This window comes from Acomys russatus, chromosome 32 (genome assembly GCF_903995435.1).
Source record: "Acomys russatus chromosome 32, mAcoRus1.1, whole genome shotgun sequence".
Lineage (NCBI taxonomy): Eukaryota > Metazoa > Chordata > Mammalia > Rodentia > Muridae > Acomys > Acomys russatus.
In genome coordinates, this window is record NC_067168.1 from 32364536 (window position 1) to 32483502 (window position 118967).

At 45.1% G+C, this 118967-nt stretch overlaps 1 protein-coding gene across 1 annotated transcript; it reads right to left on the reverse strand.

The window, feature by feature from the left end:
- Window positions 1–951: 951 nt before the first annotated feature.
- On the reverse strand, window positions 952–99454 carry Col6a5 (collagen type VI alpha 5 chain). The gene is made up of 42 exons (XM_051140382.1): window positions 99391–99454; window positions 91815–91910; window positions 88721–89380; window positions 84090–84722; window positions 80176–80736; window positions 78684–79238; window positions 75466–76041; window positions 72670–73245; window positions 70431–70771; window positions 70242–70323; window positions 66841–66980; window positions 64797–64889; window positions 62402–62455; window positions 58714–58785; window positions 58386–58412; window positions 58241–58285; window positions 58078–58131; window positions 56036–56098; window positions 54685–54750; window positions 54215–54268; window positions 50706–50741; window positions 48948–49010; window positions 47414–47476; window positions 46338–46400; window positions 44615–44677; window positions 42044–42094; window positions 41890–41925; window positions 39906–39968; window positions 37377–37439; window positions 35690–35725; window positions 35531–35567; window positions 32999–33010; window positions 31997–32484; window positions 26401–26494; window positions 25071–25727; window positions 21713–21824; window positions 19026–19234; window positions 7918–8604; window positions 6495–6594; window positions 5575–5792; window positions 1196–1434; window positions 952–1056 (listed from the first exon to the last, which is right to left on the reverse strand). The coding sequence occupies exons 2-42, from the start codon at window positions 91879–91881 to the stop codon at window positions 952–954; spliced, it is 8214 nt and encodes a 2737-aa protein (XP_050996339.1). The 5' UTR covers window positions 91882–91910; window positions 99391–99454.
- Window positions 99455–118967: the final 19513 nt, after the last annotated feature.

A 118967-nucleotide genomic window follows, 5' to 3' on the forward strand; every position in this document is an offset into this window, starting at 1 on the left:
CATACAATGCATGCTCATTGATTTGCCAATTACTTGCTGCCTTAACCAAACTGAGTGATTTTATTAGTATATAATAATTGTACAAACTAATGGGTTTCACTCTGACATTTCCACACAGGCATGTAAAACACTTCAATAACATTCGCCTTCTCTGTTGCTCTTCTTACTTCTCTCTCCATTTCCAAATCCCTTTTACTTTTCACTCAGCCTTCTTTCCCAGAATTCCACATAAAACAGACGATACTCATCTTTGTATGTCTGGCTTCCTTCACTTAACACGAAGGCCTCTAGTTCTGTCATTTTCCTGCAAGTCACATGACTTTGCTCTGTATGTCCCAATAGCACTCCACTGCCTGGGTATACCATGATAAACTGACTGAATTTGTTACTAATTCACTGCTGCTTTGTCTTATCCTGTATGTGTATTTCCCAAGTAGGTTTCTATGTGCTTTCCTGGACGTGTATTCTAAAGCATCTGAGGGAGACTAGAGTTAACAAGAGTGCACAGAACAAGTTTATGGGTCAGACTTGCCTTGCTGTTGTCTCAGAAACTGTTTTTGATGCATTGTAATTTTTAAGAACAGCCCTGTTTCCATATTCACCTGTTGACATGATTTCTTTTGCAGCAAAATTCAAGTACACACAACGCAAAGCAGAGTAAAACAGAAAACAAGTGTTCCCAACACAAGCCAGCAGCTCATAAAGCAGCCTTTCCTCCCCTCTTCTTTGTCTTGAATCTGTTACTTTATAAATGTCCCGGTAAAGAACCGCTGACTACAGTTAATCGATGCTCGATGCAATCTCGCGTCCCTACTAGAACCAACACCGCTGTCGATGCTCGATGCAATCTCGCGTCCCTACTAGAACCAACACCGCTGAGTTTACAGTTGTAAAAATGGCTAAGTGACAATCCTAGGACATTCTAGTTACAAACTGTCTTTACTCGAGGGTCTAATTTGAGATGCAGATGTGATGACAGCGACGTCGGAAATCTTCTTTCAACAGATAATTATCCAAGCTGATCAGAGTGATTGATGCTCGGCGTTCCTGGTCCTCCTGAGAGATGAAACCAGTTCCCAGTTCCATAGGTCTGTTCCTTGATGTCTTTATTCTGAAGAGTCTCTCCCACGGATTTGGGACTGAGAACTGCCTTTAGTTGTAGCTCTGGACCCTACCCTTCTAATAAGTAACTAACGCTTTCTGGCTGGATCTGCTGTAGGGAGCCCCCGCACACCAGCCAGCGGGGCGCTCGTCTCTCTTGGGTGTTCATCTTGCATCCTCGCCATCTGCAAAGCACGAAACATACACTGCTCTTAGCGTCGTCGCCATAGTGGCTAACAGTGTTTCCTCCCGAGCCTACTCCTGTACGCGCCAAGTAGGAAGCAAACACCGAATCTTTGCTGTCTTCAACGGTCCAACCTAGAGTGATCTGCCCTTGGAGAAATGTGACCATTGGTAAAACTGAGTAATGCGTAAGGATGAGAACACAATTCTCTCTGCTCTACCCACGAACTGAAAGCCCTCATTTAGTGGCTTTGGTAGCTAGAATTATTATACGCGAATATTTTATATTATGTTTGAAGGGGATTACAGCTGTCTGCGACGCCAGGCTCTGCTCAGAATCCCTGTGGCCTTTTTATAACATCTGTTTACAGGACGACGTTCCTCCTTGTCCCGCCCCTACCCACTCCACTCCTGACTTCCCCTTTCCCCGGGTGAGTTTTTGACTGCTAACACCGGCACCTTCAGAGGCTGCTGTTGAGCAATGGAGTGGCTTTGGCCACAGGCTCCCTGAGTACCTAGGGTGTACCTCCGCCTGTAGCAGCTCTTGGTCCGTCTGTCCATCAGGGATCTGGGAGGGAAGAATTTCCAGCCTCTGATCAGCATGTGGCTCTGCCTAACTCAGACGCCCCAGTACCAGCCGGGCCCAGGCTTTGGCCGCCCCCTATGGGGCTGTGCTAAAATAGCACCTCATTCTGTTTCTTTACTCCTTTCCTAGGATGCTTCATGGATTCTCCCATGACTACCCTGGTGAACAGATCCCACGAACATAGATTGTCAACTCAAAGAGGGTTTCAGGGGAAGATGGCTTAAGAATTTTAGTTAAGGACCTGTCTATACAGGAAGAAGTCATGTCCTTCTTGCCCTGCACCTTGGAAAGTCTGCATCTAGGTTTTTTTTTTTTTTTCTTAAAAATTGTAAAGTCATTAAAGGGGTGTTACCCCAACATGATGTGAAAGCGGACATTTAAAAAATAAAGCTTCCATGAGGGCTGGAGAGATGCCTCAGAAGGGAAAAGCCAAGCCCGCTGACTTGATGCCAATGCCTGGAATCCATGTTTAAAAGCCCAGTGTGGTAGCATGCCTTAGGATCCCAGCATTCCTAAGGTAAAGTCGGGGGTGGGGTGGGGGTGGGGCAGATGCAGGAGAATAGCCCAGAAGCTTGCAGGTAAAGCCAGACTGGTGTATGCACTCCTCCTCAAAACAAGGCAGAGAGAGAGAGAGAAGACTGAGTCCTCTGACTCTACACCGCCCCCTCCCGACACACATATACGTTCATGCTCAGCCATACAACACTAATAAAGTTTAAAATTTTTTAAATGACACTTCCTTTTTTTTTTTTTTTTTTTTTTTTTCAGACAGGGTTTTATGTAGCCTGGGCTGGCCGTGAACGGACCCTCCTGCCTACACCTCCTGAGTGCTTGAGTCACAAACATGCCACCACTTGTGGCCACATTCATCTTTCAGCTTATCCAACCAAATCTTAATTCCATAGTGGCTTGATATCAGCTATCTACTATATAAAATGTCTAAGTCAGATAAGGTACAGTGTTCATTTCTCTCCTTAAACTTCTACTTTATTCTACTTGTAGAGCAGGATTTCATCCCAACTGTAAAAGATTCGTATGCTTTAAACTCTAATTATTTGCCTGATCATAATTCTCTGTTAGGGAAAATGTGTGTGCGTGTATGTGTTTTAATTTTCAATGCCTATAATTCCAGATATGAAATTTCTGTCAAAATGGGATTTTATTAGAATTCAGCACAAAAGCCTATATGTGTAAACTTTGATAATTTTATTGGGGAAAATAAACATGCTATTGGAAATGTATTTGTTAATTCTATGGATAATTTTTATTTATTTATTTATTTTTAATTTCTGGCCTGACTGTTTCCACACAATCTTCAAAGCTTCCTACAAAGATCTTATATCTGGGCCAACTCACCTTAATCAGATGCAGGATGGCTAAGAGACACACCACACTCATGTGTGTGTGTGTGTGTGTGTGTGTGTGTGTGTGTGTGTGTGTGTGTGCATGTCTCTGTGTGTGTGTATGTCTGTGTGTGTGTCTCTGTGTGTGTGGTGGGCAGGATCAGGGCGCTTGTAAGAGATGAAAGAAAGAAGGCCTCCAAGATTTCTCCCACATACAAATATATGCTCTTTAAGACTAGCTTTTTAGAGAGCCACACTCCAACAAGTCTCTGTGTGTCATGTATGTACCCCAGAAGGGAAACCACCAGCCTTACCCAAGCTCCTCATTAACAGTGGTGGGGGACCCCAACAGTCAGGCGAACCTTGCAAATCATGAGCTAGGTTAGCAACTGAACCCAGGCTGGCACCTGGGGGTCCTCATTCCCAGTCTGGTGAGCTGTCACCCGCTGACACAGCCATCAGCTCTGCCTTACTCATCACCACTGCAAAGCTAGCACTCACTGGATTTTCCCTCTAGGCCACACGCTCTCTGAAGCATGTCACATTCATTTAGTGCTTGCATTCGCCCGTGACACAAGCTTTAATACCGTCTTCAGTTTGTAGCTGAGGAAATGGAACCAGTATCAGACGTTCAGTATTGTAGAACTGTTCAGCTCCAAAGTGTGTCTCCGTAGTGGGCACAAAACACCAATTCTGTGAGGTGGCTGCTCATACAATATTCTGTGGTTGGTCCGATTTGACTGCAGCTGCTCTCTCGGACTACTAGCCCATCAAAGACAATGAAATCTACTGCAAACATGCACTGCTTGTCACTGGTTTCTCAGAAGCATGGGGTTTTTTGGAAGGGTTCCTATTTTTAAAACAATGGCTGGTTCACACTCAGAATCTACCACTAGCCTGCATAAGACTCTCTCACGGGTTCTCACCACCAGAGTTTCAGTTCAGTAGGTCTGAGCTTGGGTCTGAGGATTTGCGTTTCTAGTGAGTTCTAGATGTTGCTGATGTTGCCAGGGTCAGATCCTACCAATCTGATCTCTTCCAGCAGCAAACTGCCTCGAGACATCCAGCAGGAATGATTCAGTCAGTATCCACTCAGTGTTTTCCAAACTTGACCATATACCTGAACCACCTAGGGCGCTCTGTAAATGATACTGACTCTGTGTCTGGCCCTCAGACAATGACTTCATTGGTGTGGGGACATTTTTGTTTTCAACTAGAAGCTACCACTAACAGTGCTGTTACATACACCCTAATGTGTGACTTTCGGTGAATATACATTCTGTTTTATACACACGTACACATACGTATGCACATAAATTGTATTAGCTTTATACAATCAACTTAGTTAAGGTTTCCATTGCTGTAATAATACAGTATTACCAAAAACAACTTGGGGAGAAAAAGAGTTTTCACCTTATACTTCCAGGCAACGAGTCCATCACTAAGGGAAAACAGAGCGGGAACCTGGGGGCAGGAACTGGAGTGGAGGCTTACAGGCATGTCCTCATGGCTTCCTTGGCCTGCTTGCTCATGGCACCCTGGACGACCTGCTCAGAGTTGGCACCATCGCTCCCTCCCTGCACCAATCGCTACTTAAGAAAATGCCCCTTAATTGAAGTTCTCTCTTTCCAAATGAATCTAACTCGTGTCAAGTTGAAATTTAAAAACTAGCCAGTAAAAACAGTGTAGAAGGAGTAGAGTCGTATTTCTAACTTCAGTGTGAGCCTTAAGTATTTAGTATAAAATGATTTCCCACAAGACGCTGGAGCACAGCAGGGCTCTGGGTTCCTGACCTGGAGGCCTCGTGGGTACCTGTTCTCCCTTCCTCACTTCCTCTTTAGCCACATATCCATTACTGCCTCTTGGCCCCCACATCCATCTCAGAACCACAACAGCCCTGTCCTCTCAATCACGGCTCAGCAAGGAGGCAACAGCTCACAGCAGGAACGCTTTGGTTACAAAAGCAGACCATGGCTTTGTCAGTATCAGGACAGGACCCTCCTCACCTGCCCAGGGGTGCAGCTCCTGCCTTCCCAGAAGGTTCTTGTTCATGTTCATGCCTGGTGCTTCCCAGCTCCCTGACTCCGCATCAAGTCTCCGGAGCTGCTTTCTTCTCTGGTTGCTCTGAACACATTCAACCCCCCTTCCTACCTCTCGGATGTTATCTGCCTTGCCCTCTTATCTCAGAGTGTTCCCTGTATTCCTGGGCAAGCAGCATCTCTTTTATTTCTTTACTATCATCTCGCCTTGCTCTCCTCCCCCACCCCTACCCCCGCCACCCCCATGCTTCTCAACCCCCAGGAGAGAGGACCAGGCAGACAAGAGCACTTCAGGGTCCTCAACAATGGCACTGCAGATTACCTTGCGTGCTGTTCACTGGAGCCACAGTTGCTTCCCCATCATTGAGCATCAGTTCCCCAGGGGAGAAGAGCATGTACAACCTCTGGATCAAGTCAGCACTGGTCCCTGAGTGGTGGCCATGATTGTTGCCTACTACAAAGAAATGCTGCTCCTGAGAACCAGAGTCTCCAAACAGTTCACTGTCTCCCGCTTCGATTTTGTACACCTCAGGGATGAGTCTGGCGGGGGGGTACAGGGAGGAGAAAAGGAATCACAGTGGTTAGCCAAGTCCCTTAAAGTCAGCTTAAATGCAAATGCAGCCATCCATCAGAACAGAAATCTATCTTATGCACATGATAAAAATAGTCCTAATGGGGTTTGTGGATGAAATGTGAGACAGGGGCCATTTTCTAATATTCCAAAAGAGAATTAAACACATATTTGTCCCAGAGGTTTAGGATTCCAAACCAATGTTGTTTTCATTGCTAAAAATTTTATTGGGGACTCGGGGTTTTGCTTTGCTAAGTCAGAGTTGGCCCTGCAGCTCTGTCTTTCTAAAAGGCAGATGTTTTCTTTGTCACATCTTCCTTCCAACCTTTGACACTATAGGCTCTACTTTGACACTAGACAACCTGAGTTGTATTATGTAATTATCAATATGAGATAGGTTTAATAAAAACAACAGATATGGTTGTTTATCATATAAAATGTGGCTCTTTATAATATAAATTGTGTTCTATCTTCCACTAGCCAGTGATACCATCACCTACACAACATTTAAGACACCCTTGCACAGGCCAAATCCTGCATTCTGGAAATGAAATGTCATTCACTTCACACTCTTGGGTAATGACCTATTAACCACTAGACAGTCTATCACTTCACATCCTTCAGGACTGTTTCCTGGGCTGCACTTCCATATCAGAAATTTCTTAACTCACAATAGACCGTCGTCATCTGTGCCAGCATCCTCTGGGCGGGGGAAGGTGATATTAGCACACTTGGCTTGCAGATCTCTGGGGGGGTATTTGTTGATGCCACCTGGAGACAGAGTGGAATTCTTAGTCCAGTTTTTACCTTCCCACATAGTGACTATCACCCAAAGAGTCAGCTCATCTTTTCCTGGAGATGGAAGCCTCTTCAAAAGAAAATTAATCTTCTGAGGAACTTAGCAAAGTCAGCACGCTGGCATTGAAAGACCTTGTTCTTGCCAAGTCAATGAGATACAGCAGTAATTGAATTAAAAGTTTCCATGTTCTGTGATATAATTCAAGGACATCTCTGAATTCTTCCTATTACCTATCTCCCTCTCACCCATACCCCAGAAATGGAGCTCTGTTGGCTGTTATCTTCCTTATTTTTACCTTGGAGTTGAAAGAAGACACTTTTTTTTTTTTTTTTTAACTCATTAGTAAGTATATCACCTAAATGCCATGGTTCCTAACTGTAAGTTGAGTCCTGGGATTGTGTGTATGCCAGATCCTTAAAATCTTGGGAAACCCTAGCAAGCTCCTAGCCACTGCAGATAACCACACAATGTGGCTTTTACTCTGTTCCTGATTTCCCAGCACAGGCCAGGACTTGCTTGATGCTCTAAGAACTTGGGCAAGTCCATACCTTTGGCTAAAATTACAGTGACAAGGGTAGAAGCTGAGGCAGCTACTCTCCAAGTGCTGCAGTGAAAAGGCACCTCTCAAATCTTTACCTGGTTGCACTTAAGCTAGATGTCTTGAACAGAGGCTCTAGAAAATATTTGTATCTATGAATCATAAGGATTCAAGTCCAAATCAAAGATGGTTAATAATGACAAGGTAGACCAGATATACTTGAGAAAGGTGGAGCAGGTAGAGAATAGTGGCGGTGGGGGTTTTATTTATTATAGTAGTACACTTTGTTAAGGGTTATGCTAAAGTGCAGTTTCATGGAAAAGAGCATAGTCCTGGGTCCAGAATGTGTGGGGTTGAATCTAGAATTTACCAGGCATTAATTACAAGCTTTCGAGAAATGTATTTAATGTATCTGAACCTTAGTTTTTCCTTTAAGGAAAAGGAATCTGAATCGTTCTCTTTGAAGGCTATGTGGAAGATTAACTGATGTAGCCATTTAGAGAACCAAACACTTAGTAATTGTTCACAAAGTCAGGCTTAAAGGAAACCTTTCATCTATTTGATGATCTCCTGTCTGCAACTTTGAGAGCAGCAATGCCCAAAGTCAACAAGACTTTTCTCTGACATTCTTCCACTGCGTCCTATTCACATCCCACCACTCCCTACTAGAACTAAGATGCATTTGACGACATAGGCTGACTGACTGCATGCAGAGACATCTGTAAGGCAATAAAGGAGAAACGCTTGAGCGACTTACGTCTGATTGAATGAACAAAAGGCTTGACGAACTTGATGATATAGTCCAAATCCGGCTTGTGTGTCCGGCCAAGCTGGACTAAGTGGTGATCGAGGGGTTGGCTTGCTAATTCTTCTAACTCCATGTCATTGTGAATAGGACCAAAGGAAAATACAAATATGGAGTAGCCTTGGCACTTGGCTCTCAGAGATGCATTTCTCAAAACGTCTTTGTCTAAAGAGTTGGTTTCACCCGCAGTTACTATAAAGATAACTTTGTTTTTCCTCAGATTGGGAGTTCCTACAAAGACATTGTCAATTGTCCACTGAAGAGCGTGCCCAATAAAAACATCTCCATTGAGCTGCTGAAGAGACTCCTGGAGATGATGTTTCATTTGGTGTATGCTGTTGTAAGTGAGCAAATCAAATTCCAGGTAGGCTGGGCATTCTTCAGTGTTTGGTAGATAGCCTGGAGGGGAGTAGGTCAGGACAGCCACTCTGTCTCCTAAGACAGAGGTCAGTGGAGCTGGGGTGATGTGAAAGTAATCTAGTACAGAAGTTATAAAATCTCTCACTTCCTGAAACTCGTTATGCCCTACTCTTTGAGATGCATCTATGAGGAAAGCCACATCCATGTAATATTCTTGAAGGGAAGCATCTCCAGGCTCATCAGTAAGGCCCTCTTCCTTCCTGCCATGATTGTCATGTTCTGCAACAGAATAATAGCTTGAGTCACTCGTAGTGAAAGGGTTAACTGGAAACTCTAAGACATGAATGCAAACACCGTGGCATGGGATGTTATTATTCATTCCCATGCCATGACAGACATCACTAATCAATACAATAGCAGACATCACTAATCAATCTCAGTACTTGTTCCAAGATGCATTCTTCAAATATGCTTCACTTAGTACAGAGAATAATTTCTATTTGGCGCATATTGTCACATAAGAAATCAATTTGCTACCAACTTCAGGTTTTTCTAAAAGTAACAGATTTGACCCCAAAATATTTTAATGCAAGAAGAGAAATATACACCTAATTTTAGTGCTCCCACATGGTTACAAAGCCTGCGGCACACATTCACAGATCCTGAATACTTAATTATAAGGAGTAAACACAAGAGGAAGTACAGCTGTCAAAGTTACACTTCATGTACATATATATGTAGACAAAAGGTTCATCCATAAAGCAACAGCATGAGAACAGGTTAAGCCAATATTGACTGTAGAGCCTTGCTGCTATGTAAGATATGACATACCCTAAGACTTGGGTACTCTGAGTGGAGGTCTGCAGCTATCAGCCTACAATAGCTCACACCAAAAACAATCACAAGCACTGACTGGCTCAGTTAACATTAATTTCTTTCTGGCAACCTCTCAATGAAGAAACTAATACCCCAATATTCTCTCTCTCTCTCTCTCTCTCTCTCTCTCTCTCTCTCTCTCTCTCTCTCTCTGTCCCCCCTCCCTCCCTCCCTCTCTCCCCCTCTCTCTCTCCCTCCCTCCCCCTCCCCTGCCTCTCTCTCTCTCTGTACACAAATGAACTTGCTTTGTACATGTATGTGGGGAGGCTGGAAGTTGGAACTGGATGCTTCCTTTATCACTCTCCATATCACCTCTTTGAGACAGGGTTACTCATTGGACCTGACACTCCCTTTTACAGCTAGACTGAGAGCTCTGGATCCACCTGTCTCCACCCCACCCCCGCTTCCCACTTACTTGCACCCAGAACTGGTGTTACATCTATATGCTCTCATGTGCAGGTCTTACATGAGTGCTGGGGGTCTGACTCGGGTCCTGATGCTTCCAGGGTAGGCACCTTCCCCACTGTGCCATCTCTCCAACCCCTCGGTTTGCATTCTTATGCAAGCTATTGCGCTGCTGCCAATGATATTGCTTTAAATCTATGGGATTATGAAAGTTTTCTATACTCCTAGGAAGGCAGGCTAGTTGGGAGGATGTTGAGAATCATCAGCTTTGTAAGACAGGAAGTAGACGGCCTTGTCCTTTTCCTCTCTGCAAGAAGTATGCTTGTAAGTATACTCAAACAATAAGTAACTTTCTAACTGGCAAAGATGGGTTGATTCCATTTCTGCTCAATCTGTCACTAGTGGTTTTATTTAATCCTCTGAACAGTAAACTAACCAACAAAACTAGATTAATGCTATAAAATTCAATATCAAAATAAACCTCAACCAGCACATGATTACCACAAATGATTTTATTAATATTGTAAATGCTTTATTAGATAGTTTTTGAATGTTCAATGAATGGTGGTGCACTCCCTTAATCCCAGCACTCAGGCGGCAGAGGCAGGCAGGTCTCTGTGAGTTCTAGGTCCAGGCCAACCTACATAATGAAACCCTGTCTCAAAAAAATAAAAAATAAAAGTGGAGGCCTAGGGGCTAGAGAAATGACTCAGTAGTTAAGAGCATTTGTTGCTCTTGCAGAGGACCCAGGTTCAGTCCCCAGCACCCACATGGTGGCCCACAGACATCTGTAACTCCAGTTCCAGAGACTCTGATGCTCCCTTCTGCTCTCCACAGGTACCAGGAATATACATTATACACAACATACATGCATATAAAATATACACACACACAAATAAATCTAATTTTTAAAAAAGAATGGTTGTACATAGTTTTACTTTCATATAATTTCTTTGTCTGGATTTTGGTATCAAAGTGGCCTGACTTCAGATGAGTTGGTAAACAGTCTTCTTTAATGCACTATAAAAGCTTGTATAGAATTGGTATTCATGGCCAGGTAATGACGGCTCATGCCTTTATTCCCAGTACTTGGGAGGCAGAAGCAGGCAGATCTTTGAGTTTAAGGCCAGACTGGTCTACAGAGCAAGTTCTAGAACAGCCAAGGCTACGCAGAAAAACCCTACCTAAAAAAAAAAAAAATAATCAAAATAAATAGTTGGTATTCATCATTCCTCAGAAGTTTTGTTTAATTTGTAGTAAAAATCATGAGATGAGAAGACTTCAAGTACAAATTCAATCATTTTGACAAGCTAGTTAGGTTATTTCTTTTTGAACAAACTGTGGTGATTTTCATACTGTAAGAAATTTGTGTCTGATTTATATTCAAAAATGGCTCATTGCATGTCCTTGTCACTCTTTGAAAGCTGTAGAATATGGGAGACGCCCCCTCTCTTTGCTAACACTGGTTGTTTGTGTCCACTTTTCCTGGGGAGTCAGATTGTAGCTTTATCAATTTTATTGATCTCAGAGATCTGACTGTTGACTTTACTGATTTTTCTCATTTCTTGTTCACTAAGACCTTAAATGTTACTGATTTTGTTGTTGTTGCTGTTGTTGTTTTGAGATAAGGTTTCTCTATTTCAGCCCTGGCTGTCCTAGACTCACTTTGCAGATCAGGCTGGCCTCGAACTCATAGCTATCCACCTGCCTGTGCCTCCCAAGTGCTATTAAAGGCATGCACCACCCTGCTAGGCTGTTACTGCTTTCTTTTGCTGGGATTGTTTGTCTGTTTCTGGCTTCTTAAGATGGAAATTGAGGTCACTGCTTTGAAGCCATTCTCTCTCTCTTTTTTTTTTTAAATCATTATGAGGCATTTGATATCTTATCAGCATGCTTTAGTGGCCTCTTAAAGATGCTGGAATGATGATTCATTTTTATTCCCTCCAAATTGCTAATTTCTTTATTGACTTTTTTTTTTTTTTTTTTTTTTTTTTTTTTGCCACAGATTATTTTAAAGTGTTTTATTTCTTTTCTGAAGGTTTGGGGATTTTTCAAAGATCTTTCTGCTAATTATTTTTTACTTTAGTTCTATCTGGGTCAGAAAATATACTTCCTATGACTTGAGTGTTTCAAAATTCTTGAATACTGTTTCATGGCCCACAGTATGGTCTATTTTGGCAAGTCCTTCATGAGCACCTCAAAAGAATGTGCATTCTGCTCTTGGAAGGGACGTTCCAGAAGTGCCAAGTGGGTTATATTAGCTGGTAAAATTGCTAAAAAGAAAACAAAAAACTAACAAAAAAAAAACCAAAAAACTCTACCATGTACCTGTTTTCTTTTTTCTACCAGATATTGGAAGAAAACATAAAAATTCACTTTTTTTTCATTCTAATTATTTGACCTTTTTCATCAGAGTAATTTCTACTGCTGTATTTTCAAGTGCACCACTATTTTCTTTTCTCACATCTAAGCTGTCTGCCCTTAACCTCCTATCTGGTATACTGTCCCTTCTAACACCATGGTTTTCATCTCTACAAATACTAGTTGAGCACAGGAGAAATGGCTCTGTGGGTAAAAGCCCGAGGATCTGAGTTTGGGTCTCAACACCCAGGTAAAAAGTTGAATGTGGCTGCACCTGTAAGCCTAGCACTGTGGGGTGCTCACTGGCTGTCACCCTGGCTCCATCAGTGAGAGGCCCTGTAAGGAGCAGGGCAAAGAGTGGTTGAGCAGGGCACCAAATGTCCTCCTCTGGGAGCTGGTCACACACAGACCAGGTTCACGGTACGTTTATAGTAGTCAATAGGACCCTGTGCTTCACAAGCTTGTTTGAAATGTGCAGGCGTCACATTCCCCACCAGGAACCCAGTTTGAAGCTCTTGCTGAACTTCTGGTCCCGATGGGAGTCCTGCGTAAACTGCTAACCAACAGACAAGAAGACAGCGGCATGCGTATTTGAATACCCATTGCCGTCAGTCCTACATAATGCACACCACCTCCAAGGCATCTCTGAAAGTCTCAGCTACAGCTCATGAGGGACTCTACAGACAATTGAATGGGTGTTTCTGATACTGGGGGTTCACCGCTCTGGACATGACTAACTGTTACCTGTGTTGTCAGCAAGAGCTCTGATTTCCAACTGCCATTTCTCTGTTTTTTAAAGGACCAACTAGCATACTTTTCTGGACACGGAGGACATGATGCCGTAGCTGCTGTGGGAGAAGAGGAAGGACTGCCTGATCAGGGTAGTAAAATACTTTTCCATGCATGCCTAGATATATCACTATTTTGTTTTTCTGTTTTCTTTTTACAAGTGAACTATAATCTCATCCCCTACCAAGTACTCAAATATAAATCCTTTTTTAAAGAGGTACAAACCACCTACAAGTAATCACTAAGAACGGGTTCCCTTCCTACTTTGAATATTTTCACAAAAATCACAGAAACTAAATACAGATGACTGTGCCTTTAAAAAAAAAAACGCTAAAATTTTAGTCCCACACAAGGTATGATTGTTCTATTTTGAGTCTAAGTTCATGTTATTTGGGGAGCCTAAATAAAACACACACACAGCTCGCAATAATGCTCTACAGTCTCTCAAAATGTCAATGGAACTAAATTCTCACCTTCGGTTCTGTGGAAGAACTTAGGTGACAGGACAGAGCGGGAGAGCTGGCATCATTACCATGCACAAGGCATGGATGGAATACAACCAGGTTTCTGGGGAAATACTCCCTGAGACTAGCCTGACGTTAGCCAAAGATATGTGGCACAGAGCCAAGTACAGGGGAGGTGGGTGCAGAGGGGGAGTTAAGGAAGCAGGAACATTTTAGGAGTGTGCAGGGAGCTGTGAGCCCGCACTGCTGTCTGCCATGAAACATGTGGGAACTCTTCAGACATTTGTGAGTTATCTAGTGCGCTCTCTTGCAACTTAACCAGTGTCAAAATTAGCCATGGATTTTTCTTTTCTTTTTTTATCTTTGTTTTATTTTTTTTTCTGTTGGTGGTGGTTTGGTGTTTGTTTGTTTTTCAAGACAGGGTTTTTCTGTGTGGCCTCAAACTCACAGAGATCTGCCTGCTTCTGACTTCTGAGTGCTGGGATTAAAGGTGTGCACTACCACCACATGTCTTAGCCATGGGCTTTTAAAATTCTTTTTTTAATTTTACATCTTAGTCATGGGCTTTAAAAAATTTTTTTAAATAAGTGATGTGTGAAGCTGAGGATAATTTGTGTATTGAGTTCTAGTCATGTGAACAATGTCTGATATTTTTCTTTTTAAAAATTTTTACCTTCATTTGTGTGTGTGTGTGTGCGTGTGCATGTGTGTTCCTACATGTATGTCTAGACACCCAGAAGAAGATGTAGGATGCTCCTGGAACTGGAGATTGAGAGCCACCATTGACTCCTGAGAACAAAACCCAGGTCCTCTTAACCCCTGAGCCAGCTCTTCAGCCCTGTATAGATGGAATTTTTAAGTTCACCATTTTCCCCGACATTCAAACCATGACGTTGGCAAGCCTTTCTTTCGTTTCTGCTTTCTGGTACTAAGCTGAGTCCTCTGTTCACTCCAGGTCTCGGGCTCAGCTCTATGCATGTGTTCTCCCATCACATCTCTCTTTTAGCATGAGATCAGAATTGCATTTACTCCCATTTCACACACCTGAGCGGACTTAAGCTTGGTGATGCCCCAGGATTTAGCCAAGAAATAAAAGTAGAGGCAGGATCTAATCCCAGATCTGCCTCAGTGTCTAGACTCCTCCAGAAGACCAAGCCAGCAAACAGCAGGATAGAGCAGAAAGTGTAAAGCACATGCTAGGCCAGTCTAGAAAGGCCCCGGGACCTGACTGAAGAAGCTGTCTTCCAATGACCTACTGGTATTCCTTCTGATAGAAGCCACCAGAGAATATTTTCTTCTAAAAGTAAGTCATGACATAAATTAAGTAAAATTTGCCTTCCTTTTCATCCAGGACATTGCAGGGCTGTGGTTATAGGGCATTTCAGAGCTATGGTTATAGACAGTTCTTATGAGTTTGAGTCTTATTTCTGCCCATTGTTAACTCAGTGTCCCCAGTTCACCGCTGTGCCTCAGTTTCCCTCTATAAAATGTCATGCTATGCTACAGGCTACACTACCATCTCATAGGGTTTTTGAAAAAGAAAATGGAATAGTTTGCACAGCTCACAACATATCCAAGGCACGACACGAATTTAATCTTTCTAAGCAAACAAGGAGGAAGCTCCTAGAGCTACAAAAATCCTTTCTGTAATGGTAAATTCTGCAGAATTTTGATAAGAAAAAAAAAATGCAGCCTGTTGGCCTGACTCACAGACACACTCACATGGGTCCTCAGAAGTGACGGTTCTGCTGTGTTTGTGCGTGCTTATCTGCAGAGGGCTTGGCAGCACTATATGAACCTCTTTGTTTCATAGCGGCAGGCCAGGCCTGTCCTCCCTTCTGTGTGGTGAGGTCATCGGCTAGGATTCCAGGGCTGGGAAAGCAAGGGAGGCAGGCACAGTGTGTGCACATCACTGCACCCCTTAACACGCCACGGGGAAACAGGAGCCCTTACAGCTCTCTTGTTTTTCCGTGCAAGAGCCTCTTCTATTTTACATAGAAATAACTTTCTAAAGCAGATTTCATCTTCTCCCCTGAAGATGGGACAAATGTTTCTTTTGGCCTTGATTTTTCTAGGTGGCTCTTAGATTCTTGGAACATCACTTAGCAACCACTGTGTGCTCTGAAACAGGAATTGGCAGGAAAAGGCTTGCTTGCTGAGGAAAAGCGCTGCGCCCTTTGGGAATCACTACACCCAAACCAACTGTATCTTGCCCTTCAATGTTAATGAAGTTATTCCGGGCTTTATGTTATTCCGTCCTTTATGTTTACAGGTGGGTTTATTATACTCAAGCTCCAAAAAATTAAATTCAGAGATTTAAATACCAGAATTGCACCGCCAAAATTATTTGAAAATATCTCCCCAAAATAGCAAGGCAATTTAACTTATTTTGAGGTTTGGTAACTGAATGCAGTGTATCATTTGTAAGTGATCATGTAGCCATCACCAGCTACATGGCACACAGCGGCAAAGTCGGCACCTTGATGCGGATGGCCAGAGGCTGACACGGCCGCAGAGCATCAGCTAATTGGTATTCCAGGGATGGCTTCAAAGCCAAATCCTCCGTCCAATGCAGATTTATGTTTAAAAGCACATGTATATTCGGGTTGAATATGTGAGTCAAACATCGTATTCAGGAAGAGGTCAATAGCTAAAACATATTCATTCATTGAAGGTGGCATTATGAGACTGTTTAGAAAAATCAACGTGAAGTTCACAATAATATGGACAAGGCTAGACATTATGCAAAAAGCAGGACACACAATTGAATAAAGCCATGAAGACCAATGTCCTATGGGAAAGATGAAGAGGATACTCAGCCCTGAAAAGAGCCCAGTTTGATGAATATTTGGAAGTTTTATGTTCAATTTTTATTATCGCTCTATAGTGCCTTTAAGGATTAAAAAAAAATACATTCTGGAGTAATCATGGGGACATATGTAGCTGCTGTAGGGCTCTACGTATACCAGATGCCAGAATCACCCTTCAGCTGTGACAATAAAAAAGGTCTCCAGACACTGCAGGTAAATCCTCAGAATCCACATGGTGGAAGGAAAACCTACCCTGCCAAATTCTCCTCAACATGCCACATGCACAATGGTTATTGCAACACACTCCACACAGACACATACATACACACAGATGCACACACATGCACATACATGCACATACAGATACACACACATGCATACACACATGCATACAGATGCACACATGTGCACACACACATGCATGTGTACACATGCACACACTAAGCAAACAAACAAACAAATTTTAAATCTGTAATTTCAGGGAGGATCCACTCCCCAAACTAATGATTGACTAGGTCTGGGGTGAGCATTTACTGGGTGCATTTCTAGTGAGTCCTCAGGTGTTACTGCCATGAGCGGTGAACCTCACTTTGAGGGCCACTTGAACAGTTGATCTCATACGAGAGACCATATAACAATCCATATAGCCCGTTAGAGTGAGACATTGGATGAACCCTGTGCAAGCCAGGGCAGGTAGAAGGAGAGGCTAGGTCGGGGAGACAGGCGGTAGCTGGGTGTCTGACAACTTACTTAATGACAGCCCTTAAGGAGCAGGGACTATAAAATTCTTAAATGGTCAAGATGGCTGACTTTCCCTCAAGCCTCTCCATTCAAGGACAGCCATCAGCTACAGGAATTGCATTATAAATGAGTAATAGATGTGGCATACGGAGATGCTCATTAGCTTTATCGACTAATCTGGACCATCATGTGGAACTTATCAAGGCTCATCTCTCAGTGACTAGAGGCTTGAAATCACAACTGACCCAGGAAGGACAGCATATCATACAGAAAGTTCTCAGCAGGTTTTGATAACTGGCTACACAATTTTTGAGAGAGGAGAGGGAGAGGGAGGGAGAGAGAAAGAGAGAGAGAGAGAGAGAGAGAGAGAGAGAGAGAGGGGGGAAGGAAGGGAGAGGGAGGGAGAGAGGGAGAGAGAGAGAGAGAGAGAGAGAAAGAGAGAGAGAGAGAGAGAGAGAGAGAGAGAGAGAGACATGATTTAAGGCTCAGACTTATTTATGGGGTGAAGACATAAACATACCACCCCCAGGTCTGAGACACCACCCCCAGGCTATCACAACCTACATAGTCCTCATGGTAATCCTGACATGCTTCAGGACTTTGGTGGGGGTAACCATTTGCTTTTTATTCTCCTGATAGAGATGTGAGCAGGTGTTTCTTCACCCCAAGCTGAACCTCACAATGGCTGCAAGTTCCTGGACTTTCAGACATCTGGAAAGGCAAATGAAAAAGCCTCCATCCTCATGGACTCACTGTCACTATGGCAGCCACGATGGCTGCAGTGAAGTCTTTCCCTCTCATCTGCTTTCTCCGACCCATTTCCGAGACTTGGAAATGTTCACCCCTAACAATGCCATCAGGGATGGCACTTTCCCCACTCTAACACCCTGCCAAAATGCATTTTATTCTTCTTGATAAGCCAGACGAGAATGGATGTCTGGGTCTTGAAGGAAACTGCAATCTGTATATGCCATTAGGAGAGCAAACAACATCAGCAGCAGCACCCACTCAAAAGAGCAGCCATCTGATTCTCCTGGTCAGGCTATGCCGACATGAGCGTTCACAACTGTTTTAATGAAATCACACACAGGCTTAATACATAGACACCATGGAGTGACACACGTCCAAGTTTACTGTGTCTTTTCTTTTTAAAGCTCACACATCTTTTTTTTTTTTTTTCAAGTAATAGTTGATTGACTTTTAAATCCTTCACTATAGATTTTACAAAAGCTAGCTTGGCTATTTTAAAAGTAAAATTCAAATGCTTGTCTTTCTGAAACACTTATGAGGATACAAGTGTTAAATATAAGAAAAGTAGAGCTGCCCAGGAAGCTTCTAAGACTCAATACTGTCATGTGGAATTCACCCTTTTCTTTTTTATCTGCATATTCCAGCCATGAATATGATACATTGGGTACAATACTTAAAATGCCAACATTCTGGCCAAACAGTTATTTTTGGAAGGTTCTGGATGCATAATTTGAATGGCTGAGCAGTCTGTTTTGGAATTTCACATTTTTCTTTTTAAATATGTCTTTCTTTTTTTTTTTATTCTGTGGATGGGTATTTTGCTTGCATGTATGTCTGTGCATCATGTGTGTACAGTGCATGTAGATGCCTGGATCTTCTAAAACTGGAGTTACAGATGGTTGTGAGCTGCCATGTGCTAGGAATTGAACTCAGGTCCTCTGCAAGAGTAACAAACATTCCACCAAATCATCTCTTCAGCCCCTCACATTTTCAAATGAAAAATGCAGAGATATTTATCTATCTTATATGTTAATTATCTTACATATTAGTTTGTCTTAAGCTATTAAAATATGGACATTAAAATATTTAGACTTTGCCTCGAGGGAGTTACACACTTGGTCATTTCTGAGTATTTAAAAAACATAACTTAACCCTTCTTGTGTGATCACAAATTCTGGGGCAACATCCAGGCCAAGTTTTAGGGGAGCTTTGATCTACTCTTTCCTCTGATGGTCTCTATATTTTCTTGCTCTGTATCATACCAACCATCTAAATTGCATGCTCCATGCTCCTTAAGCACTTCATGGGTATGTCTGAGAGCTTGTGCTGTGATTCCCTGAGCGGTGCCTATCATCCGCTACTCCTCCTACTAGGGAAATGGCTACTGAACCCACCATCCTAAATTGCTTCAGATATCAGCCTTAATTTATTTAATTCCCTACTGGTATTGAAAGACGAGGCTCCGGGTAACTTAAAATAGTCTATCACTGGTTCATGTTCTTACCGGAAGTGAGACTTGCCACTGCTGCAGATCCCTGCTCATTTCCATAGTGACTTGCTAACTTATGTGGCTCTAGCATCTGGTTTGGAGTGTAAACCAAATGGTCGCCTCCGTGATCCTCCAACAAAATAGACGCATCTTTCCCAGCTCTCAGCTCTTGACCAGCAAGGCTGTTCTTGCTTGAGGAAACCTCATGCAGCTTAGCAGCCAATCTAGATGAAGAAAAAGTAAGTTTCAGCTGAGTCCAAGTAAGTGGGAAAGATGCAAATAAGTTATCAAAACATTCTAATATGGTTCCTTAATTACTTATTAAAAGAAAATGGGGTGGCAGCTCAGTTGGTAAAGTGCTTGGCCTGTAACCATTAAGACCTGAGGTTGATCCCACAAAAAATCCCCATGAAAAGGTTGATCATGGCGGTGTCTACTTGGGGCCCAAGCACTAGGAGGAAAAGATGAGTGGATTCCTGGGGCCCTCAGCCAGCCAGCACTGCCTGCTTAGTGAGCGCTACGCCAGTGAGAGGCCCTGACTGCAAAGCAAAACCAAACACCAAGGCAGATGATCCCTGAGGAATAACAGGCAAAGTCTTCTGGCCTCCGCATGCACACATGTTCATGCACCCATATATATGAACATATATATGAGCACACATACATACGCAGAAAAAAAAATTTGGGTGATGAAAAAAATCTAAATTAATTTCAATCAAATGATTCATCTGCATTTAGTTTTCCTTTCCTCGTGTTCACTTACCACCTATGAAGTATTCCTTTGCAGAAAGCCAGGCCTGATTTGCATAGAGTTGTCAATAAATAACATCATCCATCAATCAGCCACTGGAATGACCTTGTGCTACCTCAGACTGATACCAATCGCCATAGAAAGTAGTCACTGAATGGACAGAGCCCTGTCCTGACTCTTGAATGGGGCCAGTGTTTGTATTGGCAGTTTATGGGCTCTTTGTGATATTTTAGAATTCTGTCTTTATTTAGATGGTAACAGAAAACATACTTAGGCAGATTCTTGAAAATGTTATTTTAATTCAATAGTTTTCAGTTGTGTTTACTACTGGTGTTTGGTACCCAGATGTATTATTTCACTGTGAGGCAGAACAAATAGATGTAACGTATGAAATAATAGTGTCACTGCACACGAAGGCCAAATGACATCATGACACACTGCATAGATGATGGTCTTGTATGTGTGTGTGTGTGTGGGTGTGTGTGTGGGTGTGTGTGTGTGAATCTGAGGTGACAAGCCAGGCGATCACGCAACAAGAAAGTCCAGCTGGGCCCAGGTGCATCTGCAACGAGGGCCATATTGTATATTTTTTGGTCTTCAAATATTCAGCCTTAGAAAAACAAAGGCATTCATCGCATGAGGTTAGCATGGGATTGTTTCTCTCTGTCTGTCTGTTTAGATTTGGCATGCAGTTGTTTGGGTTCAGTAGTTGTGTAAGAATCACAAGTGCTGTGGTGCTTACACAAGGCTTGTGTTTGTACATGCTTAAGTAACAAATCTATCTTGTCCACAGCCCTGTTGGAAGGAGGCTGTGACTTCCTCGGGGGAAGTTGCTCCACTTGGTGTTAATGATGCGCTGTCTTTCCAAGGGGTTGCCTGCTCGACGTGCCCTTGCTAAGCTACCAAATACATGGAATCTGACATTGTAGGAGTATATGCTTGCACAAATTCTGGCTGCTTCTGGATACTTGGAAGAAGCCATATCTTCTCTGAGAAGCTGCCTTGCTTAATGCAATCTGAGATAAAGGAGCAACTATGGGTCCAGGCAGCTGCATCCGGGAATCCAAGCTCAGTCACGCTCTAGCAAAAAACAACTGGTAAGGACCATTCTTACAGTATTTGAGAGGCAGAGTCAGCCAATTACTTATTATATTTTTTACTGAAGATACAACGTGAACAAAAATTGTTTGCATGTGCAATTGTACTCTAAGGTCCTCTGTGGCATGCTTTGAGGTTAAAACAATGACTCCAATTCTGACCAAGACTTAGTGAAATGAGACACTTGGGGTGAGCTGCCCCAGTGCCTTAGCAGAGGTAGAAAAAGTACAAAAAGCACTGTCTGTTGATTTAAAAAGAGAAAAAGAAAAGAAAAAAGGCACGGTCTTTCTAAGTAGCCCTGATCGGCCTTGAATTCTGGCCCCTACCTCCAGAAAACTGGGATTACAGGATTTTGAACTCATAAGTATCAGTTTCAAGGAGGGATCCCCTTTAACTAGAACCATTAAGTATGAAGGGGACCCTATGAGAAGGAATGGGATCCCAGGCAGCCAATCAGAAACCAGACAGGTGAAAGGTCACACAAGACACGGGCAGTCCCCCTGTGACCAGAAAAGCAGAGCCTCAGGCTCTGGGCAGTGAGGTCAAGGATAAGCCGTGACATTTCTTGTTTGTTTGTTTTTCAGGATTAAAGTTTACCAGACACTCCCAAGAAACCGTGCCTTTTAAAGGCAAGATTTAATTAAATAAAAAAAATCACAATGTTATATAAAACCTCAGAATGGAAAGCATACTTGACACGCGGCTGATGCTGTGGAAAGTGGACTTCATAAAGAGCCATTCATTGCCTCGGAGACCTTGCTAGATTCCTTTGCCTAACAACCTGCCGTTGGCCACTTACACACCCATCCGTCAATTAGCAAGCGCTTATAAATGTAAGCGCTCTGCTACCCACCGGAGGCCACGGCGGCGAAGAACATCTCCACGGCCAAGCGCATCTTCTCTCTCTAAATTGATGTGCCTGCAGTCGTCCTCCAGCACCGGGGGTGGGTACTGATTGAATCCGCCTATGGAGAGAACAAAGTTATAGTGTGATTTCCAAACTAGAAATTGGGTTTTCTAGGCAAAGAGGACCCCAACAGGAATCCCCTCAAAGCAATAAATGTTAGTAACACATTTTGAGAGAATTTGGCTACGGTGAAAATGGAAATGCTAGCAAGTAGAAATGGTATTCACAACGCGAGTGCCACAGGGTTTCAGCAAACAAAGAATTACTAGGAACCCTGGGAAAGTGCTCGAGGTGTTCAGGGATGGGTTCGTCGTTCCTCAAGGGCACATGAGTGCCAGGCCCATGCTAGCATCCCCCTAGAAAGAGACAACCCATCCTGGTTCTCTATGGTGTTTTCTTTCAGACTTCAACGACTAGCTCAAACACAGAAAAGGCGGTGTCTTATCACGTGATGTTGTTTCTTTGCTTCCGCACCAATAAGCACTGATTTCCTGTGAGAAAACAAGTTGCAGAAAGGGTTTTAACTTGCTGTCAACACAATACATCTCTTTAAGCTTTCGTTGCCTCCTGTAAACTATAAGGTACCGTGGTCTGTAATTTTCCCTTTCGTGCAGGAAAACAGAATTTAATGAAGCAAAGCCCTTGGTTATTGGAGGACCATGACTCAAGCATGAAAGCGTCTCATGGGATCCCTGTAGCTTCATTTTCTCTGGCTTTAGGACACACTTGTTTTTTTCTATTTGTCTGAGATGAGAAGTTGTCTCTGATCAGTTGTGTTTGGCAGTGGCTCTTGGTGGGAGAGGGAATCTCGACACAGCTCTTACCTCTGAATACAGAAAAGCAAAGGTGCAGAGAACTGGGCCTGGCACTTTGGGAGGAAGTTCTCAAAGGACTGGAAGATGCAAGAGCAGTCACTTAACATCAACAGATGATGTGGGCTCAGGAAGGCAGGGAAGGCAGGAGTCACAGTCAGTCAGCTTTGCTCAACTACAAAGCCACTTCCCAGCCCTGAAGGAGTTTTTTTGTTTGTTTGTTTGTTTGTTTGTTTGTTTGTTTTGAGTCTTTTAAAAAATCGCTGCATTAATGCTGTGCACAGTGGTGCACATTTGTAATCCCAGCACTCCGGGAAGCAGAGGCCGGTGGATCTCTGTGAGTTCAAGGCCAGCCTGGTGTACAAAGCGAATCCAAGACAGCTAAGGCTACACAGAGAAACATTGTTTTGTACCCCCCCCCCACAAAATTGTATTGTTAGCCATCTGGATTGCACAAAGGACAACATCGTGTGGGGAACAATGTCTCTGGGTCAAGAAGTTAAAATTCTAAAATTTGAGTGTTTTGCACGAGTCCCTTTCAGATGAGAAGTTGTTTGGGGGTTACCTAGCAGTCTGCTGCACAGGTATTCCTCCTATGCACTCACAAGAGTGACATACAGTACTGTACATCTGGAAGAATTACTATTTTTTAAAAAAACCCTCTAATGCAATGGAAAGATTGGCAACAAAATGTACTTATTTCCCTTTTTTTGATTCCTCTTCCTGACATTCAAGTGAGACCATGTTAGGAAAAGTCAATAATCTAACATTCCCAAGAGGCTGGGTGAATATGAGTCATAGGAGACAGGTAGAGTCCTCCCTACAGTGGAGAACATGTCGTGAAGACACTACTATTCCTGCCGTGGTGTGGAGGCATTCCTTCAGCACTAGGGAAACAGAGGGTTTTCCTTTAAACCTTCCAGAGTCCCAGAAAGAGCAGGCTCAGCTCTGTCTTGTGGAATCTTCCAGAAGACAGTGCTATGGTTTGGATAAATGCCCCCAGAAGTCGGAGAGTTAAGACTTAGTCTCTTGGGCAGGGCAACTGGGAGATGGCCTACTCTTTAGGAGGTAGGGCCGACTGGAAATTCCCTAGGTCATTGGGGTATACCCTTGGAAGAGCCTCAGGACCCCTTCGCTTCTCCTCTGCCTCGCTTTCTGGCTGCTGATGGAAGCGAATTTGTTCTCCTCCATACCTCGGCCATGATATGCTAAAGGCTCAAAGCACCAGGCTACTTGACTTTGGACAGTAAACTCCACAAGCTGATCAAAACCAAGCCTTTCCTTTTCATAAGTTCATTGCCTTGGGTGTTTACTTCTGTATTAGGCAGACTAACACAGGAGTTTCTCATCATGATTTCCTGGTACTTGGGGGCTGTGCTATTTTAGTTTGGGAGGTCTGGCTGTAATAGCATCCCTAGCTTTTACCTACTCAACATTTACAGTACTTGCAAATTGTAGGAGTCAGGAAACTGTCCCAGGCATCTCCAACTATCTCCTGGAGGCAAAATATCAGAGAGAGAGAGAGAGAGACAGAGACACAGAAAGAGACAGAGATGGAGACAGAGAGAGACAGAGACAGAGAGACAGAGAGAAAGAAAGAGGCAGAGAGGGAGACAGAGAGAGAAAGAGAGAGACAGAGAGGGGGGCAGAGAGAGAGAGAGAGAGAGAGAGAGAGAGAGAGAGAGAGAGAGAGAGAGAGAGAGAGAACTATTTCTCTAGGAAGTGTTTTCTTTCTACACTGTCTGGGTAGGGGACAGGGCAAGGTGCTATTCTAAGCCTCGGCAGGCTGACGCTATTGCTCTCTATCATTTCCAATGAGACAGAGTCCACTGGTCGTGCTCCAGCACTCACTGTCAAGTCCTTTTAAAAGCCTTATCAGGCTTACTCTCCATCTTTGAACTTAGCGCCTCACAGGTCACTCGTGGCCTGGCCTGTATCCTAAGGATGACACATTGCAGCGTGCTGGTCTGGAGCCACGGTGCTTAAAGTGTGATCTGTAAACCACAATGCTGGCCATCACTCAGGCACCTGTGACCAATGGCCTCAGGCTCTACCCTAGCTCCTCGGAACAGGAGCTGCCTCCAGGTTTTTAGGATCCCTATGGGACATGACCGGTCATCGCCACACCCTCACACAGCTCTCCACTATGTGCCAATACTGGGACAGGAACTCATTTAAATGCTCAACCCATACTTCATACTTTCTAAGAGCTGTTAGGACTTCTTCAGGTGGAACCAATTACAGCTCAGGAGACCACTGGTCACTCTGTGATTTCTAGTCCACAGGTGTCCTACCATAGCAAGGTCTCATCATCTAATGCCCAAGACATAAGCAGGATACACTCAGGATACATATGACCTTTGCCCCCAGTCACCACTCAATTTACATATTTGGATTAGTTATAGATTTCATCAGATTAATCTTATGTTACCAATACTACTGCCAAATACTACTCCATTAAGACAAAGGAAAATAACCAAATAATGACTTACGTCTGACAGAGTATACAAATGGCTTCAGAAACCTCACAATATAATTCAGATCTGGCTTGTACATCCTCCCGAGCTGTATCAGATGGTGATCGAGTGGGTAGCTGGCTAATTCTTCCATCTCATCTCTTTGTGTGGAGCCCAGAGAAATCACAAATACGACGTAGCCCTGGCATTTGGCCCTCAAAGCCATTGTCTTCACAAATTCCTTCTTCTCATGATTTTCTCCAGCTGAAATCACAATGATGACCTTGTGTTTCCTCGGATTGGGGGTTCCTAGGAAGAGACCCTCCATGGCCCACTGTAGGGCAAGACCAACGGTAGCATCTCCATTTAGCTGTTGAAGGGAAGTGTGGATATGGTCCCTCATGGCGGACTGGTTGTCATAGGTTGTAAACGCAAACTCTGTCTTCACCCTGCCCTCCCTTCTGGAATTCTCTGAGGGAGAGTAGCTCAGCAAGGCAACCCTGTCACCAGAGTCAGAGGCTGAGGGGCTTCGAGTGATATGGAAGCTGTCAATCACTGAGCTCACCAACTCTTTCACGGCTTGGAAGTCATTGTTGGCTATATTACGGGAGTTGTCTAGGAGGAATGCTACGTCCATGTATGAATTTTCAGGAAAGAAAGACTCTTCCGCACAAGCATTTGGAAAACATTTGTCTGAAAACACACAAAGAGATGCATCATGGGATCAGTATTAGCACAGCACACTGAGAACTCCCAAGAACTAATGATCTGACCATTACTTCTTCTATTTCACAGCATTTAAATTAATAAGAAGTAAGCCGGGCGTGGTGGCGCACGCCTTTAATCCAAGCACTTGGGAGGCAGAAGCAGGCGGATCGCTGTGAGTTCGAGGCCAGCCTGGTCTATGAAGTGAGTCCAGGACAGCCAAGGCTACACAGAGAGACCCTGTCTCTGGGGGGGGGAAAAAGTGGCCAACATCCCAGTACTATTGTGGCAACTAGCAGTTAAGGACGGGGGGGGGGGGGTCCTATGTCTGAAGTCCACAATCCTGTCCAAACTCATGTAGAAAGTAATTTCAGTAGTTTAGAGACTGAACGCAATACAGACTCAATACAATAGAGACTCAATACAAACTACAACATTGTTCCAGGAGAGCCTACATCAGTCAGTGATTTTCAAAACCTCATTCTACAAAAACTATAAACATTAGATATTGGAATCCTGACATAGTGTACTTTCCAAAGCTGGGAAGTTGAAAATAGAACCCACCATTATAAATAGAGTTCTCTCACTAAAGCTCAATCCAATACATCAGCTGGGGAAGCACTATGCCCCCTGCACAGTCAACCTTTCCCAGCAATCTTACCATAGCAAAGCGTACAACGCCGGAGCGTTTCCAGTGGCTCGAAATCTCCAACTGGAGGAAGTGGAATCACCTGAAATGTCCCAGTGTCATCAAACTACATTGAAAAGAGAAGCAAATGTTGTTTGTGCGATCTAGGCCTTTATTGGGAGATTATTATGTGCTAATCATGAGGAAAAGCTTGAAAATGGCAACTATCACTATAACTATTATTATCATCCTTTTGTTTAGTCTCTCTCCCCCCTTCCCTCTCATACTCACTGTCCCCCTTCTCCTGTCCCTCCCTCCTCCCTCATATCCCTAGTTCATAATAAGGAAATTTCTTTTTAATATGTTTGGATGCTTTGCCCACAGTCTGTCGGTGCACTGCATGTGTGCCTGCTGTCCTTGGGGCCAGAAAAGAAGGGTATTGGAGCCCCTGGGATTAGAATCACAAATGGTTTAGAGTCATCATACAGATGTTGGATATCAAACACAGGTCCTCTGAAAGAGTAGGGAAAGCTATTAACTGCCAAACCTCCCCTCCTCCCCAGTCTTGGCATCCCGTTTCTATGACTGCAATGCTGGGCTAGTTTTAACATGCCTCTGTGTGCCACGTGATAGGAAACACATACCACCAGCTTCTAAACCTGGGCCCTCAGAAAACATTTACTCATAGGTTTCCACCAGTTACTTTAGGTGGTGATACCAGAACCGTTTCTATTGCACGCCATCAAAAAGGCGCATCTTCTTGATGTCACATAGACCTTTTCAGGCACAAACTCTAATGCCTTTTATTTCAAATGGCAATACACTGAAGACATTATGTTTATTCAAAATTGTTGCTTGTAAGCCCTCCAGCCTCCATTGTCTCTCCTATGACTGCTACCCTCTTTCTCATTCCAGCTGGTTCTTGATTACCGGTTTTGCTTTAATGTTCATCAAAATGGGCAATATGCAATGCTCATTCACTAATTCGCCGAGTCAATACCTAGCTTGGGGACAATGCAAAGCAGATACTGCTGTTACAATGAAAGGGACATATCACTTCCAGATGGTGACGAGGCTACCCCTCGACCCAAAGCACCCTCCCTCAGATCACAGAAGGATGAAAAAGCCACACTCTCTGCCTTTCTGTAAAATGCAGAGTATCTGAACATACTTGTAATCATTTCAGCCTTAGGCTGAGAGCACATGTTTCTCCTCTAACTCCTATGAAATTGGACACTTTGGGTGTTACTCTACAGCCGACCATTTTTGGTCCCACATCCAAAGACTACATGCTCACTCGGTGAACCAAGGAATTGATTAACATTAGTGAATCACATGCTCTGCATTCATTTATTCAAACACCCGACCAATAGGGTTTGAAGTCAACAGCTGTGTATTGGGCGCCAACAATATTATAGGCACAGTTTTTATGTTAGGGGTACTGAAATGAGCAGAACAGAGAAAATACCTCTGCGTTATGCTTAGCAGGTAGACCCACCACAAACATAAAAATAAGTAAATTATCTGTATGTTGAGAGATAATCATTTCCATTCAAAACAGAGTTGGGTAAAGAGGATAGGAAATGCTAGGTCCCATTTAAATGAAATTCGCCTAGAAAGTGAGAGGGAGAGAGAGATAAACTGAGAAGGATCAGCCAATGAGGTAAGAGCATGCTCAGGAAGATGAGACGCTGTGGAGCGCCAACCTTCAATATAACACCCATTATCATCTTAATCAGAACAGCTGTGATCACTCACTAGCGATTCCTCCACAAGGTTGGATCTGTCAACCTTCCTCATAGGAGTAAGAGGAGGTCCAGAGGGTGACCAGACCCTCACCGGGGAACCCAGACACTTCTTCATTACCTGCTCTGTTAACTGAATAGGGACCTCTCTATGCAGGCACAGAAGAGCATTCTTCCATACCTGGGTGAGACTGCTTAGTGATGCAATGCTTTTGGGGGTGTCACCCACATTCCTCTAAGTAATTCTCCCCCCCCCCATGCACTTGTAAGTAAACCCATGCTCCAATGACTAATCCCTTGTATTAGCCACATTTTGTTATTATAGAACACCATGACCAGCAGCAACTTAGAGGAGGAAAACAATTCTTTAGGCAATGTTTCCGGAGGGTTAGAGTCCACGGGGGTGCGGAGACACGACTGCAAGCAAGAAGAACGGCAGTGGGGACGAGACACTGAGAGACCACATCCCAGCCCCAAGCACAGGAAACAGCGAACCCCAGGAGGGTGAGGCTATCATCCCTCACAGCTACTCCCTTTGAGATGCTTCCTTCCAGCAAGGCCATACTTCCAGAAGGTTCCACAGTCTCCCCAAGCAGTGCCACCAACTGGGGACCAAGGATTCAAACACTGAGCGTATGGTACACTTTAAAAAAAAAAAAATTCAAACCACCATAGCCCTCACTCATCCGTGCACCAGTAAGTAAGCCCAAGTCTCATTCGTTCTGTAAGCTAGACTTGGGTGGAGCTGCTACTTATGTGTCCTATCTGAGATGAGTAGACGTTTTATTTGTTTGTGTAACATGTGCCGAATTAAGGCGGCAAAATGTCTCTAAGGAAATGCAGGGTCAATAGTTGTCTTACATTGCTAATAGTTGTGTGGGCTAAGTGTGGGCACCAGGCCTGGGTACAGAAATAGTGAGAATATAGTTGACTGTAAAAGAACACTTTGGGGGCAGTGCTCAGGAATAAAATGTGACTATGATTTGTGCAAGAGAGAAGGTAAGAGCCAGGTGTTGTCTGTGCCTGGTCTCAGCTCCCAGCAAGCTAATTTCTTGAGTCCATGAGTTCAAGTTAAACAACACATCAAGAGGACAGAAAGAGAGAGAGAGGGAGGGAGTAACACAAGAGGGGATGGGCCAGGCATGGTGGCGCATGCCTTTAATCCCAGCACTCGGGATGCAGAGGCAGGTGGATCTCTGTGAGTTCGAGGCCAGCCTGGTCTACAAAGTGAGTCTAGGACAGTCAAGGCTATACAGAGAAACCCTGTCTGGAAAAACAAAAACAAAAAGAAGAAGAAAAAGAAGACGAGGGGATGGAAAGAGGGAGACAGAGAGAAGGGGGAGAAAGAGATGGAGGGAGAGAGGGAGACATAGAGGGGGAAGAGACAAAGAGAGGGGGTAGAACACACAGGAACAGGTGCTGCGGACAGAGAACAGACAATTTTCCCTGAGAGGTCACTGTATGGTGGGGAAGGGGAAGCTAAGAAATAGAGTCATAACTAAAGTAAGGACTTGGGCCAGATAAACTACTTTTTTCCTCCCTTCATTAGAACAATTTGACAGAAGGGAGTAACTGATCTATAGTAGACAGAAAAGTCTCTAGCAAGAATAAAACTGCACCACTTGAGGGACTGTCTGAATGCTTAGTGTTCATTCTGGTCAGCTCACAGGAGGAAACCTATTTTTATACATTTCTGGAACATCAGGGGGATGCTGAAAATTTGGTTTCCAATTGAGGCAGATCACAGAGATAAAAAAAAAAAAAAAAAAAAAGGATGAGGCAGCATTTTTGAAAAGATTTGTCAAGAGAAACTAGTTTAAAATGGTCCGAGGGGCGCGAGGTGGCTCAGAAAAGTGAAAATGACCAAAACTGCATTTTTTTTTTTTAAAAAAAAGCTTATCTTCACATAGAAATACTGGTTATAAAAATGGGATGTTCTTTATCATATCAGTAAGAAATACTATTCTATTATGGTAATGGCACATGTGGGTGTGTATCTGTGTGCGAGTAGGGATACCTGAGTGCAAGTACCTTCAGAAGCCAGAGGCACCTGCTCCCCTGGAGCTGGAGTGATAGGGGGCTGGGAGCATCCTAGCATGGGTGCTGGGAATGGAGCTCAGGTCTCAGGTCCCCTGCAAAAGCATTACATGCTCTCGACTACTGAACCATCTCTCCTGCCCCTCACACCGGTACATTTTCTTAAAAAAAAAAAAAAAAAAAACATAAAAATGCAAAGTTGAAAAGTACACAGAGAGGGCTTAAGGGGGAGGGAGAAGGTATTCTGAGTGGAGACAAGCATTCACTCAATGCCTGGAGGAAACATCGCTCAAGCGTGACACGTGGCTGGAATTCGTATGTCAGGGTGCTGTGTGGTAAGCATGATTTGTAAGAAGCTGCCTGGGTGAGTGCGCTGTGGAGAGCAGCTGGGGGTGGCTCTGCGTGAAGGCTGTGGGGCTTGGGTATGGTCCCAGCTGAGACTATAAATTGAATTTGACATCCTTCAGATTCCTCCTGTTCTGGAATCAGATGTGGCTCTTAGAGCAGAGATATCACTTGTTTCTTGAAGAGAGCGAAATTATGGAGGCAGGAAAGCTTGGCAAGAGAAACCAGGAACCAGGAGGGCTAGGCATTAAAGATCCTTTGTATCAGGGACTTTCGTGGCTCCTGCTTCCATAAAATGTGTGTGTGTGTCTGTGTGTGTGTGTCTGTGTGTGTGTGTGTGTGTGTGTGTGTGTGTGTGTGTGTATGTGTGTGTGTGTGTATCTGTGTGTCTGTATGCCTGTGGGGGGAGGTCAGGAGCAAGTAGACACCCTCTCCCCTTTTATTACAGAACTGCATACATAGGAAAAGATCTCCAAAGCCTCCTGCGGAATCCTGAGTTTGAATGAACCCTTGGCCCCCAGCTGGTGGCGCTGTTTTGCAAGGCTGTTGAGCCTTTAGGAGCTGGCCTTTGCTAGAAGAAATGAGGCACTGGGGGTGGGCCTGGATGGGCCCCACTTCCTGTCATCAGTCAGGTCCGCTTCCTTACTGCAGACGCCATGCTGCCCACTGCCTCATGCTTCCCCGCCATGTTTTCCCCCACTGCATCCTTACTGACCTGAAAGCGAAAATGAACCCTTTGTCCCCTCGGTTACTTCTTGTCAGGTAGGAGGAAGCTAACACAGACAGACAGACAGACAGACAGACAGACAGACAGACACACGCACACACATGCACACATACATGTTACTCAATACACTGAAAGTCACTGCACAGTAGATGAAGAGGATCTACAGTTATGTTTTGTTTTTCAAGTAAGTTGCTTCGTTTTGGATAAGAAAGCAAGATGAAGGGGACATGGATTCCTTTAATATAAGTGGATTTCCGCATTCCCCCCCCCAATGAAAGAACATCTTTAAGTGGAAAGTATTCATATGTCTTAAATATCTTGTGCCATTTTAGGGCCTCAAAGCTCCCCTGAGCTTTTTCCACTACAGGTTGACTCACTGTCTGCTGAGGCGACAGTGAGCACGTGGCTGTTCCAAGAGGCTCTGGACACCGGCGGGCCAGCAGAACACCCACTAAGTAGCTGTGTAGACAAGAATCTGCCAGCAGAATGTTCCAGGCCTCTGTTCTCTGGGCTTTAGCATGGAGATGACACATGCTTTGATGTTGGTGATTTGTGACCACATGAGCCTGGGCATGAAGCTCTAGTTGCAGGGCCCGGCACATGACAGGGACAAACTGTCTACTACTGCTACTGGTTCATAAAAACTACGAGGGGGAATCAAGAGACCATCTCTCTTCTGCCCCCCTGCCCCCCCCAACCCCTGCCCAACTCCACACCACTCTCACACTGCCTTACCAATGTAGCTATCTTAAAAATAAACAAGGGAGATTCTTACCCCAAAAGCCTCATTGAGGAAAACTCTTTCGTTATAAGCAAAGACTGCGAGGCTGATATCCAGGGCACTGAACTCCATGGTGGCCGTGAGGATGGACTCTCTACTGGCTGCCTGGCCATTGCTGAAGAACACGGCAACTCTCCTGGCGTTGGTTCCCAGAGATGTACGCTTGAAAACATTGCGGGCCACAAACCTCATTGCACTGCCAATGTCCCTGGCCTTCTGAGGGCGCTGGTACTTTATCTGGGAAACAAGCTGCAGGAGCTGCCTCTTGCTATGGTAGTCAGACCCACGGAGGAGATAGCTGGTGTCTGAGTCATAGGACACCACAACAACCTGCGCTCCCACGGGACAGCTATTTTCCCTGATGTTGAGCTCATTGACAATGGAGCTGATGATGCCTCTTGTTTCATTAAATCTCCTTTCTGTGATACCAGAGGACTGGTCCAGAGCAAATACCAGCTCTGTTGGGTACACAGGACACTTTTCTATGAAAATGAAAAGCAAAAAAATATTTAAAAGATTTCACTACATCGTGGTCATACCCATACCCTTTACACCAGTGAAGTTGGTTCCAACGAAGTGAAGCCCAGGCCCCCTTAGGCCCCAATGAGACTATCCCTAGGCAGGGTAAGGTTTATACATTGTAGCCCTCGATAAAATCACAGCACAGGATGTGAGCCAAAGGGGGACACATCCAAGAAGGCAATGAGCTAGAGCCTTCCCCCAACCCCAGAAAGAAAGACAGGAGCTACTCTGTAAAATAATGAGTAGAAAACTGTGATGGGCCCTAGTCAGGACAACGGTGTGAGGGACTGCCCGGTCACTGTTGACACTCAGGTAAAAAACATAATACTGACAGGTACAGCCACCATCAAAACAGAAGTGTCTGCATAGAAGGCAGAAGTCCCTTTTTTCCTGGGGGAGGGTAGGCTTTGTCAAATTGGTCTTATTAAAATACAGTAGCTATTTCATCAAGAATAGTAGGGTCAAAAGACTCACCTTTCCAACAGGCTGTTTAAAAAAAAAAAAAAGACAAAGAGAGATTAATCCATTATGCTTTTTGGAACACAAACTGAAAAAAAAAAATTAATCTAAACAGAATCGCGCCCAAACTGAAGATTTAGGTTCTCACTAATAATGAGGCTAATTTTCTAAGTTACAGAAAGCCATGGTTAAAAGGACGGGGAGCTGTCCTCGGAACTGTGTTCATTGGGGGGCATTTCTGGCTGTTTCCCCTTGTGAGCTGGAGCTGGCTGACTTGGGCCAAATTGTAGCTGTAGTTGAAAGGCTGATGGCTTGCCGTAGACACAGAATAGATGAGGCTCTGATTAAACAGCCAGATAGTTGAAATCCAATTTGCTTTGTCTCTCGTCTTAGAGCCTTCGGAGACTCATTCAGCAACACGAGGCTAAAATATGGGGTCCGACTTTCTTTCCTGATGGATGCCTTGGGATTCCTCTATTTGTAGAGCCACAGAGGGCAGGGATTTTCAAATGAACTTTGTCTCTGATTAAAAACACAACTTTTTTTTTTTTTTTTTTTACTTCCAGCATTTTCCCCAGGGATTTCTGTGAATAGAGCAGCAGCTGGTCTCACACTATAAATCTAAGGTGCATCAAGGAAAGTGCTGGAAGATCTATAATAAAGCACAAGTCTGACAGTCTTCATGTTCAGCTGACTCAATTCCTCGGAAGCAAGCAGATCATTCCAATCTTTTTTTTTTTTTTCCTAAGTTCATTAATACTGGTGACAAGCCACCTTCCATCCTACTGTCCTGGCCCATGAGCCCTCACGGCAGCCCTACTGACACCGTGAATGTGTATCTTAATCTTGTGGTCACTGAGATGCCCCCAGCCATCAGACAGCACACATAACCTAGAACCTCCCCTGAACTCCAAGGCTGAAGACATCTCTCCGTTATTCACTTCAGGCCTGTGAGACATGCTGGGTTTGAGTTTATCAAGACGGGGTGACTTTGGAAGAAATCACTTCACATTGTTTACTATGTTTATGTTCCTAAAGCTTTCCTTAGACAGCTCCCCCCAGAGCACTAGCCATTTGCAGCCTCCTGTTCTACCCTCAGTCATCTTCTGTCCCTCCCCACTACACTCCTAGATTAATTCTATTCTTAGCAGGGGGTGCCAAGCACCAGTTTAGAACTTGGTTCTAGTTCCTGGGTAAAAGGGAGCTGGTACAGGGCAGGGGGGGAGGTCCACTGATATCAGAACAGGGTCCAAACAGGGTCAAAATACCCTCGGCAATACTTTCTACCAAGCCACAAAGGTCTACCGCTCAAGCCTTATCTTTATTCTACAAGCAGGAGCTCAGTGCAAACCTACTCAGTGCTCTACCAGATGATGCAAACTGCCTACTCTTTCTCCAAGGAACTGTTGGCTGACTCAATTCAGTCAATGGTGGAAAACTTCCCCTCCAAGTCTCAAACTATCCAGTGACTACCCTCCACTCACTCCGGGTCTTCCTGGGAAGACATTTGGTTTCCACGAAAAGGCTGGCAATGGCTAGAACAACCGATCACTCATTTCCCATCACCACGCCCCTTTGCCTCCTCCTCTCCTGTGCTGAAGAGACTTCTAGTTCTCAGACTCTTTCATACTATCCCTTCCGCCTGGTCTCCTACACGCACGCATGCATATGTGCAGGTACACTCACCTGTGTACATGCAGAAGCCAGGGGTGGGGACATCCAGTGACCTCCTTTGTTGCACTCAATCTTATTCTTTGGGAATAAGTCTCTGCGGAACCTGGAGCTCGCCATTTCTCCCCCCATCCCCCCCACAGGCTGGTGGCCAGCAACAAGCTCTACGACCCACTTTCTCAGGAACCCCAGTGGTAGAACTATCGATGTGCACAGTTGTAGCGTGCCCACCTGTGTGCACAGTGTACACAAAACAATGTACCTAGCTACTTTTTATGTCGATGCTGGGGATCCAAACTCAATACTCAAGTGCTCCCCGACACTGAGACATCTCCCCAACCCCTTAAGTCTTTCTCCCTGTCATCCTCCTTTCTGGAAGATTTGAGATTCCATTCTGTGCAACCTGACCCTTCTTAGTTCCCACCTGCACGAGTTCATCCCTTCAGTTTCTATCTCTCTAGTTTCACAGCCTTGGGAGCATCATCCTCTCTGTAACGTCAAGGGCCACCCACATGAGCGACTCCAATATTTAAATAGTTATGTGATTAACCGACTACATCTGCATCCTACAGTCCATCCCCAGAAGCAGTTTGCCCTCTGTCCTCTTGCTCACACTTGTCGTGTTACTGACGAAGCATGTGCATGTGCCTTTGAGCTGGTCTTATTTCCCATACGTGTATTGTCTCTTCTTGTGTGCATCACACCTTATGGGCCCATGCTTTTATACCTTTCTTTCCACCTTGGATGTGAGATGTTCCTCTAGTCCCAAGGTCACCCTATTACAGAGGCTTCTCACCAGACACTTCAGCCTTCTGATTCCACAGGCCCACTCTACACCCAGGGCCCAGCTACAACATTCTTGACCCAGGTACTCACGACTATGGCTCCTCAGGAACTGAATCAGTTCACAGGGCTGGAAAGTTTAAAAGAGAGAGAAAGAACAAACATGAGTACGGCGACCTCCTGGTGGTTGTGTCTAGTTCCCAATGAACGGGTAGTGGTTTTGTTTGTTTTCATTCATAAAGAGATACATACGGAATACACAGGTTGCCCTGCTGTGCCTTTGGGACCCTAAGGGGGGAAAAGAACAATTAGTAATTTGTGAACCATAGTGTTTAATAATGAAAATGTAAAAATGTAAACCCCTCTTCCTTTTTTTAGAAGTAGAAATAACAGAGGGGCTTAAGGTACTGTGGGGCCTGGTGGGTCAGTTACAATGCACTTTGCCCAGTCATATCAAAGGTGTATGCTACTTTTTGTTTGTATCAAAGATGCAAGCCTTACGAGAAATTTCTCTTTAAAAGTCCTTTGTAAATTAATTTTTCCTTTTGTTTTCCAATTCTAAGCAGCAGACTTTATTCACAGGGTAGAACAAAGGAGATAAATATACTGAGCAGGCAGAGGTGGATTATCTTACAAATCAAAACGCAAAAGGCAATAAGCCTTAGTGTATATAAAAGAACCAAGTGCTTAAAATGCAAAAGGCAATAAGCCAAGGTATATATAAAAGAACCAAGGACAATTGCATAGCAAATGAGATTTATATAAAAGAAAAGCATACATGCTAAGCTCATAAATGACAGGAGACTGAGGAACAAAGGAATATAAACAGCTGGGGAGGGGGTTTGCTGTGAGACTGTGTCTCCTTGTCAGAAGGAAGCTACACCTATGAAGTCTCACCGGTGTTGACAGGCCCCCGTATGAACAAACAGCATGAAACCAACAGTATGCCAAAGGGAATGGGGGAAGCCCATGAGGCCTCAACCCTCTACAAAGCATCATAGGCAACTGAGGAAGGCTGGCAGCAGGAGAGATGGTCTTCCCCAATGGGGTGGGCACCAATTGGCTGTCCAGTGCGAATAGCCCTGAAAACATGCATACAAGTAACATTATACATACCCATATACATTGTGAGCACCCACTGGCAGCTCACAACCAGATGTAACTCCAGTTCTGGAGTATCCAAGACCCCTTCTGATTTCCATGGGCTCCTGCAGGCATGGGGTGCACAGACATACACACAAGCATATGCACACACACACACACACACACACACACACACACACACACACACACACGTACTCTCCCATTCTTCAATGCATACAGCAGTCTCCTTTACGAATTATTATTTTATTCTACTATGGAGTCATTTGGCCAACAAACCATCAGCAAGTTTTGCTTTGCTAGATCCCGAGCTCAAGAATTCTCCAGCGCCTAAAGGAAGATACGAGTTTTGGGGCACCCTTTGCAGAGTTGTTGGGTCTTCCTCCACATAGCAGGTGCTGGCCATATTTAATTCTGCCCCGACTCTCTGCTTGAGAGAGGAGATGCTGAATCACCAGCCATGTGAGAAGCGGAGAAACAGATGCAGGCATGCTTGGGGAGGATGCTGAGATCTGCCTGGGAATGCTTCCACAGATGACACTCGTCATGTAATGGGGCCGGAGTTGGGGGGGGGGTTATGAAATGCAGGCACGTCCCTCCTATTATAAAAGCTTCAGTGATTAACAGTATCTGCCTTGCGCTTACAGTTCACAGCGTTGGCTCTTGTTCCTTTCATCACACAGCTGGGACGGGGACATGTCATCCGCATCTCAATAATAGACTGGGAGACACAGTGGCTGGCTTTCTGAACACAGTGCTCCTGTTTTGAAACTCTGCACTCTGTCCATTGGGTATGCCCAGAACCACCACACACCAGGCCGTTCCCACGTATACTCACTCTGCGTCCAGGAGGGCCTTGAGACCCCTGAAGTCCACTCCCGCCTTTCAAGCCTTGAGAGAGCTGAAAACAGGAACATACAGTGTAGTTTTACATATTCTATCTCTTTGTAGGCTATCTCAGGTTTTAATTTAATTTTATATGTGCCAGCGTTTTGCCTGTATCTGTAGACAGAGACCGTGTGCATGCAGGTCCATAGAGGCAAGATGGCATCAGATCCCGTAGAGCTGGAGTTACAGATGGTCGTGAGCCACTATATGGGTGCTGAGACTGAACCCAGAACCTCTGCAAGAGCAGCAATTGCTCTTAACCCCTGAGCCATCTCTCCAGCCCTGCAATTATCTTAGTTTAAACGGAATGTTATACTTCTCAGAAATGGTTTTTAAAAGAACAGCTGGACTGAGGGATGAATCTCTGTGGCAGAGTGCTTGCCTAGAGTGTATGGTCCCATCCTTAGCATCATGGATAATAATGGTGAGAACGAATGATAATTTAATTAAAAATTAAAAAACAGCAGTTTATTCAAATCAGGTGAATTCCTTGCCCATAATACAAGCCTCCAACTCTTAGTCATTGGTGAACATCCAGTTCTTTTTTGTCCTCTTTACTTAGTGGCATACATTGTGCTGACACTGGCTGTAAACTTAAATATAAATTGGCCATAAGTTGGGATTTGGTGCTAAGGAAAAAAACGGGCCCCACAAAGATTATATAAGAAACCTCTCAGCATCTGGGTGGGGTGGTGCACACCTGTAATCTGAGCACTCAGGGAGGCAGAGGCAGGCCAATCTCAGAGTTCAAGGCCAGCCTGGTCTACAAAGCAAGTCCAGGACAGTCAGGGCTACACAGAGAACCCCTGCCTCAGGGAAAAACAAAACAAAACAAAACTCTTTGCTATAAAGGTCAAGTAATAAGGGCTGGAGAGGTGACTCTGAGGTTAAGAGCACTTTCTGTTCTTGCAGAGGAGCCAAATTTAGTTCCTGGCACCAACATGGTCTTTCACAACTATCTGTAACTCCAAGTGATCCAATGCCTTCTTTGGACCTCCAAGAGCACATACATGGTACACATGCATGCATGCAAACACTCATACATGTAAAATAGAAATAAACAAGTGTGTTTGTTTTGCCTTATGTCAATGTGTTTTTGTTTCATCATGTATATTGTATTATACTGTACTGTATTGTATTGATTGTATTCCCTTAGAAGCCTGCTTGTCTTCCAATGAGAGACAGAAAGAGCAGGGATCCGATGGAAGGGGATGTGATGAGGAATTGAGAGGAGTAGAGGGAGAAAAACAGTAATCAGGATATGTTATATGAAAAAAAAGGATTTATTTTTCAATAAAATTAAAATTAAATATTTTAAAATCGGGGCTGAAGAGATGGCTCAGTGATTAAGAGCGCTGTTTGCTCTTCCAGTGGTTCTGAGTTCAATTCCCAGCAACCACATGGTGGTTCACTACCATCTATAATGTGATCCGATGCCCTCTTCTGGCCTGCAAGTGTACATGCAGATAGAGTACTCATACATAAAATAAATAAATCTTTAAAAATATATATTTTAAAATCAATATAAGCAGTAAACATCAAATGCTTACTCTGATCTGGCCAATGAATAGGACATTCTCCACAGTTGTGTGGAGAGCGGGAACTGACTCTGACATGAACTCTGGTGGGGAGGCCTGGTGGCACTCAAAGAAAGAATAAGCAGGCTACCAAGATGAGACTTGGTAGCCTATGATGAGATAGTGGGGCAGGAGGTCCCCCTCAGTCATAGACCTAGGGGAAGGAAATGGGGTGAAAGTGGGAGGGAGGGAGGAATGGGAGGATACACAATGGGATAACAAGTAAGATGTAATCTGAATAAATTAATAAAAAATAATTGAAAAAAATCAAATAATAAAAATAACTTCCCACACATAGGATGGTGCATGAGTGGATTATGTTTATTCCCCAGACTCAAAGTGACAGAGAAACACTAAGAAGTTATATGCAGCCTAATGCAAAGGACCTGTTGAAATGCATCTCTTCCACACCCAGGGTAACAGAGCCATTGCACTCAGACGTCAAAATAAACGGATGCTTGTCTCAGACATTTGTACTTAAGAAGCCATAATCTCTGTGCTATGCTAATTAGAACACTTCAGTGTCCTCCCTTAAAACATCCCACCCATAGTAGTACCATCAGACAGCTCCCTGGGACACAGGGAAGACACCTGCTTCAATTCCAAAAGACCCAAGGCACTGGCATGTCTTCATCAGCCAGGCACCAGTTTGTAAACCTTAAAAATCATTACAATTCATTGGACCATTGACTTGCAGGGCAATTAGTGACCGTGTGTGCCACTAGGTTCGGTTCTGATATTCAGGAAATATAGGCCTGAAGGTGTGCCCAAGGTCATATGACTAGCTACTGGCTTTCACGATGCCCTTGGAATGGATCAACAATCCACATTTATCATTACAGTAAGAAAGCTGAAGTCTACAAAAGAAATGTTTATTCTTATTGGAATCATGGGCCACTTACAGTCAGTCCCTTGAATCCTTTGGGTCCAGGCCCCCCAGGGGTTCCAGGATCTCCAGCATCACCCTGATTCAAATATATCAAGATGTTAAAAATTTTTTTTTGCTCTGAAGGAATTTTCATAGAGAATTTTCTCTAATAAATACTTAAACTGGTCTTATAATCATTGTATAATGAAAGCTAGTACAGTAATACACACATCTTGAGATGGAATTCAGAACTAAACCATTATATATTCTTAAAACTGTTTTCAATACTCTAATAATCCAAGTATTCATATATAAACATAAACTCCAGGACCAACCAGTTGCTAAAAGCAACCAGAGAATATGCTAGAAAACAGGAAGTATTGACTACCTAAAGTATTAAAGAGTGACTTCCTATTTCTATGAGTTACTGCTGGAAAAGTTGAATGTTTAAAAAAAATTCATCTTGGGGTAAAGAGATGTTCCAGCTGGTAAGTGTGCCCTGGCACAAGGCTGAGGTCCTGAGGTCAATCCCCTAGGATCCATGTAAAAGAGCCAGATGTAGAGGTGCACATCTGTGACGTTAGCACTCCTGTGTCAACATCCTTGCCACTACACACACACTACATTTTTAAAGTTTAAGAATTTATTTAAAAGTTGTGGAAGCATGCACAAGACCTTCTCAAACTCAAGCCAGGACAAAACCCCAGCATGGGATACAGGGAAGGGTAGACAGGAAGTCCCACCCCTAGCTAAAATGCTATTGGCAATTGATAGCTTTGAGGAGACGGAGAGTCAATTTCTGTATGAGTACCACCCTTGGTATGCTGACCCTCCTCCAGTGGAAGGCCACACATTCAAGAGTATAAGGGCAGGACAAATTGTACTTGATGAGGTTTTTTTGTTTTTCATTCTTTTTTGTTTTTTAATGGCAGGAGCAGTTGGTGGGATGAAAGGAAAATGATCTATGAGAAAATGGGGGATGGGTAAATATTACCAAGATATACTGCACAAAATTCTTAAAGAACTAATAAAAAAAAGAAAATAACCAAAGATGTAAAAATAAATTTAAAAAAAAAACAGAAAGATTTATTTAAAGAAACTCACTCTAACTTTGGTATTAGTTATTTGTTTATGCGCTCTTTTCACATTGACCAATAAGTTGTTATACTTCTCTGTCAATAAATGAGAAAATCGATCCTTTGCAATGAGAACTCTTTTTCTGGGAGTTATTTATGTAGTCTCTTCCTAACCTCTGTGTGCCTCAGGTAATCCATCAGCAAAGAGCACGTTTCAGGTGTCCTGACACTTGGCTCTGCTCTTGGAATTGCTTTGTTACTCTACTTTAGACCCAGATTTCTCTCCTTGATTGGGGCATTACAGGGACAAAGGCATTCTGGGTCTCGGGAACTCACAAGACAGAACCCTAGTGTACACAGATGTGATGAGGACGGCTCCGATGAGATCACAGGCGTGTCTGTAAGCATGCAGACAGATTATCTAATAGACAATGAGGACTTTGGAAAATGGTGGGTCAAGAAAAAAAGATGTTGGGTGTAATTAGGCTACACTTTGGGGGTAAAAAAAAATCTAGTGAACATGATATTTGGGGTCAACTGACAGAGGGAAGATGGAAATAGGAAACCACTGAGCAGAAAGTGGGGATTTGCAAGTGCGAGGAACCAAACGTCAAAACAATGCTGGACCAGAAACAATTGCCAAGGTGGTGAGTGAGGTCACCAAGCTGGAGAACTCATCCAGAGAGGCTGCCTGGAGGCTGGGGTTCAAGGTTGGGATATGGATCACTGGGGTGACATAGGCGGGACATCAGGCAACCAAGGGCAGGATGTGATCTTTTCCGATCACAGGGTTAAGATGTCCTTTCCTAATGAAGCCCAGAGGAGGCAACTGACCAGCACCCCAACTCCTCCCCACATCCCACTGTACCCAGACCAAAGGCTCATCTCATTTCTCAAGAAGGCCATAGTAATGGCAAAAGAAGAAATTCTTATGCATCTCACCTTCTGTCCTGGGTCCCCAGGGAATCCTGTTGGGCCCTGAAATTTTCAGCAGAGAACATATGTAAGTCCACTTCCTACACACCATCATTTCTTCTTGGTATATTTAGGTATATTTGATTTATCAGCTGGGAATATAATTGATTTGCATTTTTACCTTAACTCCTTTTCGTCCCATCTGACCATAGCCTGGGATGCCATAATCGCCCTGTAAGCACATCAGTTAATTTCAGTTTCTCAAGAGCTATCTAAATGAGGTGATGTCTCTTTTCCCCTGTACTGGGGATTGAACCCAGAGCTTCTTGTATGCTCAATGAATATTCTACCACTGAGCTACAGTCCCAGCGCCCTTACTTCCTGATGTGTACTCTCTTACATCTTTGGCAAGCTCCACTCTACAACCACTGCAGGAGGCAGAGAGGTAACTGCTCTGTGTTTGTGCATTCACCAATTTCTTACCTGGAAAATTAGGAGTTGATCTTAAAAAAAAATATATATATATATATATATATATATGGAATTCAACCAAAGTTTTATAAATGGGAGCTGGAGAGACAGCTCTGTGGTTAAGAGCACTGGCTGATCTTGCAGAGGACCTGAGTTCAATTCCCAGCACCCACACAGTGGCTCACAACCATCTTTAGCTCCAGTTCCAGGGGATCTGGTGCCTTCTGGAATCCACAGGCACCAGGCAATCACATGGTGCACAGACATACATGCAGGCACTCATTCTAATATATAAAATAAAAATAAATAAATCTTTTTTAAAAAGAACTATAAATGGTGAATAGATGTTAGTGGGGGAAATATATTCATCCTCATTGGTAATAAAAAAAAAAAAAAACCTGAATTTGAAACAATTAATGAGTTACCATTTTTTCCAACCCTGAAAAGAAAAAAGAAAACGTTACAATAACCGTTGCTGATCTTGAGACCCTAAAACAGTGGTTCTCAGCCTTCTTAATGCTGCCACACTTTAGTATAATTCCTCATGTTGTGGTGACCCACAACCATAAAATTATTTCATTGCTACTGTTATGAATCATGATGTGAATATCTGATATGCAGGATATCTGATATGTGACCCCTGTGGGGGTTGCGACCCACAGGTTGTCCTAAAGCAATCAGGCTCCTGTACATATCACATGGACCCACACAGTGTTTAAATCTTTCTAAAAGTATTTTAAAATATATTTCAAAGGCCTTATGAAATATATACTTAATCAACTTAGCTATGAAAATTCTAGAACTTTCTATACAGAAATTAACTATAGCATTAGGGATTTAGCTCAGTGGTAGAACCCTTGCCTGGCACACATGGAGCCCAGGGTTGTATCCCCAGCCCCCAGCCCATTCCAAAAGAATTCACTGGAGTGTTGTTATGACAATGAAAAAAATGAAACAAATTAAATATCTAATAATAAGAGATCAGCCAAAAACACAGCCTGTGCCCAAGCCAAGTGCCTCTGCTGGTCCTCAATAAACTGATTAAAGAGCCGCATTAATAGTGGGACACACAGGAGGAGGTGTATTCATTGAGGCCACTGGGAAGAGAGGCAAAGAGACTGGGGGAACCCTTCAGGGGAACACTTGGAAGCTACTGACGTGACACTGAGAGAACAGGGAGGAGTCTCCCCGGAGGCAGCAGGCAACTGAGTGATGCAGTTTCTCTCTGCTCTGCCAGAATACGTTCCGGGTGGGTTGGTTGTGTTGCTGCCAGTGGCTTCCCATTTTCACTCCTAGGACACTTTTATCTTCCCCCTTTTCTTTATTTCTTTCTTTTTGAATATTCATGTTTCAAACCAATCACAAAACAACAGGCACTTCTTTGCTTGCTTGTTTTGCTATGGGGATCTCTTATAACCCGGGATTTTATGTCCTGCTCCTTAGTTCAACATTTTTACATTTTGTATGTGAGATTTATGTGGTCTAGTGTTTGCCTTTTTGTGCCTCGTTCTTTTAATTTTTTGGTTTGTTTTGGGGTTTTTTGGTTTTTTGTTGTTGTTGTGTTTTTGGTGGTTTTTGTTTTGTTTTGTTTTGTTTTGTTTTTTTAGATTTTTAAAATGTTTTTGTCTGCCTTCTTTTAGTTTATATAACAATTTACAGGTTCAACCGTGTTGTCATATATGGCAGGATTTCTGTATTATTTTAAAGCCTGAATAGTATTCCATCACATAGATATACCACAGTGTGTTTCTCCATTCATCCACTGGTGGACACTTTGGGTTGACTCAATATCTTGGCTATACTTGGAAATTTTTCTCCTATTTAATATCTACATATAATTGTACAATTAACACAAAATGACTTTTCCTCTAGTGACTGTCCCTAGCTGGGATTTTGGTTCAGTAGAGCAACTGGGCCTGGGTGCAAGTCTTAAAAATAGCAGTGGCCTATTCCTTGACCCTCCCCTACTTCTTGTCATCCTAGGGTTTTGCAAGCGGAGAAAGGTGGCCTGTTTTGTGGTTCAACCAAAATGTACACACACAGCTATGCTGGTTGTTAAGATACTGAAATGCCCCCTTCGTGCTCACCTGTTACTCTCTCTGCCTTACCTCATCTCCTCCGCGCCTCCCCCCAAACACACACACACAACCAAAAGGCAGGTACACAGGAAAGCAGCAACAGATGGAGAACTGCCCCAGATCTTCCCACCCTAGAGGCTAGGGCCCATGCTAGCCCCCACCTCTTCTCTTTGCCTCAGCACCAAATACCCAAAGCCTCATACCTGTTCTCCTCGCTGTCCAGAGGGCCCCACTGGCCCTGGGTTTCCAGGAACTCCAGGTTCCCCCTAGTAAAGGGAAAAAAAAAACCTCAGGCTAGCAAAGTCAAACTGCCCCAAGCAGATCTGTCCACTGAGTGAGGGCACACAAGGACCTCAGTGAGCAGCTGGCACTCAGTAGGGCTGGGGTGAAAGACACAACACAGTCTACCCAGAGGATAGAGGAACACATCAGGCACAGGTCGGGCTGAGCTCTCAGGACTTTTAAAGGCTGCATAGTGCTCGTGTGTGTGTGTGTATGTGTGTGTGTGTGTGTGTGTGTGTGTGTGTGTGTGTGTGTCACAGTGTTTCCTGCTTCCCTAGTATCAATGGATTGAAGGAAAAGGAAAGGTAGAAACTTCACTCTGGGGAGAGCTGGCTCATTGGCTAGTGTGTTTACTCACACAATATTTGCTTATTGTTCCGGAAAATGAATGACTCAATATAATAAATGTAGTCCTGCTCTCACTGAGCACAGTGTGGTTAGAAAGAGAAAGGATGAAGTGGGCAATTAGAACCCTGTTACAATTACAACTAAGTGACTCTGGGAGAGGGGAAAGGTTGGCTGTGGGGAATCCAGGGGGTGGGACAGGAAGAAGGTGAACTGAGAAGCCTTGGAGTTAAATAGGGAAATGTGAGCTTCTCCCACTGCCTACACCCAGGAACGATGGCCAAATAACACTGTAAGTAAATCGAAGGTGTGAGGTAATTATGATAGCGTGTACATACGTGTGTATGTTGACATGACTGCCTCAATCATGTGGACTAACACATCTCTCACACCGCTTGCTAATACTCTTCCATTTGGGTTTGGATTTTTCTTGTTGATCTGTGAGCATGCATATGTTCAGATGTGTGGGTGCACACATGTGTATGTGTATGTGTTTGAAAGTCGGAGGTCAATATCAGGTGCCTTCCTCAGTCACTCTCCACTTCATTTTGTGAGACAGGCTCTCAAGAAACCTGGAGATCACCAATTCAGTTAGATTGGTTGGACAGCATGCCTGTACCCAGCATATTACATGGGTTTTAGAGGATCAAACTCATGTTCCCATGTTTTAGACCAAATAATAGTATTATTAATAATATTAATTTATTAATATTAATTATTATTATTATTGCTTGAAGACTTTCCCTATGGAAAACCAACAACAGTTTTCTAGACTCAGTATAAGATGAAAATTTGGGTCCTTGGCTCAAATATGAAAGAGTTTTGAGGCCTTGACAAGAGAGTACTAAGCCTAGCAAGGTATCTCTGTGACCAACTACATCCCAGTCCCTGAAGGATAAAAGCAGAGGGCTTGGGTCAACATGAAGCCAGTTGACTCTCTAGCAAATCTTCACCACAGCACTTTAGCCATCATAGGCCTGAGTGAGCCCAAAAAAGGAACAGGAAAGAGAGTCCAAATACTTCACTCCACTCATCTCCGCCAATGGATGCATTCCTGTGCAGGGAACACAGGCGCTAAAGAGATTTCTCAGCAGCATGTTGTGAAGGGCAGGTGACTGTCTCTCCTTGGAACTGGAACGGCTTTCTAGGGTTAGGCAGTAAGGAGTTCTCCACTGGGTGGATGGGAGAGACCATACTAGCAGGAGGCAGGTGGTTTGAGCATGGTGCTTGGATTGAGTCGTGTGAGGAATTTTCACATGGCTTTCCCAGTATTTGAAACCAATGAGAAATAATGTTTACCTTTCTCCCCCCAAATCCAGGTCTTCCAATGCTCCCTCTTGGTCCTACTGGCCCAGGAGAACCCTGAAAATAAAAAGAGTGAGAAATGCAAGAGCCACCACTGCAGGACTTTTCCACACCATTCCCATCAGCCCAGAGGGCCTCCTTAACAAGGGATGTCAAGGGAAAGATGGTAACCTAGGTAACAGACCAGGCTCTGCCTTCACTGGTACATATGCAACCTTGGGGCATGGAAGGGGGGGTGAAGGTTTCCTTGGCTCAACCAGTTGTTCCCTCTAAGTGAGGGGAAACTATCATCAATGTTAGAATAGAACATATCAGTGCCACATGTGCATCCCACAGAACTGTGGACATCCATCATGGCATATATAGGGCATGTTTCAATATCTCAACCAAAACTGGGCATAAACAACCTTGGCTCAACCTGCTAGGAAGAAGTAACTGAGCACCTTGGGGCATCCCTCACCTTCTGAGCTCTCACTGGTCAAACTGAAGAACTCAATAGAATCTAGTGTCTCACAAAGACCCCCCTCCTCATCCAAACTCACTCCTCACTTGGGAATCTCACTCAAATGCTGAATTAGAAAAGTGGGCTTCAGAATCCAACATAATTGAGTAATCACGGATCTTTACACAGTCAAATGTCTGCGGTCAATGGAGAGACAGCTAGATGGCACAGAGAAAAAATTTAAAGTACAAGAAGAATGATTCATTTGGGTTGGACACAGCCATCACTTGGCAGCATTTTTATGTCTTCCAAATGTTTCCCTGGGCTGAGGGAGTGAGCCTGTGCTTTCAGAGTAAAAGATCACCAAAGGAGAAATGGAATTGTGTCAGCTAGGTGTGAGGGATCTGACCTGAGCTTTAAAAAAAAAAAAAATGTATCCATAGCAAAAAAAAAAAAAAAAAAAAAAAAAAAAAAAGAAAAAGAAAAAGAAAAGAAAAGAAAGAAACAAAGAAAAGAAAGAAAGAAATGTTTCATAGATGACACAAAATACACTATATACTCAGGCATTCTGCATTAAGAGCAAACTAAAGGTTAGAAATCATTGCCCTATTGTCTGCAAGTCACTCACCTGAGGTCCTGGATACCCTTGACTTCCTTCTTCTCCTTTCCCACCACGGTTTCCACTCGGCCCCTTTTTGTGGTGACAACAATACAATGTGGATGTCAATGAAACTCAGTCTCTTTGTAGATGCTTTTGAGACTTCCCATGGAGGCAGAGCAATGGTCTACCCCTTCAAGCAGCCTTACTGCTGTGAGATTAAGGCTCTTTTAGAAAATAACTGGGGACAAGCTCAGACACAGTGGCATATATCTTATTAAGGGATTCCCTGCCTGGGCATAAGAGTCTCATTCTTCTTCTACAGGGAGAAATAAAAATAGATCAAAAGTGGGAAAAATAACCCCACAGAGAAAAGAAGACACAAATAAGCATTGAATGTATTCCTTTGATGGTTTACTGGACCAAGGTACTTTCTTAATGTGTAAAATACAGGAAATGGTAGTTTCAAGTTGGCGCTAAACAACACATGGTGATGGATGTCTGCCAGCTGAGTGGAAGTTTATCTCTCTGCCATATTTCATGTGTGGGTCTCACATACTTCTCTTGTGTAGCTGGGGAGACTAGAAGGAAAGTGGTCCCTGCCCAGCAGGAAATCACTAAGCCTCAGGCCACAAGTATCAGAAGAACCCAGAGCATCTGAAATGACTGCTATACCACACCCAGCCCTAAAAGCATCCAGAGAGATCTAGATGGATCCCATGGTTACTCATCATGGCCAATGTGCCAGATAGACCTCAGAAATAATCAAGAGAATCCAAATTAGTTTTGAGTTGATAATCTGGAACTTTCTAGAAGGAAAATGAGGTCCTCGAAAGGCCTTAAAATAGGCATTTTTACACATACATTTTCAGACATGTCAAGGCTTAGAGTGAGCTTGGCACAGAGTAAGATCCACACAGTGACAACACCTAGGGGTCCAGCAAAGCCATCCTCAAGGAATGATTGTGGCTTCTTCCAGTCAGAGAAAACAGGGAAGATGCCCTTACTTCTGACACCTGTGCCACTAGAAGCATTTGGGGGACTGATGACAATCCAATGTAAAGTAATAATAATAATGTATTATTGAGCTGTTAATTGCTCATTCTTTCCAGTACAGAGTGCACTTTGCCCCTACCAAGGGTTATTAATGAGCTGCAAATGTTAAAGCAGCTTTGATGAAACAAAGTCAAAACTCAGAATTATCTACCGTGATAGGAAATGCACAAGGTGGTGGTTGCAGATTGAAATTTTGCCAGCTGTGTGCATTTTAACTTTTATTATTTATTTTTAATCATGCGTGTATGTGCGCATCTGCACATGAGTGCAGGTGCTCAAGGAGGCCAGAAGAGGGCATCAGATCCTCTGAAGCTGCAGTTACAGGCTGTTGTGAGCCATCCTATCTTAGTGCTGGACATCTGGTCCTTGGCAAGGTATTATGTGCTCTGAGCCACACAGCCATCTTTCCAGCCCCTCTGTTGTATGCTTTTATACCATGCTACCTGCCTTCTTCTCACCAGAATGGCTCCACACCACTTGCCCACACTTATGTAATACCCCAGCATACCTGTGGGCCTTGTAGTCCTTCGGGTCCCTGTGTACCTTGAGGCCCCAGGCTTCCTGCTTCCCCCTAATGAACAAGAGTTTTCAGTGTTATTTTCTCTGCATGGTTCTCATAAAGATCATTTGCTTCGTCTGCCATGGCTCATCTCTTATACTAGCTAGGATCTTTGTAGTTGAAGTTTGGTGTCTTTAAAAATTCAGTTTTATTACGTAAACATGTTTTTTGTTTTAATCCCAGGTATCAGATGTGGGGCTGCTTTAGACTGTCCTCAGCAGCAGGGTGCTTGTGTGGACTCTGGGAGAGGTGTGGTCTTTGCTAGCTGCAGATAGTTTAGTTCTGAGGACTCTGGAGAAGGAATAAATGCCAGATCTGGGAGAGAGATGGTGACAGGGGTGGGGATGGGGGGGCTCCAAGAAAAAAGAGGGATGCTGGTGCTCTCCCTGCTACTCCTGGTTGCTGTTGGTGCATTTTGATGAAAAGAAATCGGAGAGATCCTGAAATGAAGACAGGACTTGCCCCAAGGAACACAACAACCCTAACCAGCAGGAAGTAGCTAAAGAGAGCTATGCCCCCTCTCCCTACTAACACGCTCTCTTTCCTACCAAGTGTTGAGGGATTGGGGTGGAAGGAATTTGGGTAGAGAAGGGAGAAAGAGATATAAGAACCCCTAATAAATTTTTTTAAGCTAAAAAGAGGTACTAACAGATCTTATTTTTCCAGCTGCCAGGAAAGAGGTCAAGCATGTTTCTAATTCTCATAAAGATGGTGTTGCAAAGGACAATTGACTCAAACAAACTGGTGGTTTGAATGAGAGTGGACCACATAGGCTCATAGTGTTTGAATAGTTGGTTTCCACGTGATAGAACCGCTTGGGAAGGATTAGGAGGCGTGGTCTTGTTGGAAGACATGAGTTGGGGTGGTCTTTGAGGTTTCTAAAGCACACACTAGACCCAGTCTTACCCTTTATGCCTGCTGCCTTGGAGCTACTGCTCCAGCACCATGCTCCCTGCCATGATAGTCATGGACTAACCTTCTAATGCTATAAGTCAAATGACTTTTTTTGTTTGTTTGTTTGTTTGTTTTTCGAGACAGGGTTTCTCTGTGTAGCCTTGGCTGTCCTGGACTCACTTTGTAGACCAGGCTGGCCTTGAACTCACAGCGATCCGCCTGCCTCTGCCTCCCAAGTGCTGGGATTAAAGGCGTGCGCCACCACCGCCCAGCTAATGACTTCTTTTATAAGATGCCTTAGTTATGGTGTCTCTTCACAGCAATAGAACACTGACTAAGACACAAATTTTGTTTGAAAATTCTATAATGACAGCAAATATTTTGCATGCTAACTAAAAACAGGCTTAAAAGAAGATGAGTATGGGAAAAAATACCTAGAATGTGTGGTTAATAATAATAATTTGGATATAATTAGCTAAGAAGAAGCAAGAATTTCACTTTCTTGCATAGTAGTTGCCAGCTCATGTGAAAGTCAGTTGAGTGTTATGATAGTTGGTATTGTACGTGTTCTGTTTGCTTGTCAGGAGGTGCTTCTGAGGGAGGCTTTGCCTTCGTGAGGCCTGTCCTATTTCTGGAAGATGATTTATGGGATAGCTGCTTGTGTTTCCCATTAGTCATTGGGTTTCACGCCAGGGGCTGAGCATCTTTAGAACATCCCATCAAACGGTGTTTACCTGGTACTATTTACTATTTACGTAGAATAAATTATTTCAATCTCCTCCCACAGAAGACAGGAAGTAAAAAGATGCTTACCGAGGGGCCCTGGAGCCCCCTCCGGCCTTCCACTCCCTGAAACGCCAAAAGCAAAGCATCAGTCAGTGTGTCCAGACAGAAGGACCATTCCTAAGGCAAACCAGTCTCTCCCTTTCCCTGCTCATAGAGGGTTTCCTGGAGGCAGGTTTTCACAGTGGGCATTTTAACAACACACTAACACTTAGGAGATTGACGACAATCCAATGTAAAAGTCACTGCAGCCTCCGCTCCAGTGTGATACCCCTTGATGATTATTGAGTGGGCTATTTGAAGATCCAGATCCCCCTGAATAAACTGTTCCCCTCCCGGCAAACCCACGAAGCACTGTGTGCCATGAGGAAGACGGAGTGATATTTCTAGACAGTGGTACGTCACATGGTATGTCACGTGGTGAGCCACGTATACCCCGTGAAGTTTGGCTCTGGAAGATTCCTCAGGAAGGAAATGGCCCGTGGTGGCTGCTCCTTTATGCAATCTAGATGCTACTGATGGAATTTGTCACAATAAAACCAGGCTGGTCCTTCAACACTGTCTGAATCTATCTGGGAAGGAGTTCATGTCACCAGTGCAAGCTCCAGGGACAGAGGGGAGCCAAGACGGACAATGCCTAGGGCCCTGGATCCTAACTCATTTTCCCCAATCTATAGCGATAAAACTTGTTGGCATTACTCTCACTGAGAAAACCGTGGGACACTCTCAATTCATACTGTATTGTGATAACCAGCCAGGATTGTTTTAAACAATTGCATTTATTCAATTATTATGTAGGAATGATTTCAGAACTGTCGTTTTTCTCTCAGTTACCCACAGTTCCTTACAATAGTCACCCAAATATCAGATTCACCAGGTATTAGGCTTTTAAAATACCCTTTGAGAGAAGTTACCCATAGCAACTGTTTGTCTCTGGATATGACTAGCCGATGTTCTTGACACAGAAAAACAGAGAAGACTAAAAGCTCAGCAAAAATGGATACTGTTGCCATGACTTCACATTCTGTCTCCATTAAAAAGCAAAGGTAGAGGCAAGAGAGCTTTCTTCCCAGTTAAATGTGTCTGGTGCTGTTGCCGAGGACCCACACCAGGTGGTTCCCACCTACCTGTCACTCCATCATCTCCTTTTGGCCTCTACCGGCACCTGAATGCAAGAGCACTATACATACACATGCACACACAAGTTAAAAATAAAAGCCAGGATGAGTTGGTCACAGTGGTATGTGCCTATAATTGCACCACTTGAGAGGCCAAGGCACAAAGACCTTGAGTTCAAGACCAGCATGGTCTACATAGTAAGCTCAGTGCCAGCCCGAGCGGTAGGATGAGAGAGACCCTGCCTCAAAAAGAAAAGGGGGTGGGTGGAGGAGAAAGGCTGGAAGGAAGAATAATGTTTATTCTGTCTAATAGTTTTGTACAACATTGTCCTTAGAGGCACGGCCTTAGAAATAGCGCACTCTCTTGCCTTTGGCTCCGCTATTTAAAGCCTAGGTGGCCCAAAGCAATTACAGGTTAAATCTCACACAGTGGACAGGAGCATAGACTCTAAAGTGAGATGGTATGAGCTCAGATCCCAGCCCCGTCGCTTACTAGCTATTGTGGCCTAAGCCAGAGCCCCCTTGATTTGTTCGTGTACACTGTGGATTGGATGATAATGATCCACCTGGCAGGGGAGCTATGAGGTTTAGCTGAATGAGTGTTTCAAAGGGATTAGGTGAGGACCTGGCACAAAACGGATGATATATTAGAAGTACAAATGTTATTAGGACTCTTCGCAAGCGGCCACCAAAAGGCCACAGGCCCGGAATGTGGCCTCCTGTGCGGTTGTCAGTATGTGGAGCCGTTGTGTTAGAAACAGCTGTTGCGATGATTCATTTATACAGGCGGAAGTTCAGTCGCACAGGGAGCCCGTGCCTGGGGTTGAGTTGTGTTGTTTACAATCCATTATCCACTTAAGATGCTCTGAATCTCATGATGGAATCCTGGCCTACACTAGAGACATGTGGGGGTGGCGGGGGGGGGGGGGGATGAGGGTAGAAAAGCCCCAGGCTGCCTGGCCACAAACATGAATATGAATGTTGCCTTATGTAATTCCAAAAGAGAAGCTGCAAAGCAGGGGAAATGGGTAAGAGATGGGGAGGGGGCTGAGGTCCTTCTGTCTTGTGCTAATTTAAAAGGCACTGACAAGGGTGTCCAAGGATTACTCCTACCCCGATCTCTAACGTCTCTGTTTTTAAAGTGCATGGTTTATGTGTCCATTATAAACCTATTTCAAACTAAAACCCCCTTTCTCTTGAGCCAGTAGATATATTCATCTCTAAAATTTATAACACTTAGTTCATCCCACTGTTCTGCTGCTTCCCCCAGTTACATCTTAATCAATGTGAGCTGAGAAGGCACAGGCCCAGGGAAAGGCCCAAAAAGCATAGGAAGCCCAGCTCCTCTGGCTTAGCATCTTTGCTATTCATGATAAACAAAGGCAGGTCGGGCTAGGATGGAACCCTGCTCCCTCATTCCCAGGGAAAAGGACAGCAGGCTATCACCTTCAAGGATGAGACCAGTCCAACACTCAGAAAAGAAAGCCAAGTATTTTCCTTCCCTCTGAACAAATGGAGAATCCGAACATTCTTCTCTGTTAGCGTGTCTGTGCTGAGCGTGAGACAGAGGTGCTTTCAAAACAAATGTCATCTCTGTGCCAGGGGTGGTGCGGCACACCTGTGACCCCAGCACACAGGAGGCAGGGGCTTGAGGCCAGCTTGATCTACATAGTGAGTTCTAGGCCAAACAGGGATACATAGCAGAACTGTTCCCTTGACCCTCTAGAAAAAATAAATAAGTAAGTAAGTAGCCACAAAGGGTGATATGGTTTCTTGGTTGGCCCTTAAAATTGGAAGGAAACCCAATGGCCTGTTTGGGGGCGGGGGGAAGGCAGGCTTGCTATCACATGATGCTATAAGCTATCCTGGGGCCTCCAATGTGTTGGCTTTATGAGCCAGCGTTTGGCAGTCTATTCAGGAAGAATCCACTCCTGATCTCCCATGCCACTGTCAATGTGTAAAGGGCATGAGATTATGTCTACCCAGTCCATAATATTCTGATGTGGCTCCCAGAGGAGAGTGCCTATGTTCAAGTCATTGGCTTTCTTCAAAGGCATTCAAAAACGCCTTGAAGGTAGAAGGGCAAAAGCAGACGGGAGCACAGTGTTTCTCAGCCAGGGATGATTTTTGTCTCCCATGCCCACTCGTTGTAGACATTTGCCAATATCTGAGAGGATGGTTTTGGGTATCACAACTGGGTAAGCAGATGAGCAGAGCATGAGAGTACTGATAAGCATCTTACAAGGTGCAGGACAGTCTTCATAAGAAAGAATTCTCAGGCCCAAAAGGTCAGCGGTGTAGAGATTTGGAACGCCTATAAACGTAGCAGCCACGGGTCTGCTGTCTCAGCAGACAATCTCCATGCCTCTGTGTCCATCCACAAGTGATAAGGAGTGAATCTAATGTCTGGGACATACTTACCCTGCTTCCTCTGGAGCTAGGACTGCCTTGTGTCCCTGTCCGCCCAGTTCTCCCCTAGAAACACAATAAAACATTTCCCCAAAAAAATCATAAGTCAAAAGTAGGTTGGCTATAAGTCCTGAGTAAGTTAAAAAAAAAAAAAAAAAGTATCAGCACGCCATCAGCAGAATAAAGGAGCCATGCTGGGGCCAATCCATATAGTGACACTTCTGGTGAGATGGCCAATAAGGACAGAGGCAGCAACCAGGAGAGGGGTAGCAACATGCCGTAAGTAAATGGTGACAAATAAGTACATTATCACTTCCTAGAACATTAACAATATCCCCCAAATGTATAACCTACTTCAGACATACCTTATTTTCTTTTAACTATAGATGACTAGGGGGAAGGGTTGGTCATACATTTTGCTAAATTTACTTAGCTCAAGAGCAGAATTAGTCAACTTATCTATGTAACATAGATCCAATTACTTGTCTGCCCCGGTCTCCTTTGGCGCCCTTCTGGCCTTTGATGACGCTGTCTTGTCCCGGGTTACCCTAGGAGATGATTTCAGAAATGTTTAGACTCCAGAAACATCAGAATGAGGGAGTTAGCTAATTAATTCATCTGTGTGAACTCAGGGCTTTGCTATAGAGCCCAGGCAGGTTTTGAACTCACAGTGACCCTCTTGCCTCAGCCTTCTGAGTTCTGGGATACAGGTGTGTGCCTCAATGGGCTTCCATTTTCTCTTTCTTCCTTGTGTGGTGCATGGACTTGAACCCAGGTCTTAGAACACAGCAGGCAAATCATCTATCACTGACAGATCTTTGAGATGGGGTCTCACTAAGTTACTCGGGCTGCCTTGAACTTGAGATCCTCCTGTCTCAGTGACCTGAGTAGCTGGACTTACAGGACTGTGCCACCAGGCTTTTTTCATTTTATTCTTATTATTTTGTAATTATATAATAATTAAGTGTTAGGCTTCAGCAGTTCTCAACCGGTGGGTCACAACCCCTTTAGCAAATCCCCATTCCCCAAAATGTTTACAGTATGATTCATAACAGTAGCGAAATTACAGTTATGAAGTAGCAACGAAAATAATTTTATGGTGGGGGTTCACCACAACATGAGGGACTGCATTAAATGGTCGCTGTATTAGGAAGGCTGAGAACCACTGAGCTCATTCAAGCTAAGGGATAAAGGGTAAGAAAAATCCTCAACTCAAAACTCTTAAAAGTAACGTTGGCCCCAGTTTGAAGGTGATTTGGTGACTGAAGTGGTGTTCTGGGAGTATAGGCTGTGCACTAACTTCCCCACAGCGCTGAGCCACTGGCTCAGTGTCAGGCCATTCCTTCAGACATGGAATGAAAGCCCCCTGGAACTGAGTCTGGAAGAGAGAATGCCAGTAAGGAGATAGCTCAGTGGCAGAGTGCTTGTCTAGTAGGCTCAGGGACCTGGGTTTGAATCCTAACACTGTTAAACCAACAAACAAGAAAGAAAGAAAAAAGCCAAGCTCTGGGCTGCAAGATTTGAAATCTGACCAATAAAACAAAGGGAATTTTCACCACAGTAAGTTGGAAGTCTCAGCACACTGTGAGCTCATATGATGGAACTTTAGATCCCCGTTCTGAGCCTTTAGAATAATCAGTCCAGGTCAGATTTGGACAGATTCCCATCCCACCCCCACCCTCCCCAAATAAAAAAAAGCCGTGGTAGCAAACACCTGCTGCCCCAGCTCCCAAAGCCAGTATTTGACTGTACTTCAGTGGGAACCACTAAGGGGTACGAGAACAAAGTTTTGCTGAGATAAAATTCAGAGCTAAATGGGATCTGGTAACTTACGGGGTCCCCTGGGAAGCCCTTCTCGCCATCTTCCCCAGGGGTGCCTCTAGAACCTGGGCTGCCCTGAAAATAAATAAATAAATAAATAAATAAATAAATAAACAAACAAACAAACAAGCCTCTGTGTGGCTTTTACAATGGTGTTAAACGTCAAGCAGCACATGGAGGAGGATTGCCGGTCAGATGAAATGTTTCATGTTTTCCTGTGTCCCCCAGGTACCCTCAGCCATCCCAAGTTCAAGTTTAAGCCATGGCCAGGGTGAGAAACAGGAAACCTTCTTGTGGTCTAGCATAGGTTGTCCAATGCGACTTTCAGCAATTGGGGAAAACTCCACTGCAGTGGGGGGAAAACCAGCCATCTTTGGCTTGCAGCACTTGCAAATAATATTTCTAAAATGAAAAATTGATTGCCTTCTGCATAAACCCTTCCCAAGCTACACACACACACACACACACACACACACACACACACACACATGCATGCACGCACGTACACACGCATGCGCACAGGAACATGCACAAAGACATGTGCACTGGAGTTGGTTACCATCACAAAACCCATCTTCCTCCACCTAAACACTGTTCCTTCTAGCAGAGCAACTGCCAGTGGCCCCCAGCTTGATGTGCTTGCTTGCCCTCTATCCAGAATGTTCTTCCTCCCCATCTGTGCCTTGCTAACTGCAGTCCACTTCTGGTTTCGAGAAGACTTCCCGGACACCCCCACCTGTAAGCTGACTGGGGTCAGAAGGACCCCACGTGGCCCCGGCCATTTCTGTGTACCGTGGTATCCTTGAGAATGAGGATTACATGTGGTCCACCCCGTCTCTGAATCCTTGACAAATCATTAAGTGTCTGGTATGTCACAGATGCTCAAAAACATTTAACAAATAAACGGACCAGATCATAAAGACAGGGCTGGCTGTTGGGACGAGTTTAACACAAACAAAGTATTTCGAGATGATCTACAACTCCAAGGCCCCCCACATTAGCTTCCTTCATTCTCTTTGTTTTTGATGTCAGAAAAAAAAAAATACAAAGGCTAATAATAGTGGCCAAACGTGCTCATTTACAGACTCCTGAAAAATATAACCACAGAAACACCTCAGACAGTGAATTTTTCTAGCTGGAAATTCTTGAGAACATCACCCAGGAGTTATGGGAGTTTGAATGAGAAACATGCCCTGGAGACTCATATATTTGAACTCTTGCCCCCAGTTGGTGGAACCTTTGGGAGGTGGAGCCTTGCTGAGGAAGCACGTCACTGGAGGCTGGCTTTAAGAGTTCATAGTCTCGCCTACTTCACGTTCGCTCTCTCTTTCCTGTACGTGGATAAATGGGATCAGCCGGCTTCCTGCGCCTGCTGATATGCCATGCCTTCCCCACCATGAGGCCTCTCCCTCTGGAACCATGAGCTACCACAAAGCCTTTCCTCCTTAAATTGCTTTTGGTCAAGGAATTTTATCACAGCAAAAGAAAAGGAGCTAATACAGCAGTCCGTGTGCCCCAAACAGAAGAGGGCCATTAGTTTGTTGGCAATAGGCTTTCATTGTATGATTGGGGTGGCTAATTTTGTCAACTTGATTGAGTTTAAGAAATGCTCAGGACACTAATGAAGCATACCTTTGGGTGTGCCTGTGAGGGTTGCCCACAACCCCAAATGGTTTAAGCTGAGGAGAGAAGACCCCCCTGACAGTGGGTAGTACTATGCTATGGGCTGCGTGTGGTCCTTGACTGAATGAAAAGGGAATAGAAAGGGCTGAGCACTGGCCATCCCTTTTCTGTTCCCTGGTGGGTCCCTGGAGGGACCATGACCCTCCAACCATGCTTTGCCCACCAAAACAGACCGTGTTCTTCTAAACTGTGAGCCAAAGCAACACTTTGTCCCCTAGTCGCCTTCTGGAAGCATCCAGGAGGTACCATGCATTTGGTCACAGCCAGAAGACCGGTAACTAAGCTGGTGGAGGGGTCGGCTGTCAATTTTATCCCCAACTGCCAGCGTAGCAAACAAGGCTGGATCTGTCACCAGGGACTACTTGAGTTACCTGAGAGCCAGGGTCACCTTTTTCTCCCTTTCCCCCACGAAATCCATAAAATCCCTAAACAAACATAAAACAAAATCTCATTTAGAAAAATCAACCTCATAATGGCTTCGTGATAACTTTTTTAAAAAAAATGGGAGGGTGGGGGAAGAAGCAGGTGGCTCACCTCTTCTCCATCCAGTCCGTCGAGCCCGTCTTCTCCGTGCTCCCCCTGAGGGGGGGACAACAACAGTCAGCAGTCAGGGACAGCTGGTGACAGGACATGAGTCCCAGCTAGGAGATCAAGCTTGAGAGAGGGGGAAATACAATACCTGAACTCCAGAAAACCCCTTGATTCCCTGCAAAAGATTAACCAGCTGTCACTGCGGGGGGTCAAAGGCAGAATGGGGAGTCTAACTCTGCAGCGGGAAGGGGGCTGTGTCCCCTGAGAGGGTTGTTCTGCGTCATCTCTTTCATTGTTTCTGGCTGAACACCCCTATAAAGGTCATGGGTAGAATTAAATGAATGGTGAAGGCTCGTCTGCAAACAGAGGAAACTAACATGTATAACATGGGGGGCGGGGGAGAGGAAGAGGTGATGGGAAAAGAGGTAATGAGCAAGAAAACGGGCCGAGACAGGAAGGGACCAGCAGAAACTTACCTTTTGGCCCCGAGTCCCCGGACATCCCATGATCCCTCTGTCTCCTTGAGGCCCAATGTCTCCTCGTCTTCCCTAGGATGTGAGTCCAAACATATGTCCACAGTGAAACTTGTGCCAGAAGTTGTCAGCGCTTCGCTTTTGGACAACTTCGCTTGTGGCCTCCCCACCCTTCCCCCTGTTAGTCTTCAGGGTTCCCTCACTTAAAGTCAGCTTCTTTACTCCCCCATCAGACAGTGTGGCCAAAGCCTTGGAAGTCATTTTGCCTCCTAGCCACACTCCTAATTGCTCAGTGATCCCATGACATCATGCCCAGGGCTCTGATGCCACCCTGGGGAAGTCAGCACTGGTGACACAGAAAAACCATTCAGTGCCCAGGGCTAGAGCTGAGCTGAAACCCATGGGAAGACACATTCCTGCAAGGACAGAGTGCAAAGGCAGAAGAGCCTGTCCTTGGGGCTGGGGAGACAGACAGGCTGGGAGTGAGCTTTCTGTGCAAGACTAAGGGTCTGAGTTTGATCCCAGAACCCACAGTTAAAAACAACAACAACAAAACTGAGCCAGGCATGGTTGATCATGCCTGTAACCCCAGCACTCAGGAGGCAGAGACAGGCAGCTCACTGTGAGTTCCATGCCAGCCTTGATCTACAAAGTGAATCCAGGACAGCCAAGGCTACACAGAGAAACCCTGTCTTGAAAATCGGAAAAAACAAAAAACAAAAACCTGAGCCAGGCAGTTGGTCATACCTGTAATCCTAGCACTGAGGGAGCAGAGGCAGGTAGATTTCTGTGAGTTCCAGGTCAGCCTGGTCTACAAAGTGAGAGCAGGACAGCCAAGGCTACAAACAAACAAACATCCAAAGAATGTTTAATCCCAGCTCTGGGGGCAAAGGACAGAAACAGGTGGAACCCTGGGGCTTTTGCTGGCTGGCAAGTCTATCCAAATCCACAAACTCCAGGTCAATGAGAGACCATATTTAAAAAAAAAAAAAAAAGTAAATAAAGTGCAGGCCAGGTGGTTGTGACTCACACCTTTAACCCCAGCACACAGAGACAGGTGGATCTCTGAGTTCAAGGCCAGCCTGGTCTGCAGAGTGACTTCCAGAATAGCCATGGCTACACAGAGAAACCCTCTCTCAAAGAACTAAAAAATAAATAAAAATAAAAATAAAGTGGATCACTCCTGAGAAACAAACCTATGGTTGACCTCTGACTTCCATATGCATGTGAGCACATGCGTGTGTACACACACACACACACACACACACACACACACACACAAAGCCTTTCTTCACAGTATAGGTCTGTCCAAAGTCAGGCTGTCTACACGGGAAGAGCACTCAAGTCAATATGTCTCTCATCAACCCTGATTCTAACAGGAAATATTTAGAAACAGCCTAGAGCAGGAGCTGGATGCGTCTGGAGAGAACACCCTAGACGTGCTCCTTGCGTGTGGGGATCACGTGAGGTTAACCTACCCTCGGGGTACACCTGTGAGGAATTGTCGTGATTGGGTTCACTGAAGTTAAAAAATAAAACAAAGAACACCCTAAATGTGGGTGACACCATTCCATAGGCTTGGGTCCTGGATTGCATAAAAAGGAGAAAGGTATCTGTGGTGGGGGCACCTGAAGAGGGGAAGGCTATGGGAAGAAGGGGAGGCTATCTGGAGATGGGGAGACTAGGGGGCTATCTGGAGATGGGGAGATGGAGGGGGCCTATCTGGAGGTGAGGAGACTGAGGGGGCTATCTGGAGGTGGGGAGACTGAGAGGGACTATCTGGAGACGGAGAGACTGAGGGGGCTATCTGGAGGTGGGGAGACTGAGGGGGGCTATCTGGAGGTGGGGAGACTGAGGGGGCTATCTGGAGGTGGGGAGCCTGAGGGGGCTATCTGGAGGTGGGGAGACTGAGGGGGCTATCTGGAGGTGGGGAGACTGAGTGGGGCTATCTGGAGGTGGGGAGACTGAGGGGGGCTATCTGGAGGTGGGAAGACTGAGGGGGGCTATCTGGAGGTGGGGAGACTGAGGGGGGCTATCTGGAGGTGGGGAGACTGAGGGGGCTATCTGGAGGTGGGGAGACTGAGGGGGCTATCTGGAGGTGGGGAGACTGAGGGGGGCTATGTGGAGGTGGGGAGACTGAGGGGGCTATCTGGAGGTGTGGAGACTGAGGGGGGCTATCTGAAGATGGGGAGACTGAGGGAGCTATGTGGAGATGGGGAGGCTGAGGGGGGCTATCTGGAGGTGGGGAGGCTGAGGGGGCTATCTGGAGGTGGGGAGACTGAGGGGGCTATCTGGAGGTGGGGAGGTTGAGGGGGCTATGTGGAGGTGGGGAGACTGAGGGGCTATGTGGAAGTGGGGAGACTGAGGGGGCTATCTGGAGGTGGGGAGACTATCTGAGGTGGTGAGTTAGGTGGAAAGCAGAGGCCATGTGGAGAAGAGGCTATTTGTGCATGGGGTGGGGCCTGAGCAGGAGCACTTAACCCTCTCTGCTTCCTGACTTGGACGCAATGGAACCAGTTGCCTCCAGCTCGTGCCTCATGGTTTACCCCCCCAACACCCCACCCCATTCCCACTCCCCCCCGACTCTCACCTCCTCACACCCTCCCCCCCGCACTCCCCTCCCACCTCCCCCCCTACTCCCACTCCCATTCCCTCACATCCTAAGCCGTTATAAAGCCCTCCTTTCTTCAGATGCTTCTGCTGGATATTTTTTCCTGAGGAACAAGGAAGATGGCTAACATAGCTTCCTCCTGAGGGAAGGGAGGTGTGAGTCTCCTTTCCTCCATCTCACTTCCTTTACTCTAAAGATCAGTCAGGCCCTACACAAGCTCAAAGTGTTGCCCTCAGGAGAGGCTCTTCGGCTTCACTTCTCACGACCTAAACTTTCAGCCAATGATGGGCTCCCTCAGCAAGGCAAGGAAGTGACGCGCCATACGCAAAAGCTGCCCACACGGACTTGGTAGTGTTTGCAACCCCGCTGGGGGTACAAAGTGAGCCACTTAGCATACCCCTTTCATGATCCTTTTAAAGTAAGCTAGGTCAGCCTTGGGGCCTAGAAGAATTATCAATAAGTTGAATATCCTAGTCGAGCTCTGGCTTGGAGGTTAGTCCTTGGACACCTTACGCCGTTGTCTGAGCTTTGAAACATTATAAACTGACCACTCCCCATGCCTAGCAAAGCTACCCAAGGGGCCTGGATCCCTCCAAGCTCTGTCCATAAGGGCTATGAGCCGAATGACTGTTCTGGTTCTGGAGTCAAATATTGAGGCTTCCAAACTTCTGGGCAGCATTTGGTCATGACGTTGTGCCCTGGGGGATGTCCTGCCTTCTTCCTCTCCATCCGTGCTCTCCAGCTCTAGCCTGGAGCCATGTACCAAGCCTAAAGAGTACTCCCTAACAGAAGAGCTGCTACATCCTACTTAGAGGCATGGAGGAAAGTTCCAGACCCGCCCCCCAAAGCTGATTTAAAAACAGGAACAACTATAGCAACAAAATTCTAGCCACTGGCACATGAGCTGTTCTTGTCTGCAGCGTGGAGTTAGGGAAGGGACAAAGAAAGCAACCCTTTCCTCCTCAGCGCTATTTTAAAAGGAAAGAAACACACGTGACTCTCCTCTGCCCCAAAAAGCTTTTCACGACGACAAAGTAAATCGGTGAGTGTGGGCTCATCAGGGAGGAACCCCTAACTTACAGGGTCTCCATCCTCTCCTCTGTGTCCTCTGTTGCCTTTCTGACCTGAAGAACCCTAAAAGGGGAGAAAGAAGGATATTAAAACCATCCTCAGTCAGGTCAAACTCACGAAGTCATTAGGCATCCCTGGCCAGGCCCTCCCTCAAACGCTGGGTGAACTTTGTGCCAATAAAGCCAGGAGTTACGGAGAATCCAAGATATGCAGCTGGCTTTTTCCTTGGACTCATCTCTGAAGGCCCTCTGCAGAAGAAGGCCCTCCTGATGACCCTGAAAACCTGCCACTCTTGCACCTGTGGCCACCATTTTTTTTAAATATGTATTGTTATTATTTTAATTATGTGTATTTGCTGGCTGGCTTTATGTCAACTTGACATAGAATCAGAGAGGAGGGGGCCTCAGTGGAGAAAATTCTCCATAAGATTGGGTTCTAGGCAAGCCTGGAGGCGGGGCTTTTTCTTAATCCGAGATTCATGGGGAGGGCCCAGCCCACTGTAGGGGTGCCACCGTAGCCTGGTGGTCCTGGGTTTTTGTTGTTTTTTTTAATGAGAAAGCAGGCTGAGCAAGCCATGAGGAGCAAGCAGTAAGCAGCACTCCTCCATGGCTCTGCATCAGCTCCTGCCTCCAGGTTCCCAGGTTCCTTGCCTGTTTGAGTTTATGTCCCGGCTTCCCTCAGTGGTAAATGGTGATAAGGAAATAAACCAAATAAGCCAAATAAACCTTGCCTTCTGGAGCTGCTTCTTGTCGTGGTGTTTCATCACAGAAATAGTCACCATAAGACTGCGTGTGCATGTGTGTGTGCGTGTGTGTGTGTGTGTGTGTGTGTGTGTGTGCATGTGTGCATGTGTAAATGAGTGCAGGTGCATGTGGAGTTTAGAGTAGAGCCCGTGGAGCAGGAGTTACAGGTTGTCATTAGCATCCTGATGTGGGTGCTGGGAACTAAGCTCAGACACTCTGGCAAGCCCCTGAGCCATCTCTCCGGCCCTGTCATTGACAAATCACAAGCCCCTTCAAAGGGCCCATTGGACTTTCTTCTGCTTTGATAAGAGCAGTATTTAAACGGAGTCGCTTTCCTCTGAGCCACAGTTTAGCTGCTTCGTGACTCTGCTTGTCACAAAGCTCTGTTGAGATTTGCTTTCCCCACACAGACCCTTGCTGCGCCTCTGGAGCACAGTGCTACTGACATGCAAGAGTAGAGTTCAGTAAACAGAGTATCACAATTCAGCAAAACATTCTGCATAAATTACCCTTCAACATGGGTAGGCAAAGCAGAAAGCATCAGCAAGTGTTAGCATCGATCTGTTTTGGACTGAGGAGAAGGTTCAGCGTAGACGCTTGTTGCCAAGTCTGACGACCTGTGTTCATGCCCAAAACTCACAAAGTGGGAGGGGAGAGCAGATTACTGCGAGCCATCCTCTGACCTTCACAGGTGCTCTACGGCATGGTCATGACCACCACCCCCCCTTTGCAATGAATAATTTAAGTCTTTTTGAAATGTGGAGGGAGGAAAATACAGACTAAGATTGTTAAGAGGAAAATAAATCCATTTATCACAAAAAGTCCTTTTACCATGATACCTAAAATCTATTTGAAAATGCATATTTAGTGAATGCAATATAAATGCACAGTTTAATTGTTACAGTAAGTTTTGTGCAGTCGTTGTATGTGACATCTGCACAGTCATCACCCAGGCAAGAATTGGAACATCGACACTCCCAGCACAGGGTCACCTAATCACAAGTGCCCAGAACCCAGTACCCTAGCCCTCCTCAGAAGTGCACTGCTAACACTTAGGATAATACTTCCTGGGTTTTAAAGATATTTCACTCCTTAAGTATGCATTCTCAGACAGTACATCTTCCTTTTAATAAAAGGAACCCTACCTTAACGTTCTCCTGCTTTGTCTTTTCCACTCCCTCTGGTCATTACCATGTGGGTAAACTTTCATTCATGCTTTTTAATGAGCGTAGTCCATTTGTTTGCATTGGTACAGTCTTTCATAGAAAATGCCATGATGTGTTTCTCCATTCTATTGCTGTGTAATTGATCGTCTATAATTTGTCCTTTTATTTTGCAGCTCAGTCTCATTTACCATTGTAAAATCCACAGCTCTCTCAACTGTTCTAACACCTTTCAGACTGTCAAAAGCAGACTTAGAAAGTATGTGCAAAGCCCCCAAAGCATCCTCACTAGAGATGAGGAGGAGAAGGGGGGTTGTTCTCGGTGGCAGTGTCAGGAGCGAGCCCTTCTAACCACTCCTCCACTGTGGATGGTGCACAACGTGCCCAAGGCAACTACATCATATGGAGCAGAGGTTGCAAATTCAACTATTCCATTTCAGCCCCACTCACGACAAGACAAGGTATGTTAGAGAAAATAGGATCACAACCAAATGGCACCTTTGAGGCTTGGGGTCCCCGGGTTCCGTGAGGTCCTGGAATCCCTGGACATTTACAAAACTTACAGCAACAAGCCCTCTCTGCGATGTTTCCCTAGAGAGAGACAGAGAAAAAAAATTAAAAAGCAAGTGTGATGAGCAACGATCATCATGGGTTTTCTTACATGAGAAATTTGTTTAGACACATCATAGGCCACCTACAAGCCAGCCTTTGCCTTTGGAGGAGGGGTGCAAGTAATAAGAGAGTTTTATGACTTGAACTGCAGAGAGAGGCAGTAGGCCAGCAAATTGTGTGGGCAGCGTCCCCTCTCAAGGAAACATCCTCAATTAATGGAAAGGGCACCAAGTACATAGATGGCCATAAGCCAAGTTGACTTGAGACATATTGATTCTTAGTTGACAATTTCCTGGAATTCCTATTGTATAAATTATTAGGAGCTTTTCAATGACATTAGGGACCAGTTGACATGCTGGTATCCTAGGCATTCATTCAGTGATATGACGATGAAAAGAAAAGTAGGGGGAAAATGATGTTTTGATGCAAATCAAAACTTTAATGCTGCAGTGTGTTCAGGTGTCAGAGGCAGGCAGATCACTCTGAGTTGAGGCCAGCCTGGTCTACATACAGCATTCCAGGCCGGTCAGGGATATGCAATAAGACTCAATCTCTAAATAAATAGATAAATATATAAATAATGTTACATTATCTCATACATGGTAGAATGGCTACTATCCAAGAAAGGATGGAGTAAGGGAATGGGGGAAGGGAAGTGAAAGGAAGGAGGGACGGAAGTAGAGGAAGAGAGAAAAAAAAAGTAGGGAGGAAGGCAGCAAGCACAACACATCAAGTGTCCAGGAAGCTGTGGAGAGAACAGAGCTTGGGAGAGATGGAAAACAGTAGATGTCCTCCTCAAAGCACTAAAACCAGAACTGTCATAACCCATAATCCCATTTGTGGGCACGTATGCAAAGGAAGTCAACACGGGATCCTGAAGAAACGCTTGTGCATGTGTGTTCAACACGGGGTTACTCCTATTAGCTAAGAGGGAGAATTGACTAAAGTGGCAGTTGAGAGATGAACAGATAAGGACAGCACAGCAAGGAAGAGAATACTGTCATGTGCTACAGTGTGGACGAGCCTTGAGCACATTACACTAAGCCAGCCACAAGCAGACAAATACTGCACGGTGCCTTTATAAGGAATCTTCAGGAGAGAGATGCTTAGGAACAGAAGGTAGAGTGGGCGTGCCAGGCTCTGTAAGGGTTGGGGCAGAAAGAGGTCATATTGCTAACTGGGGGCTTGCAGGGTTTCAGGCTTATACAATGAAAACTTTCTAGAGATCTATTAAACAGCCAAGTGCACATTAGTAGTGTGGTTATCCGCCTTGACTGTCAACTTGCTAAGATTTATAATCACCATGGAAACAAGCCTCTGGAGCTGCTGGGGAATTTTCTAGATTAAAGTTAACTAAGGTGGAGGGTGCCACACTAATAATAGGCTCCTGCAGCACCACCCCACAGGCTGGCTAAAAAGGAGGAATCCAATTACAGCAACACTCATCTCTGCTTCCCCACTGCAGATGCAGCTGACCTCAAACTTTTGCTGCCTGACTTTCCCACCATGCTGGGCTGTATCCTCCAACTGCAAGCCCCCAACAAACCCTTCCTGCTGTAAGCCACTTTTGTTGTAATGAACAGACAAGTAATAAATACAACCATATGCTATATACTTGAAGTTGTTGAGACAATAAATATTACACTTTTACCATTATAACAAAACCCAAATGCAGTTTTAAAACAACAACAACAACAACAACAAAGTTTTGTTTTAACTAATAACCAAGAACACGTCGATAACAATGCTTAAAAACATTGGGGAAATATGATATTATGGTCTTTTTAAATTTTTATAACATCTTAAATCCCATGCATTTAACTTAATGACATAAACAGTAGCAGTCTTTGGAGACACCAGGATTCCCAACTCGGTTCTCATGGTGCTTGAGATAACTCAACTCAACGTGGCCCTTGAGAAAACAACTCACCAGATACTGGGAGAGCTTCTTGCCCAGGTCTATTCCAATGGTCAGGTGAGTCCTGTAGTCAAATCCTTTTCCAAATTCAAAGCTGGAAAACTCATCATGGGTGAGTGTGTTCAGGGACACCACAAACAAAGCATCAAGTCCTAGTTAGTAAAAATCGGGCATGTGAAACCCAAGGGCTCACACACACAAAAGCACTTCCACTCAGTAAATGTCACTCAAAGATGCAGAAAAATGGAAAAGGCAAACAAACACTAGCTGAAGCAGGATTCTCAACACAAAAACACCCAACAGCAGACTCACCTGAACTTCTGAAAACACACTAGACTCTGGCCTCTGACTTTAGAGCATAAAATTCCCCCACGAAAAAAACATCCAAGGGAAACTATTGACAAATCAACTGAAAAATACCAGCAGAAAGTGGTGTTATCGCACATCAATTCTGATGCAACTTTTGGGCGTTCAAATGTGGTTTTTAAGAAGTGCATTGTTTATCTTTGGGGTGGGGTTGTGAATTTTCTGGAATGGTATCAATGACAGTTACACCCCAGGAGCCCAGACTCTGGGTGATTCCTATCTCAGATGAATGTATTTATTAGGCCATGGGTTATAGCACCTGAGATTGCAGAATTCTGCCTAATGTAAACACAAGGAATTGCTCTGCTTGGCCTCAAACTAACTCCAGTGATCTGGTCTACTCTTCTGGCTTCTTCTCATGTTCTTCCATGTCCATCTTCACTTGTGTCTAGCTTTGTTCTCTCTGCAACCTCTCTCTGTAAAACTCTCCTAGTCAAACCCCAGAGGATAACTGTCATTGACACAGAGTCCAGAAAGTTCAGAACCCCACCCCAAAGATAAACAGCATACTTCTTAAAAATCACATTTTGTTCGGTTCAGTGAGAGGCCTTTCATTCACTCATCCATCTTGTCATTAAGCAAGCATTTGTTTCTTAGGAGCTTGTTGAGTCCTGACTGTCATACGAGGATGACAAGATGAGTGGGTCAGGCACATTCCTTCCTGTGTCAAAGTTCATGGTCTAATGGATAAGGTAGGCAGAATCAGACAATTCTGAGTTTTCTGGGAGTGACCATCAGGGAACAATGAAAGCCTTACTCCTGATAGTCTCAGGGAGGTACAGGAGGAGTCTTGGTGGACCATAAGTGTGGGTGAATTTTAAGTGAGAAATATGACTACTCTTGCTGGAATACAGAAACTCCTTTAGTACACACCTTTAATCCCAAACAATGAAGGTAAAGTTAGTTTGTAGAAGGAAGCACCTGCGTTTGAAAGGAATGTGTAATTGAGAGAAAGATTTGACAGAATAGGATATACCCAACTCTCATGAGTACAGAGAAGAGAAGGAGGTGACAGGAGAGGAAGCAGCACAGAGAGAGAGGAGCCAGTTTTACCAAGAGAGTTTTACAGAGAGGTTGCAGAGAGAACAAGCTGCACACAAGTGAAGACATCAAGAGCATGAGAAAGAGCCAGAAGATTAGACCAGATTGCTAGAGTTGGTTTGAGATCAGGCAGAGCAATTCAATGAGAAACTGAGAGAAGCCAGATTGGTTCAGTCAACTTGGAGAGAAGTTTGAGCCAGAACAGCTGAGTTGAGCCAGCCAGCCAGAGTTCAGGAAAAACTAGAAAGGGTGAGCTTATTCAGCAGTAAGTCTCAGAGGCCGAAAACATTCTAGGCTTAGGTTAGACTGTAAAGAGCTTCTAGGACCATGCTTAGGTTAGCAGATGGAGTCAGCATGCCTCAAAGACAACAATTGCATCAGGCAAATAAAAGAAATTTTTACATATGGGAGGACAGTCTCAGGGGGATGTGGGAGGACAGTCTCCTCAGGGGGATGTGGGAGGACAGTCTCAGGGGGATGTGGGAGGACAGTCTCCTCAAGGGGATATGGGAGGACAGTCTCAGGAGGATGTGGGAGGACAGTCTCAGGGGGATGTGGGAGGACAGTCTCAGGGGGATGTGGGAGGACAGTCTCCTCAGGGGGATGTGGGAGGATTCTTGGAGAAAGTGATGACTAAGCTGGCTCTGAAGATGAAAGGAAGTTGCCCAAGGGAAAGAACATGAATAACAGAGGCCTGGGAATGGAGTGAGGTGTGCAGAGCTGTAATGGAGATTGGAAGGGACGAGCCTATAAACACCTTGGTGAAGGAGTGTCCTGTGTGCTGGAACACCGGGTGTCGAGAATGAGCTCAGGCTGGACAGGAGCAGAAGCAGGATTCTGCAGTCTCGGCTGTCATAGGAAGGAAGTTGCTATATCCCCAAGGGCCATGTGAAGGCGGTAAAGGGAGGATCTAAGCAATAAGGCAGGAAGTTTATGACTCTAAGGAGGTTGTCTATGGATATTGAATCTCAAAAGCCAGTCTGGGGCTCCTTCGAGGCAGGGCTAGAAGATGTGCCCCATTTGACAGCTAATGGATTTCCCTCCTGCTGAAGAATCCTCTCACACCTTCTCCATCTCACCTCAGGCTCCGGCAAAGCTGGTGTATACAGATGTAGGGTGAGGAGTTCCTGGGCTAGCCCACATTGCTACCTTTTACATGGATAACCAGAAATTGTGAAAGGCACGGTAGGGAGAGAAAATCAGCAAAGAAAAGGGAGCTATGAGCAGGGTGTTTATCTCAGCAAAGACTAAGCCTTGGCCTACATCATGGGTGACTCTGGAGTGTTAATTGCCCAGAGTTGACCCACTTGAAGCAAGAGCACTGGCCTTCTATTTGTCAACATCACTGAGAGCCAAAGTCACTGGGAGGGGACTTGGTCTAACCCCACCGATAATGGCTACTCTTCAGTGTCAACCTGGTTGGATTAATAAGCACCAAGGGCACTAATGAGGCACAGCCTTTGGTATGTCCAAGAGAATGTTTATAGTTGGGGAGAAGGCCTGCCCTGAATATAGGCAGTTCTACCTTTATGAGCTGGAGGGGAGAAAAAGTCAGCTGATCTCTAGAATTATTCTTTCTCTGTTTCCTATTCCACTGAGACCTGAGCAAACAGCTGCCGCTATAGAGCTGCCTACCACCATTAAGCTGCCTCCACCATGCTTTCCTCACCACAATGGACTGCATTTCGCCCACCCCACCCCCAAATGTGAGCCAAAATAAGCTTCTCCTTCCTTAACTACTTTATATCACCAAATTACCCTCAGTGCAAACAGTTGCGGTTAACCAAGGGCATGTGTCTGCAGAAGGTTGTAAGTATAAGCACTTGGCTGTAGCAATGTATCAGTAAGGGAAGAAAACTGGGGGCCCAATCAGCAGACATCACATGAATCACCAGCAGCATCTACTGCAAATGGCTACACAGATCCCAAGATCTAGAACACACAGGATGGAGAGCTGTTCGCATGCCCTGTGCTCACATGCGCTGTTTGCATTTTAAACTCAGTACCTGCTTCTCTGAGCCTGTCCGACTGCTGCTCCAGCATGGTGATGCTTTCACCCTGGAGACCATCTGAGAAGACAAGCATGACCTACAGAAAGAGAGATTAAAACGGGATGGCGGAAAGCCAGTGGTACAACTGGGCAAAGAAAAACAGATTCGGGATGAGGAATCGGAGGGAGGCTGCAGTGCGCGTACCTGGGCCCTGGATATGGATTTCTCTTCAAACACATCCCATAGTGACTGCAGGAACTCTGCATTCAGATGAGTCGGTCCACGAACAGTGACCTGAAGCAGACTGTCAAGCATCGCTTTCTGGTAGATTTGGAACTTGGCTGGGAACTCTTGGTCACTGTTCACCTTAAAGGCCAGGCTCACCTGTGCCTCTGCACCTGCCCCACAGCTCACCCCTCTGATGGAGGTAATGCCCTCTAAGATGTCTGGGAGGTGTGCTTCTAAGCGGGGATGCCCCTGGAACAAAGCCTGGCCCCGATGGTGAGTGGAAATGTCGAAGCCGACCACCACATCCACAAAGCAATCTGCAGACCAAAGAAATAAGGCCAGATTAACCATCAACAGGAACATGGGTGGAAGGCATGGCGAGGGGCAAGGATTCTGCCGTGCCCCAGAGATGGAGGCCAGGGGTGTCTAGTACCCAGACTATGTTAAAAAAAATGAAGGTACTGGCTATTCTGCCCATACAGAATGCCTTTTCTGACCCCTTTCCTATGTAACAAGTTCCAGGAGTTATCTGAGGGTCAAAACCATGCCTTAGGCTTGGAGCTAGCAGCTCTGTATGTGTGGGTAAATTTTTTTGCTTTTAATGATGACATATTCTGATGCATATGATCATAACCCGTTAAGCATTTGAACTGTCCTGGAGATCATTCACTTTCTAGCAGTCTTAAGTGCAAAGTTTTGCAAATGCCAGGTGGATAACGCAGATAAGTCAAGTGGCCAGGGAGTGAAGACCACCATCTGGAAAAGAGACCAAGGCCCCATGCCTGTCAACTGCCAGCACCAGAGGAGAGCTGGAAAATGGGGCCTCATGTAGTTCCATTTTTTTTTTAAAGAAATGCAAAGTCTTCAGTTTGTAAGCACTGCCAACTAATTGAACAAGTTACCCCAGCTGGACAGAATGAGCAAGTTGTGTGTTGGGTCCCCTCCGACTCTTGCCAGTTGCTCCTTCTCAGACTAGGGGGACAATGATTCGTGGGCACTGTAGCACTACTCCAGAGTTAGAGCTCTGGCTTTCTAATTCCAGACCCAGGGCACTTCCTTCCTGTGTCACTCGCCACCATACAAATACCCAAACATAGGGAGGCAGTAGCCTCCAGCATCATAGCTCTGGAGACACCAGTAGGGAGGACTACTGTCCAAGCACAAATTCCACACGGTGAGGAAGGCCTGCCGCCATGTTGTCTTCCCACCTCCCATCCCCAAAAGCACAGAAGCTGAGTTTCCCTGTGGCTACTGCCAGCTGCAGCTGAGTGGTGACTTCCCTGTGGGCATGTCATTATTCCACAGTTGGCTGACCTCACACCTTGCAAAGCTGATTCCTCCACTATATCTAAGAGGTCTTTGCAGCTACTTATATTTGTGGATTAAATAATCTATAAAGACAACTATAATTTTTACTATGTGACAACTATGTAGTTGTTGTTCTCAAAAACAAAAGAAAACACAACTAGAGAGATGGCTCAGTAATTAAGAGCATTTGTTGCTCTCACAGAGGACCCAGGTACCATTTCCAGCACCCACATGCTGACTCAGAACCATTTGTAACTCCAGTTCCCGGGGATCTGACACGCTCTTCTGACCTTTGTGGGTACTTCGGCCATAAGTTACACACCCACACATGCAGACAAGTTCCAGAGGATCCGGTTCCCTTTTCTAGACTCTAAGGTCACTGTATGTATGTGGTCCACAGATATACATGCAGGCAAAACACCCACAAACAAGAGTTTTTAAAAGTTAAAAAAAAATTTTAAGCCATTCTATACATACACATAAATGTACAACACACACACACACTGAGTCCTTTACTAGCACTAGTTTAACAATATTAAAACCATCAAAGTTTCAATAGTGAATGCTCATTGTCCTCACATAGATGAAGGACATTGTCCAAAAGACTTGCAATTACAGGAGATGGAGTTCCAGGTATGAAAGGAGCATAAACTCTGGACGGTAGTGAGGGGACAGGGGCGCCTACAGGACACAGCCCAACACTATCCCCTTATGCGTTGATCCTAATCCTGTCACTGAGGAAGGCTCACTAATTGCAAGCTTCCAGGGAGAGGCAGCCGTTGATGTCTCTCCTCGTCACACATTGCTCTGAGTGGATTCCACAGGGCCTAGCCCCTAACGCAACCTTGGGACATAGAGGTACAGGAAGCCGCCATCAAATAAAACCAAACATCAGTAAGATACTCACTGGCCTTCCCACAGCTCTGGCAGATTTCACGGACCATTCTTTTCTTCACTTCCACATTCTTTAGTTTATTAAAGTCTTGGAAAGTAATTATTTTCTCTGAATTGCCTGTGATGGGCAAAAGTTGCTCCTTATAAACATCTCCTATGCCCAAAGCCAGGACACAAATGCCAAGGTCTTTCAGGACTTTGGCTGCATCTGCCACATTGTAGCGGGGATAACCAGATGCGATGACAACCAAAGTTTGAGGAACACCAGCGTTTCTTCTCCCACCGACAGATGGATCAAACATGTATCTCACGTTCCTAAGAGCAAAGTCAATCCGTGGAAACCCCTTGCTTCTGGCTACAGCTTGGATCTGTGACTTCCATTGAGTCTTGTTCAGAGAGCTTTCCAACTCAATAATTTCCTGATACCGGCTCCCATATTGAGCCATCCCAACTTTCATTCTTCGAGATTGAATGTCAAAATTATCAATTAAGTCTGACAAGAAAGTTGTCATGGTAACAAACTCTGAATCAGACACCATGTCAGAGCCATCACAGAGGAAAATCACATCAGCTTCCTGAAGGCTACAGGCTGGAACAAAAGAGGAAAAAAAAGAATAACTTATTTTCCTGTAGCATCATTCTAAATTGTTCCTTTACTGGGATACTTAAATTGCTTTGCTAAATACTTAAATTGTTGTGCATTAGCAGCAAATTGAGATGAATTAACAGAAGAGAGACTCACTGATTGAACCTCGAAGAGAAGGGAAAAAAATAGCAGGAAAGGGTAAGATAATAGACATTTTTTCAAAGTGTAATTATATTTGCATGAGTTATTGGAAAAGATACTGCAGGCTATTCAGAAAGGAAGTAGGTAATTTGAATAGATTGAATATTCTCAGGAAGAGACGTTTCACAAGCCTGGAAGCCTCTGCAACGTCTGCAGATCAGAACAGTCTAGATAGCAATCTCTCTGCATATTATGGGAACCCCTGTTGTCACTGACGCTGCCCATTTACGCTTACCTCCAAAAGTATCATTTCTGAAACACTCTGGGCATGCAATAACATAGTAAATAGTCCTGGCCAGCTTATGACACATAGAAATGGAACTCAGAGTTGGGTAAATTTGTAAGGACACATAATTACTGTGAAAGAAGAAATGTATCTGGACTTCTGGAAACTTAAATAAACTCTGTTTTTCTACTGCAATTTTTTTATGTCATGACCTCAATATTAAAAGGGCGTGGGACAAATGTGTGTTGTTCATAAACAGAGTACAGGGCCATCTTCCTGAAGCTCAATGTGAAATATGATTAAAAAAAAAAAAAAAAAAAACAAGGGATAACTTTCTCCCAGGTCCAGCTAGGCTCCCTGGCTCAGATAGGGACAGCAGACAAGTCATCACAAATGGTGACCGCTGGTAGCCCAGTGTCTCACAATTCCTTGTAAAGCAGAGGGACAGACACAGAGCTGGGCTGTCCAGACAGGCCGTCAAGGAAGACAGAGCTTCCTGCAGTTAGTGGAGCCACCAGCTGTCAGCTCCTTAAGGCTCAGCCTCCTTACAGAGCTGCGGTGCCAATGACATGCTTTTCCCAGGGCAGTCCACACCCACTTCTCACCCCATCTATGCCATCTTAGAGTGATGCCAGGCAGCTGTCTTGGGAAGTGCTTGCTCTAGAGCTACCAGCTTCACTGGACAGGCATCATTGGCTGGCTTCTGCCTACCTTGCCCTCCTTCTTATTTCACGAGTGTGGCTCCTTAAAACATCATGTACCCCAAACTCCCACTCAGCATTCACTTCCAAAAGACAACATAGGAGATGAGAGAAAGTAGAAACCATATTACTAAGACAAGACCTGTCTTAGAGATATACTAGATTTGGTAGGAACCCAACAATGAATAAGAGGCCAAGGAACTCACAGTCTTTTGATTGATACAGATGAGAAAACAGCAAGATAGGCACTAAGTGCTAACACCAAGAGAAAGAGACAATGTCAGAGTCTGGGAGCATGGAGCATGCAAAAGCTTAAACCTGTGAGCTATATTAGATGCAGGCAAGCAATAGGCTGGGTGTTCCTAGTGGGTAGAACACTGTGCCCAGACATGCGGGGATATTTCAGAATAAAGAAGACATGAAAAGGGCAGGGGTACCAGATGAGATGGGAGAAGTGCAAAACAGCCGGATAGAGTTAGAACGCTTCCAAAACACTATAGACAGTGGTGTGACATAATCCAGCATGTATAAGACGCACCATACATTGTTGAGAACAACCTGCATGGCAACAGAACAGATGGGGTGATACATACACCCAGGTACACACACATGGATAGGTATATACCACACACCCAAAAGCTCAGACACCATTAGGGAACAAGGGGTGGAAAGATTGTTAGAGCCGGAGGTCGAAGAGGACCAGATAAGACAGTGTCCTCAGGACATGACAGGGCAGTAGCTGTGATTGCATCATGAATCTTGCATGGGATCAAGCAGCCAACATTCTATCATTGAGATGGGAGGGGATCATGAGTCTCCACCCCTAATGGAGGAGCTATTTGCAGTGGGTAGCTTCTGGGGGAGGTAGAGTCAGGTTGTTTGTTTGTTTAAGGATGTAGCTCCAATAGCTGGTCCCACATCTATGAGTATTTGGGCAACCCAAACTGGAAAAGAAGACCTGAAACTGGGGGGAGTGGAGAGATGAGGAGGGGGTAGAGGTCTGGGAGGAAAAAGAGTGGGTGTGACTATGTTCAAAGCACATCATAAAACAGTTCCCAAAGAACAAAACGTCAAGCAAGAGTCACAGCGGCTTACTCTCTTGTGAATTACTGCACAGAGTCTCCTGCAGAAGCGTGTAAGTCTCTCTCAGTTTGTCAAAATTGTCCACATGGATAGCGTTTTGTTTATTCCCTGCCATGGTCTCCAGTTCATCTCGGTTGGCTTTTCCCACGCCTACAGCAAAGATGGTGATGCCTCTGTCCCTCAGTTCTCGAGCCGTGTCGTTGAGTTTATCTCGGTCATGGGACTCGCCATCCGTGATGACAATCATCAGCTGCCCCACATTTTGCCTCAGGCGGCTGCCATGCTCCTCTGTGAACAGGATGTTGGAGTGCTGGAGAGCTTTGGCAGTGTAGGTGTTCCCTGAGGTGCTCCTGGGTCTCCTCAGGTGGTCAACAATGGCCGATTTGCTGGAGTACGTGTTAAGATAGAAAAGGATCTCGGGGTCGTTGGAGTATTTGAGAGCTCCAAACTGAACTCGGTCCCTGCCAACATCTGCCTTCCTCACCAAGTGGATGGTGAGGTTAATCATGCTTTCTTGCTGTTGTGGACCTATGCTGCCTGAATGATCCAGCACAAATACAATGTCTAAGACGTCGATCCTCTTACAATCTGAAAAAAATAAAATTAAAATAAACAACAGTCATTCACAAACTCCACCATGCATCCTATATACACTGAGGGAAAGCAGTCAACTTTTGCCAGGAGCATTTTAGATACATGACACCCGTTCCCCCATCACCCATGACTCGCTTAGTCACATGCACAGGTGTGTGCAGGTGGAGGCCAAAATTCAACCTCGGCTTTCATCCCTCAGAACACCGTCTACCTTGGTTCTGAAACAAGGTCCTTCACTGGCCCAGAGCTCACCAAGTAGGCTAGACTAGCTGGCCAACACACCCCAAGGCCCTGCCTGCCTCTACCTCTTCAGCACTGAGATTCCAGGCACATGTCAAAAGCTGGCTTTTTCAAATGGGTGCTGGGAATCCAACTTTGACCTTCATAGTTTTGTGGCAAGAACTTTGTCAATTGAGCATTCTCCCCAGGTCCCTGTCTCTCACGTCATTCTTCAAGGCGGTTGCTGTCATTTTACGGAGAAAGAAACCACAGCTCAGTGAAGGCCCAATCGCTAGAGCAGCATTCTAAAGGCACATGTACCCTTACGTAAGCGGCTTCAAGGCTGGGAAGGGGGCGGGGCTTGTACCACACCATTCTGTTCCGCTGCATCTGAGAACCAATGGTGCCTTCGCCAATCAGCTTTGAGCAGAAAAGCAACATCAGAAGCCAAGTCGAGGACAATAGGAAAGGGAGTCATGCTAGGCTTTGCAAAAACAGCCTGTTCTCTTGCCGGGGTCAGGATCTCGTTGTAGAGGATGGAGATCGTATCCCTCTCTCTCTGGCTCTGGCTGTCTTCAGTGCTCCCACTGCACCAACCTCCCCACCTGTATCACGGAACTCCCCGATTGTGTGTGCTCCATCCTGGCCTCCAGAACCCAAGCTCCGTGAAGGAATGGACTTAAGTAGGGGGGGAGGAGGGGCAGGAATGAGCGTTCTTGTCTCTGCTTCCCTGGTCCTAAGCCCTCTTGCACTTTCAAAGCCAACAGACCATTCTCTGGTGGTCTTCAAAGTCTAGACTCTGATGATGTCCCCCCCCCTTCATTGATAACCTAGGCATTTGTCCTCCAATGTCCCCTCTGTCCTTCACTTCCCGTCAGCCTGTTTTTACCTCCAGTCTGTACTTCAGCCAGCGAGGCTCTCAAATTTTCAAGTCCCAGACACTTGTAGTGAGCTAAGGCCGTCCCTGTGAATGCCTGGGGCAGTGGCTTTACCGAGACTTGGCACTTGGCGACTGGGCAGGATGTGAAAAGCCTTTATGGGTTGGTTACTAAACAAGACAGCTGAAGTTTCACTGTGTGCTCTAGACAGCACTCTCCCAACATAAGTTTTTATCAAAATGAAGAGTGTAAAGTTGAAATTCTGGGCCTTTTGTACATTTCTCAACACTAGCAAGAGCCTGGGCATCAGTGAGGAAGAGGCTGGGTTGTTACTGGACAGTCCTGAGAGAGCACTTGACCCTCAGTTTGCAGTGAGGTGTTTCTTGTTAATATTCTAAAAATTCTAAACATGTGTCATCGAAGGATGAAGCCTAATGAATGTTTCAGTGTTGCCAGGAGAACATACAACAAACTTCTGCTGTTTTCATTTGCTCTCTTAGCTCGTTCCAAAATGGATAACAGCTCATGACAGACTTTAGAATGTGCATCTTCAGCCCTCGTGCCAGTTGATAGCAAGTTCTAGCTCGAGAGAGGTTAAAGGGGATAGGATCTGGGCTTGGATGCAGCTCAGGTGTAGAGCTCCTGCCTCACATCTGTGAGGCCTGGGCTCAGTTCCCAGCACTGAAAGAAGGTATTGGCTCAAAATGATGATTGAGCAATACTTTTTAAAAGGCATTATGATTGATGAGATAAAAGTGGTAAGCTCAAGCAATCAGGGAGAAAGTCAAGTGATAAAAATTTCACAAGTCACAGTACATGAGCAGACAAATGCCTAGATGCCAGAAGTTTAGAAGAATGCAAGTCAATAGAAATGCACACTGCCTATTTCAAATATGACCAATGTTTTTGGTAGATGGGGAACTGTCTATGCTGCCATTTAATATAGCTAAAAGGAAGACACATTTATGCATTTGATTACATCCTGCCCTAGATAATTTTATAGATACATGAAATTGTGTGTGTGTGTGTGTGTGTAACAAAAAGTAGAGGTAAAAATAAATATTTAGGGAAACAAAAGGGATTAATGGGAGGGAATCAAGAAAGGAGGAGCAGAGAGGGTAATATGAGAGAATATGCTTAACACTATGTGTTTTTTTTTTTTAATAAATGCATTCTTTAAAAACAGAGATAAGGAAGCTGGAACGGTGGCTCAGATTGCTCGTTCAGGGGACTCAGGTTCAATTTCCAGCACCCACATGACAGCTCACAACCATCTGGAATTCCAGTTGCAGAAAATGCCCTTGTCTGACCTCTGTGGGCACCAAGTATATGTGGCACACAGACACACATGCAGGCAAAAGAGCCTCAGATGTACAAAAGTATAGATTAAGACCCAAAACATAAAACACTGACATCTTGAAAGTGGCTGAGACCAGAGTGTAACCCTCTTAGTGCATGTTCGGTCAGCATCTCACTTCCTGGAGTCTTGAAGGGAGATGGGGGTAGGCGGGGTGAGGGGTGGGGTGGGGGGACACTTACCATGCAGGGCACACACACGAAATATGAGTTTACTCTCTATGGCCTTCAGATGATCAAAGTTCTCGACATGGAAAACTAGGCTGCCATCCCCACTGATCTCCTCCAGCTCGGTCCTATTGGCACCATACACGCCTACAGAGAAGATGGTGACACCTTTGTTCCTGAGAGCCATGGCAGGACCCGCCACTTCATCCTGGGCTTTGCCATCTGTGAGGAGGATGAGAAACTTTCTGACCTGGGGGCGGCCCCCTTTGGAAAGGTCAAAGTATTCATTTACAAAAGTTAGTGCACTTCCGGTCAAGGTATTTCTATTGATGGGTGCCATGCCGTCTATTGCAGCATAAATCTCTCCGTGTGTGGCGTATTTATTCAGCTGGAATTCCTCCCTATTATAATCGCTGAACTGAACAACACCGACTTGGGTTCCTTGGACACCAATTTGCATCTTCTCCACCAGGTTTTTCATGAAAGTTTTCATTGTCTCAAAATTTGCATGCCCTATGCTTCCAGAACTGTCCACCAAAAACATGATGTCCACCTTCATGTCTTCACAGCCTGTGTGGTAGGAAAAGATCAGAAATCGGCGTGACCCTCAGACGCGAGAAAGCAGTAAGCAATAACAAATGTACTTATGAGAAAATGCTCAAAATCAGCTCAGGGAATTGCCTGAATTGTTTATTTTGAAATGTTTATTTGGTAGAAGAAGCCTGACAAGAACCCAGCATCAGAAATTCATAAGAGAGCAACAAGCAACCACGTTCTGTTACCGTGAGCTTGAAGAGCTTCTTCAGAGTGCGGTAGCCCACCACACAGACGCACTGTCCGTTCCCTCAGCACCGGCCCTGAGGTGTGTTCCTATTCTCTGGTCCCTCAGGCTTAGGCTCCTTGGCAAACCTAAGTTCCATTCACTATTTCGGATTCCTTTCCTATTCTGTGACTAGATACACGAACTACATACGTGCAAGTCTCCTCACAGGAGCCTAGAACTCTCCCTCTAACGAAGCCTCTAAAGTGCACTTTGAAGGTGCTTCCTCGGGCCCTCCTTTTGCTGGAAACGCTGGGAACTATTCCTTCCCATCATCCTGCTTATGGACCCTAACTGTATATGACAACTGCATCACTGTTGGCAACAGGGGACTGAGGAACGTGAATCCATGGTGTAGCATTCTGCCCTCAGCACCACTCGCTTGCTTGTTTGCTTTTCTTCCCAGTGGCTCAGAAAGAAGAAGAAGAAGAAGGAGGAGGAGGAGGAGGAGGAGGAGAAAAAGAAGACATATTTTGCATCCTTGTCCTGTACTCTTCAGTGAAAACAGCCACCTTCTGCAACACTCGATTTTGTTGGGAGTTTGTTTGCTTTTTGTTTCTTCTTTGCAGGACTAAGGCTCAAACGCAGGGCTCATCCGCTCTAGACAAGTGTTCTATCGCTGAGCTACCTTCCCACCCACAGCGACTGTTATGCATCCCTCCCTGTGTTTTCTTGCATTTCCCTTACCTTTTTCAGAGCAGATGCTGTGAACAATTTCATTTTTTATGTTCTTTAGAGAATCAAAATTCTGCCCAAAGTTAACCCTTTCGTCTTCCCCAGCGATTTGTTGCAGCTGTGTTTTGTTCGCCTCGCCAATCCCAACTGCGTGAATGGTGACACGTTCGGCCCTCAGCCTGTTGGCAGGTTCTAGGACGCTGTCTTCCGACTTCCCATCAGTCAGTACAATGAGGTAACAGGGAGCGTCATCTGTCCTCTCTGACTTCCCCTTCTTTATTATCGGCCATATGAAATCCAGGGCTTCCCCCGTCAATGTATGACCTTTGAGTTGCTTGATGTTAAAAATAGCCTTCTTCAAGTCAATGCCATCCACGTAGCGAGAGATGGGAAACTCCACTTCAATCTTATCTGAATACTGCACGACTCCAACTCGGACTTTGTGGGGACCAATGGGGAACATGTCTATCACAGATGACATAAATATCTGGATTTGCTCGAACTCTTTCTTTTTTATGCTGCTCGAGCCATCGATGAGGAAATAGATATCAGCCTCCTTGGTATCCACACAGCCTGAAAAGGAAACACACACAGAACGTGGGCAGTGCATTCTCTGTCAAGCAAGGAACATCTTGACGGAACTTTGTCTCAGGCTTTGTGAGGGAACGTGAGCTTGGTCAGGATCTAAAGAACAGGGCCTCAGAACCAGGCAGTGATGGCACACACCTTTAATCCCAACACTCAGGAGGCAGAGGCATTGCAGCTCTCTGAGTTCAAGGCCAGCCTTGTCTACAGAGTGAGTTCCAAGACAGCTAGGGCTAGGCAGAGAAACTGCCTCGAAAACAAAACAAAACAAAAACAAAAACAAACAAACAAAAAACAAAAACAAACAGGAAGAAAGGAACATTAAAAAGGAAAGGAAAAGAAAATATGGCCTCTGGGTTGGAGCCTGAACCTTTCTGTCCATTTTAACCTTTGATTGGTATCACTTGATCTTGGGAAAACATGAAGCACAGCAAGGCACAGCGGTTTGTCTAAGATCACACAGCCAGGAAATGAAGAGTAATAACTAGACTCCCCAGGGCCTCCAGGCTGTAAGTAAAATCAAATTTACTAACTTTGACAGCGGCCCCTTTAGAGTCTATGTCTTATTGGCTTCTTTGGAAACCGCTTGAGGTCAGAACCATCCATTCTGGGTGCTTTTGTTTTGCTTTGTTTTGAGACAGAGTCTTTACGTAGCCCAGGCTGGCCCTGAGCTCCTGATGATCCTCCTGCCTCTGCCACCCAGAGGTATGAGTGTTTTGTCTTCATGCGTACCTGTGCACCATATGTGTGTGAAGCCTGCGGAGACCAGAAAGGAGCATCAGATTCTCTGGCACTGGAGTTACAGGTGGCTCAAGCTCTCATGTGGGTACCGGGAATCAAACCTGGGTCCTCTAGAAGAGCAGCTAGTGATTGCAATGGCTGAGCCCTCTCTCAAGGCCCAGACTTTCTATTCCTTAAATGTACCCTAGGGCCTTTGCACTAGTCTTCTACCCATGAGATATCTATCATCACAGATAGGCCAAGTCAAAGGTCAATATAGAAAATATACTTTCCCTCCAGCTGACAGCTATACCCTCCCCCCTCTGGTTTTTCAAGAAAGGATTTCTCTGTGTGGCCCTGACTATCCTGAAACCTGTGTCTGCTTCTCAGGTGCTGGGATTAAAGACACATACCACCATACTTCATTATGGCATTTTCCAGAATTGATTTCTTCATGAGTCCGCTTACCTGTTTCCTACCACAAACTGTATCACCTTCAGGCAAGCAGAGATTTGCCTAAGCCTTGTTTCTACCTCCTAGGCCTGGCACGTCACAGAAATTCAATTATTTCAAACAAAAGACCCCTCTTTTTTTTCTCTCTCATGTTGCTCACACTAGCGTGGAACTATCTATGTAGCCGAGGATGACCCTGAGCTCCTTACGCCCCTACTCCACTTCCCAAGTGTTGTGATTACAGGTTTTTGCCACCAGGCCCAGCTAATTTTAACTTTCATAACAGCTAATAACTTCTGTCATCCATGGGAAATGGGTAGCACATTTTCAAACTATAAGTTTCATATGCTGTTATCTAGTTAAGTAAATAATCCAGTCTTTTAAACACAGAGCAATTTAGCCATTTTAGAATTCTCTTTGTTGGCAGCCTGGGGGTAACTAATGATTCCTAACACAACTGTAGGCTTTGGGCAACAATTCCTTTTTTTTTTTTTTTTTTTTTTTTTTTTTTAAATTCTGAAAATAAGTCTAATCCAGAGAATTAAAACTATGAAACCAATACACAAATTTTTTGAGGCTGAGATAACAATTACCTGCAAAGCACAGGTTGGTCTGGGCTTGCAAACCTTGAGAGTAAGCAGAATGACCTGACGCATAACCGAATAATGAGCTCAGGTTTCTTTCCACAGAAGAAAGGCAGGAAGGATGCAGTTGCCAGTGATGATAAGGAGGGGGAGTGGATCATAGCAGATCACAGTGATCCCCCACCTCTGCCCTCTCACATTTAGGCATCACTAGTAGCTAGTCACTGTTGCTCTTACTACACAAACTCAGAGCCCAGCCAGTAAAGCACTGCTGTGTAAGTGCAAGGGCCTGCCTCTGATCCTCAGCATCCACATTAAGGGAGGGGACGAGGGCAGCACGCCTGTAATCCCAGTGCTGGGGAAGTCGAGCAGGGAGATCTCTAGGGCTTGTTAGCCAGCCAGGCCAACTGAATCTGAGAGCTCTAGGTACGGTGAGAGACCCAAACTCAAAAACTAAGATGGAAAACAACAGAAGAAGACCCTGACGCTGACCTCTTGTCTCTACACGCAGGTGTGCATGGACATGTATGCACACAGGAACATGTACAAACACAAAAAACACCCACTAACTTAAAAATGCTTTAAAATTAAACATAATTAGGGTCAGCAAAATTGTTCAGTGGAAAGAAAACAAGCCGTGCCTGTGCAAGTGTGACACCCTGAATCCAATCCACAGAAGCCACAATGGAAGGCGAGAACTGACTCAAGTGTTGTCCTCCAACCTCTATACATGTGCCACAGCTCACAAACACCTCCTACACACGCAGTAAATACATTTTTAGTTAAATAAGATCAAAAGTCATCACATTTACAACCCTTGGACAGCAGCTACAGTACATGCCCACCACTTGACTAGACAGAGATGAATATGTCCCTTTGGCATAAAGCCTCGCAGTTCCGTCAAATATAGAGACAAATAGAGCTAACGGTATGTAAACTTGGCTTTTAAAATTGAAATGTTCATTTTCAACTGGGTGCCACTAGACCTGCCAGTGGCAAAACCAACTTTTCTTGTGTAACGCCGCACCCCTGACAGTCTATTTCAGTTTAGTTTCTATCTTATCGTGTCTAGGAAGAGAAAGTGTTCTGGTGAGAGGACATGGACAGCCAATCCCATGGACACTGGAAACTCTCATTGTTACTGCATCTTGAGTTTGGAAAAGGTAAGTGACCTTCAATTTATTAATGTTCTAGTAAACAAATTAGCAGAAACAGAGACAAAGAGACAGTATTAAAACACAAGCCAAGCCCAAGGTTACCTGAAGTGGGACTATGTATAATTTTTTCTTCTACATGTCCATCCACACTATAAAATATAAAATGTTTTATTCATAATGTGTATGGCTTTATTACATCTTAAAAGAGTATGACTTGCACAATATAAAATCAATTCATTGTAGGTATATTGCTCAATGGATTTTGGCATATTTATACCTACGCAACATTACTCAAATTCAGTTTTTTAAAATATACTCACAACTCTTAAAAGTCCCCTGACTATATTTTTCTCAAGGCCCACTCCTGCCCTGACCCTAGGCAACCATTACCATTAGCCATGTAATAACAAGAGTCTTTTAGACTTACCAGTTTTATCAAGCTCCACTTGTTCTGCATGGGTAGAAACTTGGGTCCAGATTTCATTGTGGATCTTTTTTAAGAAGTTCCCACTGTATGATTCCAAGTTTCTATAGGAGCTGTGTGTGGAAATGCTCTGCTTGGGAGGGTACGACACTATGTCTTCTAACTGTGTGCTGTTGGCTCCCTGGATGCTCAGCGCAAACATGGTTACACCCTCCAAGCGCAGGTTCAGCGCAGCATCCCGCACAGCGTCATCTGATGGTCTGTGGGTGACCAGCACAGCAATCTGAGGGACCCCCTGTGCCTTTCTGCTGCCACTGGACTCTGTGAAGCCTTCTCTCCTCATCTGCTCAATGGCGGCCCCGATGTTAGACGCCCCAGTCCGGAGGGCAAGCTTCTGAATTTGCTGCTGGAATTCTGACTGGTTGGTGCTTGCCATCAGGGAAGAGATAGTCTGAGCCCTGTCACTGTAGCTCATCAGTCCAAGTCGCATGCAATTGTCCTTCACATCCACAGAGCTGGTGACGTTCTCCAGGAAGTTCTGTAGGTCCCTCAAGTTTTGTGTGGTCCCTACTGACTCATCTACCAAGAAGATAACATCAGCAAGGGAGTCTTTCTTACAGGACACAGGAACAGGAACTATGGAGATAGAAAAGTTGAGAGGTTAGGAAAAACCACTGGCCCAGAGTAAGGAGGACGTCAAGGATTGCTAAGTCCCTAATAGAAACGGATGGAGTCACCACAGACCCAGATGAAACTGCATGCTGCTGGGAAACAAAACACCAAAATTCTGAATAAGTCTGGCAAGGCCATTGAATTCAGATGCTCTGTGTGTACTTTCTTCTATATGAAGCAATTTTCCTGCTACATGCTTACAGCTACCACTGCCACAGTCACCAGTGTGGTCACCATCATGACCAACGCATGAAACTCAGCTTCATTACCAGTGTTACCACCACGACCAGGAATGACCACCTCCACCATGGTCACCTCACCCACCTTTCACCAGCACTGTGACCATCATGGCTGCCACCACCTTCATTGCTACTACTCTCACAGGCATGTGTTGGCAGGCATACTTCTGACCTCAACAAGCTCATACTCCATAGCCAAATTCTACTCTTTCAAGTAGTGACGACTGCTACAAAGCAGGTGGCTTAACTGGCTCTCCTGGTGGTGCAGTTGGGGGAAGAGACTTTAACCTCTATGAGACAGGAAGTTAGTTCAGGCCTCTCTGAAAGGATCACATTTGGATGGAATGCGAAGGTAGGCCTCAATTGTAGGAAGTTTGGAAGAAAGAGTAATTTCGGGGGGAAAGGAGAGCAAAAAGTGGGCACAAACAAGAAATACGTAAGTGGCTAGAGCCAGTGGATGAAAGGAAACACAGTGATGAGGTAAGAGGGAAGCAGGCCCAGACCACCTGGGAGTCACATGAGCCATTTTAAATTTCTTAAGCATCACTCCAGGCACTGAAGGGAACCATGCACTCAGGAGATACAACAAACAACCACTCTGGTCCAGGAATGAGACAGGAAGATGACAGCAGTAAGACAGAGCAACAAGACCAGCTCTGACACACGACAAGAGGCAGCAGAAAAACTTAATGATTGGACACAAAAGAAGAAACAAGGGAAACTGCTGGGTCAGGGGCTCGCCTATCCAAATGGGTGCTGGCAGTGTGTCCTTCCAAGATGGCGGGAAGAGCGAGTTATAGGTCGGATCCAAGAGCACCTCCGTCTCAGACATGCTAGAGCTCACGTAGCATTGAGCACCCAAGAGGAGACATCACATGAGCAGCTGTTTACAAGAATCCAGAGTCTAAGGTAAAGGACACCATATTCGAGGCAAGCACATGCTCCAAACACGGATGGGTCAATCGTGCCCGTGCAAAGCGGAGCCGAAAGTCAGGGTTAATCTTGCCTGGAGCTGTGCTTTAGCTTCTCTGGCCCCAGGTGACAGGAAACGTGGCTTGCTTATCTCTACCCTTCTAATGCTGGACACCTGGTTGTGAGAACAAGAATATCTGTAGAGAATTAATTAAAATCAATCCTCACAAACCTCACTTGGAATCCCACACCACTGACTAAGCCAAACGCCCAGCGAGACCTACTCAAGCCAGCAGTTATTTGCCAACAGTTGTTACGAGCAACAGCAATAAACAAACGTCATGCAAATCACATCACCCTTGTTAGCAGATAAGCACTTTACAGGGAAGGGAACAGAAGCCCACAGATTAAGCAAAACACCCAGTGTGGGAGGACTGACGGGCTGACCAACTCAGATACCTCCCAGGCCGGGATCCAGGGCTTTGAGTTGACCCACGCCAACATCTACCCCATCTATGAACTGCTAGAGCACATGAAAGGGCCTGTCCTGCAGATCCAAAGCTGCAGCTTCCACAACAAAACGTTTTCTATGCTTTGTTTTGTTTAATTTTTATGTTTGTTTGTTTTCTTTGTAGGGGAGGTTGCAAGGGTGAAGGATAGATGGGAAGGGATGGGGAGGTGCAAAGGATCAGAGTGCGTGGTGTGAGGCTCACAGAAAATCAGTAAAAAGTTAAAAGGAAGGGGGAGGAGGAAGAGGGAGAAGAGGAAGAGGTGGAGAAGAAGAAGAGGAAGAGGGAAAAGAGGAGGAGGAGGAGGAGGAGGAGGAGGAGGAGGAGGAGGAGAAGAAGAAGAAGAAGAAGAAGAAGAAGAAGAAGAAGAAGAAGAAGAAGAAGAAGAAGAAGAAGAAGAAGAAACTACCCACAGTCCTAAGCAGTCAGGCGGTAATTTTAAAACACTGATGACACAGCCTTGCTTTCACTTCCAGAACGCAAGACGCCCTCTAAACAGTGCCCTGCCTTGTGCTACAAGAGGGAGTAAGAGAAGTGTGATCGATACATGAGGCCCCTTAGGAAGGTGACAGAGCTCCATTGCTCCAGCGAGACAAGACTAAGATACCTAAAGACTCTGAGAGCAGCCAATGAAATCCACTAAGCCGAGGACTCCCACTGTACTCCAGAGGCATGGCCAGGCTTCTCACCCTCACAGCATTCTTACTGCACCTTGCCCAGAGCTGTACCAGGACTGTGTGTGCAGCCTCCTGTTTCCTGTTCCTTGTTTCTTACGGATGTTTTCTAAGCCCAGCTCCCCGGTGGCTATTGGACTCAAGAGTTCTACTTTGAAGTCATCATAGAAAACTCACATATAAGCAGGGCATCCTTCAATAAGAAGGTGGGAGCTAGTGTGGCATTAGCGTTACTTCTTTGGACCAAGAGAATCAAGAACCAAAGCAAATGGGGAGATAGTCCAGTGTGTTTCACTATGAAGTTCCAGGGCTTCCCGGGAGCTGAGGGGAAGGCAGTCCAGGCACCAGCTGGGTGGAAGCCGGAAGGTAACAGATAGCTTCTGGGATGGAATCAGAACTTGCCTAAGGACATGCTGGGTGGCTGGAGTCATAACCCCTCACTGAGGACACGCTTGGATAGCTGGGATAAACAGCCATCCTGAGAGTCTGATGGGGTCTTAGAGAAAGGAGAAGTCCCATGAGATGTGCTCAGGGGTCCTTGGGAAGGGAAATGGGAAAAATTCACATAGGAGGGGTCACAGCTGAAGTCTTAAGTTATGTGAGTGAGGGAGTTACTGAGCCAATTCAATTTGAGCTGCTTCCAACTGCTCTCATTTTTACCCATAAGCTTCAATAAATATTATCGGTATCTCTTCAGTTTAAAGATAAATTCTACTGGGAGAGGCATCATTACTACAGAGTCTGCCTAAAAGCACTACTGATGCACTGTAAAAAAAAAAAAAAAAAGATATATATATCCTAATATTAAACATATGAAAATGTGAAATGTTTAGTTATGGATGTAAACGCTATCACCATAGAATGACTGGCTAGGTGGCTGAAGCAGTAACAAGTGCCTCCAGTCTGGAGCAGGCACTGGTCCTCATTAGAGATGGGCCCAAAAGAAATAGTGCAGGGAGGGCTCTGCTGCCCAAGACTGAGGCCCACCATGTGCTGACAAGACAAGTCACCCCTGTACTGCCCATGTGACAGAAGCATGACCATGTGCCCACAAGCCTCGTCCCCATCCCCACTGGGCGTTGTGATATGCTAGTTGACTGGCACTTATTGAATTACAGCCCATAGCCTCACATTGCCAGGAAGGAAAAGGAACCACCCCAATGGGTTTCTGAAGTCTACAGCAGTCAGACTTTCATTTACTCACTATAAGGAATAGAGCACCAGCTCACTGTCTAGTCTCAAAGAAGACAGAAGCACAAGCTGCATATTCTGCCCTTATGGCACTCCCGACTTCATGGTGCAGGATGGGGCCACACAGAAATGGAAATTTATGGGACATGCTGTGGTCATAAGGTGAGCCCAAGGAATTCTGGGACCCAAAAATAAAAGCATCCCAAGAGAGGACGAATACAGGGTTGAGATTTAAATGACAGAGCTCTTCCGCCAAAAGGAAGCAAAGGAAGACAAAAAGATTGGTGTGGGAGAAATAGCACAGGCAGAGGCAAAGCAAAGGTCGGTGTGTGGAAATACACCAGCTGTGTTGAGACCAGACAATGAGAGCTGCCGTGGGTCAGGGAGGGCAGGTACGGTGCCCGTGGCAGTTGGCCTCCTCTTCAAGGGCTTCCTACCTGTCTGATCAGCATTGGTCGCAGCTGTGGTTCTCACTGCAGGTGTGGTTGGGACTATAGGTGTGACCAGGGCCACAGTTGTTCCTTCCCTGTGTTTCGTTACATCCTTGATGATCTGCGTCATGTTCGGGGCAAACACGCTGAGGTCCCTGACGGTCCTGAGGTTGAAATGGAACTGGGCTGTGGCCATGGCCTTCAGGTTTTCCTCAGAGGCCTTCTGCACCCCCACAGAGATGATTTTCACCCCAGCCTCCCGCAGAGCCTTCGAGGCTCCTTCCACGTCATCCTCGGACTCCGCTGAAGCCAGCACCACCAGGATTGGGGGGAACTGTTTCTTGTCTCTTCCGTTTGTGGGAGCTGAGAAATAGGTCCTGTGAGCCTCCTGCAGGGCGTTCCCTATCTTCAGGGACCCACCGGTGAACGCAAAATTCCTCTTCAGGTGGTTCAGCATGGGGTTTCTGCTCTTGAAGGTGCCCAGCTGGAACTCACTGTGGAGATCGTCGCTGTACTGGGCCAGGGCCACCCGGTACTTGTTGGCCTCTATGGGGAGGCTGCTGATCATCTTGTTGAGAAAAGTTCTCACAAATGGGAAGGACTTAATGCCCAGGTGATCAGAGCTGTCCACCAGAAACACCACATCTGCATACTCGGGACCTGGCCCTGCACAATAACAAAACAGCAAGCAAATACACAATTTTATCCCCGCCATCACAGTTTAGACCTCAGTACTCACTTAAGACTATCTCCTTGTGTTAAAGCTTTATCATAATTCCAAAGATGGTATTTCCTGGAAGTCAAACAGAAGAAAACCACTTCTTTTGCCTGACATGTCGGGGGGGGGGGGGGGGATGTTAGTAAAGTTAACCAGTGGATTTTTCTTTCTCAAATCTATTTCTGAAGGTAATTGACTTTCTCCTTTTTATTTCTGGAGCCCAAAATTATTGTACTACAAAATCAATGACGTGGCAGCATTCCAGAAGGTCCCACTGCAGTTTGAGGACTACCTATTTTTGGAAACACGGTAGAATAAGCAGTTGCCTTGGGCTGGAGCACTTGGGAGCAGACTGAAGGAAGATTTTAAATGCATGGAATCTTCTGAGGACCAAGGAACAGGAGAATCAGGGTCTGACATGGGCATGAAGCAAAGAGAGGTCACCACTGCATCACCAGGTCTGGTCTGAAAGGGGCTGACCCACAAGTCGCCATAGCTATTTCATACAAAGGCAAAGGGGCCAGGGTTTTAACTCCCCTATGAGTCCACCATGGGCTATATAGGCCATCCCCAAGAATTGGATAAAGGAAAGGACTATAGGTATGGCTTCTTTGGTAAAGGGCTCTAGGATGGCCATAGGCTGTGGTACATCTGCATCTTTTGCTGTGCTGAGGCTCAAAAACCTTAAGGTCTTGAACCACTGAGTGTGTTCATACTGGGGTTTCTCAGCGTGCATACTTCATATTGTAAAAGAAAAGGGGCCAACGGTTTAGTCACAAACACACTTAGACTGTGTTTTCTGTGTGGGATTCTTTGTCTTCTACCTACTAAAGATGGAGAATACATATATTTTTTAAAACATATGTTAATGAGAGAGACAGATGGATAGGTTGAACCTTTATATATGCCTCTGACAAATTCAAATGACTACTCTGCACTATGATGGCCTTGTAATGATCCTTGCCTAGACCAATGACTCCTTTCATGCCAACATCACACAAGCCAAAGTGAATTGAGAACAGGGAATCTTTTTTTTTTTTTTTTGGAGACAGGGTTTCTCTGTGTAGCCTTGGCTGTCCTGGACTCACTCTGTAGACCAGGCTGGCCTCGAACTCACAGCGATCCACCTGCCTCTCCCTCCCAAGTGCTTGGATTAAAGGTGTGTACTACCACACCTGGCCCGAGAACAGGGAATCTTAACTGAGAAAATGCCCCAGCAGACTGGCCTATGGACAAGCCTGTGAGACATTCTCCTGACCAATGACTGATGTGGGAGGGCCCAGCTCAGTGTTGGCAGTGTCACGCTCAGGCTGGGGGTCCTCGATGCTATTTAAAAAAAAAAAGCAGGCAGGCCATGGGAAAGCCCTAAGCAGCTCTATTCCATGTCCTCTGCATCAGCTCCTGTGTTCAGGTTCCTGCCCTATGTCCCTTCCCTGGTTTCCCTCAGTGACACACTGTGCTGTGGAACTAACTGTGTGTCCCTTCCCTGGTTTCCCTCAGTGACACACTGTGCTATGGAGCTAACTGTAAGATTAAATAGAACCTTTTCTCCCCAAGGTGATGTTGGCCACTGGGGTTTCACCACAGGAATTAAAACCCTAACAAAGACACCTAGAAATTATGGGATAATGAAGGAATAGAGTGAGTTAAAATTTTACTTCTGAAACAGTTTAGTATGCTGAGTTCTGCCCTTCTTCTTAGGAAGGCAAATGCTTACAGGAAACTTCTATACGAAATGATTACCAGCGCTATCTGCTCACTCCACAGTTCTGGCTTGCAGAGGAAGAAATGTTTTAACTTCTACCTGTGGTGTTGGTTCTAGTGATCATTGTAACTATTACAGAAATTCCCCTTGGTGGAGACGGAACTCAAAGACCACCCTCCGGTGCTCACATCACCAGGGATTTCAACACTGCTACCCAACCTATAAAAGCGGTGAGACAGTGTGAGCTGCAGCTGGACTTGACAAAGCATTGCCGTGGGTGGTCTACACCTGTCAAATAAAGCTGCGTTTTCCCGCTCTCCTCCAAGAGCCTGCTGATTGTCTGCTGGTCAGCATTTCTGCAACATTTCTAAAGACAAGGCTCAAACTGATCTATTTTCAAGCAGATTTACTGAATTACCAGAGATATGAGATGTTGAGAATTATGCAAATCAATGAATAAAGATTTTTCTAGCCAGGGATATATAACATGATTTTTTTCCCATAGCTTTTCCACCTTTAAAAGATGAAGTCTGTTGAGTGTTATGTTCTATGGCTACCATTAAGTGTTGAGTACTTTGATTTGTTAGTAAATGAAGCATCCCTTTTCATTAAAGTTTGGCAAAACATAAAAATACTTATTTTTCCCAAATAACAATAAGGAAAAAATATATTCATACCTGGGCTCTGCTCTGCCAGTGTTTCAGTCCACAGGATTAGGACAAATGCAGCTAGCTGCAGCTTCATTCTGTTAATGGGAGGTTCTTACTTTTATTCTGAAAAAAAAATACAATATGAATTATATGTAACATTGACTGTGAGGAACTCCTTATAGGATGGCGTACTGACAAGAAGTGCTTAACAAAAACCAAGGGTATTTGTGCAGCATCCGTCAAGCGTGTGGAAATTTGCTAAACACAGGTGTTGCTGTGCGTTGGCCCAGAATGTGGCTGAGTGTGGTGGCACATGCCTGTAATCCCATAATTTAGGAGGGGAAGACAGGTGTATCCAGTGTTCAAGTTCATCCTCAGCTGCAAAATGATTTCAAAGCCAGCTCCATTCTAGGAAGTACAAATGGTATTTTATCACAGTGTTGACTTGCATTTGCCTATGAAAACTGATTATATCTTTTCACATCCATATTGGGCATTTACATATCTTCCTTGCAGAAACATTTATACGGTGCTCACTTTTAAGACAGATTTTATTGCTGTGTGACAGTAATTGCTTATATCCTGATACCAGACACTTGGCAGATGAAAAATGACTTGCAAAGAGACTCCTACCATGAATTTTATTTTCACCTTCTTACGTCATACTTTAAGACAAGTGATTTCAAATTTTATAAAGCCCAGCTTGTCTGGGTTTTATTTTTGTTGCTTATACTTTTAAGGTTTGTTTTTATTTTATGTGTATAGGTGGTTTTTCTGTACACATTTCTGTGCACCACATACAAGTACCTCAGAGACCAGAAAAGGGTGCTGCATCCCCAGAACTGGAGTTGTGGGTGGTTGTGAGGTACCATTTGGGTACTATGAATTGAGCCCTGAGCCATCTCTCCAGCCTCATTGCTTACGCACTTAGCGTGGTGTCCAATGCCCATTGTCCACTCGTCTGTGATGAAGAAGTGTCCCCGATTCTTTCTCCTAAGTAGATTAGAGCATTGCCCCCTTGCTGCTGTAACACTAAAAGGGCTTCTTTCCGGGGGTCTGATACTTTCCAACTCATGGGTCTTCACTATTAGGAGAGCAGGCTGAAATGGAAACACAGAAGGGAGATGCTAGCGGCATTGGCAGCCAAGCAATCCAGGTGGCAAAAGCAGCAGCAGTGGAGGTGACAGCAACTGCAGTAACAACAGCAGCTGTGAAGCCGCAGAGGATGCTGGGGATGGGGGGGGGGGGGGGGGGGGGGGGGGGGGAGCGGGCAACAGAGAAGAGAGGTGCCCAAGAGGCAGTCAGGAATGGGGAGTGAGAGAGGATAGAAAGCTTAGGCTGAAGAAAGGCCTGGAAAAGAGAATGGGAGAACGGCGGTTAAAGTCTCAGAGAGCTGTCTGGGGACCTGTCACTTTGGCTTCTAAAGCATGGAGCTATAAGGCCCTGGACTTCAGAGTTTGGAGTTAAGAGCCTCTGAGTCACCAATCCAACCTAGGCGCTCAAACCAACCTTGTCAGCAATGAAAGAGGATGAACTTCCAAACTATAAGGAGCCCAGCCGATTAGCTATAGGGAGTCTCAGCACTTAGGGGGTGGGTTAAGCACATATGTTTCTAAGAACCTCACCTGCATCCCCACTAAAATTCTATGGTTCTTTAATGCTATGTTGGAAAGAATTTAGTGGTGTAAACAAATTATATTTTAGGCATTTTAATCTCTTTCTGGAGAAGACAGAACCTACACCAGACTCACAGAAGTGCCACATTTGAATAGCCTCCAAGAGAGCCAGCTCAATCCTCAAGTTTTCCAACTCTGAGAGGCTGATGGGAATTCAAACTAGCGTCTGGGCGGAGAGAACCCCGAGTCACTTGAGGGAGGATAGTTACACTGCACATCTGGGGGGACCAGTCCACGCAGTTGATACTGGGCAACCATCACTCATACTGACTGGTAACTATACTCCTATGTTGCCAGGGAAACCCAGGTCTCTTTTCGGGTTCTCCATCTCATTAATAAAGGAATTTAGAAAGCCACTCAAAAAGGAAAGATTTATTGGGGTTCAAGAGGAAAAAAAAACAACAACACGGTCGACAAACTTTAAATTTTTAGCACCTTCCCAAGGAGAGATGGAGAAGGGAAAGAGAGGAAACCAATGGTCAGAGGAGTGGCAAAGCTTTGGAGAAAGGGCAAGAAAGCCAAAAATGCCCCCCGCCCCGGAAAGCATGCTTAGGATTTTGGCCCGTGTCTGAAAAAGATATCAAGAAAGGAAAAAGACAAACATGCGTAGAGGGTCTGAACTCAGGAGACATTGGAGTCTAGGAATTTGTGCTCCAGGAATCGCATGCACCAGGGATGTGGGGTTAGATGGCTGATTGACAGAGGAAAACCCTCCCAAGGATGGAAGTGGGCTAGTGGGATAAGGAAGGAGCCCAGAGAGCATTGGATCACAAGGCGGACAGTACTTTATAGGACCTTTATACAGTTTGTATTTAGAAGGCTTTTCTCAAGCATTCTCTGTTCCTTAGCTGAAGCCCAGGTAGAGGACGGACTTCCAGCCTCCCTCTGCCTAACGACGGAGCATGCTCAGTTTGACTCAGGAAGCGCAGGTGAGGAAGGGTCTCCAGCCAGTTCCCTGGCTACTGGCTCCCCCCATATGCTAATCTTGGCGGCTCCTTCTCTAGGCCCTAGTCTCTTGTCACACTATAAGACAAGTCTGTTTTGTAATGTGCAGTTGAGTGTCTTGAGGCGGCGACTTGGTGAATTGGGAAAAGAGAAATCTTAACAAAGATTTTTAAAGTGCATGGTAAGGCTTGTGATATTCTGGCAGAGTCAGACGCTAAGAGAAACCAGAAATTATTTAATAACACAACAAAGGCGTTGGTGTCTTGAGTCCTCTGGGTTACAACTGCTTATGTAAACAGTTATTGGAAGTTTACACAGCTAAATCCTACCTCTAAAAACCGCTTATTAAATAGCGTTCTGGAACCACCACACTTATTTTTTTTTTCCCTCTTCCTAGCCTTTGGCAGCCAAAGGAACAAGAAGAAATGAATGAGGGTAGAAAATAAAGCCAGGCTGTCCCTCCTGTCTGCCACTGAGTCTCCTTTCTCCTGGTACCTCCGTTCCCCTCCCCCTGGCTCACCATCTATCACTCAGGATAACTGCCTCCACAGGCAGACCAGGGTCAGGCTTGGACCAGAACAAGGAGCTCAAGCAAAAGGGCAAAGGTCAGAACTTTAAGAACCACAAGCAGCTCCAGCTGGTGGAGGTCCCAGACCACACATGCTTGCCTGCCTGTCCGGAAAGCTGGGGACCTGAGGTCTACTGAAGTTGAGTGGTAAATCCAAGGTCTCAACAGACCTTTGACAACACTTTTAAGTCCATTAAATCATTACATTACAATTTACTCAAACTTATGTTTTCATTTCCTGGTGATTAAAAACAATTAGCCTCAAATTGGCTCTACAATTACAATGTTAATAAATGTGAGCATACATTCAATATATCCACTATATGGAAAACTTTTTACATACCATCTATTTCAGGTCAATTCTTTCTTTGATGTATAAAGCAACTATAATTATGCCCATTTTACAAAGAGACGGAGGCTCAGGCAGTTATCATAACTTGCCCAAAGGCTTGGAGTCTCTTGACCACAAAAGGTATTTTCTAATGCACTATTTCATCTTGTAAAAGTAATTTTATTCTCCTGGCTCAGCAGTTGTCTTGGAGGCTTGCTGCCTCCTTCTTCTAACCTAGGCCTGGTCCTAGAAGCTTCTAGCCTCCACACAATCTAATCTAGGCCTAGAATATTTTCAGCCTCTGAGACTTACTGCTCAATAAGCTCGTCCTTACTTGTTCTTTCTGAGCTCTGGTTCAACTCAACTGTTCTGGCTCAAACTCTTCTCCCAGCTGACTTATTTAATCTGGCTTCTCTCTTGGCCTGGAATTGACCTGTTTGGCCTCAAACTAACTCAGCAATCTGCTCTAAATCTTCTGGCTTCTTATTTTCTGGCTGTTCTGCCTTCACCTGAGTCCTCTCTCTGCAACCCATCTCTCTATTACCATCCTGATAAAAACTGCCTCCTCTCTCTCTCTCTCTCTCTCTCTCTCTCTCTCTCTCTCTCTTTCTCTCTCTCTCTGAAAAACTGCCTTTTAAGTAGCTTCCCTTTCCTCTCTTTTCGTGAGAGCTGGACATATCCTATTTTGTCAAATCTTATCCGATTTGTCACCTTTTCTGCCACTCAATTAGACATCACTTTCAAACATGGGTGCTTCCTTCTAAAAAAAACAAAAAACAAAACAAAACAAAAAAACTTTAACTTTGTTTGGGCATTAAAGGCTTGTACTACCTTGCCTGGACCTAAACTTTTCCTTACCTGATACTTGCTCTATACCGGCTGGCCTAGAACTCAGATCTGTTTGCCTCTGTCTCCTGGATTAAAGGCATGCTTGTATTCCAGCCAGATCACACAGACCTAGAAAGAAGGTCTTTGGATGCGATCTCTTGCCAGAACAGCCATGTTCAGCATTAACATTCTTCTACATGATCTTTCTAAAATTCTGGTCTCTTCATGTCCCTGCTCCCTTCCGAGATAATAACCAGCTAGCCTAACACATCATTCCATGCTAAAGAGAACAGGCTTGAGGCATCACCTGGGACCACCAACAGAGTAGCTTAAAGGGTAAAAGTTCACATAGGTAAGAGTAAGTAGGTACCATAGAGCACCAGGGACTTAGAGAGGTAGCAAACGTTCTGGCAACTGGCACACGCATAGCTCGTCCTCAGGAAGCAGGCGTGCACTGCTCTTGTGTCTTGAGACCAGTTCTATCCTCTGCCTTTGCACCTGCCCACAAAACAGACGTGACTCTGAAGCCCTGATATAAAGGGGCTTCTTCAAGGCAAATGGCATCACCAAGAAAGTACACTTCCCTAGTGAACATATATGCTCTCACTATGAGGTACAGATGCTCCACTCCATTTCCCTTCAGAAGGTGAGAAAACCAGGATCAGAAACAGCATGGAAACAAAACATATGCTGAGGGCTGAGGAGACAGCTCCGTCTGCAAAGTGCCTGCCACTCAAACAGGAGGATCCGAGTTCAAGTCCCAGAACCTACATAAAAGCCAAGCTTGCTGGTGCAGACTCATAAGTGTAGCACAGGAGATGGCTGAGACAAGTGAGTCCTTTGAGCTCTGCTGGCCAGCCAGCTCAGCCTCATTGGTGAACTTCAGGGAGGCAGACAGGGGAAGACCACCACCAGAGGTTGTCCTGTGGCCTCCACACGTGTGCACACACACACACACACACACACACACACACACACACACACTGTAAAGTTCGCCCCAATCGCAGATGGTGCTGAGTACATATTCATTGAGATCCTCAGAACAAACCGTGTGCAGCCTAGATGCTGAAAATTAATAGTTACAAACTGTCTTTGAAAGCTTGCTAGTGAAGTCTCCTGATATTACTGACATCACTAACACTGTTTCTCAGCCATCTTTGATCAGTATATGATCGTGTGTTGAGTATTCTCTGTTTTATCTGACAAGAAAATGGTCATTCGCTGTGGTAAGCCTGTGACTGGCAGGGGATATTGGGGAAATAGTTCGAACTGAAAACTGGTAAGTGCTAAGCCAGGCGTAGTGGTGCACGCCTGTAATCCCAGCACTCAGGAGGCAGAGGCAGGCGGATCACTGTGAGTTCGAAGCCAACCCAGTCTACAAAGTAAGTCCAGGACAGCCAAGGCTACACAGAGAAATCCTGTTAAATTAAAAAAAAAAAAAAAAAAAACCTGGCAAGTGTTGCACCAGAATGCCACATACTTATTGCACCCATCAAAAAGAGGGGAATCTGGGAAACATCTGCAAGGAAATTGGTACCACAAATATTTAGGCTTAATTTAGAGAAACTACGAAAAGAAAAAGTATGAAATACACAATAGAGCACAAACTATATTTGTGCCTTCATTATCAAGTACATAGTGAGTTGGGTTCTGGCAAAGATAAAGAGCCAGCTTATCTGAAGGGGTGATTCAGAACCTTGGGGAATTGTGTTTTTTTACATCAATTCCTTAGAAGTCTCAAGATGCCTTAGGGCCACCAAGATAGCTCAGCCAATAAAGGGCTTTCTGCTAAGACTGAAGATATGGGTTCAATCCCCAGAATCCACCTTGTGGAAGAAGAGAAGTAACTCCTACAGTTTGTCCTCTGACCTCTAAAAGTACACCAGTGGCACGTGTGGACACACACACACACACACACACACACACACACACACACACTAATTAACAACTCTTAGTGTCCTTATGTATTCTGCTTGTAAACTATAGCACAATAAAGTACACACAAAAAATTATACCCTGCAAATGTGAGTTTTTCTTACAAATTTTGTTCAGAATTCATAAAAATAAATATATCTCCTCCCAAATTTCTAACCAATCACTCTAGATTGGCATCAACGGCAACAAGAATGAGAATTCACTTCAGAAGGGGCAGCTGAGGGCCAAAAGACAAAATCCAAGCGGGCTTCGAAACACTGCACCGAATTACCAGGCTTCCCCAGGCGAAGACAGACATAGCAGGCCTCCTTGTGAAGAGTCTGAGAGCAGGTGACTTGCTCAGAACCTTCGCTGGAGTCCCTCCCACACACAGCAGAAACTCAGCAGTGCTCGTGGAGGCTTTGGGTGCCGCTTTGAGGAAATCTCACGGATCAGTTTAGAGTTTGAGGCCAGACACCAATTCCCACAGTAGCGCATTTATCGGAGCACTGCGGGATTCGCACACAGCATCTGGGGCCTTGTATCCCAGGTCTGCACACCCGCTGCTGTACCTGTGGGCTCTCTGCGCATGCGCCTTAGGCACCAATCGTTTGACGGAATGGTAAGAGTGCAGAGGAATAGGTTAAAAGCCACCTTCCCGACCCCCAGTCCCTCAGATTTAAATTCAACAGGTCTAGGCTGGGCTCCCTGCGACCAGGCATTTCTGAGAGGCTTCTAAAACAAGGAAACTACATTGCACTGAGGTCCTTTTCCATCCTGAGATCTAGCCTCTAGGGCAGTGGTTCTCAACCTTCCTAGTGCTGTGTGAGCCACAGCCATCAAGTTATTTTCCTTGCTACTTCATAACTGTAACTTGGATACTTTTATGAATTGTAATAACTTATATGCAGAGATATCTGTGAAAGGGGCAGTTGATCTCCAGGTTAAAAACAACTACTCTAGCCGGGCCGTGGTGGCGCACACCTTTAATTCCAGCCCTCGGGAGGCAGAGGCAGGTGGATGGCTGTGAGTTCGAGGCCAGCCTGGTCTACAAAATGAGTCCAGAACAGCATGAGCTGTTACACAGAGAAACCCTGTCTCAATAACAAACAAAAAAGAAAGAAGGAAAAGGAAAGGAAGGAAGGAGAAGAAAGAAAGAAAGAAAGAAAGAAAGAAAGAAAGAAAGAAAGAAAGAAAAAGAACCACTACTCTAAGGACCTCAGTTTCTTCCAGTGACAACATTCTCTGAGCCTCGACCCTAGGACCCAAGCAAAATCTAAAGAGGAAGAGAGTCTCCTCACACCCTGAGCCTCAGGGCAGTACCCTGCACCCCACACTCACCGAGACTTCCTGGGGTGCCCGAGGGTCCTGGGGCGACCCGCACAGCATCGGTGTGTCCAGCAGGAGCGTGCGCCTCAGGCTGCGCTGCTGCAGGTGCTGAGTGAGCACCCGCGCCTCTTTTAAAGTCAGAGCTGACTGCGCCCTTGGCTGGGTTCCCCCTGGGACTCTCTAAAGCTCCGTAAACTTGAACTCCAGGGGGCAGAGGCCTCCAGCTCTCTTTTTTAAAAGCTTAACCTGCTGCGCGGGTCTCAGGGCAGCAGCATGAACTTGGCAAGGCACAGTTTCTCAGAAATCCACAAGCGTTCTCAGCTGGCTGAGGAGTCGCCTTGTGACTCCTCAGTTTGTAATTTCTCAGAGCTAGCCAGCAGGGAACTAGAGAAAATCCCCTAGGAAAGCAGTAACCTAAGGAGGGCAGGATAAAGAGAAGCAGCTACCCTCAGAAGCAGCACGGGTTTTATCCCGGGATTTCTGGACCGGGTCGGTGGTTGGAGGGGAGTGAAGATGCGATTTGTACATGTGTGCCATTCAGAGTTTAGCAGGTCTGAAAGCACGGAGTATCCTTAGTGTTGAATGTGTGCTGTTGATGTGGAGACGCGTTCGGGGCTGAGATTTTACCTTAACGCATAAATACCAGGCAGCCCATGAAGACACTTTGCTGACCTTACTTGCAATGGTGAAAGTTTATCATGAGAGACCTGCGTCTCCCTCTCGCTGGGCAAGCACTCCAGAGCACCAGCCCACACCCCCTACTCCCATTACTTCTGATGTTAGAGCGTTTCCATATGTGCCCCCACAAAGCACGAGGTGGGGAAAGGAAATGAGATTGGAAACTGAATAGCTAGGAAATTTTTCTTTTATCATCATCATGTCATTTGCTTTTTTTCTTTTTTACAGAGAGAACACAAAATTGTGTAAACCAATAGCTCTTTTGTTTTGCATTAATAAGAAAAAATTATTATGTGAGGGCAAGATCGTTAGTTCCCAAAGAACGTATCCCCGTGCTCTGAATCCAAGCCCTACAGAGATCCAAGTGATCTGCACAGAGCGTCCTGTGATCCTGGACATATTTCCCCGCTTGCTCTCCAGAGGAGTCTTAGATCCTGTCCAGGCTTTAGCAGTTGTTGCTCACCACAGAGAAACACAGAGAGTGACACCTGGGGGGCTGGAATATTAGAAAGCCAGTGTCTAGAGAAGAAAAATCAACTTCTAATTCACACCCATGCCAGGCCCAAGTGGAAGCTTTCTGCCTGGTGTGTCCACTCTCTCGGTGGGCAAAAAAAAAAATTCTTCATTGTGATCATCTTTTGAAGCAAAAGTTACTTAGTGGGGGGGGGGGGAGAGAGAGAGGCCGGACCTGATACAGAAAATTCTACAAAGTATTGTTACAGGAAGTTTGTTTGCAATATAATTATGATTTAACTTTTACAATCACTGGATGAAATCAAGTGTCTACAGGGATCTGTTGCCTTTTCTGCAGAAACCAACATTTCCTTTTTCTGCTTATAAAACTGAAAGAAAATTTCCTCTGAAGAAACTGTAATATAAAACCCATCCCCTCTTGAGAATTGCATTCATTCTATCTAGTAGAGATATATTAGCTGAATTCAGACCAAAAACAACTGGAGTTTGGAGCCGGACAAATGAAGGCATTTGGGCAGGAAGAGCACTAAGCCTGGATTTCCTAACAGGGAGAAGAGATGCTAGTGAGCCTGAGCTGCTTTTTCTAAACTGGGTTGTGCTTTGTGTTTTCTCTGGAAAAGAAAGAGGTGCGAGATAAAGCGGGAAACCCCAGCAACTTCAAGTGTAGAAAGGCTTTTAAATTTTCTCCAGACTTCATCACTACCTAAATTTACTAGTCATTAACCCAGCCTGCACAGTGCACATTTTCTGCAAATGCTTGGAATTGAGAGTTACATCAAGTGAGGGGCACGAGACTCTGCTCTGTGCTCCTTGGTCCCCACTGGAAACACCAGTGAAATTTAAAATCCATGTTATCAGAAATATGCAATAATTCTGATTGCAGATGGCTTGACCGTCATATGACTTTATGATGCAATCAGAGCTCGTAAATAAAAATAAAAAGAACAGGAAACACTTTCTCAGTGTCCCTTGGTGACCCCTGTAATCAGTTAGAAAAATTAAAAGTGGGCTGGGAGCACAGTTCCATTTGTGAAGTGCCTGGCCGTATAAAGCTGACCACCTGAGTTCAGCCCCCCAGAACCCATGTGAAGGCAGGCTGCCTGTGTCTTTAACCTCAGCACCATTTTGAGAGGTGGAGGATAAACTCAGGAGAATCTCCACAAGCTCGCAGGCCAGCTGGTCTGCCGAAGTCTCCAGAGAGCGAGCAGAGAGCCCAGCCTCAAAGGTGGTGGTAGGCAAAGACCAAACCCAACCACTATCCTTTGACACCCCACTCCACACACACACACACACACACACACACACACACAGTAATTAATAGCAAATGTTTACTGGTAACAGAAGCCCACCCACTTTCCCTCTCGCTATTAAATAATATTAGAATGTTAGAATAGAATTCTCTCTATGGTTAAGCCACACTGAGAACAAGTAAGGTGGCTTGGCTGCTTACTCCAGAAAATGCTTGCTCCCGAAAGACAAGGCTCTAGCTAAGCAAAACAGCTGGCTGATCAATACTGACCAGCTTACCCGAGAGACTTGCTTCAACTCTTTCATCTCCCCATTTCCTACAACCCAAAGCCAACATGCCATGAGCTCTACCCAAGTGCAGCTCTTTCTCTGACTTGCCAGCCCTACCATCCAAGCTAGGACCTTAGCCTTACAGACAGCCCTTGACTCTCTTTCTGGAGGGCCCTAAAGGCTCTTTCTCTGCAGATCTCATCTCTACCACCACAAGTCTGATCAGTGGGGCAATAAGGACATAGCGTGGTTGGTAGGGCACTTGCCTAGCATGCATAAAGCCATAGGTTTGATTCCTAGCACTACCCAAATTGGTTATGGCGGCACACCCCTGTACACTCAGCACCTAGAAAATGAATGCAGGAGGCTGTGAAGGTCAGTGTCATCTTCAGCTGTACAGCTGAATTTGAATACATAGAATTTGAGGCCAGCCTACTAGTTACATGTCTAAAAAAAAAAAAGGTCTAATCACCAGGGTGATCTGTTGGTGTTCTAGGGAACCTGGCTGCTGGCAGCACACCTTCGTCCATGTCTGTTACAGATGCTCAGAGGTCAAGGCAACAATGCAGGGCTCACTGAGAGAGTGATGCCAGCTCAGTCCTCAAGGGTCCAATGTGACAAGACTGGGAACTATGTCACTAAAAGAAACCCCGTTCCCCTTAGAACTGTCAGAAATAGGAAGTTTGTGGGTTCCTAGTTAAGAGAAGGGCAACCCCCAGCCTCCCTCAGTGCTGAAAAAAACAAAAAAACAAAAAAAACGTAAAACCTCTGAAGTGCAAGAAAAACCAGAAGAGAAACTTCAGCTGGTCCTGCAGGGAACCAAAAGTGCCCCTAAGACTTCAAACTCCAAGTCTCCATGACTCAGCCAGCAAGAATGACAGCCACAGGCCTTACTAAACACATTGAGCCCCATTTCAGGTTTGTCTCTTCATTTTTATTTTAAAGCTAATTTAAAAAAAAAAAACTTCCCTTAGGTCTTACTGAATGAGCATAGCAACTCCATTATATATTGCTAAGCTGTCGGGAAACAAACAATTACATTACTGTAACATCATGCAAATTGGAATGTGAATTTGAGGAGATTCTCAGTTCACCAACAGCAAGATGAGGATTTAAAACAGTGATTCCGGACACGCCGGTCTGTTTTGCTGGCAAAATGGGCCCCACACTGCCTCAGAATAAAACAAAATGCTGTAAATGTGTCAAGTGTGTCTTCTAGTATGCTTTCTACCTTTCTGGCTGTCTGATTTTGAGCAAGCTACTTGATTTTCTTTCTCCTTTAAATTTCAGTTCCCCCAAGTGTTAAGTAGGCAACGTATTTATGTTGGTGTTCATTAAAGGAGATCTTATTACCTCTGATAACCCGGCGTGCATCGCGCCGCTACTGCTCGATAAATATTCCTTCCTTCTCACTTGTTCACCTGCTGTTTTGTCCTAAAAGCCATGCTGAACAATACATCCCCCTGTCTGTCAAGATGGAATATTTCACAGGAGACACACACGGGATGGAATAATTAATGATTTCACACATACAAAAAAAAACAGACACTGTGGTCTTAGAAAAGCAAAATTCTTGTGTGGGGATGGTTTAGACATAGCAGAATCCTGGGATGAACTTGTGTTTACATCTGCCAAGAGCTTACAGGACACAGGGCTCCTCTAAAACAAACCGCAGGGACTGAGAAGGCGGCTACGCAAGAAGTGAAAGGGCACACTGGCCCACTTCCTGATCTAGTGGGGCTGCAGGTGATCCCCACACAGGAAAGGCACACCAGTGTTGCAGCTAGCCCATCACTTGCACTGTGCACACTGGCTGCCAGGCAGTCCCTGTTACTCCCTAGCCCCTATGGCCACGCGTCTCCATTCCTCAGCAGCAGACAGGAAACGATGTTGGTTCTACACACACTTCACTCAGCACTACAACAGAGGAAGAGTTTGGAAAACAAAGAGAAAACTAACATGCGGAAAATACAACCGCAACTTACAGCCTAGGATCTCTGCTTCTGACTGGATCTGGGTGACGAGAGTTTGGTCCTACAAGTTTCACAGTTCATCAGATGTGACAGACCTGGACCCTATATTCTAGAGAGAGGAATTAGTTCCATCAAGGAAGATCTAAGGAAAACCCCAGAATAATATGTTCATGTGATTTTAAGATGCAGCAGACAGGGGCTGAGTATGTGACTCATGGTAGAGTGCTTTCCTAGCATGCACAAGGCCTTAGGTTCAATACCAGCACCTCAAAAAAAAAGGTTACAGATGACAGAAAAAAGGTAGAGATAATGTGGAATCAAAGCAATGGAGTGTGCAGCCTATTTAGCGTGTGTAAATCACCAACCCAGCTCAATACCTTGAATGAGAGTTTTCAAGTGCTTTGCAGATACCTCTTGTATGACTTGGGTTGTTTATTAGTTGGTTGTTGGGGTTTGGAGGTTTGTTTGTCCATTTGTATTTGGTTTTGGTTTATGGTGTTGTTGTTGATTTGGGTTGGGTTTGGGGGGTATTTTCGTTTTTGTTTTTATTTTGTTTGTTTTTTGGTGTTCGGGTTGTTTTGTTGTTGTTGTGGTTTGGTTTGGTTTGGTTTGGTTTTTTTGGTTTTGGTTTTGGTTTTGGGTTTGGTTTTGGTTTTGTTTGAGACAGGTCTCACTGTACAGCCCTGGCACGCCTGGAACTCACAGAGATCCATCTGCCTCTGCCTCCTAGTCATTGGGGATTAAAGGTGCACACCACTATACCTAGTACTTACATGACTTTCAATAACTCCATCAACAGCCCATATCTCTCCACCCTTGCACTTTCTATATAAACTCCCCAATCCTGTTCCCTCTGGTCGTCCATTCATTCATTCAACAAACATTTGTTAAAAACCACTACGTTCCAGTCTCTGCTTGAGGTGCTGGAGACACGGGGTTGAGTGACAAACAAGATTCCTGATCTTAGAGAGGCAAGATAGTTAACAGATGAAGGACTTTGGACTCCTATGCCTGCTAAGGAAGCAATGAAAGCATAGGGTTCTCTGGCACAAGCGACACCGGCAGTGAGGAGAGGCTTTGGGATGAGAGCTCCTCTCTGAAGCAGTGAACACGAAGTTTAGCTAAAGGAGCCACAGCTTTGTGGCGGCCAGACCCGAGAAATCCTAGTACAAAGGCGGTGGAACAGGACAGACCTAGGCATTTCCTAGGAACTGACAGAGCCCCGGTATTGCTGGGACACAGTGTGGGCGAGAAATTAGCATGCCAAAAATTTTTTTAAATGAATTAATGGGACTGAATCCAGCTGGGCTTTGCCAAGTATGATAAAAAAATTTTTTAAAAGGTAGGTTTTTATAAGAATTGCAGTGGGGACCTGATGAAGAATTTGTTGGAAGGACTGAAAAGGGGGAGCGAGGCCTGATTGATTTTGGTTGAAAACTTACTGAGCTTCTGGGGACACTGGGCTAGGGAGAGGAGGACAGTGTAAAGATCAGAGCATTAGCTGTCGCTACATTGGATATCCAACACATGGAGGCAGGATGAATCCCATCAATGTTAGGATTTGGCGACACTGGTTTAAGCTGATCCTGGCTTCCCTCTGTCTTTTGTGGCGGCAGCAGCTGGCAGTATGCAGTATGTCACTACATCCATCCTCAGGGAGGGTGCCTCTGGGAACCACAGAGACATAGCCTGTGTTCTCCAGGGCCCCTGGAGATTCCTGGAAGCTGCCTGGCCACGGGATGAAGTTCTTCCGCTGGTTAGCCTACAGGTGTTTCCCCTGGCCATGCTGAACTTTTACATACCTTCATCCGGGGATGTTTTATCCTTTATCTGCAGACTGAGCCTCAAACTGAACAATAAGCTAGCAGAACCAACTTTATATCCAGCCACAATCCCAGTCATTATTCTTAATTATAATATTCGCACACTCCCAATTAAAAAATATATGCATTCGCCCTACTAGTTCGATTTAGGGGTAACTAGTTATATCCCATCTCCTCAGAGATGGACAACCTGACTTGAGGTTAAACATCGATTTTCACTGGCCAGATGATTATTCCTTTTGCCTACGAAACCCATGGCATCAGAAACCGAGAAGAATTACAAAGTTGCTGCCAAGGTAAGGAAAGCCAGGTAAGGGTAGCCTCCTTGGCCAGCTGGAGTTTGCATAGGAAGAGCTCAGGGCCCACAAACGTTGCATTGTCTCCAAATCCTGCTTGCTGGCGTGTGAATGAGAGATGCCACCTGCAAGGGGAAACTGCAGGAAAGGGAAGGCAGCTTGACGGCCTCAGAGCCATGATTATGGAACACAGCATCCCTACTGGAGCATCCATTTTTCTTTGGTGTTCTGTGACAGCATTTTAAATCTTTAACTTGTCCCTTCTTGCTAGATACCCCAAACCCAACTGTGACCCTGACCACCACCACCACCACCACCACCACCATAGTACTGTAGAGAGAAGTCCTGCTGGCCTTTGGGAAAGAGTCAGACACGGACCTTCAGGAGGATGAAGTGTGCCCCTCCTGTAGTACATACACCATACTTTTCACAAGCATAGTGGGGTACAGGAGACAAGAGCATGATGGGAGATATGCTGAGCACAGAGCAGCTGGGCAACTTCAGGTTCCAGATGGGAGGCCGAGCACTAAGGAACCTAACAACCTAGCAGTAAGGGACATCTGGCTTTAAACGCACCTAGTTTAAAAAAAAAAAAATGGTTTCTTTAGTATTTTTATTATATCTAACTTAACTGTGCATGAGATGGTGCATATGAGTGTGGGTGTGCAGGTGCCACAGCACACGTGTGGGGATCAGAAGAACACTTGTGAAGGTAGGTTCTCTCCTTCCACAGTGATTGGCCTCAGGAGTTCAGGCTCAGCAGTAAACACTTCCACCTGCTGAGCCATCCTACCAGCCCAAAACATGGTCCTAAGTAACAACGGGATAAAGTTCCATTTAGAGCCAGGAGTGATTTAGATGCAAGCCTGCTTTCCTAACATACACTGAAATCAAAGCTACCTTGCTATGGCCCACATCCCATTTTTTCAAGACAGGGTTTTCTCCATGTAGCCTTGGCTGTCCTTGAACTCGCAGAGATCCGCTTGCCTCCCAGAGTGCTGGGACTAAAGGTGTGCACCACCATGCCCACTTCACACTTTCATTCTTTTGCAAAGCTATATACATATGTGTGCCTGCTAACTCACCGCCAATCTTTAAAAACTCACTCAAATATTCCTCTAAGAACTCTGTTCCCCAACAGCGTCCCCATTCACCAACTTATTCCAGCCTCTGTAGTCCATGTTGTACTCTATCTCTCTCTCTCTCTCTCTCTCTCTCTCTCTCTCTCTCTCTCTCTCTCTCTCTCGTTCTTTCTTCTCCCTTTTTCTCTCTTCTCCTTTTTCTTTCTCTATCATGCACACACCACCCCATTTCAAATTACATCATGGTATAATTTTATATTAATTTCCATTGTATATGTTAACTGCACATGACACTGTTAAAAAGGCATTTTACATAAGTATATACAAATACAATTTCAGCAAGTTCTTCTCATGTCTATACTGAGCCTCTATTTGACTTTGAATTCCTAGATCTTGCCTTATTTTAGGAAACATTTTTTCTAACTGTATTACTGCAAAGAGAGATGTCATTTGCTGGTAGTGGGGGACCCATATTGTTAGCCACAGTTCTTGGTCTTGGGATGGCCCTTGTCCAAGTTTGTTCCATCCATCCTGGGATCCTGAGTCCAAGGAGGCTGGAGGCTGGAGGCTGGTTTTTGGTAAATGTGAGTCTAAAGTGATAGAAGCCAACGTTCCAGTCACTCCAAAAGGACCTTTCAAAGATTAGCGCTAACATGCAAAGAAAAGAGGGGGAGTTTGGGGAGCCATAGAACCCTGTGTTCCACTCAGCTTTGAGACTTTGCCCCTCCAATAAATACACTAGACAGGAAATAGCCTGTCTTGGCCTACTTAAGCTGTGTTCCACTCAATAAAAGACGCCTGGGCTAAAAGAATGACTGTTTCTCCCTCTTAATCTTGGTTATATTTAATTATGAAGCTATGTCTTAGTCATTTTGGTATGTCAGACTGCCCCAACAACTTACAAATAGGACCACAGTAAAAGAATAAACAGTGATATTCTCTGTCTGCATTTGAGGCAAGCATAGAAAATTTCATCTCAGATCCCACTCAACATATGGAGCCAAATACTTGGGCACATTCAGATCCAAGGTTCAGCATGTTTCCCTAGGCAGACAGGAAAGTTCTCAAAGGGTCAGGACATCTAAGCAGGATTTAGAGTTAATTCAAGTTGATAAACAAAACATGCAGTGTTGGGGTTGGTCTGGTGCTATGTATTCAAATGTTAAATACTGGCCCCCAAGATCTGGATGCTATCAAGAGGGGCACATTCTCATATACACCGAGTGATGTTGTGTAAACATTGCTCCTCAATTTAAAGCTGGTTGGTTAATAAAGGTGCTGACAGCCTATAGTGCCTATAGCTGGGCAGAAGAGAAGTAGGTGGAACCAAGGTTCCTGGGTTTGGGGTCTGGTGGGGACCATGGGGTGGGGGAGAGAGAGACAGAGAGAGAGAGAGACAGAGAGAGACAGAGACAGACACAGACAGATACAGAGAGAGAGAGAGACAGAGAGAGAGAGAGAGAGAGAGAGAGAGAGAGTCACCACAGGGCAGGATGGCCCATGAGCACGTGGCCATGAGGGCTGGACTGGCTGAACAGAAGCAGCCCAGGCCAAAAAAAAAAAAATTCTGGCAAGTAACTTGGCGTGTATAGGTGGGAAATAACAAAATAGCCTAGAGGGTTGGTGTCTGCCCAGTTATGGTGCCTTAAAGGTTTTATTAACCTAAAAGATCTTTGGGCCTTTTATTCAGGAAGTAAACAGTCTGAAATGGGGTAGGAAACCCCCCCAAATAGTCACTTACAAACAAAGGGGGCATAGTGAACCCCCAGAAACAGTTATTACTCTAATGTAACCCCAACACCGCAACGCTGGGCAGTGGAAACTTGTGATAAGTGACTAAGGCAATTCTCCAGCACAAGACAAGCCTCAAAGAGCTGCTGCGCTGGACAGAGTCGGGTTCTGGGCATCACTTTCCCAGCTTTCCTTCTGTTAGATGAAAGGTAAAGGATGTGCAACGGGCAGAGACACAGCCCGTTCAAAATGCTGAGGATCAGTGACGGAGACAGTGACCGTGAGGCTCGGCCATAAACCTACACAGATTTCCTCCCATCCAAGGATCATAACACCACAGAAGGATGGACGGAAAGCATCTAAGAGTCAGAGGATGCAGAGGAGCGCTGTGAGGTGCTGTCTTCTGGACACAGCGTGGCTGGTACACACATTAATTCAAAGAGGCTACGGTTGTGCATGAACAAGCCGATCCAAACGCCAGCTCAGATAGAGGAGGGAGTCTCCTGACACCGTCTTCCTAGCTGAGGAAGTGTTGGCAGTTGATGGTTCCTAGGGGGAGGAGTGAGTCACTTTTCTCTGTGGATGCGGCCATGGGCAGGTTGCCCGCGCTCCAGTGGGTGACACCCCACCTGAGGCTCACTGAGTTACAATTCTCAGGGAATGCTGCCAAGAACTTGGATATGATAAGACTCCAAGGGTGACCTTTCAGATTTAAAAAAAAAATCTTATTATAAGTCAAAGATGAGCCCTACTAGTCCACAGAGTTGAGCCAAGCACAGAATCCTGACCCACACACCGCCATGAATTTATTTTGCGGTTTTCATTGGCCTAATTTTGCACAGTCTCCATCTGCCCTTCATAACAACCAGGCTTAAGGAGTCAGACTGATAAACATGGTGGCTGACGGGGGAAAAAAGACAAGAACAAACGAAGATGTCCTGTGGGCTCTGCAATAAGATCAAATCCTTGTGCGGCTAACGCCACAGGAGCACACTGCAGGGAGGGCAGGAAGCCCTGCGTGAATGCAGATGAAATCCTGGGTGACTGTGTTTTGTTGGCATGGGAACAGCCGTGTCAGGGACCCAATGTCTCAGACCCATTAGAATGGCAGGGCTGCTGTTCCCTCCCCACCCCTGTGAAAGGGGTAGCCCTTCCTCTAGACAAAAGGCCTCAGAAGACACCGTGAGACAAGTGTGCTTGAGTCTGAAATGGGGACAAGAGGACACCCCACTTGCAGAGCCAGCTTCACAGAGAGCTCAAATGGCACATGCCAATTTACCAACACATACATTATATAAGGCAAGACCCTGAAGAAACTAATACATGCTGAATGGTCCAAATATATTCAAGTCAAACACTTAAAAAGAACCACCAAAAGCTTGGCGTCATCTTCTGCTTGTCTTTCTTGGGAAACTTATTCTCTGTGTGATTTATTGAGTAACTCCGTCCATGTTTACATACTTGACCTTGCCATTATTTATCCCTGAATCAGAAAACATCTGTCACGTGTAAGCATAATTGTTTAAAGCCGTCTTTAAAGGATATTAAAAGTGAGGGCGTCCAAGTTCTCCAGGTTAACTCTACTCGATGAAGGAGTCACACATTCTCAGGATGGCCTACATCGGTGCTCTCTGTGGCTGTCCCAGCTGCATACACCTGACAGTTCTTGGCTGTGGCAGCCTTAGTTCCCTAAAAGGAAACTAGTGCAACTAATGGAGGCAAGAAACAATTAAGGAAAACTCTAGGCAGTCAGCCTCTGTGCTCGGCCATGATAAAAAGTTCCTAAGATTATTCGAGCAGATGCTTAGGAGCTTTCTGTTGTGCTTGCTCTTGGTAGGATGCGTTCTGTAGAAGGATTACAAATACTTCCCGATTCCCAAATGTCTACCTTATAGACATTTATAGACACTTTATAGACATTTATATTTCATAGCATACAGTATAACATAATTAAATACACGCTTGTGCTGTTCCGGTTTGAATCTGAGATGCCCCTACAGGCTTGTGTTTTGAATGCTTTGTCCTCGAATAATGATGCTAATTTGAGAGGGTCTCAAGACCTTGGGAGGCGGGGCTTGCCTGAAGGAAGTGGGTCAGTGGGAATGAGTCATTGATTGAGGTTTTTATTAGTGCCCTTTCTATTGCCTTAACAAAACTGCACAACCAAGACAACTTATTTGAAAAAAATAAAAAAGGCTTATTTGTTACCAGAGGGATAAGTGTCCAGTACAGCTAGGAAGCACAGCAATACACAGACCTCAGATCTAGAACAGAAACCAGGAAGCAGAGAGGATGCTGGGTTTGAACTGAGGCTTTGAAACCTCAAAGTATGTCACACACACACACACACACACACACACACACACACACACACACACACCATGACATACTTCCTCCAGCAAGGCCATGCCTCCTAAACCTGCCCAGATAGTGCCATCAACTGGGAATAAAGTATTCGAATACCCAAGACTAAGACTATGGGGGACAGTCTCAGGTGAACCATCACAGGATGCTACCCTGGCTGGTTCTTGTCTCACTGTCTGATTTCTGACCAGCCTTTGAATTAAGGGACTCTTTGCCAGTCCCTCCTGCTCCCCGTGACATGCTTCCTGAATGGGTCTCGGTGACCATAGCTTGAACATAAATCTCTCTGACTTAATGTGTTTCTGTTGGACATCTGGTAATAGTGAGTGAAAACATGACTAACACAGAAAATAGATGCCGGGGAAGTGGGATCATCTCTGGGGATAAATCAGGTGTGTGTGTGGGGGGGGTGGGTCTTAGGGCTTTGGAGCTGCTTTGTGGGAGGAATTAGGACAGGTTTGCAGATGTAGGCTAGAGAAGAGCTAGCATGCTGTCATCAGAGCTTAATGGGCCACACCTATGGGAGCTCAGAAGAGCACAATCACAGTAGACATGTCACAGTGAAGTCTGCCCTTGTGAGGTTTCAGCTGGTCACAAGGACTCCTCTGCTAAGAATCAGATGACAGACCACGAGTGTTATATTCCTATTTGTCTACACACTATCATGTCCCGAACCTTTGTTGGAGGCAGAGTTACGAGGCGTTGGACCAATTAACTTAGTGGTGGAAATTTTAGGACAGCCCAGCATTCAGGTTGTGACAGGCTATTGTGCAGACTATTACTGGCCACTTTCAACTATGTCTACAGTGAAGACTGAAAGCAAATAGCAGAAGGATTCGAAGCATGTATAGTTTGATGGCACAGAGGAGGAGCCTGTTGAAAGCAGGAAGGTGTGGTTATTAAACAGATTAGTAGTATTCAAAAAAAGCCTAGTACTTGGACGATAGAGATGCATCAGGGAATTTTCAGAATTGACCAGATCCAACCCATCACAGGCTCCAAGGTATAGAGTTATAAACTTATTTGGAAGAGTTCCTTTGAGAAGAGAGGCTCTAGGGAGCTCTCCTCAGATGAGACCATCTAGGGAAATGTTTTCCAGGGCTCCGCCTACACACTTAGAAGCCCCTAAGCCATAGTATAAAGGGTCCAGGATATCCTTAAGCTGGTAGCGAGCCTTGGCATCATCCACACGGTACTGCTGTGCTGGTAGGCGGAAGACAAGCGCTAAGGGTCACAGAGGCTTTCATCTATATTTTTAAGAAGGATCTAGGAGATTGAACAAAACATAGCCATGTTACTAGGGAAACTGAGATTCCCTCTTTGAGTTCTTAGACTCATTGTAAAAAGAATTTAAGGACAGGCTCAGAAGGTGAGCTTACTCAAAGGCATTCATTAGTGCTTAAAAGAAAAAAACAAGACAGGCAAGCTAGAAATCTTGGCAGCTGTCAAGAGGAAGGGCTAAATTTATGTTTTACATTTTAATTCCTGTGCTTAAGAGATCTATAACACACACACGCACGCACGCACGCACGCACGCACGCACGCACGCGCACACACGCCTCTAACCTGGAAGCCCCCACTTGCCCAAGGACAGGTAACTTCCTGGAATGCTTGGAGCTGTTCATGTAAGATCACAGGCCATGTGTTTCCACTCCTGTAAACAAGGTTGGTTGCCCCAACTGCTACATAAGATGTGTTCTGTCACACACAGGCAGGAGGTACGGAGGCAGAAAGTATGGCGGAATGTATACTTGCAGCCCCTCGTGGGGTTTCCCTTTTTAAACACCTTACTAACATAACTGGAGTCATTCTCTGGGAATCCCCAGGTGTGGACCCGGCTGGTGGCCATCGTCCTGGCCAGTCTTCAATAAAGCTTGCTTCAGAGTTGGTACAAAAATTGTGATCGAGGTCTTGTTCTCACCTGGTGGGAATAACGGTGAGATGAAGACTAGGGAAAAATCACACCATTTGCAAGCAGCCACGTGGCAGACAGGCAGTGATATGACAAGATCATCCGGCTACAGGGGAAAAATGAGGAAGCCCAAAGTATCATGGAAAATACATCCAGGCTCATCCAGTATTCAAAAGAAAGATAAAATGAGAAAAAAAAAAAAGAAGGAAAAATACACTTTTATGAGTAATTCAGAAAAGCAGGTAGGCGCAGCTAAACTGCCTGATAGCAGTTCTGCAAGCAACTGCACCAAGGGCAGGATTTCTGGATAGGAAAAGTGCATAATCCATTAAAGGCAAATTAATTATTCCTACTATCTTCTTAGCACAGCTTAAAGTAAATCAGCCTTTGCTGAAGGGTGGCCTATTGACCTAGTGACTGATTAGCCCAGCTGGGTTTTCATAAGTGGGCAAACAGCTATGTATAATGCAGTCTTTAATGCAGATTGGAATGTCACATCTCCGCTCAGGACCAGGATAGTTTTCACTATTTTGACCAGGAGGAAATAGTTTTCCCTTAATGGACGCCAGCAGAGACCTGATCATGGCTGTTATAATAGTGTTCCTTCTGAAGAAGCAACCCAACATGATCTACGAGATGGGCTGAACTTGGGAACAGATGGAACTCACCTTTACCACAAACCTCTCTCTAGAGATCCAACCAGAAAGGATTAGACTCACCAGGCGTGGTGGTGCACGCCTGTAATCCCAGCACTCAGGAGGCAGAGGCAGATGGGTCTCTGTGAGTTCAAGGCCAGCCTGGCCTACAAAGCGAGTCTAAGACAGCCAAGGCTACACAGAGAAACACTGTCTTGAAAAACAAAAACAACAAAAACAAACAAACAGAAAGGATTAGTCTCTGGGCTGGAGTTTCAGCATGACCCTCACACACAGCCTCCCGCGGGGCTGCTGACATAGGAGATAAAATTGCAGCCTCCAGCGCACGCCTGTAATCCCAGCACGCAGGGAGGCAGAAACAGGCGGATCTCTGTGAGTTTGAGACCAGCCCGGTCTACAAAGTGAGCCCAGGACAGCCAAGGCTACACAGAGAGATCCTGTCTAGAAAACAAAACAAACAAACAACAAAAAGATTGCAGCCTCTCCCTTCTGGCATTCCATGTGAGAATGAAGGAAATCCCCTGCTTCAGGCCAAGAGCCATAAATGGAATCTTCCCACATCCTTGCCCCTAAATGACCTAGCCAATTCCTATCTCCTGTCTTGTCAGATTCCTAGCAGGGAGCCCCCAAAAAGGATAATATATGAAATCTGTAAGGATGACGCTAAAGCTCCACAGAAGATCCCAGGCAGCTGCAGATGCTAGGAATGCAGAAAAGCTGCTGAGGAAGGCTGTGGACAGTGAGTGGAGCCAGCCAGAGGAGCAGCAGCATGTGGCCATGTGGACTGCGAACGGCAAGATGTAGGACTACACAAGGCTCTTGGGATTTGCACCAGGACATCATGCTTGGTACCAAGCTGAAGACTGATGCTTGCTTCCCTCCTGGGTTCCAGACTTGCTGCGGTCCAGTCCTTCCTTGCTATTCTCCCTCACCTTCCTTTAAGAATGGGTACGCCTACATACCCATTGGATGTTGGATGTTAGATGTTAGGAGAGTACATATTTTTTTTTTAAGGGTCTCACAGCTAAGAGCTTGCCATTGCATCTTGGGTGAGGACTTGAATTTGGACCTTTGATTAATACTTGAATTATTAAAGACTATACACATTTGGTCCCCAGCTAAAGGTGCTATTCATCAGGGAGGCTCTGGGCACTCTGGGAGGCAGGGCACAGATGGAGAAGATCAGTGGGGGGGGATGGGTCCTTGGGTTATACTGCCCCCTTCTGGCTCCTGCCTGCCTCTGCTGGTCATTTATCAACTAAACAGCTCTTCTACAGTACGTGCCTCCTGCCTTGACCAGAGAGCACGCCAACCATGTCTGCCCCATGCACAGAGCCAAACAACCACAAATGTACACAAAGGAAGAGCGGGTTACTGTCAAGATCAAGCTTAATATTTGTGTTTCGTGCCGATTTTGTTAATTTTGTGTCGCTGAGCCTTTTACGCTTCACTATTCTCTTTAGTCACGGATACCAATCGTATATGATAGAAATAAAGCCAGTTTTATCTTTCTACTGTTTGCACTCTGCTCCTTTTAATCTTGTGCTTTGTATCTTTGACTATATTTTTACGATGACTTTTTTTCTCTCTCTCTCTCTTTTTTTTTTTTTTTTTTTCTTCTAACATGTAATGCTTTCAATCTTCCCTTTCATAACCACCACTCCCCCCCCCCGAGTTATTCCAGCACATTTTTATTTCACCCTAATGTTCTTGAAAAGTGTTTTTATACCCTAGCATATATTCTTTGAGCTCGTATTATAAAGAACACATGTGTTGTTGGATTGGGTTTTTTTTTTTTTTTCTCCTGTTTAAGAAAAATATTTGTTCTATATTTTCTTATTCTTGGTACCATTTTTCTTGTGGGTTTTTTGTTTTTTGTTTGTTTTGTTTTGCTGTTTGGTTAGTTACTATTTTTTTGTTTTGTTTTGCTTTTGAGATATGAACTCATTATGTAGCTGTGTTGGCCTAGAAGTGACTATGAAGACTAGGCTGGCCTCAAGCTCTCAGAGATCCTCCTGCCTCTGCCTCCCACAGGCTGGGATTAAACGCGTGCCCCACCATGCCCTATTTTTCTCAGGTTCTTGCCAGAGTAAGTATTTCCATTGTAATCACTTGGTATTTCTTTTTTTTTTTCTTGCCGGCGTCTTTGTCACTGGTGTTTATCTTTTTCATGAAGCCAATCTTACTTGGCCAGCTACTTGCTAAAGAAAGCTATGTGGTGGCAGACGTCAGTCCGGGTCTGTAGGCCTACCTGGCAGGAAGGATCTATGTCTATCTCTTGGAAACATTCCCCCTCCATGTTCCTACGCTTGGCACTTTTGTCTCAGCAGTCAAGAGCTGCCCACGGTACTCAGTGAAGCCAAGAGCATAAATCCTTCTTGGGTTTTGTACTTATTTCTCTGTAAGTCACCTTATCCCTCAACATTTCTCCTCTAGCCCGCCATTAAACAACTTGCTTCTCGTGAGATGATATGTCTACTATTCTTTGAGTTTGACCTTTCTTTCTTTCTTTTTTATTTTATTTTATTTTTTTTTTAGATTTATTTATTTATTTATTTATTTATTACACAGTGCTCTGCTTACATTATGCCTACAGGCCAGAATAGGGCACCAAATCCCATTATAGATGGTTATGAGCCACCATGTGGTTGCTGGGAATTGAACTCAGGACCTCTGGAAGAACAGACAGTGCTCTTAACTGCTGAGCCATCTCTCCAGCCCCATCCTTTCTTATTTTGTAATGAAATAGGATTCAGAAACTGCTGAGGGAGCTGACAGTTCAAAGGCCAAGAGGCCAGTGGTTAGCTCCCCTCACTAACACCTACTCAGGGAGGGGTCTGTGTGCTAGTGGGGTGTGCAGAAGCAACTTCATTTATTCCAAAATATTTATTGAGTAGCAACCAAATTCCAGGAACTATGTTAAGCTTTTGAACTCCGTCAGCCCCCCTTTATCCGTGGAGGATGCATTCCTAGCCCCACCCCCCAGTGGATCAAAACAGTGTCAGTATCCACCTGAGTGAAACTGGCATTATAGAGGCCTGAGAGAAGAGTAGATGGCAGTAAGATATAAATGCCATAAATTACATGCTGTGATCAAATGTGATAAGTACCCATGTGGAGAAACATAGAGAGGATGGGAATGGTAGGAGGTTACAGGCTACAACTGAACACAGAATGCTGTGGGCTCTGCAACGTTTTGCAGGAACATCTCATAGACGGTGGTTGTAGATTTTTTCCCTTCGTATCAACACTCTGTTCGCGCTCTGTGGCTTCAGGGAGGTTGGGGCTGGTTTGTCTGGGTTCTGCTGCACTTTTAACTAGATGTCTCCTACCACCTCGTTGTGTGTTAAAGTGTTCCTGTCATGAATTATGACGGCTTGTAGTGTAACATTTCCATGTGTTTCTCTTCTTGGGCCTCATTCTGTACGTACAAATGATGGGGGGCGGGGGAATCCCTAAAGCCCAACCAGTCTTCCCCATCCTCACTTAAATCTGAATCCATAACCCACACTCTCTGGCCAGTTCTGTTGTGTGTTAAGTCGGTTTATGACAAGTGGTTTCATCTTCCCAGGAAAGGTTGTTCCATTCTTGCATAACCTGAATTGGGTTTTAGTAGAGGCAGCACTTACAAAAAGACACCCTCCTTCCCCCTACCGAAAAATCTAACAACAGTTAGAAATCTAACAGCAGGACGCAAAACAAACCCATCGTCCGCCAGGTATCTTGCCATGGCTATAATAAAACTAAGGCAACCACTACCCATCTAAACGTTCCTTCTACCATGCTCAGGAAAGCCTCTCTCCCACGCTCTCCAGCCGTGTGCACCCACTGTGGGAGAAAAGACTGAGAGGCTAAATTATGACTTGAGCACTTGCCCTCTTACCTCCCACAGCACTTAGTCAGATGTTTTCTCCAGCCACGGTAGCATCCGGGAAATCAAGCTGAGCTGGAGCGCCTGAAACACAGACTGTGCAGTAGATAGAGGCTTTGAGTTCAGGAGACAGGAAAAAAGAACTGGTCTCCCCAAACCACAGCTTGGTGACAAAAACATACATCCTGTGTGTTTCGTCTGTAAGTCCAGCACTTCCACAGTGAGCTGGGAAGTGGAGACAAAAGAATACCCAGACGCCCGCAGAGCAGGCAGCCTTGAGTGTGCAGCAGAGAAGGGTAGACGGTAAGTACTGACACCCACGGTTGCCTGCTCAGGACTTCCACAAGTGCACCATGGCCCACAAGTGCCTAGGCATGAATACACTCAAGTACACACACATACACAGAGAGAGAGAGAGAGAGAGAGAGAGAGAGAGAGAGAGAGAGAGAGAGAGAGAGAGCTGCTGAATACGTGCAATATATACTTTTGTGTCTTTGTCTTGCTATCAAAAATGTATCTTTTCAGATCTATTCTTATTGCTGAATCTTAATTCAGCTTTACTCGTTTATTTTCATCCCTGCTTATCCTGTTTTTAAATTACACTTTAGTATGTGCGTGTGTATGCGTGTGTGTATGTGTCTACGTATGTGTGTGCGTGTGTGTGTGTGTATGTATGTGTGTATGTAAGAGTGTATGTATGTGTCTGTGTGTGTGTGTGTGTGTGTGTGTGTGTGTAGGAGTGTGTGTGAATTTACAACATGCATGTGGAGGTCAGACTATAACTTACAGGGGTCGGTTACTTTTCTCCTTCCACCACCTGGGTCCTGGGGATCAAACTCAAGCTTGATATCAGGCTTGATAAAGCTTGCCCTGACCCACTGAGCCACCCTGACCCACTGAGTCACCTCCCAGCCATTTATCTTGTTTCAAAACACCACCCAGTAGCCACTCATTTTATTCTTTCAGCGCATGGGGGTTGCTCACAATCTGGGTTGTTTTTTGTTTTTTGTTTTTTTTAAACAGGGCCGCTGTGAAGAAAGAAAAGGAATGTGCACGTGTCTCGGTGAGTTTCCAGGTTACATGCTTGGGAATGAAATTGCTGGGTGCTCACTAATGGTATTTGCATTTTTAATTTCACCAGAAAACACCAAATTGCTTTCTGGGTGTTGTAATCCTGTTTGAGAGTCCTGTGGCTCCCCGTGGGGTGTCAC

Coding starts and splice junctions, on each gene's coding strand:
- Col6a5 (XM_051140382.1), bottom strand. CDS start 91,881: ATGAAGCTGCAGCTAGCTGCATTTGTCCTAATCCTGTGGACTGAAACA. Junction 79,239..80,175: donor CAGCATCTGCTCTGAAAAAG/GTAAGGGAAATG, acceptor CCTACCACACAG/GCTGTGAAGACATGAAGGTG. Junction 64,890..66,840: donor AGAAGCTCTCCCAGTATCTG/GTGAGTTGTTTT, acceptor GTCTCTCTCTAG/GGAAACATCGCAGAGAGGGC.